Source organism: Coloeus monedula, assembly GCF_965178545.1.
Source record: "Coloeus monedula genome assembly, chromosome: 28".
Lineage (NCBI taxonomy): Eukaryota > Metazoa > Chordata > Aves > Passeriformes > Corvidae > Coloeus > Coloeus monedula.
Window position 1 is genome coordinate 2,452,422 of NC_138808.1, and position 144,179 is coordinate 2,596,600.

At 43.7% G+C, this 144,179-nt stretch overlaps 1 protein-coding gene across 1 annotated transcript; it reads right to left on the bottom strand.

Moving 5' to 3' along the window:
- Positions 1-1,509: 1,509 nt before the first annotated feature.
- Positions 1,510-120,886, bottom strand: EBF2 (EBF transcription factor 2). The gene is made up of 16 exons (XM_082298325.1): positions 120,749-120,886; positions 118,344-118,500; positions 117,283-117,346; positions 116,967-117,022; positions 116,524-116,597; positions 110,608-110,676; positions 31,191-31,272; positions 20,589-20,706; positions 18,712-18,842; positions 17,708-17,834; positions 12,800-12,888; positions 11,282-11,347; positions 11,012-11,189; positions 9,009-9,194; positions 7,523-7,690; positions 1,510-1,634 (listed from the first exon to the last, which is right to left on the bottom strand). Exons 1-16 carry the CDS (start codon positions 120,877-120,879, stop codon positions 1,603-1,605), a joined length of 1,728 nt encoding a protein of 575 aa, XP_082154451.1. The 5' UTR covers positions 120,880-120,886; the 3' UTR covers positions 1,510-1,602.
- Between the last annotated feature and the right edge of the window lie 23,293 nt (positions 120,887-144,179).

The following is a 144,179-nucleotide window of genomic DNA, read 5'->3' on the forward strand; positions in this document are numbered from 1 at the left end:
TAAAACTACTGGGCAAATGGACAAGTTCAGATCCAGGGGCCTTATTTAGGGTTTATTGATTAACATCAAGGTGTTTCCATGGGAACAACTCTCCATGCAGCTGTGAGTTGTGTGAATTTTAGAGGGGTCCCCGTAGTGTAGCTGATTTTTATTTTTTTCCCCACTAAAAATGGCTTTCCAACACCCAAATTCTTTTGAGTGCTCTCTGGTTTAGTTGGATAACTCATAACTGATTTTATCAGACTTGTCCTCACCTTCCAATTTCAGGAGAGGAGATGCAAAGGAGAACTAAACTCTTTTTTTAGGCTAAAATGCAGAAAAATTCAAAGCAATTGATTACCTCTATGAACTTCATTATATAAGTGGCAAATACTTACCATTTTTAATGACTCAGGATAAAAGTGCATAAATCATTCCAATACATATTCACCCTTTATAAATGCACCCTTAATATGAAGCATAACTGAATTTAAGGTGTTCTAACTACATGGAAAACCCCAGAGAACCCTTCCCCTCCTAATTCATACATTGAACCTATAAAATAAACTCAGTACCTCATGAAAAATCCGATTCACTCAAATCCCTAAGTGCCACTCACTCGTCAGCTGGGTCTTTGAGACTTAGCAGTTAATCTTAGTACCTGAATAGTTTAATTGAAGCAAAAAATGGAAAGGGGGGAAAGATGAGGAGGGTGAAAAATTCCTACATGACCTGTTTAGCACAATGTAGGTAAAAGTTTCTGAGGGTTTTGTTAATCAGAAAGAATCCTATACATCCTTGCACATGAATTCAGTAAGAGGGGGAAAACAGTGAGGAGCAATTGCAGCAGTAATAATATATCTCAAACTTATCACTACATTTTTGCATCATCTTTCTTCATTGTACAACTGGAGGAAAAAATCCAAAAAAGGGTTTAATTTCTACCTCTACATACAATAAGTTACAAGTTTATTTATTTAAATAATTGTAAAACATCTTACATTTTTTTAAAGAGGTTAAACTATAAGCAAATACACACATACACCAAAGTTCCATCATTCATGTCTGTTTGTCCTAGAAATTCTTTCATGCTGGTACCCTGTTTTGTTGAATTGTTTTTTCTGCATAAACTAAATCGATATCTGAAAGGCTCCATAGAAAATAGAAACTTCAACTTTTTTACCCCTACAAAGTAAAACAAATTGTATCCAAAATATCAAGCTTGAATCATTTTGCCAATTTCTTTTTTTCCTTCGAATATGTTACAAATCTTAGGAAGGTTTTCGTGTCTTCCAGGAAAGACTTTGCATTTCTGATTCCATCCTGCCAACTCTTGTTCATCCTGGCTCTTGCTGATTCTTCATTCCCAATGTTTGAGGAGTTGATGTGGTTGTGTCAGAAATATGAAACAGGTAAAAGATGCAGACTTCTATCTTGTCCAATCCATAAAAAATGTTCCTTTTTTTTTTTTCCCTGGGCCTGGCTTTCCCCCAAAAAAGAGCTTGTAGTGCTATTTTTTTCCTTTTAGTGGTCCATCACAATAAGTAGTTTTGTGCTGTAAAAGAAAAATGAAAAAAAAAGAGGAAAAAAGGGAAGAGGGAGAGTAGCAAAGCTGCCCCTTCCTTACATCGGGGGAACGACAAGACCAGTCATGGCTGAAAAAGAAAAGCGAAAAAGATGAAATTGTGGCAAAATGTTATGGAACAAAATATATTCGAGCCCTTCATCCTCCTGTGAGCTGTCAGGAATCACAGAAGGGCCTGATCTGAGGTTCAATTAGAGTTTTAGTGTCTTTAAATGTTTGGGTGCTGTAATGAGAACTGTGAGAACTGACCGTGACACAGGCAATGGGCAAAGGGCTATTCCAGGGGAAAAGGGAAGAAATTTCTTCCTGTGAGGGTGGGAAGGGCTGGGATGGAATTCCCAGAGCAGCTGCGGCTGCCCCTGGATCCCTGGCAGTGCCCAAGGCCAGGCTGGATGGAGCTTGGAGCAGCCTGGGACAGTGGGAGGTGTCCCTGCCATGGCAGGGGTGGCACTGGAGGGGATTTAAGGTCCCTTCCCAAACCACTCCATGATTTTCTGATTCTGTGAAAAGCCAAGGCCCACCAGGGTAATTAAAAGGATGAAAGAGAGAGAGGATTAATTCAATGCACATGCATTTGCAGAAAAACCTTCCCATTTTTGGGTGCTTATCTCTGGAGAGAAGCCCTTGGAGACGGACATTGCTCAGAGCTGTCCCCAAAATTCTGACTTCTCAAGCTGAACACTCAAAACCATCCTCAAAAACCAAAACCGAGCAGCGTCTCTGCTCCTACCCACCCTGCTCATCTGCTTGGAAGGGCTGGGAGCAAGGAAAGGTGTGGAAGCCAAGGGAATTCCCCCCTGTGCTGCTGGCAGGACCCAGCCAGGGAATTCCAAGCCCTGAAGCACGGGCCAAGGCCCAGGGCTGGGTTTTGCCAGTCTGATTCCAGTGGAAACAATGGAGCAGCCTCACTTCCTCGCTGGGTTTGCCCCACATGTCTGAGCCACTGCAGCCTTACCTGGCACACTCCCAGAACTCTGCGCTTATGTAAATTATTTATTAGTCACTCTCCTGCCTTTAATTGCAGCTCCACTCCTCGTAACCAACAGCAGCAGCATTTGGAGCTGCCTGGAACCGGTGCTGCTCCCCAAGGTTTTGAGGGGTAAGTTGAGTTTAGATGTATTTATACAACAAATGAGTGAGTCACGTTTTCAAAGGGGCCTCGGTGCAGTGCGAGGTCCTAATCCTGCAAAGATTTACGTTCACTGGAATTTGTGGGATTATTGGTGTGCTTAAAGCCCCGTCCCCCTGAGAATTCTTTTCACCTTTTTGTTGAGAGGGTTTACAAAAGTGCTTTGGGCAAGTTCATGAGCTAACACGAGCCTGTCACTGGAGCTGTGTTTTTAAACAATTGTGGATACGGTCTGTGATTTAGTACAATAGGAAAATAAATATTTTCATATTTTCTTACTGACTGGGGCTGAAGTCCTGGCCAATTTTAGCAGATAGCTGAAAGAGAAAGTGAAACCCAACAGCCTGAAGTCAAACAGATACTTTTTGTAATTGCTTTGGAATTTGCTGTTGTTACTCATATTTTCAACCCTAAATAAAGCAGGTAAACACTTTCATGCCTGTTTCTGGGATATGTGTGAGTGCATTAGAAGAGAGGATTTCTGATGACACCAAGGATGCTGCTCCATTCCTTCTCCTCACCCCCAAACCCCAAAATAACCCAAATGGAGAGCTGGGCATTGACCCCATGCCTGCCTTTCTGTCCTTAGAAAGGAAAACCTGATTTAGTCTTGGATTTCTGCCCTGCTCCGGGCTCTGCTGGGCTGGAGGAAGAGGTAAGCACGTGCCCTCCGTGCTGGCTCCATCCCACAGGTATCCCAGGGGAGCAGATCCTCCTGCTCTGCTCCAGGCAAAATCATCCAGGCTGGCTGCAGGAGTTTAAACTGTTTGTCTGAGGTGTCCTGGCTGGGTCTTGTGCCTGAAGCCAGTAAAGGAGCACCTGCACAGACGGTGCCTGGCTTGTCCCCATCTGGGGTGACCTTTTCTGGCTGTTGGATGTCTGGGCACAGGGGCTGCACCCCTGGAACAGCTTAGCCTGGCTTAGTTTCAGCCATTCAGGGGCTGGTGCCAGTGTAGTTTGAGCTCTGTTCCCCAAGAGTCAGTCCATAATGGCATAAATGCTTTTTTGTGACACTTTTTTTACAGTATTTTCACTTTTTTTAAGTAGGGAAAACTTCCAGCAAAGCAAAGTGAAGTTTAAACCTGAGTTTCTGCCATGTCTCTTCAAAAATATTTTGAGAATACTTGTAGATGCATCATTTTGGGAAGTTTCTTAGCTTTAAATGAAAGTACATTTTTTACTGTAGGGTTAGAAATATTAATAATAAAATAATATCTGTATTGGAATGGAACAGGTTTCCCAGAGAAGCTGTGGCTGCTCCATCCCTGGAAGTGTCCAAGGCCAGGTTGGACGGGCCTTGGAGCACCCTGGGATGGTGGGAGGTGTCCCTGCCCCTGGCAGGGGATGGCACTGGATGGGCTTTAGTGTCCCTCCCAACCCCAGGAATCCCGGGATTCTGTGATTCCATGATATGATTAACAAGTTCTAGAACACAGAAAATCCAAGCAAAGCCCAATTTGTGTCACTGGCATTTCATTCTCAGCCTCTCCTCCTGCAACAAAGAACGAGTCAGTCGAGGAATATTGGCTGGAATTCTCACCTGGTTTTCCCCAGCTCATCTCAAGGCTTCTCTCTCTTTTCACACACCCTGCTCTGCCCATTTCCACCCCACCTCCACTCCCCGTTGGGGCTGCACTGTCAAAAGCCTATTCCCAGCCCGGATCGCTTTTTATTGAATGTTTGGGAGGTTTGGATTAAGGTCTTACACTGCTAGCAAAGCTGTAATTATTTTTGCCTGTATTACTATATATTGAATCGATGTAACTTTTCAATAAAGGTGGTTCAATGCAGGACACTCCCTGATGAGTTGGGAATATAGCAACCACCAGTCATTATCCCAGAGGGTCTTTTTTTTTCCTCTTGGAGGGAAATGGAAAAAGAATTAGAGATGAGCCTTATTGTATTAACCTTGACAGCTTGCAATTATCAACTGAAACACTTGATTAAAATTGTCACAAGGTTGGAGAATTTTTTTATAAATAAATAATCAAAGATGGGTAGTACCCAGATGATCTGGTGATAGGCACCTTTAATGGGTGTAATTAATAATCATCATAAGCCTGGAGAGTACAAGTGGCCTTTGGAAAACTGTCTTGGAGTGGAAAAGGACTCGCTGCAATTCCAGCATGAGAACTGGGAAGGGGATTCACGCTGAATTCCGGGATCATGGAATGGTTTGGGGTAGAAGGGACATTAAAGCTCATCCCATCCCACCCCCTGCCAAGGCAGGGACACCTCCCACCATCCCAGGGTGCTCCAAGCCCTGTCCAGCCTGGCCTTGGACACTTCCAGGGATGGAGCAGCCACAGCTTCTCTGGGAATTCCATCCCAGCCCCTCCCCACTCTCACAGGGAGCAAATCCTCCTAAAATACATTTTTGGAAAAAAAACCCCTCTCTGTAAACTGCTGGAATATTGGGGATGCAAATCTGAGGATGAAGATTGCACAGCTGCTCCTGTTTAGGCTGGTTTAAGCCAGGCTTAAACACTGCTGTGGTTGACATATATCGAAGCTATAATCTAGATTTTCATTGCTGCCTGCAAGGAGAGTGGCATGCTCTGAGGGGCTGGTAAATAATGATGATGATGATGATGATGATGATAATAATAATACTACTACTAATAATGATGATAAAGATTATCATCCTTTAAATGTAAATATATAGGTCTATAATATATATAATTATTATCATATATTGAGGAGATGTTTTGCACATATTATGGGTGGGGAAATTCAGAGTTAATGGCCTTTGGGAAGGGGCCTGCACATATTCACTGCTTGCCTTGTGCTTCTGCTATTCTCTCTCCAGCAGCATTTACCGATGCCTAAATTTGATAAATAAGTAAATAAATCCTAAATTCCACGCCCAGCACACCTATCCCTGGTTTCCAGCCCCAGGGGATGGCCTGGCAGAGGGGATTATCCATCTCCCACTGCCTCAGTCCAGGCAAGAAGCCTCTTTGGGAGCCTCCCGTTGACTTTTTGGCCACATCTGTCTGTCAGCACTGTGGGAACGTTAATTTGGATATCAGGCTGTGTGTACCTGGATCCTTTCCAGAGCATGTGCTCCCCAGCTTGCATCAATTTAAATATTTCAGCTGGAATTTGCATCCATGGCTGGAAGAGTTCAATAGTTACCAAGACCTGGCCTAACAAACCTTGTTTCTTCTTGTTGTGTCACTGACCAGTCCTGTTTTGCTGGGTACTTAAATTTAACAGCTGTGGAACATTAATATACTTATGTCTGTGTTGATGTACAGGGAGAAATCCCACAAAGAAAGGGACGTGATTAATAAACTCTATATCCATTTATCTCTGCTTTTGCTAATTCTGCAATTATTCACAACCTTAACTCCTAGATTAATCCTGACCAGCTCAGGAGTGGGCTTTGATCAGTGAAAATGGCTGGATGTCAGGTTTTAGCTTTGAGATTTTGTAATATTTAATACTAAAGCTCCATTTTTAGAATCTCTCATTGATTACTGATCTATAGACTGGATAAAATATGATGTGAACACCAAATGGCAAAAGTGGCACCACCTGGTTTCTAGTACTTTATTTCTTCATGGGTTGAAAGGGAGATAAACCCTTTCTAAGCAGAGCCTTGAGTGTTACCTTAAGGAAAATGATTTATTTAAACACTCCAGTAGATTTTTGATTTGTCCTTTTTCTGTCTCCCAGGAACAGCCTGAGTGGTTTTCTCTCTGATTTGTGTTTAGCATCACCACAGGTAACTCCTTAATATTTAGGCTTAATATTTAGGCCTTCTCTACACAACAGTTAGACAAGTTTAACTTTAAAACAGACTTAAATCTGTGCATTCACATGGTGAGATCAACGGATCTACCCATTCATGGGGAGAAAATGATCTTAGAAAAGTGTGGATTTTCATGTAATTGGGGCAGGGGAAGAAGCTGTTTCAGAATTCTCTGAGTTAGCTTTTAAAAACGTAACTGGTTTTGCTCAGCACACTTAGAATTTCCTTATTACATAAAATAATCACACTTTCTGCAAGTCCCTGTGGCCCAGCTAAGGGTTTATATCACACCCAGCCCAACAGGTGCTGTTTGTGGGGCTCATTTGGAATTACCACTGGCTCTTGGCACGGCTCAGTTCCCAGAGTTGTGTTTCCTAGGCTATCTCTAGTGAAGGCTGAAGGAGCCAGATGACTTCCCAGGCCCTATAAAGGCATTTTTTATGGAGACTTGGAGCATATTTATGTGCTGCACACACCCCCCCAGCCTGTTAAAAGCAAGAATTTGGTACAGGTTTCCATTCTTATCTCACTGCTCACATTTGTTTCACAGATCACCTTTAAAAGGGCTGTAAATGGGCTGTGGGGCTCAATTCCCGGGCTGAGCCTAAACCTTGCAGCAGGTTTGTGTTCTGGACAGAGCTGAGGATTAACTCTGCTCTGTTTAACAAGTCCCCCAAGCCTGAGGAGAAGTCATTCCCCACAAAAGAGCTGGTATTCCACTATATTCCAAGGAAATATGTCCCTGCCTGTGGTGGGGGTTGGAACAGGATCTTTAACGTCCTTTCCCAACCCAAACCACTGTGGGGTTGAAAAGCAGTGTTGGGTCAGACCCTTCCTGGTGGAAATCAGTGCCTGGCCCCTTCTTTAAAGCCAAAGGCTTGGATTAGTCCTTTAATCCAGCTGGACTGGGGCAGGTTCTCACTCCTGAGCCCTGTAGTATCCGTGTGGTGGCACTCGGGTGGTGGCTGGTGGCACTCGGGTGGTGGCTGGTGGCACTCGGGTGGTGGTTGGTGGCACTCAGGTTTACCCAAATGAAAGTTTTCATGTGAGTTAATAGCAACACGTTGCTCACCTCTGAACCCATTCCCGTTGCCACTGGAGCAGGCTGGAGAGGGGGACCCTTGGGGTCTGATGACAGGAGCAAAGGCACTCTTCTGTTTGACGGCGGGGAACACGGAGGAGGAGAACGGGAGGATGGAAGAAGTGCTGGAGGAGCCGACTGTTGGACTTGAAGACATCACTGCCAAAAGGAAAAAAAGGGATTTCTCATCAGAAATTGGGGAAAACTGCTTCAAGAATCCACTGCCTGATTCCTTGTTTTGCCTCTCAAAGGAGGTCTCATTCTCTCAGTGAGTATACTTAGAGTAAGTCTGAAGTAGAGAGGGAGTTAAACTGAATAGTTCAGAAGAAACAGTGCTTAATTCTTTCCAAATTAAGGGTGAGGATGCCAGAAAATTGAAAGTCATCAAGGGTAAAACAGAGTCAATAGGAACAGTAATGGCCTGTCCACTCGGTGTCCTTGGAATTTGGGAAGGTTGGCAAATCCTGTGTCTTCCACAGTTTTTTAAAAATTCAATTTCCTTGGTTTCAAGCTGCTGCTTAGATTTTACTCTAAATTGGCTACTTTTAAAAGAAGTGTCTTGCAAGAAATAAGCCCCTTTCTATGTCCAATAACTTGTTAAGGAACTGTTTGCTGAGCTTCCAGAACAATATCAGCTGTTCCTCAGCAAAAGGAGGAACAAACAACAATATTTCATGTGAATTCCCAGGTCTCTTGGAAGTATTAGTTTGAAATCACAGTAACAAGATGCTGGACACCCGGTCCTTTCCTTATGGAAAGCTCCAGGAGAGGGGATGATGATGATAATAATAATAATTAAAAATAAAATAAAATAAAATAAAATAAAATAAAATAAAATAAAATAAAATAAAATAAAATGAAAATAAAAATAATCTGTTTAACTTTTCATCCTTTTTTAATATGTACACATATAACATATATTTAATGATTCACTTACACCATAGCTGGTGGTATCTACGTATTTTTTTTGTTTTTCACACATTCCCTAGCCAGAGGGAAATGAAGGTGTGGAAGGAAGAGTGGCTGCTCATGGTGAAACAAGCAGAAATTGAGAGCTTAATTCCATTGTATGCTATATTTCTGGTTATGAAGTTAATATGGTTCCACAGGAAATTAATCCCCAATTCAGCTCTCAGTTATTGATAATGCCTTCAAACTCATAAAAAACTATTTCAGAGAGGCTTTTCCCCAGGATTTGCAAAAGTCTCTGTGCTAAAAGCAGTGGCCACTTGCTTCCTAGAGCTGCAAATTGCACCTCATTTCCCACTGTGGCTTTGCCACTCAGGAATCTGCATAAGGATAAGAAAATGGAGGAAAATAAAGAACAACACCCCCAAAATGGGACCACTTTCTAGTTTGCACCGCAACACACCCGAACACAAAGAGAACCTTTGACAAAACCTGCACTAAAGCCATTTTTGCTGGGTTTTTGAGGCAGGAGGAGGCGGAATGGGTGGAAATGAGGGTGAGGCCGTACATCCATAGGGGGATCCCGTGGGGGAGCCGTTGATGAAGCCAGGGGAGCCTGGCACGCCCAGGTTGGACATGGGGACGTTGCTGTAGCCGTTCATGCTGTTGCTGGAGGTGCTGTAGTTGGACTGCTGGGGGGTGGAACTGGACGAGTACCCTCGGGGGGAGATGCTGCTGGTGTTACGGATGTACCCTGGAAATAAAGCACATTTCACAACACCTCTGTGGCTTAAATCTTCCTCCTGTGCATTGCCTGCTTAAGTAAATGTCATTTAAATCCAGATTGTTTAAGATGTTTAGGTAATAGCAATAAAGTCAGTGGTTTTTCCTGCAATTTAAGTTCTAAACCAACTTTTTGAAGTGATCCGATGTATATTTTTCCAATAAAATTTGATTTATTGAAATTTTTAATTCACTCCAAGACCTGGACTACATTGTGTGTTTACCCGGGGTAGAATTTATAATATATGGGATTTTCTACCGTTGAATGGGGGAGGTTTTAGTCTTCAAATTATTGTTGAATTGTTTAATTACAGATAAATTACAGATAAAGCAAGTACATTACTAAGGGGAAATTATAACCCATATAAAGTTTGTAGTTTAACTTTTAATTTACTCTACTTGGGAGAAAGAATAAACTGGATAAGTAAAACCGATTTTTGTTGTATTATCCTAACAAATATTTGAGAGCCAAAATGTAGCCTTTTTTTACTCCAAAAAGAGACCTGAACACTGTAGCTACCAGCATAAAAGGACAAAATAATTATTCCAGCTGCAAAAGGGTTTTTCCATGGAAAAGCTTTCATTGGAGAGATTGATACGAAAATTACATTAAGAGTAGTCGCTGTTTAGATATAATATTTAAGCATATCCAGTCAAGTAAGTTCTGCTCATTTATATTATAAGGTTCTAATTCAGGGCTTTTAAGACCTCAAAAAAAAAAGAGCCAAATTATCTTCATGATGAGTTTTAACTTGGCAGATAGAAAATTAACTTTATAGGACCTGGGTTTGCTACCTTAGAGTGTCAAACACAGCCGATTATTGCAATCAGCCACAGTCAGTGTGGGCTGAAAATCCAAAGATTCAGGAGACAGAAAAGTTGATAATTCTTCCAATGTTAATACATTGTGTTATGGGTTGCTTTCCTCACAATCAATAGTGTATCTGGAGTAAACGTAATACATACAATACATGAGTATTGGTAAGATTAACACTGAAGCAGCAGCCTTAAAAACACAGGCTTGAAAACCTCTGTGTGAGGTTTTTCCCAGCTGCTGCCATTGCTGTTTATGAAAACAGAGATATAATCCAAGAAATTGATATTTTGAGGGGGACAGGGAGAGAATTCAGGGGCAAGTTGGTATCAGAAAGCAATCTAAAATTATTTCAGATAAGACATGGGGGCAGCACCACCCTTTGGGATGCCCAGAGTTAAAGCCATCACTGGGCACATGGACAGACTGGAGAACTGATCCAGGGAAAAATGATTGGTGTTGAAGAATGGTTAGAGGATCAGGGGCATGGATCATTGATAGAATTATGGGATCAATAAAAGAGCTGTAGCCTGTAAGCAAAAGGCCTGTGTGTGAGAAAATCTCTCCATGAGAAAATTCTTGTGTGAAGAAAAAACAGGGCTGGGAACAAAGAGGGAGTTTGAAGATTTGAAGCTGTTCAGATAAGACCAGGAGAGAAGGGAGGTGAACTCTGAATTCTTTTAATCATAATATAACTGTAGAAGCTTGCCAATGTAAGTCCAATTAGGTAGAAGTAGAAATGCACTTTGATAAGTTTTAAGCGACTTAAGAGTTAACGAGCTGGTATGCTATATAAGTGCCTTTGGATTGCTAATAAAGGGAGTTTTGCTCTTATCAACCACATTGGTTTTGGACTGCAATTTTCTCCCCCCGCCGGAGACACCGGGCCCTTGTTCTCCTTTTTTACAATTCCAACAGATTGGGAATGTGACTGGATTGGGTTTGCAGAGCTCCGGGAACGCTTCGGGGCTCACCCTGGTTGTTGCCCTGCGCCGACTCGGAGATGCTGACGCCCAGCTGGCTGCCGTAGGAGTTGATGCCCATCATGGAGCTGTGGGCAGGGGAGCTGGACAGCGCCGGGATCTGCGCGGGGTTCCGGGGGACGCTGTACAGCGCCTCGGCGATGTCGGCCGCACGCTTCAGGATCAGGTCCTGCGGAACGGGACAGGGCACGGCTCAGCGCCGGGAACGGGGGAACCTTCCCAGGGGCTGGGGCTGGACTGTCCCACCCCCGGCAGCCTGACCTGGTTGTTGTGGGGGGTCCCATACAGGGCCTCGACCAGGTCAGCAGCTCTCTTCAGCAGCATTTCCTGCGGGGGGGAGAGGGAAAGGGGTGTTTTAATGGCAAAAAATAGCTCTGCTAAATAAAACAAAGTAAAATAAATATCCAGTAAACAAAGAAAATAAATAAATAAGAAACAATAATTAAATGAAATATATAATAAATAAAATAAGACTGAAATATATAAATAAACAAAAATAAATATATACTAAATAAAAATAAACATAAAAATTACAATGAATTAAGTAAATATGTAATAAATAAAATACAAATAAATAAAGAAGTACAATAAATACAATAAAATAATAAAGTAGAACAGGAGAAAAAATAAATAAAATTAAATCATTAATATAATAAGGTAGAATAGACTAGACTAGTCTAAAATAAATAAATATAACAAAAAGAGGAGAGGAGAGGAGAGGAGAGGAGAGGAGAGGAGAGGAGAGGAGAGGAGAGGAGAGGAGAGGAGAGGAGAGGAGAGGAGAGGAGAGGAGAGGAGAGGAGAGGAGAGGAGAGGAGAGGAGAGGAGAGGAGAGGAGAGGAGAGGAGAGGAGAGGAGAGGAGAGGAGAGGAGAGGAGAGGAGAGGAGAGGAGAGGAGAGGAGAGGAGAGGAGAGGAGAGGAGAGGAGAGGAGAGGAGAGGAGAGGAGAGGAGAGGAGAGGAGAGGGAATGGAATGGAATGGAATGGAATGGAATGGAATGGAATGGAATGGAATAGAATAGAATAGAATAGAATAGAATAGAATAGAATAGAATAGAATAGAATAGAATAGAATAGAATAGAATAGATAGAATAGAATAGAGTAATTAAATAAATAAAATAAAACCATGAGCTAGTGTTCTGTCAGGTGACTCCACTGTTTGTGTGTGGTCACTCTGAAGCACTCTGAAGCCTGACTACCTTCAGCAGGTGTTATTTGCCAGGTACCTGAGGAATTGAAGCCCTCACGGTGGGTCAGAGCAGCCCCCCCAAACCACGAGTCCCTCTGGAGCCCCCGGGTGTTGATCCCTGGCCCGGCCGTGCCGCGTCCGGGGCTCCTCCGTGACCCGGAGCTCTCCAGAGTCCTGAACCTGCTCCACCTCAGCAGCACCAAAAACGGAGACAAATCCCAGATGTCCCCGTTCCCCAGGAGGTTTCAGTGTCTGCTTTTGCATGGACTCACGCACGTGTGTAGGATTCAGTCTATTCCTTGGCATGGACACAGCATTTGGGCTCAGGGATTTGTCACCACGGATAAATGCAGAGGACAAGGACAATGAACTGGGAACATTCCCTGGACTCATTTTAACAGCAAAATTACACAGAGACTGTTTGAGCTCTAACCCATAAAAATCAATGTGGGTTCTACACAATCCCATTCTTGCTGGACTTGGTGAACTCAGATGTGATTGGCATTTAAGATATAATTGTGTCTCTTTTATGAGTTAGAAGTGAAAGAACACATTTGTGGGCTGAGTGAAATGCTTAAAATTCTTTTACCTTAGCTAATCTTTCGGGGTCCCCAGGATGTCTTGGGATGACCTTCTGCAGTCTTTGGAAGCCATAATCTATGGTAGGTTCATTTAAAGCTGGAAGGAAAGCATCAGACCCCACATTATATGAGTATATCTAAACGTGTATTTTTATATGGCTCTGTCTCAATAGGGGAACAAAGAAATCACGACTTCTGCACTTAAAACTGCTCCAGTTTCCCTGTCTGGCTTCTCATCCTCTATCAAAGGCCGAATGAATAATTTGGAAGATGCAGCAGCACTGTCACAAAATACTCCTTTAAGGGTGAATGTTTCACTCTGGACAAAACCATGACAGTAATAAAGCAAATTATGAGACAAATACACTCCAGAGCAGGTCTTCTCCTGCTGGTTACACAGCCAGAAATCAGAGAGCTGTGTTTGCTCCTCTAATAAACACATTCCACACACGCCCCCAACGTTTTGCAGTCCCAAAGTAGGGCACAGCTCTTCATTAGACACATTCCCTTCCCCAGTTGTGTGTTCTGCATACGCCGCCACTTCCCTGTAATGATCTTAATCTCTGGTGGATAAACCAGGATATTTTGACCCAGATCCTCAGTTAGCAATAGCTGGCAGAGCCCTACTGGCATCGCTGATGATTTCAGAAAACTTCAGACACTTTCAGAGTCTCTGCTAGGAAATCGCAGCAATAATGATCGAATTCCTGATTATTCAAACTCCAATTTAAATTGGTGCAGAACCCAAAAGTCAGCTTGCAGCCTTCTGTGTGCTCGGGCTCTGCCTGCCTCCAACACCTCAGCGGTGCCACTGTGCACCAACAGGGATGTTTTTCTTTGAGTTTCCTTATTCTTCAGAATGCACATTTTAACACAAACGACACATTCATGCTGAGGATCCTGCGAAGAATTTCATGACACATTTAATAAGTAACATATGTAAGTCCTTTAGCACTACCCTCGCTCAGTGCTGGCTTAGACCCTCTCGTACCGTTTGTGGTACGTTTTGGGGAAAAAAAAAATCTTTATTTTTTTAAAATAACTGGTGGCACTGGCACAGCTGAAAATCCCTCATTGCAAGAGATACTGATGGCTCTTATTGAACCATCCAAAATATCCTGGCACCTCACAGGAGAGCCATCTCCTGCACCAGGAGAATGAACCCATCAAGTGAGACAGACTTTTACACTGATCCAGGTTCCCTGTTTATCCCTGTCTGCCTTTGGTATAACAACATGAAGGTAAAAGGTCACATTCCCCTCTGAGATACATTTTATATTTACTTTTTATTAAATAATTATGGCATGGCATGAAGTTTAAATATTGCAGGAGATAATCGAGTGGGAATTGAGCAGAGAAAACCCAGACCTGAGAATTTAGTCTTGGCTATACTTAGAATGTCTTTGCTCTCCACTGGGAACCATTCTGGTTTGCTTAAGGAGTTTAATAATACACATTTCAACTGCCACAGAATCTACACCCTGTTTGGGAAGAGGGGTTTTCTGGGGAGTGGGTTATTTTGCCAATAATCTGGAGAATTAGAGGCCAATTCTCTCAAGAGCCTAAACATCATTATTATGTGTCATTTCTCTTCTTGATCGCAGATCTATTAATTTATGTATCTTAAGCTGAAGAAATGTGAAATATATAGGAATTCAGACATATATATATATATATACATATATATATATATAAAGTTACTAAAAATAGCCAATGGGAATATGCTAAATGCTAATTCAGGAAGAAGAAGCTGGATATTATTCAACAAACATTTTTCCAATGGATTGACACGGACATTTTCATCCTGATAGATCAACAGCAGCAAATCATTTCCCGACAACACTGAATTGTTCACAGGACTCAGCCATCCTGAATCAATGTGTACATTATGTCTTTCAGCACAAAGGTTTTCTGTGCAGCCTGCAACAAAATTGCCCACTATTGGTTTTACTCATTAATGGAACAAAAATATCTCTGTCGTGAAATCCTGCTAAAGACCAACATCGAGTATTTGGAGGAGTAAATGACACCTTCCCAACTGGAGGCCAAGAATGGAGAATCCACCAGCAAGTTCAAGCAGCTTCCCCACAATCCCACTTCCACTGAGGAAAGAGCTGCTGGGTCAGGAGTGATTTATGGGTGTGTTACACAGAAATATGGCAGAATTATATCCAAATGCTTTGGGGTTCATGGATTCATGGGGTCTGACACACAAGCAGGCTGGTCATTACTTCCTAGAAATCAGATACCTGAAATGAAAGCCCTCAGAAAATGGACTCAGATACAAAATCTCTTCGGCAACCCTCAAATCCAGAGTTTCAGGCTCAAGGGGTCTCTTGAACTTCCCAAAACATAGTTTAAAAAATTGGGCATGGCAGGATATAATGTATGAACAAAAAGAGGAGCCACCTAGGGAACAAGCTAAACTATCAGTGAGCCTGTAAACCTCTCTCTAGCATGACTGCTTTAACAGATTTGTTGTATGAAAGTAGGGAGAGATCCAAATGTGTCACCAGCTACCTGACTTCATTTATGTGAGGCTCAGAGTCTGGACAGTGCTTTCTCTTTGATGTTCTTTACCCCTCAAAACCTGTGTTTTCGTCTTAAACACAGCTGTTCTGACTCACTGGAGTAGGAGGGGAAGAAGAATTCTCACAGCTGAGCAAGTTTTGCCACGACACTTGGCTGCATCTGCCAGAGCTGCAGCGGCAGCTCAGCCCCTCTCTGCGGGGCCCGGCTGTGGCACCCACCCAGCACAGTGCTGACATTGAAAGTATTAATTATCACACCACACATCAAAGCACATCAGACTGCTGCAGGAGGAGGATGTTGTGAAGATCTGCACAACTTACCCCGAGTGGCAGCAGCTCGTGCTGATATCGCCCTGGGAGATGTGGGAAAGGGCCACATCCCAGGACCTCAGCACAGCTCTGCAGCTCACCTTGGATTTACCCCAGAAAGCAGAGCACAGGGAAAACAGGAGAATCAAAGTCTGGACTACTCTAGAATTATCCTGAACCCATAAAACTGAGGCAGAGGGAGAACAGTGTTTGCAGTGGGACACCCAACCTCTAAGGTGTTAACAGAGAAAAGGCACCCGTGGCCTTAACGTTTGCATCATGGAATCATGGAATGGTTTAGGTTGGAAGGGACCTTAAAAACGATCTTGTTCTACCCTGCTGCCATGGGCAGGAACACTTTCCACTAGTCCTGGATGCCCCAAGCCCTGTCCAGCCTGGCCTTGGAAACTCACATGGATGGGGCAGCCACAGCTTCTCTGGGCACCCTGTGCCAGGGCCTTGCCATCCCCACTGGGAGGAATTTCTTCTCTAAACCTCACCTCAATTTCCCCTCTTGCAGTTGGAGCCCATTACTCCTTGTCCTGTCACTACAGCTCCTGATGAAGGGTCCCTCTCTGGTTTTCCTGTCAGCCTCTTCAGATCCTGGAAGTCTCTTTTTCCCTGTGTCTCTCACAGGCTAAAGCAGTGACAGCAGGAAATGCTTTGTCACCTCAGCTTTTTCTGTCCAAGGGAACTCACTCTTCCAATTTAGAGAGCTCTCTGCATCCTTGTAAGTGTTGTTTCTCACAAGCAGACAACAAGACCTCCAATCTCCTTACATGATTTAGCAAACCAGCACCTTCCCCTCCCTGGCTCCTGGCACGGAGGCAGATACAGCACAGCCCAGAGCCCAACCTTTCCCACAGATGATTTTATATTGCTTTGCTCTGACAAGGTAACCCCTGGAGGATTTCTGCTCAGCAAGGAAAATTATGTTCCAAATCTCCCTGATATACACATTTCCAGGTTAGCATCTCTGTGACAAAGTAAATGCAGAGCTGTGATCAAAGCTGAGCTAGGAAAGCCTACAAGATGTGCCCTCAGCTGGCATAAACTGGTGTGTTATTAAAGCCAAGGGAACTATAATGGAACCACTTACAGCAGCAGAGAATTTGAATTTGTGTCGTATTAAAAGCAGAATATGAGGCTGCAGCAAGATTAGCAGCAGAGAACAAATGTCTTATTCCAGGAGCAGCTGATGAAAGGAAAGCAGTTCAGAACAGGGATGTGTGTGCAACCTGTATCCTCGCCACATGAAGGCACACACGGGGACTAAATGTTTGGTTGTGGTGATTTAAAGATAGGCTTTTATCTCTCATTTTTAGTATTTTATCTCTCACTTCAACTGCTGAAGTTGGTTCAGCAGCTGCCATTCCCCTCCAATGAACCATTTCTCTGGGTTTTTTGCTGTACTCTCCAGCACGTTGTTACACATCTACAGAACCCTGCTGGCTTCACTCTTCCAGGGAGTTTTCCATGTGGGAACCTTATGGAAAAGTCCACACATCCCATTTTGGTGATGAGAGGATGTTGATGGCCAGGTTGCAGCACCCTGAGTGAGAGCACTTTGGAGTGGAAATGCTGAGAGCCCCGGCAGTGCAGCAGTGCCAGCACAACATGTGATATAAAAGCACGTTACAGGATGCAGATGAGCTCCCACAACAGCCTCTTGGTGCCGTTAGATTTACCCTTGAAATGTATAGCTAATTTTTATATTCATCTTTCCAACAGTTTGTCATTTTCTTCTTCAAACAATCTGTCTTAGTGTGACTCTTTCAAAAAAAAAAAAAAAAAAAAAAAGGAAAGAAAAGCTCAAATATAATCAGGTTGAACATAAATATTTGGTTGTATATTCTGTAGGCAGACCCATGTTGTGACAGCAATTGGGAAAAATATTAACGTGCAGTGAAAATGCTTTATGAAACCACCTCCTCACACACCCAAATGTCACCACTCAGAGTGGCCTGGGAAGAGCAACAGGGTAAATTAATCAATCAATCAATCAATCAATCAAACCAAGGGTTGTCAATACCGATCACTGACACAGCTCCTGCAGCCCAAATCCCAGGCACTTACCTGTGTAAATGAACCTGCCTGGTGCTCCTTTGCAGAACTGTTTGGATTTGTAGGATAATGTCACCTCCACCACGCCAGGGATGTGCCGGGGAGGCGTCTGCACGCGGATGGCGTGAGGGGTGATCAGCTGGGAATGGCAACAGGAGAGGCACTGTCAGGTGTCTGTTCTATTCTTTCACTTCATGAGTAAATAACAGAAAAGTTTGGGTTGGAAGGACCTTAAAGATCATCCAGTCCCACCCCCAGAGGACACCTTCCTCTATCCCAGGTTGTTTCGAGTCCTATCCAACCTTGGACACTTCCAGGGATGGGGCAGCCACAGCTTCTCTGGGCAACCTGTGCCAGGCCCCACGGTAAAAAATGTCACCCTCATCTCCAACTCTACCCTTGTTCAGTTTAAAACCATTCCCCCTTGTCCTGCCATTACAGGCCTCACTAGAAGCTCTTTATTATTGCTAGAGATCAGCACAGGGATACACCTGGGTTAGTTCCTGGCCTCCAGGAGAGGATCACATGTTTTAGGATAAATTGTCATCAAGAAACTTGTACTGTTAAGCCCACTGGTTAATTGATGGCTTTTTTCTAGGCTCAGATGGATTTTTTTCTCCTTCCCAAACCCTTTCTTTATTTCTCTACCTTTGCTTGTGTAAATAAACCTGTGTAAATAATAAACTCTGTGGAAAAATAGGTAGAGTAACACCCATTAAGTTCATCAGTGGATAAAAAAAGATGTGGGAATATCAAATGTCTCCTTCAGCTCATATCAGGAGACAATTTCTAATCCTTTCTTTGATTTTATAGATGCCTAGAATTGTTCAGTTCCATTCTGGGTGTCACTCAGTAATATCACACAGCAAGGAAAACACATTCCATGAATTCCCTTCCTACAGGTTTGTATGTCCCACCTCACACACCACCACGGAACAGGAACAGGAATTAACCCCACTCCTCCTCAGAAAAGGGAAGTTTCCCCAGCTCCGGGGCGAGGGGGCAGCTGTACCCACCTCACTCCACACCAGCATGGTCCCAAACACCACCTGCAGCCCATCGAAGAAGTTGTCCCCGATGATGATCACCATGGCTCCCCCCGTGGTCCACCCCTCGCTTGGGCTGATGGCTTTGATGCAGGGCGTGGCTGCACAGAACAAAAGCAACATGGAAGCATCACTTTAAGGTGCCGTTTTTTATCCCCCCAACAGCTTTGAGGCTGTTTGCAGGCCTGGGTGTAAATCCCTGGAACAATTCCTGTGAGCATCGAACATCCCAAGTGATGCAAAAACTGCAGCTGGGAGCAGCTCCACCCATGCACACCTGGGAATTCCTGAATTCCCACTGCTGGCAGAGGCCTAGGACAAGTCGCCTCCAGCCATTCACCCATGAAGGCTGCTCACTACTCCACAAACCCCAGCATGCTGATAAATAAATAAATAAAGGAGTGTTTTCTGCCTTGCAAGTGTTAATTACTTGCCTATTCATTACTGGTACTTAACATCGTGTCATTAAAGCCTAATAGGCCAACTGTAGTGGGTGTAAAAATGAAACGCTTAAATGATCGTGCAGAGGCTGTTTAAAAAACCAAAATAACACCCACTCATTAGCATATGATCCCACAAACACAAACCCTGTGGCAAAAAAGGTAGAGTCACATTCATTAGGTTTATCAATGGGTGAAAGAAGATATGGGAATATCAAATGTCTCCTCCAATTCATATCAGGAGACAATTTCTAATAATTTTCTTGATTTTATAGAGCTGATTTTTTTTTATTTCTCTCTTCCATATGTTCAAGGCCTCTGGACTATGCATCCCATCAGGAACCCAATATGGTTTCCAGGCCATAACCAAAGTCAATCCATCACTCCATTCCCAATGTTGACAGGGTCAGAGGTGGAGGGGAACTTTGGCAGTGCTCCAAAAACATGAGACTCCTTTGAACAGCCAGTCAATCACATCCAATCAGTCAAGGAAAAACTGGATGGCTTCCTAGGCTAGGAATCCTGGGATTTTCCTTCTACCATTTCACTGCCCGCTGGGGGAGAATTAACACCACTCTGAATTCTTTACTGATTCAATCATTTTCTTCCAGTTCATTAATTCTTCTTTCAGGTTGATACAGGGCACAGTTAAGAAGTGGGGCAGCAAAACATTATAATGAAATAATATCCTTGCTTGTCTTTTCTACTAACATCACCAGCTCTTCTCACTTTCAGTGGCTGCAGGGGAGGGAAAAGCAGGCACTGATAGCATTTTCCAGCATTTTCCAGCATTTTCCAGTCATTTTTGAGCACTGTCTGCATGAGGGAGGTGGAATGTTTTGGGAACGAAGAGGGAGAGGAGGGGCCGAACGTTTTGAAACTTAACAGATACCAGAATTTATAATTGCTTGAATACAGTCCCCAACCCATCCTGGAGCTGGCCATGAGTCTGGCTAAGCCAAACAAACTCACATCAATTAGTGTCAGCTCCCTCTGCGCATCGTTAGGCTCCGTGCACAGTTTGTTTAAGGGAACCAGTGACACTTTTTCATACACATCTTGTGCTGGAATGGCTCTGTTTAACTAAGATGTCATCTTGCCTAATTTGCCTGAAATCAAATCTATCCCAGCTGAATGAGAGGGTTGAAATTTAGATAATACTTGGTGTTTCTGTGTTTTTCATCTTCGCAGTACATACTAATTAATAAATTGCAGGGGGAGGGGGAGCCAGTCCCTCAGATGTGAGGAGATCATATTTTGCATGCAGTAGACACTGTTTTCCTGCCTCTGCCTTCCCCAAACCCCCTGAGGCTCTGCAGCTCCCCCTTAGCTTTCCTTCCCTCCTGAAAACAAACAGAAATGGAAGAATGGGTAATTTCTGCTCTGCTCTCCAGACAAAACTCCCACCTTCCGAGGGGTCGAGTCTCCTCGCTCTCCGCCCATGCTTGGAGTTGTTGTGCACGAACATGTTGTCAGACACTGCCAGCACGTGCCCATCCACGTTCACCGTTGTTGATAGCACCACCTGAATATTTAGAAAGAGAAGGAAAAAACAGCCAGGTAAAAAATTCATTCGAAATTCCACTTGTTAGGGATTAATTATTCAGTTTGGCTAAACCCTTGTTTTGTAAAATGGCAGCACAGCCTGCAGGGGTTTACAAGAAGGAGAGAAAGTATTTGCAGCCTTCATTCGGTGCATTAATTGCATTTAACACAGCATCCTCTGGGCTGTACAGAGGCCTCACGGTGTAATGACCCAGCTCCTGCAGGATGGAAACTCCGTGAAAACAGGACCTAGTATCATGTCTGGTTTTGATGTGAGAGTGCACAGCGCCTCCTGAAAATCATCTGAGCCTGAGCACCCCAAAGTAAGCAGCAGGTTTTAAACCTCAACCTCCATGACGGGGCTCCAGTTTGAATTCTTAGAGGAAGCAACTCTATATGTTAATTAATCCCACTTCGGTTTTTACAATATCCAAAGCTCTAAATCCCATCAATCCAGAAATATGTGTGACTTCAAACCACAAACTTCTGGGAAAAACAAACAGTGTTTTAACTCCTGAAAGAAGATGCCCTCTGATTGGGTGGTTCTGACAATTTGTTGGTGTAAATGAGCTTAATTCCATCCCACTGCCCCACCTACAGTAATGCACAGCCATGGAGAGTCAAGCCCTGGATGTGTTCATGGATTTTCACGGCCTCAGCTGTCACAGCCGAGGTAAGAGAATGTCAAGCTCTAATTGCTGATAAAACTCTATCCAGCACAGAGCAGGAGAGACCTTGCCCTCCCTGGGCTTAGGCAAGCTTAAAGAATACTTTCTTTCTTGAGACAACTCTAATTCATTCCAAAAGGCTCTTGTCATCCTGTACTCTTATACTTCTCAAGCATTCTTGTCACAGAATGTGTTGCTTTTGTGTGCCAACTGATTTCCTCATTCCCATTAGGGTGGGGTGTGACTCCATCCAAAGGGAACATTTCCCGCATGACATAGCTGAGCCCACTCAGATGCACTTCATTATTTTCCCTTAAACAATGGAAATAAATTTTAATCTCTCACTGGCCAGCCCAGAGCACACTGTGGCAACAGGGGAATAGGCCTGAATTATTCCAGTGTCTGAAATATTTACGACAAGTGTTTAAATTGCAACCAAATGTAAATAAAAAGTGTCTTGTATATACAGTTACACTATGGAATAGAGACATCTCTGAGCTCACTTACACGAGTGGGATAAATACACACCCACGTGCTCCCAGGAAGAGAGAGGAGAGGCAGGCTTCAAGTGTTCTCACATAGAACAGAATCATGGAAGATCCTGAGTGGAAAGGGACCCACTGGGATCATCCAGTCCAGCTCCTGGCCCTACATAGAAACCTCAAAATCCCACCCTGGGCATCCCTGGCAGCACTGTCCAAACGCTCCTGGAGCTCCGGCAGCCTCGGGGCCGTGCCCATTCCCTGGGGAGCCCGGGCAGTGTCCAGCACCCTCTGGGGGAAGAGCCTTTCCCTGGTATCCAACTTTTCCCTGATATCCAGCCTAACCCTCCCTGGCACAGCTCCAGCTGTTCCCTGGGTCCTGTCCCTGGTCCCAGAGCAGAGATCAGTGTTGGAATCACTGTTTGAGTTGTGCACAACACAAGAGCCACTCTTTGGTAGGGGATGTAGAGACCCCCCACAGCAACAGCAGAGTAGTGGCAGGAACCAGCCCAGAAGACACGTGCTGAGCATCCTCTGCTCCCCGAGCCAGCAGGAATGGAAGATGCACTTCTGGACCTCTCTCCACACGTGGTTCTGTTTTTATCCAACTCTCCCATCCATGGCAGGAGGGCCAGAGCCACTTGGCCTGTCACCGGCTGGGACCCAGGCTGAATAAACACAGAATTCTCGGGGACAGGATGAGATGCAAAGTTCAGGTCTGGAGCAGAACCTTCTCAAAATTTGGGACCTTTTTTGCTGTAACCTGAAGTTCAGCAGAGACCTTTGTCATTGCTACACCACCACCACCCAACTCCTCATCTGCAGTGTGGAGAAAGGACGCGTGAGATCATGGCATCAAAATGACTGAACTTCCTTCCTTTGCCCCAGCCATTCCCTCTTGCCTGATGGAGATCACAATACAATTGTTTTATACTGGAGATTAAAAACCAATGTTTTATGGATAAAAGGAGGAGGAATGTGCATTCCACCATGGTCTCTAACTCCCAGGCCCTTCCCTTTCACAAGCCAACTGCTTTCCCCCAGTGAGTATTTCCTGGGTCACGAAGGGTGACCCTTTCCATCTGGAATCAATCAGTCAACTCCTGACAACTTCCTGAAACACCTCACTCCATTTCCTGTTCTCTCCCCCTTCCCTCTTTCCCCCTGGTTTGCTTCACTCTTCAAAACTGCAGGCCACAGCAGCTTAATGTTAGAGGGTCAGACACAGTTAGACTCCAAAACACTACACAAGAACACCTTTGACCTTCAAAAATCTTTACATCTTAGCTAAACAAATCAAGGTCAACGTTTCTTACCATTACCTTGTTAACCATTTCTATGCATTTTTGCCAATACCCTCCTGAATACGTATTTATCAACAACACTTGTTCTCCCAACGTCGTAAACCAGTCCAAGCCCTTTTTAAAATACCCCTGTATTTAGTGCTGATGAAAGGTGATGTACAAACTTCCCTGGAGATTTAAATTCTCACTTTTGCCCACAGCACTGGCAAATGGCTCTGGTGAGTTTTTCTTTTCCTGCCCTGATGGCACCACTTCTTGTGTATGATGGTTTGGCTTCTTTGCCTATTCTCAATGGATGATCTTTTACCTAAAACCATTTGTTAATGCAAAGTTTAATCCAAAGGGAATGATCTGAGAACAAAATAGGCTAGGTAGGTCATAGATTCTGGTAATTGAGGGCCAAATTTGGGCACAGACAGCATAAAACCTAAAGATTTTGTGCCACCCAACAGCTGGACCAAACTGTCACCTCTGCTGGGGTTTCAGAGGACAGCAAGAAAGAAAGAGAGAGGGCAATGTGATATTCCTTCATCCTTCCAAACACAGATCTCATCTCCCTCAGAACACTGAGGGAATTACAGGATTCTAAGCTGTGTTTTCACAGTCCTTGAGGTTCTCCCTGCCAATCTGCAGAGGTCTTGTTATCAGCTGAGAGGCCACAGCCATAAACCAGTGATTCCCCAGCAGTCCTGGAGAAGTGCTGGAGCTGTATCTCCACATTATTTTTGTTTCCCAGGTGGATTTCTGTAATGCAATCCCCGCTCAGAACCCACGGGGAGGGTTCACCTCCCGTGACATCCAGACAAAGTGTCTTTAGCACATTAAACTTGGCTTCTCTGAGCTGCACTGCCCCTCCTTCACCTTCCTGCACAGCTCAGGGGGTTGTGTTTCTTTATAAGCCTTCACCTGGGTACTACGAATTTCCCTCCCCCTCCTCGGTTATATCAGTATTTTTATATTCTAAAGTGTGCTGCTCTTCAAATCACAGATATGCAAATCCATTCACATCCCCAGATATAAAATCTGTATCAGTCACAGACACCTATTTAGACATATGGTACAAACATTCCAGGCATACAGGCATTTACTTACATGTAACATATCTCATCACTGTGTAAATGATCTCTCTCAAAAAATTCCTGTTACCATTCCAAGTGTGGAAAAAATTCTTTATGACATTGTACATCTGGAAACAATATTGCATTCCTGATGCACTTTCCCTTATAACTCTCTAGTCACAGCACCATGTTATTTCAACTTTTCAAAAAAAAAAAAAAGCCTACTGTGAGGATTAAAAAAAAAATCATTATTATTATTATTATTATTATTATTATTATTATTTTCCAGCTGAGTGGAAGGAAAGATGTCAGGCCTCATCCTGCTGCCTGAACTTGGACAGGGCTCCCATTGATGTCAACAGGAATTTTGGTTGAGGGAGTAACACAGGAGGAGAGCCTGGATATGATGGGTTTGCTTCAGAGTTGGATTAGGAATAAAATAAATAATGTGAAAAAAATGTCAGCAGCCTCACTCTGCTCAAAACTTCCATGGAATTCCTTGGGAAATCCTCCCTGAGACCCTGAGCCTGCAAACCGGGGGCTGACAGAGCAAACTGGGTACTTGGCCTTCACTCCAGGGTCTCGGAAGGTTCTTGGGACACAGGGCTTGGACACCACTCCTGGGTCACTGGCACCTTGTCTCCTGCTGTTATCCACAGCCAAACCATGCAGCTGCTTTCACAAAATCATTTTCAACCATTTCCACCTTCTGCATTTGACACTCATCTTGTTTTAAAGGCTGATGGTGAGGGAATTTGTGGCTTACAGCCTAAATTCATTCCTAGTCAGTTTATACTTAACATTAGCTTTAAAATTATTATTTGCCTTCCTGACCTACCTGAGGGTAATTCCAGGGAGCAGTTCCATCCCTCCTCAGGGCAAGTATTTGAGCCAAGCTCTTGTCTAGCCCCTGTCCCCTTAATGGCCCATTCCTGCACCTGTTCCAGTGTCATTTTGGTCCCTTTTGACTTTAGTTAATCCAGTGTGTTGTACCCAAACAAGAAATCAGAGGGGCACAATGCACAAATCCCCCTCCTTTCTGCTGACACTGTGAGACAGAGTGGATCTCATCTGTGGTTTGTTTTTAATGGATGAGACATCACTCTGGGAACTCTCTTTCCCCATGGACTTTTGGCCTTCAGATCTGAGCACATTAAGCTCCTTGAGCACTTTTTCTCTTGCAATTGAGTCAGACCTTCCCTTACTCACAAAGAATCTAAAATAACATCACCTTTTGTTGGGTCAGTCAGTACCTGATGAAGAAATCTGCCCCCCTACTAACAGGCCCAGGCTCTGCTGACACCAGCTGCATTTGTTTTGCAATCCATACCTGGGAAATTAGTCCCCCATAATGATTATTCCATGTAGTATTCACCTCTAACAGCAGTTCAGTGATCCCTATCCATATCCCAGCCTGACCACGGGGGTCTCTGGTCCATTCCTTCCCCATCAGCCTGAGCAGGATTTCGATTTAGAGCAGTTGTGTTTTATCCTCGCTATCCTTTTTGCTTCCTACAGCCTACATTCCTAACTCCCAATATCATCCCACCCCTTTAATCATTTTCCATTTCCCTGAGTGACACAGACCCCTCAGAGCTCTGGATTAGAGCGAGCTGGGTGAATTCCCAGCCCCAGCCAGCTTTGCTCACGTGCCTGATGATGAACTGATCCAACCACTCCGAGGTCAGGAAGGAAACCTCCCCAGGGATGCACCTTGTTATTTTTCCTTTCTCTTCCTCCCTAGAGCATCTAGAGGAGGGGGGGTACCTGCCAGGAAACATTCCATGTCATGTTTTCTGCTGAAAACAGAGGGCAATTACTGACCTTTCTCTTTTTTGCTCCTAAAAAAGGACATTGGTTCAAAGCTGACCACTGTTAGTACCAATTTCTGCTGCCTCATACCCCTCCCTGCCACTGCAGGACCTGTTTAATCACTGTGCTCCTGGAGGAAGCAGAATTCCCAATCAGCAGGAGCCTAACGTGTGAGCACCAGGTCCCTGCTGAAGCATTTCAGCTGAAGAGCCTCATCTTAATTCCACAGAATTATTGTCCCCCTTTACACACCGGTCGTTACCATTAAAGTATCATTGGGCTTCAATCAAGTTCTGCAGGAGAATTCCTCATTAAATGAAGGGCATCGGTTTTATTTTATTTTTTTATTTTAAGTTCCATTCCTGGGAGAGCCCCTCACTGAGAACACAGCCCTGCCTAACAATACCTCTGTAAACTCAACATGCAGAGAAGCTGAACTCAAACCCTGTGTTTGAATAGGCAGTTCTAGGATGCTTTTTGTCCCAGTTTTCCACCCATCAGCTTTATTTGAAAACACTTTAATTGATAAATAAACAATATTTGCTTCAGTTAAATTCACAAGGACATATTACTCCATCTCTGTGGCTTTTGGGCAGCCACCAAGTAATCAGGACATTTTCCCTTAGTCCTAGAAATATTCCCTTTCTTTTAGTTCTAGAAAGATTCTCTTTCCCTGCTTTAGCCACTGACAGACACTGAAGACATGATTCACAATAAAATCACGTTACTACAGGGGAAAAATCCCCACTAAAATAATGATCACACATTCCTTAACTTCTGAGGTAAAACAGGGTTTTCAACAGCACAAAATCATTGCATTTGGTTAAAAAAATAGGCAAGAGATTTTCATTGTGTTTTTGAAGCTCTACTTAATATCAAAGGAGATTTCAAATAGTCAACGTGATCACAAAGCAGCTGGTGTTGGTCTCCAAACAGAAGAATTATAATAAAAAACCACAACTCTTCAGGCATCTGGAGCTGCATTAAATTTACAATGCAGTGTTAATGTAACCTTTCCTCCCTTTTCTCTCCCCACCCCCCCTTTTTTAATGATACAAGCGAAACCTAACATTTAATTTAGCTTAATATATTACCAGTGTAGTATCAAATATCTAAATCTTGTAATGGATCTGGAAGCAAGGCTGAGGCCAGGCTTGGACACTGGATCCCAGTGCCTTGGAACTTCGGGGCTGAGGCAAACCAAGCCCAAACTGTGCAGCTTCACACCCATCTCTAATCAGAAGCATTAACTTGACACTTTTCCAGCCATGAGTAACCACCCCTCCGAGCTGGAGGACCCAACAGGATGCATTGTAGGGCGCTATTTCCATGTCTCTTATTTGTATTTGTGTCCCAACAACAAAGCCTCAGGTCTGGGCCTTCATTCAGGCTCCATTAAAGAGCAAAAATTGTGTTTGAGGAGACCCTTTCAGGCCCAGGTTTCAGTAGTGATTTAAATGAGAACTTTGATAGAAGGATTCTCTCTGCTGTTTTGTTTAATAACCACAGAAGAAAAGGAGTATCTTGATGTTTCCTGGAGGTTTGACAAGCACTACTCCATTGAAAATAAAAATATTTGGTTCTGCAGAGGAACACAAGTAGGAATTCAAACACACTTGGATGAGCATTGCTGCAGAATTCTGTTTGCACAGGGAAAGTGAAGTGCTTGGAAATGTCTGGAAAAGGAGGGACTTAATAACAACAGCTGTACAAATAATTTACTGGGGAAAAAACAGCAGAGGTTTTAGATATGGCCCAAGACTGGAACATAACGAATTAAATCATGAAATGAATAAACCACCCTGCTACACTGTGGTTTTTGACCCTGTTTTTACTCTGCTCACAGGTTCCTGCACTGGCAGGATGCACAACTGTCCCTTCAAACCTAACAAACAACTCTGCACAGTCAGCACTGTGCCTGGCAAGTATCTTAACAATTAAAATAGAAATTAACACTTCCACAGTGTGCAAACAGACCACTTATATTTTAAAATAATTTTTTTCCCCACTTTTGACTTTCAGAGTTGCTGACAGACCATGTCCAACAAGCAGCAGGCAAAAAGAATTCATCAAAATTTTAAAACAGAAAACTCAACAAACACAAAAAAAAATCAACCAAAAATAAAAGAAGGGTCCAGAAGCCACTGGAATGTTCAAGAGCACTCCTGACTTTGGTTATGTTCAGGGAAGTAATGATGCTATCCTCAGAAACCAGCAGGCAGACAGAAAACAAGCTGTCTTTGCCTATTGTCCTTACTGTTCATCATGGCTAATTTGCTTTGGAACACAGAGCTTTGTTATTCCCAAAGTGTCAAATTTTAGCAATTTGAGCCACTTTTTGTATCTTTTTTTATCCACACTGACCTCTGCAGCCCAGAGCAAAGCTCAGCAACCCACGTGTCCAGCTTTGAAGGAGCCTGAATGAAGATCCTGCTCTCACTCAAAGCCTCAAGAATTCTGCAATTTGTCTCAAAGGTTTCAGTTCTGTAACTCTGAGTAAAGGTTGACATTTTTGGGGGATTGATGAAAAGTAAACTAAACTTAGTGGCTTTAAAGCCTGATCTTGCTTAATTTTGAGGCTTGAACTGAATTCTCACACCAAGACTCAAAGGGGACGAACTCCCGTGGACTGAAAGAGCAGGAGGAGTTGAAGTTATCCCTGAGAAACAGAACCCTGGAGTTTCACTTGGCTCTGGTTTCCCAGCTTGGCATGTTCCGAGGCAGAAAACCCAGCTGAGGAGTCCATCCCAGCTCATTCTCCTCAATCAAGTGCTGGGTTTGGTACAGAGATCAAAAGCAAGGCCAGGCTGTCTCCCGTACAGGAGAGCTGCCAGGTGGATGGAAGGAATTCCATCCCCATCCACGTGGTCCTGCAGGATTTGGTTCAGTTTCCCTGTTTAAGGTTTCCCTCCACATCCGAGGCTGTTGAGCTCTGTCCCATCCCCATTTGGGTGAGGTGACACCAAGAATAATGCTGAGACCAATGAGAGATTTCTGCCCCCCCCTGAAAAATTAGATCCAAACTCCTCCTGCAGCTCAGCAGCTGAGGGAAATCAAGGATTTGAGGATTTTTGGGGAGTAGCCAGCATGGGTTTGAAATCAGAGCTGAATTTCTTCAGTATTCTGGTGTGTTTGGGTCCAGAATTTCTCTTTTGGCAGCTGCAACCAATATTCTGTGTATTATGGCAGTGCCTCAGGTCCCCAGGTGTTAATCAGGAGAGCCCTGGGCACGATTTTTTACAAACTCAGAACAAAACCCAAAAAAAAAAAAAAGGCTATTTATGTTTCCTGACATTCCACAATCAGCTCTTCTTGCTGGCTCCAAGAGCCAACAAGATCTGTTTACATGCTGTAAAAGAGGTTTTCTTTTGCTTTCCAGATTTTTTTGTATTCTTGGCAGATGATAACTAATTGCTGTTTTTTCTGTATGGAAATTGCCACTTGAAAAAAACCCTCAGTATAAATTTCCTAACAATGAGCACCACTTTTTTTCCTCATGTCTTATCATCTCTAAAAAACACAGAGTGAAGAAGTCACTGCAGTCTCTTTAAACTACTGGTGAAAAAAATTAGGTTGGTCAGGAATTTTTCTTTAAATTTCTTTGTGCTCCAAACAAAAAGCAATAAATCTTTTTTTAAATTATTTTTTGCCTGCATCTCTTTAATTTTTTCTGAGCTTTCAGATGCTTTTGTTTTGCAGGATTTCTCGTAAAAGTTGAAACCTTTTTTTTTTTTAATTGTTAAATTTTCCATTGCTAGCAGAAGCAGATGAAAAATAGAAATCACTTTTTCTATGAGAACACGTTTTGATGGAAAGTCTTAAGCAGCTCTGTAAACTCCTGTGGAGTTTTAACTCCATTTATAAATGAGGAAACTGATGCAAGTGAACACAAAACATGAAGCAATGAAGCAATGAAGCATCAAGTGCCAAACCTAAGGATGTCACCTTCCCATGCCAAAGATCTACAGGAAAACCACACATCCTTCAGTGAGGTAAAATCCGATTTTTGTCAGGGATGTGAGACAGTGAAGGCAAAATAATAACAAGAACAAGGGTGGGTACTGGGTTCCATCAGTGAATTTTGGAGGCTCTGGCTGGCAAAGGATTCGTGGACTTGCTCCAAGGCTCTCCTGGATCAGGACCACAGAGTTTCACCAAGGTGAGCAACCCCATTTGGAATTAGAGAGGAAATGAGAGGGAAAACGGCTGATCAAAGGTCACCCAGAAACGGTGGGGTACAGCCCCACCCCCTGATTTTATCCCTGGGGCTCAACCTTGTCCCAGAATCAGTTTCAGCCCCACTTTCCTCACCCTTCCCAGGTGACCTGCCAGCACATCCAGGCTGTCAGAGCTGGGCCATTCCCTTGGCACTTTCACGGGGGCTGAGCTACAGGTGAAACCCTCTCATTTATTAAACAGAGCTGCCTAAAAGGTGAGGGCATGAGAGCCGTGCTGCCTCTCCTCTCCCCACTGCCACACTCCACCTCCTCCGGTGCTTCTGAGAGCTGGAATTCACAATCCATCAGCCTCGTGGCTGATGGAACCAGTGGCAGATTTCACTGCAAAGCAGCTGGGTCATGGTCCCACGGGGCTTGTTGCTTTTGCTGTGAGATCTTAAAGTGACCATCACTATTTTGGCTTCTTGGTTTGTTGGGGTTTTTTTCCAAAGAAGCTGAAGGGAGGGTGTGAGAGTGTTAGAAAGCAAAAAAAAAAAAAAAAAAAAAAAACAACCAAAACCAGGGAAAGGGGTAGGAAATGAGGAGGTTGCTTGTGTAGCACGTACAGAGCTACTTTGAAAAATTCTGAGGCATCTAAATATCACAAGCACGATCCCTGCTGTGGGCAGCTGTATGTGCGAGTGCTTTGCCCGAGGGTGTCAAATCAAATATCCACTGCTGGTTGGTACAGTACAGCACTTCCCCCTGGGGATTCAGGGTGGAAAAAGAAGGAAGGGAAGGAAAAAAAAAAAAAAGGGAAAAAAAGGTTTAAACACAACAAATGGAGAAAAAGTTTAACACTGTCTGATATAGCTTATCACAGACTGTCGTCATGTTTATTAGGAGCAATGTAGGAGAGAGGAGAGGGGAAAGGAAAGAAGAACAGAGGCAGACAGGTCAATGCTGAGCCTTATAAGACCTACCTGGAACCGTCTCATATCCCTTGGGTTTCCTGCTGTTTTCAAGCAATTCTGATTGCACTTGAGAAAAAATTTGAGGAAGAATCTGGAAAGATAAAGAGCCACGTCATTTCTATTAACCACAGCAAAAGGTGTTGTTATATTCTTGTTTAAAATCTTCATGAAGTGATTTGCATGATGGCAGATCTTACCGGACTGCAAGAACTTATCAAAACACAAACAAACCAAACTCTGACAAAGAGAATTTACAAAAACCAACAGGTAAAGTATAACCAGTGTGACTGAAATCCACCGTGGTGTAAGTGAACATAACTCCTCTGATCTGCACCCACTCCCTCTGCAGGTTTGACCACACAATTTTAGTCTCTTCCTTTATCTCTCCCTCACATTCAAGGTCTTTCTTTGGCTGTCTGGAGGGATTTTCCATGAAACAATATAGGAGGATAATGGTATTGTGGAAACCACAAAACCAACAGGGCAACTCCGAGGCAGATAAGCCTCGGAATGACTCGGAATGTATTAAAAACCCAGGAGCAAACAGAGCTCGGAGAAGAATCTGATGAGGTTTCATCCTGATGATGTTTTTCCTGATGAAGATTCCAGCCACTAAAGCAGAGGAGCAGAACTGCCAAGAGCCCAGATTATTCCTACCTAGATTTTGAGGGAGGATAAGGAAAACACGAGCTCAAGTGAAACATGACAGCTCACGCTGTCCGAGCAGATAAACCCATTAACATCCCACAAAGTTCTCGTGCCAATTATTTTTGCCCTGTCACATACACCCATCTTCGTATGGTTTATTATTCTGTAGAGTTTAGCTTGTCATGCACCCAAGTGGAATCTCCAGCCTGTTGGGGTGACTCACCCAACACTGCATGGAGATTTTAGAGTTTAGAAATATTAAGCAGGAATTTTTCTCTAAGCTTTCCCACCAAATTTTGTCTCACATCCACGGAGGAGAGGATTCACCCCTTTGTTTTCTGATTAAATCTGGGAATTTCAGAGGTAAAGAAACTGTGTGAAAAGCCACAGTTGCTGGCTTAAAAGCAAAACAAGCAAGTCTTCAAAATTAAGGCATAAGCAAGAAATTTTTTGGCATCCTCTGTTGCAAGTAAAAATATTCTCTGTGATTCTTTCCGTTTCTATTTGTCAGACAAGATGGGTTTAACCGCAACAATTATAATTAAAAAAATAAATCAAAGACTTCGAGATAGATTTAGAAGGAAAGAGAGTTGGATACAAGGAAAAATAAATAGTTGAAGAATTGATTTCGAATACAAAGAACAAGTTATTTATTTATTTCTCTTGCAGAGTGCTTTCCTTAAAAAAAAAAAAAAAAAAAAAAAATCTGCTTTTGCAGTAAGTTAAAGTCCCAGGTGAGCCAGGCCTATTTCCCTTTCTGTTACTATGACAACGATTTTTTACCGCAGTCCCTAAGTCCCTTCAGAACTCACACATTCATGCCTTGAATTAGAACTTTAAAGGAGAAAGATGGATATTTCCTGGGTTTACCAACAACACCCTCCAAACCAGCCCCAGCACAAGACAATAACACAGAAATCCGCTCTCCCTTGTTAGTGCCACTTTCTCTGCACCACTCCCACCACGAGATTTCTCTTCCATCTGCCCCAAAATACAAAGAAAAAGCCACGGGTTGGATCCTTCCGTGTGTTGCTTGAAAAAACAAAACCCCTTCGAAACCCTCGCCCACAAAAAAGACCCAGATTGTGCCATATAAAACCACTAAAATCCTCCCTGCCAGGGACTCTTTTGTAATTAAAAGGTCCTTTTTTTTAATTAATATTTCCTTAAATCTCTCACAAATGCATTAGATATTTTTAAAATATTTATTTTCTCGGGATGAGAGTGTTATTTTCTCCCTTTTTCCTTCTCATTTCAGATCTCACTTCACCAGGACACTGAGGTTCAGCAGGAAAGAGGTGTCAGTGCTCAGCTCTCAGAGAGCAACTTCTGCCAGCAGAGCCCTGGGCACCCCCATGCCTTCCAAACTAAAAATCCTACACAATTTCATGCCTTGGGAGCAGCACTGAATATATTTTATTAACTAAGTCCTGTCGAGTCCATGCTAAAATCTGTGACCACTTTTATACGAATGATTTGGTGAGATTTTATCCCTAAAAATGTTTTCAGAAGGAAACATCCCCTGCACGCCGGCACCTTCAGACATTCACAGGAGAATTTGAGGCACAAATGCTACTCACAAACACTCCTTTTTATCCTTCCCTCTTCTTATGGTTACAAAAAAGAATATTTGCAGATATGTAAACAGCTTACAAGAGATGTGCCTGTGCAAAGGAAAACTCCAGAATGGAAGCAAACTATAAAATGAACCAAGGCAAGGAACTTTTACATGAAAATCAATGAGCGGCTGCCTGATTATTCTGCAGGAAAACTGCAAAAAAAAAATCCACAACTTGTTACTTCTAAGGAAAAATAAAACAAATTAAGCAGGAAAATGACCAGCTTCTGTTTTAATTTTTTTAATGCTTGCATCCCTTTTGATTGAGATGAGAAAAATGATCGATATGAACTAAAGAATGAGGAAAATGAGCGGGAAAGGCGGCTGGGAGAGAACTTGCTGTGTCAGCTGGGCTGATTTTGGGAAGAGCACAGATCCTGGGGGATTGTGGGTGACACAACCCCAAAAGGCAGATACAGAGAGGCAGAAATTCCAAATGTCCATGTAACAGCATCCACGAGCAAACTCCGCAACTCTGCGTGGCAAGGAACTCAAATCCCCTTTTTCTGCTAAATGCCTGCAGAAAATCAGGGTTCAGAGCCCCAGCAAACACAAACCAACAGCACACGTGACAATGAAGCTGGATTCCAATTAAATCCAGGCTGAATCGTGCCAAGGGGTGCAATGTCCATTAAAAAACCACAGAAAACAAAACTCCCCCTCTCCCTGAGCTGCCGCAGAGCTGAACATTCCCAGTCCTCCCCGACTGCTCTGCACCAAACACATCCAGCCCCACCGAGCCTGGGATGCCCCAGCCTGAATATTTAACCCCAGCAGTTTGGGGGATCCCACTGAGGTGTCTTAGAGGTGCCTTGACTTTCTGGAAGTGCTGGGCTGCTCAAAATGCTGAGATTTTTGCTGCTTTAAGATATCACAAAATTGCCTCGCTCGCTTCTGAAAGTGCTGGGTTTGGGTTTAGTACTTCAACATTGTGGCAGAATTCCTACTTGTTTTGCTAAGATGTTTGTTGGAGATGGCTGGATATTCTGCACTAGGACAATTCCCCTCCTATCACCCCAAAATTTCAATTTCATTTCATTTAGCTGCGCACACAGGGATTTTATCTCTTTTTTTCCAGTTGAACCACATCTCTCTTTTTCTCCTTTTCAGAGTTCCTCCGGTCAAATTGGAGCTGCAACTGGGCACCTGCAGGAAGTATTGGGTAGGTTGTTATATACATATACATACATACATACATATATATGTGTACATATAGATGTGTGTGTATATATATATGTATATATATATTTAAGTGGTTGTATCTGGGAAAGGCATTAATATTTATTGCAGCATTAGAATAAAAATGACTTGGGGGGAGCAACGAGGAGGGAAGGTTTAGCACTAAATGAAGCTGATTTAGGGGTAACAGGAGAATTGCAGAAAGATTTTATTAATTTCTTTTAAAAAGACGCTTTATCCAGTTTTTGGCCTTAACCTATATATACATCAAAAATAATAATAATTTTAACAAAACAGAATTATATAAAATTAGCTGATTTTGCTGCTTCTTGGCCCATCTTTGGCCTTGCTAAGGGCAGAATTAGGTGGGAGTTTAGCAGGTGACTCTGGCTCCAGCCAAACAGAGGGACCTTGGCCTATCCTCTCAATATTTCGGGGTGCTGGGGGAAAACCTAAAAAATTTCAGTAAATACCCCTGAGAATTCTGGCATTGCTGAAGAAAAACTGCTTGACTTAATGCACAGACACAAAATTGATGATGAGTATAGACTTCTGTTCCTGTTGCCTCTCTCCGTCGCTGACCTCACTGGGTGCAGGTGGATGCACTTGAGAGGTCTCCAAAACACCACCTTGAATCTGTCTCCCTCTTTTTAGAGCTATTTTAGAAGCTCTCCTCCTGCTGGGAGTTCCCACCAAGCCCAGGAGTTCAGCTGATGAATCATTTAAGTGCCCCTTTTCCACTTCAGTACAAAGTCAGCTGTGTTATCTCAACTATTTTTTGGCAATACCTTGAGCAATCCTTGGTGGGGAAGCACCAGGAGAACTCCTGACACAGCTGAGGGATGCAGAGGGCTCCCATGGACGTGGAGAAAGGGTGAGGGCAAATTAAGCCAGGTCTTGCATCAGTTTAACTGTTTCCAAAGCAGTTTTTGACCCACACTCCCATCTTGCTGGTCTATGCCCAAATTATCAGGTTCTGTACCTGGCTAGAACTGGAACCTGTGTTCCACACCTCTGAGGATGTTTATCCACCTCAGATGAGAGAGAAGAATCAAATTGACCTTAATCAAATCCTCTTGGAGTCAGAAAAATCTTCCTGGTGACTTTGGCAGGACTAGGCAGAAGCTCTAAAGCTCAGTCCCACGTGCAGCAGGAGGTGTAGTTTAAAGAAATAAATAAACCCATGAATAATTTTTTAAACCACATCCACCTTTTGTGCTTCTTTAAAGGTACCGAATCAAGAGGTCCAACATTGGCTGTATGTTGGGAACGGCCTCTGGATACACCTAAAAATTCTGGATACACCTAAAACTATCCTTTGTAAAGCAAATACTGAGATAATTCCGGCTTTTTTGAGTTGCTGTGGAATTTGGAGTTGTGGCCTCAGTCATTTTTGGCATGAGAACACGTCTACCATCTAGGATAATTGTGATTGTGCTTACCAGCAAATCCTGTGATACCAAAATCTAATGAAAATATAAAGATACGGTGCAATTCTGCTTAAACAATTCAGTGCTTCCAAAAAGTCACAAAGGGAACAACGGAAAAAACGAGAAGTTGTTATTATGAGCATCAGTTAAACAATATTAAATTTAAATATACTGTGAACTGCAGAAGTGTTATTGTTGCAGTGAGGGCCTGACTCCAACTCCGTCAGAGCAAGGGAATTCTGGATCAGGGTGTCCCATCCTCCCCTCAGGTCACCCGTGTGTGTCTTGGCATGGCCAGCTCTGAGATAAATGTGACAAGGAACCCTACCCAGTGCCCCACTTCAAGATTCCTTCCTTTCAAAGGGCCAGACTTGAAGGTCGCTGTTTCAAACCTATTAATTGCATTTATTTGATATCACCATCCTGATTTTAATGACTATCACAGAAGAAGGCTTCTTTATAATCGGAATATTTATCTCTGGAGTAATTTCGATCTATTATGTCAGGGTGTATTATTAGGGAGCCGATGAGAGAATTTCCCATTTTTTTGCAGCAGTTACAGTCAGTGTGGGATCAGGCAGTGCACAGAGGCACGTTAAATGAACACACACCTTCCACTGCGTGAGAAATGAGCGGGGTTATTGCAGTGAGCCTGAGTATTTATATGATACTCCACAAACAGCAGCTAATTAATCTTCGCAAAACTCCTGTGCATAAAGTGTGAACCCAGTTTAACAAACGTGAAAACCAACATATGTAGGTCAGGAGACTTTTCTGAGTCTGTCAGAGATTCACTGGGAGAGAGGGAGCAGGAGTCAGATGCTGAGATCCCAAGCCTAGGCCAGGAGAGCAGGAGTTGGCTGCTCATTTGTCACTCGGGGTTTTTTCAATAGAAAGACTCCAGTTGCACAAAAAAACAACCAACCAACCAACCAACCAACCACAAACCAACTAAAAACACACACACAAAAAGCCCAAACCAACCAACCAAACACAAACAAACCAATCAAAAAGCAGATTAACATTATGCCTGTTATTCCTACCCCCAACCAAATCCTCATTTCCTGATGGGGCAAACACTTCTCCATCCTCTTGCCTTAATTCCAAGTAATTTCTCACTCACTCCAATTTAGATTTTAGGTTTAAAGTTTAAGTTTTGGTGTGGGAACATTATTTAGGGCCTAATCCCTGAAATGCCACCTGGGGGAAGGCAGAAGTGACTGATTTCCTCTGGCCCTGAGTTCAAAAAAGCCAATGTTGGAGATAGATGTGAAAAAGCAACAAAAACAGGGTTAGGAAATCAGCTAAGGGAGCCCAAGAGATCGGACCAACTTAAAAATCAACCTTAAAATTACAGCCTGGCAGAACCCATCCTAAAACTGCCTCTAATTATATTTTTTTTGCCATGCCAAGAGGTCCTGCTCACACTCAGGTAGATAACACTCTGTTACAATGGATTAAAGAAGACATGGGGTGAAAATATCCTGTATTTCAGATGGATCAAGAGAGAACATTGCACACAAGTCCACAGCAACGGTTGAACTTAATCCATGTCCAACTCCCAGCCACAGAACAATTCCTAGTCAAATATCCCCTCTCTCTGCAGCCTGGAACATCATATTTCTCTCCACCCTTTATCTAGTGGTTTTGGTTTTTTTTTAAAAAAAGCTTCGTTTCAAACCAATAATAACCAAATGTAAACCTGCAATGTGTCCTCCAACCTCCAAACATGTCAGGAAACTTGATATTTATTTTCTGCGGCTTTTCTGTACATTTTGCAGTTTTCATCCCTGAAGCAGACTGTGTCCCCCTCGTTCTGAGCAGGGACACACCCCCACAACTGCAATTCACACTCTTTGGGGTAAATAAATGCTTCTTCAGTTGCAAAATGATCCCGTTTTCAAGAAACAAGGGCTGGGGCAGAGTGCCCTGCCGGGTACCCAGGCAGTCATTTCTCAGTGCTAAATGTACTTATTTGCCATGGCCACATTTGCTAAGGGGAAAAAATCCAGAATCTCCAAGGAAAACCTCCTTGTTTGTGCACTCTGATGAAAACCTGACACCATTAATGAAAATAATAATTGAACTCTATGGGCTCGAATTGAAAATGAAACACAACACTAACAGCGTGTTTGTAATTGCAATTGTTCTCCAAAAAGTCTTTGGAGGACTCTTTGCAATTTGAGCAGTTTCCCCTTTATCCTTTGGGCTTTCCCCTTTCCTCCCACACCAAAACTTTCCTGTAACTTCCAAGACAATGGCTAAAAGCTTATTTATCCTGTAAGATCCATATTATTCATGCCATTTGGCACGGGCCCAAATGCCAGAGCATAATCAAAAGTCAATAGGCAGGGAGGTAATAGAGGAGAGGATTGGGCTGACGGGCTGTTGAAAGGGACCTTCAGATAATATTCCCTGGTTTATTACCCTGTCTGTGGGCTCCAACTGTGCTGGGCACAGCCCAGCCACGTTGTGAAATTGTTATTGGGGAAGGGAGGCACAAAGGACAGCAGGGAGGAAAAGCTTTGTGCATCTCAGGGGCAGGGAAGTCGAGGCACAGAAAATTCAGTGCCTTGCCCCGTCACCAGTTGCTTTTCCAGGCGGCAACCACATCCCATTCCTGCAAGTCCACGCTCGGGGTTTTACTGGTTCTTTTGAATAGTGACACAAATTTCACAGAGCTCATTGCCTCCACTCGTAACACCCAGCAGGGTTTGGAAAACATGGCCAAGGTCTTGCTCTTTACACTCGTGTCAGCCTCAGCAGCACACGCAAGATTTGGAGCTGGGCTGTGCCACCAAACACACGCTCGAGGCTGATCTTCAGTCCTGCTTAAATCCAGTCATTTTTGGTGTCACTTCATCCTCTGAGCTCTACACAGGTGCAGATTTATCTCAGGATCTACTTTGCAAACGCTGCAGATCCCAGAAAGGCTGACAGAGGTGTTAAACGAGCACAGACCTCAATCCCCACTCATTTTTTTTTTCCCATACCGAGAGAAACCTACAATTCCTTTCTCTTGTGACTCTTCCATCCTCCCAGCCCATCTCCCTCCAAAACCTCAGTATGTTGAGCCATGCTAGGCTGAACAGTGAGCACCAATTACACCAGCGGCCTCTCTCTGCTGGCTCTGCTGGTTTTTACTGTCGCTGCCAGATGGCAGAGCCCGGCACAGAAAAACTCCCGACCCTGCAGTCAATGCAGAACTTGGAAATAACTTCCCAGCGACTCCAGGAGATCACAGAGCTGCACTGATGTGAACGTTAGGGATGGAACCAAGGTTAGGCTCCCATTTTACACCTGCCAGAGCGGATATCACTCAGCTCAGAACTCTCAGTCCGTTGTGAAGGGATCTGTCCCCAAACTGGGTTTGTGGGGAATAAACGCGCATTCATTTGCTAAAGAGGCAGATTTACATCCCAGCAGCTCGGGGTCCAGGCACGTTCTGCCTCCGCCCTTCTCCAGGGCTATTCAGAGGGTAGATCTGCACCTATTGTACTTCTGGGTCTAGGCACAGATGACCTTGAATCCGAGCATTGGTGTAACATCATATTCCTATGACAGATTTATGGATTGGCAGATAGGGGTGCATTCAGCGCATTCCTTCCCTAAGACAGGACAGCATCCAATGTTTGTTAGCATCATTAAACTAAAACTGACTTTTCACCTGCTCCCATACCATATGCAGCTGCAAATTTTTAAATTAAACTATGAAGCCATGCATAAATTTACATATATTACAGACTAGCCTCTCCATTTAACATGCAAATGTACTCCAATGTTTCAGAACACCTTCTGTCGCTAATTAATTTGCTGAATTATAATTAGACTAATCCTGCATAATTAATAAGCACAGATTTTTTTTTAATTTCTAAGCAGCTTGATGAGATCATTCACTTCCTTCTATAAACTGCTAAGTAACTGTTAAAAAAAATCTGCAAAGAACATATGTGAAAAGGTATGTTTGATGTCGCATACAAATTCAAACTAGCGGGCAGGCTTCAAGAAAGTCAAGATTAATAGAGGTGTGTGCTTGAGGAGACCGTCAGCACATTATTTTCAGGGGCATGGACCAAGATTTTCTGTGTCTGTTTTATTCCTTTTTTTTTTTTTTTTTTTGCTTTTACGCCTCGGACCTTCCAAGATCACGGAGTGAGGCAGGGCAGGATGACAGAACCTCGTGTAGGATCAGGAGATGCTCTGATGCCACCCCAGCGCTGTCTCAACCCCTCACCCTGGACATGCTGGGTGTGGATCAGCTCCTTTGATGGGATTTGGAATTGTTTTCATGCCGGCTGCCAAAACCAACTGAGAGCATTCTAGAGAAACAATTAAGTGCTATTAGCACTGGATTCATTCTCTAATGATTAAAATGAAGGGTTCTGCTTTCATGTTGGAGAGCTGGGCTGCAGAGAAGGGCACGTGCCAGAGCAGGTTTAAATGGGCTGGGTTGGAGGCCACAGACTGATGCACAGAGAACCCGTGTGCTTAAAACAGCCCAGTCTTAAGATCTAAAATATCTCTCTCTAAAATAATCATGCAGGGAAAGAGAGGGATCCAAAACATTGCAGGATATTTTGCAAACAAGGATGCCCACAATAATATGAATATTATATTTACAGACATCGTCTGGAGCCTCACTCCCTGTATTTATTTACCTACTTTGGGATGTAGCATTTCAGCTCTACTGCTCCTGGTTTTGGCTGCCCCTCAATCCTCCTCAAATTCAGCACCACCATCACCCTGTGTTTGCCTCAACTGTGAGTAAGCAAAATCTGTGACAAGACCTCCTGATTCCCAACAAAGGAAGCAAGAAAAAAATTAATTCCTTTCGGAGGGAAGTGTGGCTTGTCTGCTCCAAACAATGCACGTGACCCTCATCTGACACTTCTGCCTGAGGTTTCAGTTATTTTTCTATTAATTTGGACAAATGTTCTTCTTTATATAAATACATCGTTTAAATTGACTTGGGTTGTGCATAAACAGAAAACATAAAAGCTTAAACAGGACAAGTGCTTGGCACCGTGTGCCAACCAAGCCTCTTTCTAGTATTTCCTACTGGACAGTCCATAGGAAATCACTCGTTTTTAAAAATAAAAATCAAACCCAACAACCTTCTGGCCCAAGGAAGACAGGAAATTATTCTGCTGTGCTTGAACTTATCAGAACCTCCTCAGAGCAGAGAGGTCCTTGTGAATGGCACATGTTGAACAAAGGCCTCTCTTTGGGGGAAGAAATATTGTCTTGAAATTAAAAATACAGGAAAATGGCACTCTTGGAATCCTGTCCACTCCCAAAGCACAGCAGTATCATGAGATCACCACGGACTGAAGGACTGAACATGGAACAGCTCTAACAATTCTGTGTTACCAATTTACAGACAGCCCCAATAGATGTTGTTTTCCTAATAGCCACTGGACACATCACCAGGTGACAGAGGAAGTTAAAGAGGAACAAAGGAAACATCTCTCTGCCTCATCCATCTCCATTTCTTACCTTCCAATATCCCAACTCAGCAGACAGAATAGATGTAATGAGTTAAGAAAAAAACCCCATCAGGATTAGGTCTGTATTTTTCCCTCCACGTTTCTGCCTGCACTTATATTTTTTTTAAACCATGGATGAATTGGCCCAAAGATATATAGGTCACATGGCTGAGGCAGAAATAGAATCTGTATCTCCAGAGCCACGGTGCTGGTACACGAGCAAGCCCCTGAAATTCTTTAAAGCTATTCCAGTTTTGTCAGAAGAAGAGATTTTGCAGCCACAGCATGAGGCCAACCCCAAATATCAACACCCACATCTTTCAGATTTCTGGTGCCCGGGGCTTCCCACTATTTCCCAGTTCTTTGGCCATGGAATCTGCCTCAGCCGAAATGGTTTTTCACTTTTTTGTTGTTTCAACTCCTGATAAAGACTGTGCGTGTGCACATCTGCCTGTGTATGGAGAGGCAATTTTGCTTTAAAGTGAAAAATTCTGAACTCTGAACCCCACGCTTTCCTATATTTTAACATATATCCTCAGAAATCAACTCATTTTCCAGAGACTTAATATTTTAGACACATATGCACCATCTTGTGTTTATGAGGAACAAGAAAATTCCTTACGTGCTGCAAAAAAATTAATACCTTTCAAGTGATCCCACCTCGTACTGCAGTCATTTCATTCATTCATCCCTGGGTACTGGCCTCCAAGTTTAATTAACCTTTTCAGTACCCTCTGATGTAGCACATACAGAGACCAAAAAGGCAGCAGGATTTTGGGGTACAAACTCTGTTAATTGGCAAAGAGGTGAGATACCAGTGAAGAGAGCTGATACGGTTTTTTCATGGTCTTATTGTGGGGCTGTAGGAAAGGGCAGGAGGTTGTGGGAAGGACCAGAACAAGCTCCAAGAGTAGGTTTCATGCAACAAAACCAACTACAAGTGCCAAGTCTTAGCTCCGAAACAGCCCAAATATTCTTGAAATACATCACTAAAACCACACTCCTTAAAAGTGCTTTAAATTGGGCACCCAGCAATCCCAGCAAGGTAAAATCCAAGCACTTGGGCAGTCCCTTTGCTAAAAACTCGTGGCTGCAGGAAGTTGTTTTGCCCCTGGCCAATACTTTATGCTACAGGAGAAATTGCTTCCCTTCACTCCATCCCTCTCCCTCACTTGTGCACACACCCTCACGCACCCCAGGTTGTGCAGTGATGTTAACAGCAGAGGAAAATTGCTTCCTGACCTTTCCAGTGATCAATTTACACCCTGAAGCATGAGATTGCTTTCATTTCGGTGTGTATGTGTAACACCTATTCCCACACCGCTGCAGACAATGCAGAGCCTGCCGCTCACCTGAGCTAACAGAGTTCATGTGTTCAGAGCCAGCTTTAGCAAGAATCCTCCTCCAGGACACGGAATTCTGGAGAGGGAACTGCTCCTTCAGCACAGGCTTTGTGGGGAAGGTCGCAGCTTTGATTTCCCCCCTGACCACCCCAGCACGTCTGTGTGTATACTCATGAAGTTTTTGTGTTCAGCTACAGAGCCTTTCCCTCCGGCCAGAGCCAAGAGCATTCCCAGGGCTGCTGGGAGAGATTCTGAGTTAACACTTGGAAATTTCAGCTCCTGACCTTCCACCCACTGAAAGTGCAGATGCACTTTTTTTGCACCAAATGCAAAAATATCCTGTTCCTGGGCCTCTTCCCATGGGGGTTACAGACCTGGCTTTGGACTCAAAATGTCGAAAGGGGGCCACGAGGATGGGGAAGGGTCTGAAGGGGGCACAGGAGGAGCAGCTGAGGGCACTTGGATTGTTCAGCTGGAGAAGGCTGAGGAGAGACTCAGCGGGGTCTGCAGCTTCTCTTTGCTCTCTGTGAGCAGGGACAAGACCCAGGGAAGGGCTGGAGCTGTGCCAGGGAGGGTCAGGTTGGATACCAGGGAAAGGCTCTTCCCCCCGAGGGTGCCAGAGGGTGCTGGGCACTGCCCAGGCTCCCCAGGGAATGGGCACGGCCCCGAGGCTGCCAGAGCTCCAGGAGCGTTTGGACAGCGCTGCCAGGGATGCCCAGGGTGGGATTTTGAGGTGTCTGTGCAGGGCCAGGAGCTGGATCGAGGATCCCTGTGGGTCCCTTCCAGCTCAGGATATTCCATGATTCTACATCTCCTCAAGGGGAATTGCAGGAGGCTGAACACCGTGGGCAGTTTGGGACAAGTTGAGTGCCCAAACTTTCTATCCCCACCCAGTTTCTGATCACACAACTCCATCCAGTGATGGACAAAGACCCCAAGTCCCCAGCAGCCTCCCAAAGTAACCAAGAGCCCACCCAGAGCCGGTCATTCCCACACAGCATTGTTCAGGGTTGGTTTAAATTCCATTAAGGGAAGACTTCTGCAAGGCTCTGCTTTATGACCAGACTAATGAGCTCGTGAGAGGGCTCCAGATGTTTCCAAACACATTCTTCACTCACTTCAAATCCTGATATTCCTCCCCAGTGGAGATCCCAGGGACCGAGGCTGGTGCTGAAGGAGGGGTTGCAAAAGCCAGTGATGAGGCTCTGTCAAGAGCCTGGCAGTGACAAAGCTGGACACAGACCCACATTAACTGAGCTTGAAAAACTTCTCAGGGAGAAAATCCAACCCACTTTATCTCTTGGAGATGTCCAACATATTTCTGTGCACACGTACTCCATGTTTTATGTGCAGGCACACACACATCCACGAGAGCACAGATTGCCAGCTGACAGTTGGCTTCTTGATTGGAAAATCCTCCTGTTTGGATGCCTTGAATAACAAGGTACCGTTCCAGATGCATCATCACAACGTGCTCTCCACTGAAAAAAGGTCTCTTGGCAGTTCCCAGCTTTTAGGACTTCCTGCCCATGTCCCTGGTGCACCGAGAGCCTGATGTGTGCAGTGAATTTTGGATTTGTTTTTCCCTTCCCAAGTTCTACTGCAGCCATCATTCCTGGAGAAAAGTTTTCGAGTGCCTGCAACATTTGCTGGATGTTTTCCTCATTTATTTAATCCAGATGTTTACATTTTAAATAATTGAGAAGCTGCTATGGTAAATAGACATCAAGGAAGGCTAATGGGAGTCGCGCTGCCGTTAGGGAGAACTTGTAGGATGAGACACTGGATAAGGACTCAGTCCCTGCAGTGTCAGGACGGGTTAGGGGAAGGAAGGAGTGCAGCTTGTTGGAAAACATTAAATCAGTGCAATCCCTGACACTCAGAGAGATGCTGAGCAAGCTGTGGCACAAACTGCACAGGACTTGTAAGGAAAAATAGATCCTGAGCTTTGCCATCGTAAAATTCTGTTTCTTCATATGGTTTGATATTTTAAAACAAAAAAAAAATTAGAAGGAATTATTTCCATTTCTCCACTTTTAGACCCTCTCACCAAGCTCATCTAACAGCAAGGGTGGTTTCTGAGGCTCCCAAATGAAATGCTGCAGTTGCTGCTTGACTAAAGCCTAAGTAGGGTTGCTTTGATTTAAGGCTTCAGGACTGACAGTGAAATTTTCAGTCTGAGGGAATGTGGGCTCTACTCAAAACACTGGAATTTTGCTATCCTAATTTTTGCCTCCTAATTTAAACTCTTGCTTTGTTTTAATTTAAACCTCCTAAAAACCAACCTTAACCTCACTGAAGTCAAGTCAGCTTCAGAGGAAGTAACACAATGTGCAGGTCCGCAGTAGCTTTGATAAATTGATTTTTAAAAATCCCTTCTTAAATTCCACTGCTGTAACTGAGGATGGTGACAGCCTTGTGATGGCTGAACTTTCTACTGTTTCCTACAGGTTTTTTCCCTGGTTTTCTCAAATACTCTCAGCTATGTAAAGTCACACAGAAACTGTTAAGTTATAATGATTTGGAGCAGGTGAAGACTTTTTCCCATGAAATCAGCTCCTGTCTATTCCCTCCCCACTCCATTGCACAACTGAGTTTTCCCCCAATAGGCAGAAAGATTTCAATGACTCCACATCATTATGTAATCCCTTGTAAAGGCTCCTTTGGAGCTGTTAGGAAGTATCTCCTGGAATATCTGTGGAACAGCAATTTTACAGGACTTATGGTCCACTGGGCCCAAAATCCATCTTAAAAGGAACCAGCAGGAGAGGGGAAAATGCTCCATAAAAGACCAGAAGATTTTCAAAGGTGTTTTTTGCTACCAAGAAAATTAACTCTGCAAAGTTTCTTCATGCCTAAGTGTACAGTTCCAGCTCTGGCGAAAGCTGTGAGCTCAGACAGCCCCCAGAGCCCCAGCCTGAGCTGGGTTTGCACTGGGAGTGCCGGGAGATGCTTCCAAAGTGTCTCTATAGGAAACTGTGCATCATTTTTAGCAGGATAATGACAGCAATGTTTGCCTTGTGAGACCTTACAGCCAAAAATTCAGTTCAATACAGAGATTTAAGGTTAAGTGACTTTACAGACGTTAATTTTGGCAAAATGGGTTTTCTTGGGGACCCAGAACCAAAACCTGACATCTCTTTCTAGAAGATGAGGATTTAGTTCAGATGAACTAAAAGACTTGCACATCTCAGTGTGTCCTACGAGGATGTGCCACAGCTCTGAAGCTTTTGGGGTTTAAATATACTGATCACACTCACGAGGAAGCATCAGACCATGAAATGTAAAGGCAGAAACTCTGATCTTTGCCAGGACACTTAAAAATTTTTAGACAATTAATCCGTTCTTCTAATAACAGATCCCAAATAACTCCCTTCTCCATTCCTCTTTTTCCTCTTTACCTTCCACCAAAAAAAAATTACTGAACAGTTTCAGTCTAAATTCTGGTTTCGTAATAATTCAGTGAATGCCAGCATAATTTTTTGTTGCTTAATTAGACTACCAATTTGGAGGACAGCTTAGGAAAACATTCAGTATAACTCTTGAAATGAGGCATTAGAAACCATTTAATCTGTCCTACATAATTACTTTGTACTTATCCATTAGCAAGTAAAATATTAGGGGAGAAGTGTCTTTTACACGTAACAGAGCATTTCTTTCTAATAAAATAAAAGCCTGCTCATTTTCTTTCCTTGTTGAGTGAGCTCGTATTCCTGAGCACCTGAGCAAAAATAATAGGGCAGTTATTATGCTTGGCACTGTTTGTGCTGGAGCTTAGAAAAGGACAAAACTCTGGAAAAAGGTGAAATTGTTTTTCTAAAGGGCTTTTCCTCTCCCATTCCCTGCCGGGGTTTGGTTTGGCTCCCCGTGGCTGTGGCTGCCTGGGCTGGCCATGCTTGGGGACCTGTGAACATCTTTCCCTCTCAGTGACAGGAGTTATTTTTACTAAAAGACTCCCCAAAACCCTTAAAGAGGGATCAGGGCCTCGCTGTCCTAGCAGTTATGAAAAAGAGCAGGAGACAGAACAGTCCCTTTCCGGAGCCTCTAAGGATCCAACAATGAGGGGAAATCGGCTCCAAAGCCTTGCTTGGATCCAGCAGAAGTTTTGTTTTACCAATGACTGCTCCCACCTCGGAGCGTCTGAAGCTGGAATCAGAAGTGGGAGGTGAAGCTGACAGTAAGAAATGATTCAAAACCATGACTCTCCTGGTTAAAAATCCCTCCTGCTGTCTCAGAACCAATCCTCCCACCGTGAGCATTTTGTTCCTTTTCTGGGTGGGAGGGTGATTTTCGTTTTCCTGCAGCATCCTGTGGGGAACTCCCTGCTTGGGATAAACTTTGGGCTAAGTGTTTCAAACTCTGCCTGTCACAGCCTTGGTGTGAATCTACTCACTTATTTACTATCTCCAGTGATTGGTTTTGTTTTCATCGTAGCTGTTTACAAGAACAAATCCTGCTCTGACAAACACCCCCACTCCAGCTCCGTTTCTTACTCAAAGTTAGCAGGAATTCTTTGATGATTAAGACTCAATATTCTACTGCAGCCGGAGTTGTATCTGCAAACTCCGTGCCCTGCACACATATGATCACCCCAAACTTTGCTCTGCATTACATTATCCCCATTAATGGCAGCGGAATCAGAGATTTGACCATGGAAGTGCAGCAGACAGAAGAAAACAGAATGGCATTTATGATTCAGACACCCTGTAACAGGAATTTTTTGACAACTTTTTGACAAAGCCCTACCCAGACTTGGATGGTCCAGCAGCCCTTGGAACTGCCCTGGGGACAGCAAAGTTGGTGCTGTTATTACCCTTCCATGTGCATTTCGTGGTCAAATAGTTGCTGCCCACTGATACCCACCAACCTTGCCTTCTTTGGCCAAGTTGAACTGCTGAGCAGACACAAAATGATCCTAAAATGGGGGAAGAATGAGATAAAACTTGGGCAAAAGGAACTTGAAAAGTGACAGGTAACAACCGTTGTGTTCACTACAGACCAAGAATTGCCACATCAGGGGAGAAATGTGCCGGTCTGCAGAATAAAGCACACCAATAAATGCATGGGAGGGCATTTTGGGGGCTCTTAGGTCCTAGGACAGACTGTCCAGATGTGAGTGAGACACTGGAGGTGGCTCATACAAGCACTGAACCATGCTCTGCTTGCCACTGCTCATCAGGAGTGCAACGAGCTCAGAGCTTCTCTTTAATTTACAGCTCAGGCTCAACACCTGGGAAGGTTGGGCTTCCAGAGAGCTCTGCATCTTTAAAATCTCCAAAAAATTAACTGCTGCAGTCCTTGGCATCCCCCAACATTGCCCATGTCCTTCTGAGCCAAGCACAGTCCGGCCCAGGTCTGCACAAGTGCCCAGAGATTCTCTATCAATGCCCACTTTGAGGCATCTTCCGATGAGTCTATTTTTCACCAAGGACTGCTCACCAGCCTCTTCAGTGTCTTAAATTCAAAATCCAACATTTCCAGATGCTTTTACCCCATATTTTTGTGCCTGTCACCAAAAGAGTTTTCCTCTCTTACTCAAAGACACTGAATTTCGGTGTGTGTGCATATGCAGAGAGGCTCAGAGGGGCGAGAGGCATAAATCATTCCAAACTGCTGCTGTAATAAATGTGGACAAATGAATAAAATTTGTCACCAGCCTAATATCACCATCAATGTTTTGTCTAGCTACATTCCTTCCAATTTGAAAACAGTTCAATACCCCTTTTACCTTCAAGTAGCAGCACTTAATAAACAGTGATGGATGCTTTTTATTCCCTTTCCCCCTCCTTCCTCCCATTCTGGGCTTCCCTATGTCTTTTACAAGGGGATTGTTTAGCTTGGGGGAGATGTAGATCCTCCATCCTTCTTGCATTGACATGCATCCCTCAAGGAATGACGACCATATTTAATTCATAACCCCCGTTGGCTACACAAACATACAACTTCCCATCAATTAGGCAACACAGAGATGCTGTTAAAAATCAATGAGCTTATTATTAAATATATTTTCTTTTCATGTAACAATAATAGTTATTGCTGCTCCATTGTTAGGGCTGTGATATCAGCTGGTTAAGCAGCTCTGAAAAAAAAGGGGTTGATTGCTTTTTGATCAGCTGGTGTAACATCAGAGAGTGTCAGGACATTGTGTGACACAGACACCGGCGGATAGAGGTGATAAAAAGTGACCAAATAGATGTTTCTTGAATAAAATCATCTGGTGTGAGCGGAACACAACAGAGACTGAATATTTACCTGATTTTCTCAGCTGTACACAGTTATCTGTGTCAGTGCAAGGCACTGAGCATGCATCATGCCCCATCAAAGCATGGCTAGGCTGGTATTTGTGTTCTCACTGTGGTGTGTTTATCAGGAATTATTGGGATATTTTGACACATGCCACTACTGAGGGAACTCCCTGCCTACAACAGAGATGTAAAGTCTGTGCCAGCTCATGCAAAGGTTAAAAAAAATTACACACACACACACACACAAAAAAAAAAAAAACCCCACTGTGCACAGATTTTGGCAAGTGCATCAGATGCTGTCTGGCCACAGCTGATCTGAAGCGAGTCCCCTGTAATTATGGGAGAAGGTGGAACAGGTTTCCTGCTAATTGGAAAATTCTGCAAATGGCACCACTGAAGTAAATTGACAGTCGTTAGAATATTAGCAAAATGAGGGAACTGATTAGGAAAAAAGCTCAGATGTGGATTTCTGGTTTGGAGGGTTTTTGGTTTTAAATAGTGCCTGAATCTACCAACAAATTGATAAAAGCTGAACTTAATAATAACAGCTGTTATTTGACCTGGATGCAAATAGATTTGTGCAAATATGCATTCGTACACGTATAGGTACTATACACACATTTATGAAGTGTATAAACACATAAGTCTTGTCACTCTTCTCACGCTAAGACAAATACACAGAATGTTTGCTATTTTTTTTTGGAAAGTATCTATTTTCCCCAAATATTTACACCTAGTAGGGGAGAAAAGCTGAATTTCAGGACACCAGCAAGAGGCATGTTCTAATGAAACCGTGATCACTTCAAGCTCCAAACAAATCTTACAAGGGAATTGTTTACATCCTTAAATCTTTAAGAGGTTTGTTCGGAGGGGAAGCTGAATTTTCCATTGTAAATGTGGTCTTGATTGACTGCTGGGGAGAATTCCAGTAGCAACTTCTCTTTGTGTTTGAGTTTGAGCTGTACAGGAAGCTCAAAGTGGGATTTGGCCACGACTTTGGCCATTCATCAACGCCCCTGGTGTTTGTATTCCTGATTTTCCACTACCAGGAGCAAGGGGAAAGCAGAAGTGAGGGGCAAAATGAGACATTCTAATTAGAGACACTCCTACAAATACCTTCAACCCCACCTCTCTGTAACTTCATTAGGAGCCTCCTGTTCCTTTCCCTACAATCCTGGTTTTAGTCTCAAAATAATCTCCAGGACCTGATCCTGCTTTGACTTTTTTGGGAGCCCTGCCTGTCCTTGCTAAGGACTTGTGCTGGCCCTGGAGGATCCCTCTGGTCACTCAGACCCCGCATTTCACAGAATCCCAGACTGGTTTGGGTTGGAAGGACCTTAAAGATCATCTTTTGCAACCCACATTTCCTATCAGCTCCACAAAAAGATGTTCAATTGGCCACTTGGTTTTGAGGGAGGGAGGATGTTTCTGGATTTTTTTCCTTTTAAACAAGCTCAGACATTTACCTCCCCCCGTTGGAAAGAATTTCAGAAGGCACTAATATAACTTAGCCAGAGATTTGTAAAAGAAATTCCTCTAAAATCCTTCCAATTTAAATTTAATTTTAATTTTAAAATGAGATGCTATCAGTAGATTTGCAATATTTTTTAAGCAATCCAGTGGAATTATAGAATAAAAACACAACAGACTGTGAAATCCTATAGACAATCCAATAAAAGTTCACGTTATCGTTTCAATAAGACCTTTCCTCGTAACAACCACCTCAGAAATTTTTATTAATCCAAACCAATGCAGACTATGCATTTCTGCTACGAGTTTGAGATTACTTTATTCATCCCAGTGATGCTATAAACCTAATAAAAACTCCAGCCTGGAAGATTATATCCCAGGAAGAACCAAAATAACTACAGTGTATTCTCTGTGCCTAACACAGTCTAACCTTGAATTGATTTTAAGTATAACATTTTCAGACTTCAGAGATTTGCCTTTAATGTAGCCCTTCTTCCTGTTCCTTAAGCATTTATAACATTTTATTTCCTCCTGTGTAATTTTTAGTGTAGGTTTGGTGTCTCTTATTGCACTTCACTGTTTGGGGGTTGTTCTTCTACCTGTGTGTCATCCAATAGCAGAAATATTTATACCTAACACACAAATTAAAACAATAAAATACAGCCAGAATTGAACAAAGAATGAGGATTTATAGGCCAGACCCAGAGTTAATTTAAATAACCATGTGTTTGGGCTTGGGGAACCCCAGCTGGAATTCCAGCCTGAGACACAACAGTTTATAGAGCAAATCCAACAGAATAATATCAGTTTATATCCTGTTAAAATTCTGCAGGACTTTTGTAGCATGATTTTTTTCGGTACATTTTTGCTTGATCTGATTAGCAGAGAACCTCCTGTTTGCATTTCAAGCGTCCCCGTTTATTTTCACATATTTATTTAAACAAACCAGGCAGTGCAGAGCGCCAGCTCTGCTGTCCTCGTGGCGCTCCCTGGATGAGGAGAACACACAGCAATTCCCGGCCCCTCGTGCTGTTCTGGCCACCTCAGCATCCCATGTCCTGCCCCAGAGCCAATTCCGATCAATGGGCTGATCCTCATCAGCTGTTATGGATTTTGGATCAGGTCTTTGGGTGCCAAAATATTTTCCACAGGAGCAGAGCTGCTGCTGCTCGCAGGGAAAACCAAGGCACAATGGAAGAACACAGGAGTCCCTTTTAAAAATGCCGGGAGAAAGAGCAGGAATTAAGAGGTTTTATGGCTCAGTACCTGATTTTCCTTCCTATTACTATGGATGTTGAACGTTCTGTCCCAGTTTCCAGCCCCCTCAGAAGGAATTCTCAGTAGAGAGACACAAAGATCTCCAAGCCATTTGTTGTCAGTCCTAGGAGTAGGTGGGCTTTGACAGCTTTTAGAGGAGTAACCAGACTCCTCTCCACACAAACCAGGTTTTTCTCTCCCACCTTTGCAATGTTTTTGTTTTGTTTTCCATTTTTGGTATTCTCCCTTTCCGAGTTTTCATTCATCCTGACAATGAAACAAAAGAAGGGAGGAGGGGGAGAAAGGAAGAGGAGAAATCCTACCCAAAATTTAAAAGTTTTTTTAAAAAATTAAAAAAAAAAAAAAAAAAGTCAATCCAGACATTTTGTGCCAAATCCAGTTAAAGGTGGCTGGGGAGAGGGGAGAGAGAGAAAAAAAAAAAAAAATATCAAGTCACTCTCAATCAAGTGTCACACCTTTAAATAGTGGTTAAATCTTTGCATTATGCAGCTCATCCCTTTTACAACACGGGGTTCCCGTGGAGAATTCCCTGTTTACACTGGGAATTCCTCCAGGAGAGCATCAATAAAGCTGAACAGATGTCGGGGTGGGATGCCAGCGGCAGTGGCTGTTGTCAGGGGTGGCGGGGAGCGGCTCGGGGAACAATGAGAGGCGGCAGCTGCCGCACAAAGCCCCGCGTGTGGGTCAGGCTCTGCCAGGGCGGGGCCAGCCCACCCCCGCCTTTGTCTGGGCACTTTGCCTCCCTTGTTCCGCCGTGACAGGGGGTGACACATGTCACCCAACCCGGCAGAAAGGCGATTTGTTTGGCTCCTGCATATGCACCAGTGTTTGCGACCTCCTCTGCTTGCAAGGGATTGAGCAACCCTGGCAGGGGCAGAAGGGGGAACCTGGAGAGGAGCGGGGGGAAATAAATAAAACACAATAAAAGAAAGCCAGCCCCAGCCTCACAGGTCCTCCCCGAGACACAATTTGGGGATGCGCGTTGTGTCCGATTTGGGGATGCACTTTGTGTCCAATTTAGGGATCCACTTTGTGTCCAATTTAGGGATCCACTTTGTGTCCAGTTTGGGGATGTACGTTGTGTCCAATTTGGGGACCCACTTTGTGTCCAATTTGGGGATCCACTTTGTGTCCAATTTGGGGATGCACTTTGTGCCCGATTTGGGGATCCACTTTGTGTCCAATTTGGGGATCCACTTTGTGTCCAATTTGGGGATGTACGTTGTGTCCAATTTGGGGATGCACTTTGTGTCCAGTTTGGGGATCCACTTTGTGTCCAATTTGGGGATCCACTTTGTGTCCAATTTGGGGATCCACGTTGTGCCCTATTTGGGGATCCACTTTGTGCCCGATTTGGGGATCCACTTTGTGCCCGATTTGGGGATCCACTTTGTGCTCAAGCCCGTGATGCACTCTGTGGCCAAAGTGAGGGTGGAGATGCCCTGCTTGTAATTAAAAGCGTGGTTGGTGAAATTTAACTCACAGGAAAAATACCTAGAATGGGAAATACTTCTTAAAGGTAAGTCCACACGTTTGAAAATTTGATTCAAATGCCTGAATCAGATTTTGAGTTGTAATGAATGTATTAAAAAAATGTAAGTTACCATTCTTAAAAAAAAAAAAAAATCATACTAAGGTCAGGAATAAATGATAATATTTACAAGCTGAGCTCTATTTTGACTGTAAATTTCATCAGGACATTAACTAAAAGCTTGCAATAATACTCCTATTAATAAGCTTATACAGGATTCGAACCTCAGCATGACTTTGAATCAGATCTCCCGATGGCTTAAATGATTAAAAAAATAGAGAACTAAATAATAATATAAGAGGATAAAAATAATAGAGAAAGAAGGAGAAAGAAACAAGAAAGCAGGAGATGGCTGTGTTGCATACTGGGGGCCCTTCCCTCAAAACTGGTTAATTGAGTATATTTGAAGATCCATAATGGAATTTTGACAAACTCTTTAGCCTCACTCTTGAGAAATAATAACAACAAAATAATTTGGATAACTTTTCCCCTTTACAAAGAACCTTTTATCGTAGTATCCTTCCCCTCAATTAATATTTAAAAGACATTTTAAGATAATCTCCACTCAAAATCTAAAGCTGCCCAAAAGAAGCTTAGCTCTGCTTGCCTCTCAAGCAGCCATTTCCCCGCAAACACTAAATACCGCCCATAACTAAACCCTGATTGATTTTAAGGAGTGCAGGAGTGAAAATAAGTGGTGAATTTGGGTCGAACAGGAAACCCTCAGGTCGGGAGCTGCACTCAGAGCTTCCCAGCTGGCAGAATTCCCTCCCTGAGTGCCACGAAGATGTGGCACTGATGCTCCAGACGGGAATCCTGCAGGATGAGAAACTCATTGCAAGAGGGAGCAGCACCGCAGAGAGCGTTGGACAGGCTAAAATGAAATTTTCACCGAAATAAAACGGGCTGGGCTGAGACTTCCCCGTCATCTTTTGTCTCCCACCAACATCCTCGCTGTGAAAAGGGAGGGTTTTTAGCAAAGAGCATCTCGAGTGACCGGGAAGGGGAGCCTGAGCCCTCATCCGAAGGGATTTAGGGAACTTCCAGGCTGGCCCTCTGCAGCGGGCAGAGTCAAGCCTTTGAACTTTCCCTGCTCCAAATTTCTTCTTATTTTCAGAAGTTCAAAAAAGAAACCCACGCACACCGAGTTTAGAATTTTCCTGTGATTAAATGCTTGCAAAATAAAAGAGAAGTCTCACTTTTTAAAATCTTTAAATGCTTCAGAGGTTCAGTCTTTAGGGTGGGGTTTTTTTCCCCTTTTGACAATTAGAAATTATTTTTGGCTGCTATGTAGCTAGCAAAGGTTAATTGGGCTTGCTGCTGTAAAATACTGAATTCTGATCACTTGATTAATGAGGTGTCAGAAGCCACAAGTAACCAACACTTTTTTGAAGGGAAAACACTGAAAGAAAATGTAGTTTTAAAGATTTTATGTTTCTCCCACTTCTCTTCCCACCCTAGAACAGGCAGCTGTTTCAAAGGCAGTTGAGTTTTCAGTCAGAAAAATAGAATATAATAAAAAAAAAAATCAATACTCCTGTTAAGTAATCTTAATGAGTAGCCACAAATTTTGGAGGGTGTAACCCCTTTAATCATGACTATGAAATGGGATTTTTGGGCCATGTAAAGTGTTGGAGCCTTACAGGAGCTGCCTAAATTCCCTACCTGCTTCCTTGCCTCCTATTCCCACCATCAATAATAGCATAGAACACGCGAATTTGGATGAATCCTTGGCTAAAAAAAAAAAAAAAATTTCATTTGGAGAATTTCAATAGACTCCGTGCAATTTTAAGGAACATAAGTTTCATGTGTATTTGTCTTACGCCTGCAATGAAAAAAAAACCCCAAAAGCCCCGTGGTAAATCGTATTCTGCTCCCATTTGACTCCACTCAGGAGCAAAGCCATCCCTCTCTGGTTGTGGTGTAGATGCACTTTGTCACAATAAACCACTGTATATTATGTTTATATATGTCCTTCAGGCATGTCACAACAGTTTGGCATTCGGGGCTGCTCTACCACTGTGTACATTAAATAGTCATGTAGTTACATTAAACAGTGGGGAGTTCACACTTCACAACCACTCAGTGCTTTAAAACAGATGTGGGCTGTCTGCTGTCAGCCTGCGAGAGGGAGGCTGAGGAGGATCTTGGTGGGAATTTAACCTCCAGATGATTGAGGGCTCCCCCATTCTCTCCCCAGCCCTCTCCCCCCAGAACCCCTCTTCCAAAGGAGGAGGATGGAAGTAAATAAATAAATAAATAAATAATAAAAAAAAAATAACCGGGCCCTGCAACTTTGGGAGCAGCGTGAGCAGAGCTGGGAAGGGAGGGGGGCCAGGGGGGCCATTCGGAATTCGGAGGACTCTGTGGCTTGGAATATTTTTGAGTGGGGTGGGCTGGAGAGAGAGTACCCAGGGATTTACTGACAGGAGAATTTTTGACAGTTGATGGACAGATGAATTCCGTCATGGAAGCGTTAGTCGAAAGCGGCAAGGCCAGATGGAAACTCACAGCTTGTCTTTAATATTAATTTTCTCCCCCCCCCCCCTCCTTTTTTTTCTTTTGCAGGAGATCAGAATTCCCTAATTCCCTAAAATGTTTCAATGCATCTTGAGGTATTATTTTTCCAATGCCTTTACCCACCTACTCTTAATAAGAAGTGCTCCTTTGTGTTAATGTTATTTTTTTTCGCCTTCCTCTCTGCTTATTCCCCTGCCCCCCCAAGAGTCAAAAGAAATCAAGGAGAAAGAAAAAAAAAAAATCAGTTTAGCTACACGCCTGCTAAAAAATCTGCCTGGCTTAAAACACACTGAGATGCCTCGTACCTTAACCTTGTGCAGGATTTTAAAGATACAGATGGATCTTGGTGAGTTTTAGCTAAAAAGAACCAAATAAATACCTGAAAGAAATGAAAATTAGGAAGGAAGCCCTAATGACATCATCGGGTTTTTATAGAGGAAAAAGCCACCGGAGTGGGAGTGCAACTCTGTCACCGTCCAGAGATGATTTTTCAGCAGTCGCACAGAAAAAGTCTCTTGATTAAAAAAATTAGATATGACGGAGAAACAAATATCAGCCAAAAAAATAAAAAAAGTCACACATTTCTAGATTTTTCTTTCGTATTTGCTCACAAGCTCGACTGTCAGAAACATCTCTCTTAAAATCAAAATGGACTCCCACCATCCCACAGTGGCCCTTCAAAAAAACCCCAGAAAATAGAATATTTTAACAGCTTCATTTCCCTAATATATACTTGTGAAACTGATGTAAATAGACAATGATGGTTGTACTGAAAAAAAATTTATGCCACCATCCTCCATTTCAGAAGTCCTATATTCAGTTGGGAATAAACCATATGGTTCTATCATAATTTAGCATGTAGGATCCTATGGATATTTACTCAGTAGAATTCCAAGAGGGAAGAAATAAATATTTTTTCCAGCTACTACTCTGGTGAATTAAATCACATTGATGCAAAATTTAGAGATACACACACAGAAGTGTCAAAATACTTGGAGAAAGGAGCTTTTTCTTCAAAAAACTCGTGGAACTCATATTTAACGTTCCTAACAAAAGGATGCTCATCCCAGCTCGGAGCTCTCAGCCAGTTCAGAGGGATTCTCTGTAAGTGTTGCTCCAATCTTGCTGCACATTAACAGGCTCCAAGATTAGTATTTCACATTGAAATTAGAACATATGCACATCCTGTGTATTTGTTTTCTTCTCAATCTTGGTTATGTGCAAACATTTGCCATGCAGGATGATTGACATGCAGCACGCTGCCCTTTTGTAATTGCAGTAATTAAACATTTGGCCAAACTGCTGAAATCAGGGGGATGTGATGGAGCTGCAGTTTGGGGGAAGAACCGAATCCCACTTTCCTGCTGCAGGCAGGCTCATTTCCAGGGATCTGTTTGGGGCAGTAATGGTTTGCACAGAACTTCGGCCTCAGAGCTTCCCTGCAGCAGGAATTGCAATTTGCACACTGCAATCCAAAATTTGGGAAATGTGCAAGGATCACGCAGAGACAAGGCACAGAGCAATTATTCCAGTTTTAATGCAAGCCCCATGCCCAGTCAAGCATTGCTGCTTTAACATCCAATCTACAAATATTTCATCAGGCACGTGAGATCTTCGCGTTTCTGCTGGACCCCGAGCCCTCCTCGGAAGGACATCCACGATTCCTTCACTCCAGCACAATTCTGCCCCCCCTGACAACACACTGGGAATTCAAGGGCTGCAAACTTCCACCAGCTCAGGCTGCGAATTGAAGGGAACAAAACAAGCTCAAAAAGAAAAACACAAGGATCTAAACTGGATGCAACCCAAGGAGTAGCTCAGACTGCAATCTCACATCCCAACGCCCATGCCTGTGAATCTGGAAATGAATCCAAACCTTGTGGCTCAGACACATCCTTATTCACAGCTGCAATTTTCACATAGTTTCGACACAAAAACAGCCCCATTAACCACCCCCGCAGGTCAGGAAGTCCTCTCAACCTTATTTACAAATCTGGTCCTATTTTTGAGTGTGGAAATGCACCATCTTCCTTCTCCAGTCATCATCCTGTCAGTCTCCCATCTTACAAAAAATATAGGATTTGAAGAATTTTACATGTACCTTAGAGCAGGGGTTGGCAATTTTGACCTCCTTTCGTTGTTAATAAAATAAAATAAAACTGCCCAGAACCTTAATTAGAGGTGAGTCCCTCCGTGTCCCATTTATCCTGTGAGCAACAATCTCACAGATAGATTTAAATCAGGAAAGTGGGATGTTCCCAGAAACTGGGTACCCACCAAACCAGTGACTGATTCGGGGTTAAATGGGAATCCCGTCACACTTAAAGACAGCTCAGACCGACAACAATAGGATCATTTTAAACACACTGCAAAGATCTGGAGTTTTAAAACTGAGATCAATTTTGTCAGTCAGAGTTGCACATGTCCTGGATAACAGAGCAAGATCTGAGCTGTGGAAACATTTCTGATTCCGGTGGATGATAAAACCTTTCAGTCACTGATGTAGATCCCATCCGGCATTCCCTGACAAATTAACAGACTGACTTTGACAAACCACTGCTTGGCAGCAAAGGGGTTTTTTATTGTAAGGTGGGTGATGAGGAAGAGGCGTCTGACTCATCTTTGGTGTGGGATACCGTCTGTGGAAAGGGAATGAGTCAGGAATTCAGTGGAGCAGGGCTTTTAGATGGGGAACGTAACCCAGCCTCATCACAGTGGGCGCAGAGAGACACAGCAGAGCCGTGGGCACTGAGGAGGGGATTCCCAGAAGAGTTGGCAGCACCAACCACGTCCAAGAGCAGCCCCATCCCTCACCAGTTCCCTGCCAGCATGAATCGGAAGGTGAATTTTTCCAAGCCTATTCTATCTTCAAAGATTATTCCCCTTCCCTTTCTATTTTTCCTTTCAGTAAATTGCTGCTTCTCTTCACTCTCCATCCCCTTCCTTTGACCTGCTCTCCTGTGCTCCGTGCAGGGTGTGGACACAGCACACAGGGGTGGAAAGGCTGGGTGGAACCATGGAATCATCAAATATCCTGAGTTGGAAGGATCATCAAAGTCCTGCACAGGACACCCCCAACAATCCCACCACATTCCGTGTGGATGGAAAGAGATGGAAAGGCAGCTTCCTGTCTGCCCAGCATTAACTTTGGTATTCATAGGGTGAATTTTTGGTGGAGCTGGGAAGGGTTTGGTGCTCTCCTGAGGAATTATTTTTGCCCTCACGTGACAGCTCTTGCCTGCCTGATTGCTGCCCCCACCCTCGGGCTGGCTGCACTTCAGTGGGCCTGTGGCTCTCCTGGAAAACACTTGTGGGGTGACATGTGCCAAATACTATAATCTATAGGTTATTATTAGTGTGGTTACATGTCCTGGGCAGCGGGAATGTGCCTTCAGATGCAGTTTTTCAAAGCATTTGACAGACAGCCACTAAACATCAACCCTCTACACCTCTCTTGTTTCTCACCTCTTTGTGTCTTGCTTTGTTGAGCTTTTTTCTTGCCTTTTTTCCCATGATGTTTCTATACTTCAAGATCATCTCATCAACCCCAGTCTCAGGGTTTGAGGGCGGTTAAGCATTAATTTTACATCTTCTGGCATCTCTGCCTTGTGTTCACACAGGGTTTTGCCATTCATAATCCTCTGGGATTTCTCCTGTATTACTTTCATCTGGTCCAAATTTTAATCCAGGACCAGGATCAAACCCTATCACAGAATCCTGAAGTACCCAAGGCCGGGTTGGACAGGGCTTGGAACACCCTGGGACAGTGGGAGGTGTCCCTGCCCATGGCAGGGGTGGCACTGGATGGGCTTTGAGGTCCCTTCCAACCCAAACCATTCCATGATTCCATGAGGATACATTCCCTTCCCAGTCCACCCAGCGAAAAGCTTCAGCAAAGGAGCTAAAGCTTGGAGCAGAGCCCTTTTTCACTCTGCCTTCCCAGTGAGGGGAGAAGGTGAAGGGTCCAGGCTCCCATGTGGTGACAGTGCTGCCCAGATGTGTATCCCACCCCTGCACATCTGTTCAGCATTTCCAGGGGGTTTGCACTGGTAGTTTTACAGCTGTTTAGGCATGTAAGTAGCATCTACACTTAAAAGATTCCATAAAGGGAAGGGTGGGGGGAGAGGGGATGAGATATGAAGCAGAAAGGAGAAATAGAATAAAGAAGGCGGCCAGATGCTGTTTAAAAACCTGGGATAACACTCCTTTAAATTTTGTGTCCCTTAAAAACACATTTCATTTTGCAGGTTTATTTTTTTCGACAATACCCTGAAACATAAAGGAAATGTTGTGCAACCACTACTCATAGTTAAGAGCAAAACAACAGCTGTGAAAAAGCTACAAATTCCTTCTAGAGCTCAAAAGACAATAAAGACTTTCTAGAGTGGAGACATTTTATGCTTGAGCTAAATATCAAATGATGCTTAGATGCCAAAATACCGTTTATTTTCTGTCTTAATGAAAAAAAAATCCAGGGTCAGGTGGCCAAGTCCTAAACTGCAAAAGTTAGAAGTAAAATAGCAAACAACCTACAAGGAGTTTATTAATAGATAAATTTAATTTCTTTTAAGTAATATGGAAGTTTTTATTTATTGTTGTTGGTTTAGGTCTTCCTTTCTTTAAAACCAGGCTCGTTAATTGGCATGATCATGGGATCCAAGCTCTCACGAAGTCTCAGATAACAATATTTATTGGAATATTTTGCAGAAATGGGTATCACAAAACATAAAGGTCTAGGAAAGAGCTCAGAGACAATCCAGTTGTCCATATTTTGCCCTCTCTTCCCTGATCCAAGCCTTTGAGGCTGACAGCACCTGCCACAGTTTTCATTAGGACAATCCAGCCACAGATATTCAATGGTCAATCCAAAAAAATCCAGGAAGGTTGGGCTGGTTTCACTGAGCACAAGCAAGATACCAGGGGGTTTAATTAGAAAATTGTCCAGTGGCGCCACAAAACCACAGATAACCAGGAAATGCAAGGATTGGCACATCACATCAAATGCTACAGTGTCCACTGTAGTAGTAACACTGGGCCCTTTAACCTCAAACTTGGCCTCTGACCTGAGCCAGCACCAGGCACCATTTCAGAAGAAAGTCAGCCCAAAGTTCATCATAAAGCCATGGAGAAGTTCACTTTAGCCCTGGAAAGGGAGTTTTAATGTCTCTTCAGAGCTTTCCTTTTATTAATCAATACAACTTCGATGAATTGCATTGGTAGAAGGGTTAGGGGGAGAGAACAGATTTTAATCCATATAAGTAGTTCTCTTATTAAATCCCTGTTAAACTCCTTTTCGCCTTTGTCAAAGCAGTTGTTTAACCTCTCCATGTCTTGTTCTTTACTCAACTTCTCTGTATCATTTTGCCCTCACCTGTGTTGTGTCACAAGAATACACAAAGTCCTCTTTGTGAACTTTACGCTGAATTTAAAAGTCAAATAACCAGTCCTTTGTAGGGGCTTACCCACCTTTACACGTGGGAAGGCCTAAAACATCAGTAGCTGGTTTTTTGCAACTGCCTTGGGTAGGGGAACAATTTTCCTGGACAAGCTCTTAAAAAAGTCAACAGGGCCTGGCACAGAGTGAGTTACAAGATGAGGTTCTAAGACCACGAATCCATAAACCACAGAATGATTTGGTCCAACATTGCTCATTTTGGCTGTTGTTTGCGGGGAGCTCTGGCCCCACGCAGCCCTGCAGGTATTTGTTAACATTAACTGTGGAGCAGACAGAAAATGCCAGCTTTGCCACTCGGCAAATGGCACACGGGACAGAGGGCAGCAGGGAATCAGCCCCTTCAGAAACACACCACGACATTTGTAACAGATATTATACCTATACAGATTTAAACTTGTGAGTTCAAGGCACGAGGCATCAATTAAAAGTCATTATGTTTGTGGGATCTCCAGGGTGAGGCAGCTCCACGGCAAAGAGGACACTGCCTGATCCCTGGATTGGTTATTCCCTGACCTCCAGCTCTGTGAGCAGAGCACTGAAGGAATTGGTTCAATAGCTGAAGCCCAGCCTAAGTTTAGAAAGACCAGATCCTACCCTGAGCTCCGCTCCAGGCTATGGGATTATTTGGCAAGTTGCTGAGACCTTATTTCTTATTTTATGGGCTCAGATCAATAGGAGACAAATGGCTGAGTGCCTCCAAAGCTCCCAGCTTTGGGTTTACTGGGTGTTCAGCAGGAGTGACAGGACTTCCCCTCATCACCAGGGCAGTGGGAAGCCAGATCTCCACACAAGAAACCAGAAGCAACTGCAGTGGGGGCCATAAAAGGACTTTGGGAAAGAACACAACAGCATCACTCATCAGATGAAGTGCAGAAAGGGAAACAAAACTGTCATTAGCCTGCCCAACTGCAGGGGAAAATGGGCTCATATTCACAACAGTTTAAGCAAATCAGCCTACTTTGTAATTAGCAAGAACACACCCACTGTCAATTGCTACAATGTGGGCTTATTTCAATAATACATGATAAATTTTGATTGTGCTGCCATATGCCTGGAGTTAGGCATAAATACTCCACTGTAGAGAGGTAGGAAGGAACAAAAACAATTGAGAAAATAACGCCAATAAAAACCTGCACAGAAGACTTTACATCCCAGGCTCTTTATGAGAGGTCCAGAATGTAAACCGTGTAGTCCCAGCAATGACATCAGCTCCTCTTCCTGAAGAGATTCTGTCAGATGATAAATGAGCAGATCCCCAATCCCACCTCACACCTCGATGTGGAACAGTGCACAATCCAAAGGAATGTGGGGCCAAAACACACAAGGGGCAAGAATAAGTTAAATGCAAAAATCTGCTCCCTGCACAATGCAACGATCGAGCTGAGCCCAGACCTGTCGTTCTCTATGGACTCACAGAGAAAAATTGTTCCAAAAAAACATTAAACATGAATGCACCTACTTTCAGCATTATTTCTCCTCAGTTTTCTCTTTTTTTTTTCCCTTTTCTTTATTCCTCTCTCCCCATCAGCCCCCCTCTCCCTGTTTCTACATCTGTACTTTATTCAATGAACACATCTGCATTCTTTCTTTCTGTTTTTGGCCAGAAACTCTATCCAACCTTTATCACTGACACCTCTCTGCAGTTTCAAATTCCAGCCTTGTGCCAAATCCCCATTTCCTGCTGCTTAATTTCCATTCATTTACTCTTGTTTTTGCTTCTTCTGCCATTCCCAGCATGGACCAGCTCCAACCCAGCTTCTTCTAATTTTTTAAGGAAGGCTCCCTATTGAGTGCTATTGGAACTTGATCCTCTGCTCCAAGCCAATGGCTGGCTATTGTTTATACTACCTAACAACAGTTGCCAATATTACTGCTTTTTTCCTTTTCTTTACTTCACTCTCTAAGTGTATATCCTAAGACCCAAGAGAACTCCTCTCCACATATGGTGACCCATTAGGTCTGGTTTTATTATTACTTCTGCAGAATCTGAAGTAGCCTCTTTATATATTTTTTTTTAATGGTTGAAAATTAAAAAAAAAAAAAAAAATCAAGTAGAGAGTCTGTGGTGTCTTGTTTACACAGGTCTGTTGATCTGGCTCTGGACATGTGGAATAATCTGGCTTTACGACTGTGGTCTTTAAAGAAAAATCATCCTCTCAGTGGCTCATTTAAGGGTGTGTTTCATGCAGGTGGAGCCCAAAAGCTGAGCTGCAGCAGAACTGAAGTCCTCACTAAAACTGTCCAGAGTAAAAGAACTTTCCAGGTTCTAAATTACACAGAACTGTTCTGGGGAGGTTGCAGAAAGTCTCTCCCCTTTTCACGCATAAAGGAAGTGCTGTGAATAAATGGGAAGCAGAGTCCCAGTGCTGTCACCCTGAGCAGGTGTCAGGCACCAACAGACCACAGAGGATCAGGGAAAGGACCAGAAACGAGGCAAAAGTAGCCCTAAACAAACCAGGGTTACAGGGAAAATGTTTCCCTTAAGCTGCAGATGGAAAGGGCTGGATCTCCCCTTCATGACTGCTGGGTTTGGTGCCTTTCTTCCACAATCATCAAGTCTTCTTCTAGATCAGCTTCTCCTTAACACCTCCTTCCTCCTGGTCAGCTTGTTCCAGAAATCCCAACACATTTTCTTGGACTCCCACTTCAAAGCATCCTCACAAACCTCTCCACCTCTCCCTAAGTCTTTTCCACTGCTATGGGAGCTGACCACCCTATAAGCACTTTTATTCAGGGCTTTTAAACTTAAATAAATATTCCTGGCTTCACTATTTGCAGCACCCGTGCCTTATCCCCTCTCCAAAATAACTCCTGCACCTAAGGAGTAATAGCAGAATTAGGTGCTCCTGTTCTTTCCCCTCTGGTGTAATTCAGAATTTCAACCTGCAGCTTTCAAGACCTTCACCCCTTCTTAGATTTGGGCCTTTCCTTGTAACCTGATCTGAACTTGGGACTGTGAACGACCATTATTCAAATAGTTCTTCTTTCTCAGATAGGAGAGAACCTAATTCTGAGGGCCACCTCCACGTATTTCACTTTGGTGGGAGCTGCTGGTTTTGCAGCTGGCAGAATTCCACTCTCTCCCTTAAGCTTCTCACTGACCTCCCCGAGACAGAGAGAGAACTCAAGCAACTCTTAGGTTCAAAATACACCCAGGCACAGATAAAAATTTCAGGCCCAGAGTGTGCACTGTGCTCCAACACATTCCCAGTCCCTGGCTGGAGCAGCACTGGTGTTAAAGATCAGCCTTTCAAAGGCAGTTTTGCCTCTTTGGAAGCTTTCATGGTGCAGATGGATTGCAAACTTTGCTACATTGCCTTTTATTTATTTATTTATTTATTTGCTCTATTCAAAGTTATCGTAGAAAATTTTAAAAGCAACGCAGCTTTTCACAGTTCTGGTCCTGTTTCCACATTTTCCTGCAGTGCTGGGGGCTGACACTGCCTCTCACAGCCCTTCCACGAGCTCTGCCCAAAGGCAACACTCGTGTGGCCAAGTCCACCTGCCAGAGACAAGTTGTAATTATGAGGAGAATGAAGTGAGGTTTCTGCTTCCAGACAGGGAGTGACACAGCCTGGCAGGCCAGGGATAAGGGTAAGCCTTGGAAACACTGTTTTCTCCGTGTGTCTCTGAACCAGACAGTCAAACAGGGTGTGAGGTGCAGTGTGGGTTTCATGAATCACAGCAACACTCCAGGGCTGGTTTGAGCTCTGCTGTTCATCTCTCCTGCAGTGCTGCCACCTCTTCCTCAAGGTCAATACTTGTTCTCCTCTCTGTTTGGGCTGGAAACTCATCAGAGCAAATATTCTATTTCTAAATCCCTAACCCAGAGTTTTTCACCCACATTGGTGTGTCAAAGGCACTCTGACAGAGCTCCCAACACCATGTTCCAGACCAAGTTAGCCAAGGTCAGTGAAAGGCTTCCACTGACATCAGCTTTCTCTTCAGAAGTCACAGTTCCAGCTAAGTGCATCCTTATCCCGTGTTAATTAAGACACAGAGCAAAGATCCCAGCAAAGGCAAAGCAGTTTTGTATGAATGAGCTCCAGTGACTCTAAATAAAACTTCATCCCCTCTCCTGGTTCCTTGACCTGCTAACAAGTGTGAGCATTAAACCCGAGCTTCCTCTCCACTGCATTTATCCTGCCCCTTGCAACCCATGCATCTGTCTCCCATTTATTTTTATGAAGATATTGTCCTCAGTTTAGAACATTCCTCTAACGTGAGGGATTTTCTCTAACCCCCGTGTTTAATATTTCTTTACACGCTTCATTTGTCACACAGCACGGCCTGAGCCCAGCCCAGCCCCACCCCAGCAGCATCTCCTGGTGTGAGGCATTGAGATATGGGGTGCAAGCACAAATATTCTTTTATTGCCTCCTTTTATTGATTACCAGCACTTAAATGGCACAGGAAGAGCCAGTCTCTGCCATCAAACTGGAGCAGCAGCCAGGCAGGGATAACACAGGTGTGTTCACACAGACACACGACTGAAGGTAAGGTGATTTACTGGTGATCAGCATCATGTGTAAACGCGTGTCTGCTAAAACAACCGGCTATCCAGCTACCTTTTTAAAAAAAAAAAAACTAGTATTAGCTTGAAGCTAGGGTGTTATACCAGCTTTTTCCTCATTAGAAGGATATTCCTGCTGGAATTCTGGTCATTCCGGCTGACCCGGAAGTTAGGATCACAAAAGTGATGCATATTTATCCTCAAAAATTTTGCACTTTTAATCTTCTAACCACATGGCTTAGAAAAAAACCTGAAAGTGTCATCATCGTGATTAACAGTAGTTTTACAAATACAGAATCACATCTCAAATTTCAGTCACAGTGCAAAAAGCAAAAGGAGATTTACAATTTGTTACATTTTTCACAGGGAGCAAAGGCATTAAGAGTACAAAAATATTTTATTATCACCTTTTAAAATAAGGGGGTTGAGTTTAAGACAGAATTCAGTTTCTAGACTCAAAATCATGAAAACTTCTAATCCTAAATCAGCTCAGAATTTCTTATTTTTACTATTTCAAAACTTTTCATTTGGGATCTCTGAAATATTTTAGAGAATAAACTAAGAAAACAGCACAGGTCTGTTGAAAACACCAAGGTCTGCTTAATGCAAGGAGCATTCAGCAAAATGAGAAAGCTTTGCTGTCAGAGAGGAAAGAGCCTGAGGAGAACAAGACTTGCACAAGAGGATCTGCAGCAGATTTAGCAAATTACTCACATCTCCCCCACCCTTCCCTGAAACCCTCACCCCCAGCCTGGCCAGCCCCTGTAACCTTGCAGAGATGACACACAAAGCCCAGCACAGCAGGTATCAAGATTTTGGCAATAATTTTTGCAAGTTTAATGCTGGCCAATGCTCGGCACCGTCATCGTTGGCCGCGAGCTCAGGAATTACAAATGTGAGATTATTCACTCAGAGACAGAGGGGCTGAGCCAGCCCCAAGCCAACGCTGCACCCAAGGACCAGCTGAGGGACTGGGGCTTGTCCCCAAGAGCAAAAAAAAGTCCAGCTGGGCACTCCATACCTCCGTTTGCCCACTTAGAAAATAAATAAATAAAAAACCTCCTGGTAAAATGCTGCCCTAACAGCTGGGGATTTAGGGCATGTGCTCTAATCGCGGTGCTGCCACTGCCCCGCTGTGAAGTCCTCAGGAAGTTGTTGCACAGGCTGCTGTGGTTTCTGGGCTCTGTGTTTGTACAACCTGCTCCAAAAGCGAGTTCTCTCTCTGGCAGGGACAGTGGTGAGCAGCGCCCAGCAGGGCCAGGCCAGCTCCCAGCACTGCTGGGACACAAACTGGTAAATTCCGATGCAAATAACTGTAAATATCACTGTAAATTATCAGAAGGCGGGGAAGGACAATCCAAATCGATGTAACAACATGAATAAACCCAGACAAATAGATGCCACATATTTTGCTGCTGACTCGTGTGTCAGAACAAATTCCCATTTTGTAAGAAACCTCTAAGTTATGACATCATTTTGAAAGTATTTTGGTGGTTCTTCCCTGCTCCCAGATCAAGTCTGCTTCCCTTTTGGTAGCTCTGCACCCCCAGAAGCCTGGAAATCTCGCTGAGGATAAAAACCAGGGGTATCAGCATGAGGCACGAATTCCCCCTGTGCATTTAAGCCCTTCTTAAGCCTCCAAGAGGAAGCAGCTTTCAGCTCACTCCAGCACACGACTGCAACACAGGATATTTTTCCAGCTCACTGATATTTCATAAGTACCATTTGTTGTCATGTGGTTAAATTAAAAACTCAGGATATCAAACATCAAACAGTATGTTAATGTCAAGTATGCTTGAATAAATACTAAAGAGTTCAACTGACTGAAATATGTGGACTACGAGCTAATTAAGAAAGAAGCAGGTGTGAAAAAAACGTAATTTAAGCAATTTTTTTTTTTTTTACAATTAATAATGTTTACTTGTAGTTCCCCTTATAATAAAGCTCCAGTTTAACCTCCAGAGAATTCACAGCTGTAATCCAGCATTTTAAAAATAATAATTGAACACTGGGCTTTTAAAAGGAGATCAGTTTCCAAACCTGGGTAATATGCCTGGCATATACTCAGAGAGGGTTTTTATTTTAAATAATGGTGCATCTTTGTATCCACTGGATCGGTTACCAAATTATTCCAGCAAATCTACAAAACAAGCCCAGTTCAGTGTCTGCCGTGCTAATTCCTGCAGGGATTAGAGCAGGAACAAGGAGGGAAAGGCTCGGTGTGATTGCTGCAAACCCCATCCACTTAGCAAAACAAACACAGGTAATTTGGAGGCTGAGTTTTCTCCAACTTCTCAGAGGAGCAGTGTGTCTGTGACATTATGGTCTAGTTTTACATAGGCAAAAAAAAAACCACAACCAAAAAAAACCCCAAAAAACAACATTAAGGTTTTTATTTGAACTGTCCTGGCAGCACACACACACAGCCAATCAACTAATCCAAGGCTGTATTTATTGGAGAGGTTCTTTCCAAGAAGGCAAATGGAAGTACAGGAGGAGAAAATGGCTACAGATGTAAAAACAGACCTGGAATATTTCATTGACATGACATATCTACTGCATTTAATTAAAAGAAGAATGTATGGGAACAATGCATCCTACTCAATTCGGGTCGGGGGAACAAAACAGGACTGGATTAGATAGGACAACCCTAATCCCCGGGGAGATTCCCATATTTAATGGGAGCGCCACATGTTTGATATGTAGGGAAGCAAGTGGGTGTTCCTGGACTTGATCCACTATTCATCATAATACCACAGCCTTGTTCATTCCCAGTGAGGAGGCTTAAAACCATGAAACCATATGTGGAATATTAAAAATCATTTAAAGTTGAAACGAACATCATGAAGCCGAGCACTGGGGCTGAGGCTGCTGTCCAAGAGCCCTCGGAGTCTCGCTGTTCCTGGGGAAGGCAGAGAGGGAATTCACTCGTGTGCTCACACACACATCCCCTCAGAGTGGGATCTTCAGCGCAAAGAACTCCTCCCCAATACTGCAGTGAGCTCATTATCAATAATTGATGCCCCTTTAATACCTACAGCATCAATGCTTTCATTTATAATTAAAGATCAGAAACTCCACTTCTATTTTTCCCCTCCTACTATCTGGTGTTTAAACTTTTTATTTCCACCCCCCCCCCCCCTTTTCTCCCTGACATTAAATTGTTTCTCAGACACAGTCAATAACTTTACTATATTCTCATTGCCTCTGAATTAATCATGGCTCTGCACTAACCACATGGAATTTAATTTCCCATAAGAGAAATGTTTACTTTGGTTTACTTTGTTGGAACTCGACGTACTTATACAGTCTATAAAGATTTACTGTAACATTTTGTTAAGCAACATTAAAGCCTGTGCTGACAGATCTTGTCTTGCATTACTTCACTTATATTCAGGTCTTCAGTGCTTTTGGTCTTCACCAACGGGGCAGCAGGACCAGCTTAGAAATGCAGGTTTTAAAAGTACATGAAATGCAGGAATCTCGGGGCTGTGTTCTGTCCTGAGTTTATTCAGAGCAAACCACTCCTTCCTCTGCATGAATTTTATTGCACTCATTACAGCCACGGGGATGAATGAACAGAAGACAGGAACTTTGCTATTTAATTCCTTGTTATGCATTAATTGGATCTAAATTTATTGCATACAAGAAGCAAAAGGAAGTTTAAAGTAAAGATAAGATAACACCAGATAAAGCAGTCCAGAGAGAGGAATATTTGAGGATTGCAACCTTGTGGTGCAGCGTGATTAGATACTGGGAAGGAATTCCTCCCTGTGAGGGGCTGGGATGGATTTCCCAGAGAAGCTGTGGCTGCCCCATCCCTGGCAATGTCCAAAGCCAGGTTGGAGTAACCTGGGATAGTGGAAGGAAAGCAGAAATCCCTGTCCTCCCGTGCTCCACTGAAATATTCAGAGGTTCTTTGCTGTAAGTGCCACCGAAATCCATGGGAATTGCCATAGATCAGTGCCAGTGGAAATTGAATTTGAGGTCTCAGAAGCAGAAAATTCCCATCAATATCCAAGCACGGAAAGCAGAGCTGCACACACACATCAGGCAGTCCCACTGCATTCGAGCATCCTGCTGCTAAATGTTAAGCAACAAGAACTAAAATATTTACTGTACCACTGAGCAAATTTGGTTAGGGAATTTAGGGAATTCTACTTAGTGCCAGCAGGTTTTGGCAAAGGAATCAGCACAGTATCTGGTGGCAACTGTGACCTGGTCACCCTGATTTTCCTTTTCTCCACAGTCTGATGTTTAATTCACACTCTAACTGCGAGATGGACTTTTACCCCGGGTCCAAAATACACAGGCAGTGGGAAAAGGGAAAAAAAGGAATTTAAAAGGAACTAGTTTAAAATTAAAAAGTCCAGATTGCCTTAAGTTCTGGTGAAATCAGAGCTATCAGTGCCTGCGGATGTGAATTCGGTTCACATTCAGACGCACATTCTGGGGGTGGGAGTTGGCAGCTGGGTGGAGGAGAAAGGAAAAAGTGATTTTGAAATGTATTTATTAAATCACTGCTGAGAACAGAGGGGAAAAGAGGAGCCTGGGAATCTGCTGCAGAGGCTGGACTGATGAGAAGACAAAGAGGCCACAGCACTACAGGAAAGGAACTTCTAAAAAAAGAGAAAGAAATCACCCCAAATTTTCACACATCCCCCAAGCAAGAGAAACATTTGCCTTAAAGAGACAGGACAGGAATCTGCCAGACCATTTGATATCAGGACACTGCCTGGCAAACATTTTTCATTTGGGGTGTCCCCGCCAGCTTTACATGGAACTACTCAGGTTAATGAGCTTTTAGAGTAATTAACAGTTTATTGCAGGGCGTGGTAATGCTGCAGATAACGGGGCTCCATCAAAGCCAGGGCAGCTCGCTCTGGGTGCGCTGGTTTGGCTGGTGAGCAGCCCTGTAAATCCTCAGGGATTGTGCCAGAAGGGTTGGACCAGTTTCCAAAGGTCCCAAAGCAGCATCTCCTCACTCACAGATCCTCTGGGAAATCCTTGTCCTGGCACCCTCTGGGAAATCCTTTCCTTCCTGGTGTCAACCCAGACTCTGGGGAGTGACCCCAGAACTTCCTTCCTCCTCCCCCCAGGTGGGAATGGGAAGAGCAGACCAAGGACAGCCCTTTCCTCGAGCTCTCCAGCAGAATTCCCTGATTTCCTGGGGGTCACCGGGATGCTGAGGATCAGGATCACCCCGGTGCAGTTCCTCAGCATCGCACCAGGTGGCTTCAATCACCTGTGCCAGACGCTCGCTGGGTTGTTATTATTATGCCCTTTATAAGAAATAAATATTATACAATGCTTATTTATAACGCTTATCATGTCGCATCAAGACACTGAAATTCCTTCCGAAGACTGGGCTGCACAAAGAATAATTTCTTCTAAAATCAGAGCTGGTGAAATACAATGTTTTTTAAAATTAAATGAACAAAACTTGTCATTGAGGGTGCCCTCTCTCCCAGATTTTTCCTATGGTTGGGTAAGAGCAAGAAAGACAGTCTTTTACTAAATTTTGTTCCTTTTGTTGTCTTCTTCTCCAACCTCAATTTTCTAGATAAAAATTCCAGAATAGAAAAAACAGAAACAAAAAATAACTGTATAACCACTCTTTTTAAAAGCTGTAACTAAACGACAAACACAGCATTTTGAAAAATCCAAAGTATAATTGAATACATTTTTTAAAGATATACAGAACTTGCTATTATTTGAGAATTTTCTCCATGAAAGTCACCTAAATTCCACTTTCATTTCTGTATATTTAAATCCAAACAAAGCAGCCCAAGACTCAGGAGCCTGGATGACTAAAAAACAAATTGCAATCTGACTCTCTTCTCCCAGTTCCCCCCATCTGCCCCGGCCTTCTGGGAGCAGGAGCCTCTCTGAGCCCCACAGAAGCAGGTGGAGGGGTATTTCAGTAACAGAAAATCCATTTAATTAAGCTCTCCTCAGACTTGCAAACTGGGAGAGTTGCTTTCCCTCCCCCAGTAAAAGAGCCCACAACAAACAGAGCGCCTCGTGGGTCACTTCTCCCACACTTTCACACCTCCATGGAAAGCACAGGCTGGGAACGCTTTTGGAGCACTTCCATTCTCAGGAAAGGTTGGAGGGAATTGGTTTTGCCCCATGTGAGTTTGTGGCTTGGAAAATCCCTCATCAGAGGGCAGGATCCTGCTGTGAATCCCTGAATCCTGCAAGCTCCAGAGGAAGCACAGTCCCCACCGCCACAACCCTTCCGGCCAGAACGGAGCGTGGGGAGTGCTGCAGCGGAAAGGGCACCATTAATCCTCTAAAAAACAATCGTGGTTTGTCCATTTCTCCTCAGAATCTGTAGGAGTATTTGCAGTTCTCCTCAGTATCTGCAGGAATATTTGCATTTCTCCATTCCAAGGCGGTGGGATCCATACGTGGGGAACAGAGGTGCACAAGGCAGAGGCTTGGCTCTTCTAACCCATCTTATTTAGTTACTTTTATAAAAAAAATCCTTCTGGACTCCACACACATCCTTAGATACCTCAGATTTTCAGAGCCACAAAAATAACCTGCAAGATGCCCCTGAACCCAGAGCTGTCTCCAAGATTGTGTTGTCCCCGTGGCTGCTCTTCCCATCCTTTATTCCAAGAACTCCTGGCAGTTACAGTCCGTGTACAATCAGGATTTTTTTTCACCACAGACATTCTCTCTCACTAACATGAGCATGTTCCAGTGTTGTAAAAACTGCTCCATGCCCACGACTGATTTAGTTTGCCATTTTTCCAGATTTACCAAGATTTATGGAAAGCTCATAGGGGAAGCCTCCTAAAATACTTCAGCTCAACTGTACCCATGGTGGTTTGGATGGGCAAGGGGTGGAAAAAGATGGACTTGAAGGTCTTTTCCAACTCAAATTATTCCATGATTCCATAACTTACTGGTTGCAGCCTCTTGAGGTGTTTGTAATGCAGGAAGAGCTGGGAGGTGGAAACCTCACACCACCAAAAACCCCCAGGAACATCCCAGGGCAGGATGCAAACACCACTGGTGGCTCTGGGTGTTGATTTATGAACCCTCAATGATATTGTAGCAAAGTCCAGAAGGAGCAGTTTGCAAGAAAAATTATTGCAGGCAAATAATGGTTGGCATTTTAAATCTCTCACTAAAATTGATAAGTCTGTGTGTGTGTCACACTTGCTGAAGGTTCCTGAACCAAAAAAAACCCCTCATCTTGTCTTTGTTGCTGCCTCTGAGCCCCCAGATCAACACCCTCCATGCTGCCGAAGTCTGCTGCAATATTTACAGTTTTCTGACTCACTGACTTTAATTATACATCTGGATTTTGGAATTGTGTTTGCAAAGTCAAACACAGCCAGGCTATTTTCCTGCCTCAACCTCCCCTTTTTCTCTGGGGGAGTAGAGGTAAAAAAATCAGCATTTTTCACCTTCCCTTTGTTTCAAGAAAGTGAAAAATAACTTTCCTCTTCAATATTGCTTGAGCCAAGTCCTTTTTTTTCAATTTTTCATACTATTTCTGCCTCAATAAAATCTGAAAAAAGTTAAATAAACAAAAAACTTTTTGAATGAGGTTAAGTGTCTGGCTTAAGCTGACAAAGCCCAGGAAATTGAAAGTTAAGGCTGATAGTAACAAATTCTGGCAAGAAAAGGCAAAGACAAAATGATCTGAGCTATAAATAATTCCTGCCAAAACTTTTCATCTTTAGGCTCAGGCCCACTTGTGCACAGATGGGAGTGCAAGGACACCCTCATACCCCTCCCAATGTTATTTAAATGTTGGTTTGTGTGTTGAATTCTCACCAGCTTCATAAAACACATCATTTACGCCGGGGAGCTGGGTAAGGATGTTAAGTAAGCACTTCTGTAAAGGGTTCATTATTTACCTTGAAGACCAGAAAACCACCACTGGAGATGTTTGGTCTCTCAGGTAAATAAAGATTTAGTTTGCAGGAATTAAGAATTCAAATCTTTTTTTTTTTTTTCAGGCTCATTTGATAAAATACTGAATGTATTTTGTTATTTTTCTAGTGGAGCAAAATGAACCTGATCTTTCTCTGTTAGGGCCTTGTTGCTTTGACAAGGCTGAAGTGGCTGGAAAACAGAGGCAGTTTTGATTTAAACTTTCACAAAGGACTAAAGTGACCATGGTAAAGAAAGAAGCCCTTTTGCTTTCCTGTGTCCCTTAAAAAGGTCTTCCAGCATTCTTCTGTATTTTTATTTTCCAGTAGCAGACCAGACGCAGTAAGAATTATTCCTGTTTCAAGAGTAAAAGATCAGAACGTTCTACATACAGTACATATATTTTTAACTATATTAGTTATGTCTGCTGATTTCATGTGTTAATTAAGGATTTTTTTGGCATGCCTACACCTCATCAAGAACAGCATCTTAGAAAAACCAAACCCCATCATCCATGTCAAGAGCATTCAAATTAAAAAACCAGTGCACCTCCTCTGTTCAGATGCTCCAAGACCCACTAACGAAACCCCATCAAGAACCAGGGAATGCTGACAATAATTTAGCAAATCCAGAACAATGCCTGGCCTGTGCTGCTGCCTCAGCATCTGTGCTAAGGGGTTCATTTGCAACAGCAGATCATTTAAACTCCTTCAAAATCCAGTCTTGGTTCCTCCTAAACTTCTGGGGGTTTTCCTTCAAGATACAGAAACCAAAGCACAGGCAGTGAGGAGCTAATTTATTCAAGCCAGCCTAAGCTGCGCTGTTACTCTCAACTCCTAAATCCATTCCCAGCATTATGCATCACGTTGGGAAAAAGGGAGAATATACTTGCAGTGAACTAAGAGGGAGGGCAGGTGTGTTCATTAAAAAAAAATATGATTAGATTAAAAAAAAACCCCCAAGAAAAACACAAACCCAAGCCCGAAAGAGATGCACTACAGAAACGGTAAATCAAATACATCCTCTGTCCTCTAAAGGGGAGGGGGAGGGGAAAAAAAAATTAAACCTTGGCTCAGGAACTGAAATCTTAAACTGTTGACTAAACTTTCTGCAAGTTGTCTGCTCACCATACACATCTCTGGATATCGGCAGAAAAGGTCTGGAAGTGCTTATGAACCCAGAAATTGCAACATCGGGGCCGAGCAGCCCCTCTGTGATCAGCCCTGCTCTTGTCCAGCCCCAGCCCGGGCTCCCCCATCCCAAACAATCCCTGGGAATTCAGAGCAGCAAGTGTAGGATCCATAACCTGCCCTGCGTCCAAATGAAAAAAAACTGTTGCCAAGGAAACACCCAAATATCAAAATTGAAATATAGCTCAGCCCTTAATGAGCCCGAAAGGAGCTGTAGGAAGTTTACTCAAGTTCAGCAGAGATTTTTGGCTGAATGTGGGGAAGAGATTATTAAAAGAGATCCCAGCTCCGTGGTGGAGGCAGGAGAAGCAGCACAACACAATTTTGCAATGTAACTGTGTTTAAAAATCCTCTCTCACAATTTTTCTTCTCCTGGGACAGCTGCAAACACCCGAAAATGCAATAAAAATGTAAACATTACTGAAAAGATACAAAAAATCCCCACAAACATGCATTTGGGGACAAAACCAAACAAAAAGGAGGAAAACTTGTAATGTTAGCACAATGATGCAACCTTAAAAAAAAAAAAAGGTACAGTTTTCCAAGAACTGCATTTTTCTGACATCTTGTGCATATTGAGGTCCGTGGAGACTTCCCATTTTCCACACTCAGCACTTTGAGGGTCAGGGAGGTCAAGGTACCAGAATTCCCTGTGGATGGCTGAGAGTTCATCCAGAACAATCGAGCTCCTGGCTGTGCCTCCCCCCTCGTTACCGGGCTGCCACTGGGGGAGAGGAATGGCCACTGCCACGAGCACTGGGAAACCCAGAGGCACAAGATTAATTGGGGATGGCCCCTTCCCTCAGTGCTTTCATTCTTTTAAGTCATAACCCGACATCTACCCCCAAAAAACTACAAATTAAAGTTTACATCCAGCTCAAAGTAACTCCAGCCCAAAGTGGCGCCTCTGAGAGCTGAGCAAAGGGGGAATTTCTACATTTTGTATGGGTTTATATCGTGTAAAATTAGGAACTCTTGGAAGTGCCCTAGGACAGGAAGAGCCTTTTCTCTGGACCATTCTGAAAACACCTGGAACAAAGACACTTATGTTTGGGAAATCCAGTAGTAGCTAAATTAACCTCTGCTTCAGTGAAAAATCCAAACCACCAAGCCCAACATCATCATCATCATCATTATTGTTGATATTACTACTATTATTATTTATTTTTATTATTATTATTATTATTATTATCATTATCATTCATGTTGACTCCCTCATTTCTGGCTATAAACTAACGCTGTTTGCTTCATAAATTAGGCAGCAAAATAATTTGCTGGGGGGAAAAAAAAGTTGATCAAATAGGTACAAGAGCGAATTTTCCTCCTTTTTTTCCCAAGGAATTGTTTGCATACCTCAACTAAGAATCCAGATCAAATCCAGTGTTTCCATTCTCTAACACATGTATTTGTGTGTTCATTCAATATGTTCACTAATTAAATCATGTGGTTTAAATATTCCATCTCTGACTGCACTTTAAGCTTCCAATGCAAAATAACTGAGAAGAGGCACCCAGTGCATGTTGTTATATTTATCTAAATAGTAGTTTTCAAAATATGTTGCTACTTTTGTCCAAAAATAATATCCAAAATAATTAAAAAGCACCCCAAGCATCCAACTGCTTTACATCAATGTTATTTTTCAAAACAGAGAATTAGGCACCATACAAAATTAATGTGTATTTGAAAACACCAGCAAGCCATGGAGTCGTATTTAAATAATCATGGTTTCTCAGGAATGTTTGTCAGAGTTTATGTAGCTACCAATAAAAAGTAAAAATTTAAAGCCAGAAAATGAATTGATGCTACTGGCTTAAATCTTTACAAGATTCTTAAACAATGTTTAAGCCAATATCCAATTAAAAAATAGACAACTGTGCACACATATATAAATAATACAAATTATGAGTCATTTCTGATACTGATGGAGATTTTCAGGAGATGAAACATTGCATCATGCGCTTCATAAAAAGAAATTAATTTTTTTTTAATAGGATGTGGTTAAAATGGTTAAATCATTATTGAACAGAGCTCCTCCAAACCACAGGCACTTTTTCCATGTTATTTCCCCACTTCGGACTCAAAATCAGGATAATTTGGCCAATTTGGCAATCTCCCATCACCGGCTGCTCTTAAAGTCCAGCCAAGTGCTGAACTTGCTGACTTCCATAAAGGTTTGTGGGCCCCGGTGGGTGCTGAGTGGTCACTTGACATCTTTAGGAGCTCTCATAACATTCTGGGCATGAAACTTTGGAAAATGACACAAAGTGGGAGTGAGCTGCAAAAAATACCCTTCTGAGCACGGTGATTATTTGGGTATGATTCCCCATATTTTCTTGTATTTATTAAAGTTTACGGGGGAAAAAAAAAATCAGTTTCTCCTAGGAAATGTCTCTGCTAAAAATTTAAAGCTTGGGTTCCATTCCTACACTTCTGAGAGGAGAGAAGAAAAAGAAAGGAAGAAAAAAACCGCCCAAACTGATTGTTGCTTTCTCTGCAGTTACTGTAAATATTTTATGAATGGATACCTCAGAGCAAAGTATCCAGACAAAAATTCCCTGTAATTATTTGTCTAACGCACCGAGGAAGGATTTGGACTTTGCCATAAGTCCTTAATGCAAAGAACTTGTCAACATCAGCTTGTTGAGACATTAAGAGGATTTCTTTAGGTGCCACCTTTTAAACTCCAGTATTAAGCACAGCTTCTAGTAAATTTACTCCGTGGTAAGCAATTCCAGATGAGTTCTAGTGACAGGCTTCAGTCTCAAGGTACTTTTTCACTGCACATTAAAATCTCATGTTCCCAGGGCTGGGTTGTTTTCTGACTGATATCCAATTAGGGAATAGAGAAAAGAGGCATTTCCAAAGCTGGAGCTGAACAAAACAACCCAGAGCAGTAACTCACTGATAACCACCAGCAGCAGCCGATACTCTCTGTTTACTAACAAGAAGTTAAAATGGAAAGAGATGAGATCCTAAACAGCAACAGCTCCCCTGAAATAATTGCCCAACAGAGCAGGAGCAGCGTTCCAGCCATGGAATCATCTTCAAAGCAAACTGTGGGAAATATTTGCACTAAACTATCAACTTTCAGGCTGGTTAGGATCTTCCTGGTACATGAAACACTGTGAGGATTGAACCCCAGAACCTCAGACAAGGAGGAGCTGTAAGAAAATGCTACAATAACCATTTCCTGGACAGGAAAACCAAGGTTTTGTGGAACTGAGTAACCCCAAGTCACCGAGGAAGCTCGTGGCAAAGTTCACGGTTGAAAGCAGGTCACTTTAAAGCATTAGGTTTTAACTTCACCCCTCTTTTCCTCCTCCACACCAGATAAAATTAAGGGTCTCACTAGAACAAGTACAGACCTCTGATAACCACTGGAATGATTAATGGTTTTCTACAATCAATTAATACAACACACAGGGACTGGTGTAACAACACAGGCAGCGCTTTCCTGTCACCCAGTAGAATTTTAGCAATAAGGAGCCCATTAACTTATGCAGATATAAAAATCTATAATTCCTGAAAGGTTAGAACAGGAGCAGAGTGTAGAAGGGACACAAACCCTTTGTGAGGGGCTGGGGAAGCAGGGCAGGTGTCTGGCTGTGCTCAGTGCCTCACTGCCACCAGACCAAACAAAGGAGCTGTACCTGCAGGATCAGAGCTGATCAAAACATGAAGAATTGTCTTGCTCCTCAGTTGGGTAAGTACTTTGCTACCAGTTTTGCTAAGATCATGAAGAGCTTCCTAAGTGCTGGGATAGAAATGGGGGATTTTAGTTCTTGCTTTGGAAAGTGAATGTCAAATCCATTTGGGAGTTGCCAAGGTCCCAGCACTTGAGGCACTTTGTTTCCATGAGCGATGGGTTAAGGAGGAAGCCACCAGAAAACAACCAGGAGAGAGGAACCAGGAGTGAATCTGCCTCTCTCCTCTCATCCCCATTGACCTGCCCTTCTCCTGGTCACTTCACAAAAATGTCCCTTGTCACTTTAGAAGGAGCAGATGAAACACCACAAACCCCACCCAGCAGCAAAGTCCTTTGCCACAGGCTGGTGACATCAAGAGTGTCTGTCACAGAAGTCTCGTCACGCTGTGGAAACCAGAGTGAAGAGCTGCACTCCTTGAAAGGAACACTGACAGACAGACAGACAGACAGACAGACGTGCCAGCAAAGCTGAGACAGATTTACCTGCAGCTCAGCAAGAGGCAGAGCTGCTGCAGGAGCACAGAAATGGAGCGTGGGGAGCAGCAAACCCTTCCCAGCAGCAGCAGGAAGCCTTTTCTTTTACGACTGCTAAATGCCTGGCTTTTTCCCCAAGCAATTTACAGTGCAGCCACATGTCAAGATGGCTGTTGGGAACCAAGATGCTCCAAGTTACTCAAAATAGATGAGGGATTCTACTGACAGATGCCTGTGGTATTTGCCTGGCAATTTGCTTTTATTATGGCGAGCAAGGCTCCTGTGAAACGTTGGCTCTGCTGCACGTTTGTGGGGATGGGCAGGTTCCTACAGGGGTTTGTAGGACTCTGCTTGTGTGACAGTGGGGGTTGTACCAATGTTTGCATTAGCCCACTTTCATCATGATGGGAATGAATGTTTTTAACAGCCTCCTTCACTCTGATTATATTGGAGGCTTTATTTAAGAGGTCCTAACAGCCTCCTTTTAACACATTTGTGTGAAGGCTTTTTATATTCTGCTGCTTTAACGAGGTAGGAGAGTTGTTGTCCTTGTCCCTCCCGATACTAAAAGCTTTCCACATCCATAGAGCCCTTTCCCAACAAGACTTCCACATAAAGCAACAAATATTTGCAAAGCACTGGCAGAACTTTCAGCAAGTTTGTCTTGCACAAACACTGCTGGTCCATTGGGTTTCCTCCACGAACTCCAACACACTCCAGAAGAAAGAAGGAAGGCAAAGTCAACCAAGATGGCAAAGTGGATCATCACAGAAGTTAGTGTTAAAGGTTATTTTATGGAAGAGTCTGGGAGATCTTTTCTAAGTTCCCAAAGATTTTTAAAAGTTGGTAACAGGATAAAAAAAACCCTTATAAAGAGGTCTGAAATGGATAACAACAGGAAAGAGGAAAGAAATGGGTCCTGGTGCAGCAAAACGGAATGATGGAATTAAGATTCACCTTGAGCCTGTGATTCTTGAAGGTAATGGAGCACTAAAGCTTCTTGGAAAAGAATCTGACATCATTATCAGAATAAAAGTCAAATTTACCTTGCAAGGCTGCTGCAAATTGTTGGCCAGAAAGGGAAACAGGGAGCATGAGAAACACGGCAAAGGAAAAATATCTGAGGATTGGTTTAGACAAAGAAAACATTGAAACAAAGTCTAATAGTGGAGGACCAGTCTGAGAAGAGAAAACAAACTCAAAAATGAAGTTCTCCTGACTTTGCAGAAAGCAACGAGGATAAAGATTTCACAGAAGGGAACACAGCATCCACCAGGCTTGGAAACACAGCACCTAACAGGTGCCATCAAAAAGCAGCCAAGCTAATCCATTAAGTTTTACACCCTGATGGGAGGCAGAGAAAGTATCTTAATCCTTATTGAACAGATGGGGAAATCCAAGGCAAAGATCCAGACCTCTTTTATTTTCTCTCTTTTTTTTTTACCTTCTTTTTTTTTGACTCCTCTGAAGTCACAAACAGAGCAGACCTTCTGAATTCCCTGATGCCCTTCTCTTCATCCCAGTCCCAGACAATCCCCACCCCTCAGAGCAGGGCAGGACACCGACATCTCTGATTCCCACTTTCCTGATCTAACAGACCAAGACCCCCAAAGCCCAGGCCCTGGCTTATTCCCCAGGACTGCTCAGCAGAGCAAAGCTGAACACGTGTTTTCAGTGTCTCCAGCACCGAGGTGACGTTGGGAATTGCCTCTGCTTTCACATTGTTTTGGGAGTCAATCAATAGGAAAAGCAAAACGTGGCAGATATTGCATTTACCACCTGTCCCATCCAAAGTAAAAAGCCCATAATAATATCAAAATCTCAATAATAATCTCAAAATCTCAATGTCCTCCTGGAATTTGGAGTTTCCTGACTGATCAGAGCAGTGTTTGTACCACCTTGCACTGGGAAGGAGGCTCAACTCACCACACCATGCAAAGCTTTTGACAGAGAGCTCTATAACATCATTTTAGATCATCTCAGAGGCTTCACAGCTCATGGAGTGCAGGTCTGATTCTCCTTAAAGGAAGAAGAAAGTGGATAAAGGTTCTGGGGACAGCTAGGGCTCTCAAGCACGCACAAAACCCTAATTCAAGGTGGGAAGAGACGGAATGTGAGTGAAACCAGAACACAAATTAAACCAGAATGAGCAGCCAGCTCCAAATGGGGAGGAGAGGGTTTCTTTTTCCTTTTTATTTGATATAACATTTGAATTCTACCATGAAGAGTTTTGTGTAATCCAAAGTGCTCAGACCCCAGGGGAACCACACAGCCAGGAGTTCCCCAGGTGAACAGTGCTGGTAGAAACCAGCTCTGCTGGCAGCCTGCTGCATCCAAAAAGCATCACACAAACTGCCTTGTCTGACACCTTCCCCTCAGAACAGGGAGGGAGAGGGGGAAACACAACCTACAGAGCCCAAACTGCCCTCAGGCTGAATGTGGAGCCAACCCAGGTGAATGAAGGGACTGCAGGAGAGATGACAGAGGCAGAGCATGTCCAGTGACCCTGCAGCCTCACAGGGAGCAGAGGAGGTGCTGCTGGGCCTGTTCCTAAAACTTGGTCCTGGCCCTGCATCTTGCAGTGCCGTCTATCACAGGTCCTTGTTTTCACAGGAGTGAAAGGAATGCATCAATATTGGGCCTGAAGTCTGTAGCCCAAAATCCCCAATTCCAGCTGAGCACAGACCTCTGTGGCTCTGGGAGTGCTGGGGGTGCTGCAGCAGCAGCAGGTCCCAGCCAGAGCCAGGGCACTTCACCAGACACCCCCTGAAACCCTGAGAGGGGAGACCAAGATGAAAGGGGGAAAAGTGTCCTGGCCGCTCAGACAGGCAGCTGGGCACAGAGTCAGGGATGCAGCCTTTATTTCATCCCCTCTCTGCCTCTGCAGGGATATGGCACCTATGGAAAATCATGTCAAACCTCCTTTCTGATGCACGCATTTTCATCTAAAAATCAAAGATATTCTTCCCCCCCAAATCACCATCTGAACGCCTGTGTCACCATTTCCCTTCTTTCACCACATCTAACTCTGTCTTTTCTTATCAATGAAACTTCGGACCCATTTGCCCTGTTTGACCCTTGTCTGATGGTCCCTTACAAAAATTAAGCATCACTGGTTCCTCTTTGTTACAATATGGACCTTGCATCACCCGAAGGCAAAGAAAGTGATAATTAAATACAAAACCGAAATCAGCAGAGAAAGGCATAAAATCAGATTTACTTCTGCAAAGCTTTGTTTAAATTACAAGTGAGAAAAAAGGAAACACACCAAAAAACCACCCCATGAAAAACCCCACAAGACCCCCTCTGTGATTAAAGCTGTGGTTCAGGTCACACTGGGGGAACATTTCACCTGCAAAAAGAAGGCAGGGGTCAACATTTGTTTGTGTCGATGATGGGAAGAAGAAAAAATACAGCTGAGTAATGTGCATTCATACACTCTAATAAAAGCAAACCCTTCATTTCCTCCTCAGCACCGAAGCACTGTCAGACACTCCCAGTCCCAGGAGTGCCACCCCCATGGACCACCAAAATAAAGCTGAACAAAGGAGGCTCATTTAGAGCATATTCAAGGAAAATATCCTGTTTACTGAGCATCTTGATTTTCTGGAGGAGGACAGCAGCTGAAAATTCTGTGATTACTGAAATTGTGGAATGGAAATGGGAGTTCCTGGCTATTTTTTCTTGTTTTGCAGGCAGGAATGGGGGAATTGAAGAGAAGAGAAATTCAGGGAAGTTTATCCTAGCAAACACAATCAGAGGGGATGTTCACAGCACCACTAAAAAAGAAAAAAATATTAACATTTCACAAGTTCCCCCTGTGGCCTCCCTTGCTCCTCCTCCCCTATCAAAAATTCATAAAGGGAATCAGCATTCTTTCCCCAATGGGTCCCCGAGGTGCCATAGACCTTGTTGGAGAGAAGGGCTATAAATACCGAATTATCCACCTCAGGGGAGGGCAGGGCTGCAGATCCAGCTCCAAGCCCCCTGTGCTGTCCCCTCGGGAATTCCCTCCCGGCCCCAGCTCCAGCGGGGCAGGGAAATGGGTCAAGTGTGTCAATTCTGGGATCACGACCTCTGACACCCCTAATGATGCCCCGGGTCCTCCTCCTCCAGGTCCTGCTGCTCCCCCTGAGCACCACAAACTTTCCAAAGGTTCTTCAAGTGCAAAAATAAATAGGGCAGCACTGAGGAGCCTCTCCAAAATCTGCTCCTGGCTCCTCAAAGTGACATCAGGGCTCAGATGTTCTGGTCTCTTCACTCATCTCCAAACCACAGAAACCTCTGTGTAGGTTTTGTTCCAGGTAAAAAGCAAACTCCATATTATTAGACAGCACAAAGCTCAAAAACAAACACCTGATTTTTTTTTTTTTTATCTTCTAAAAGCATTTCCAGTTCAAGCCGCAACGAGAGGTAACAGGTGTTAAACAGTTAAAAGCTGAACAAGCACCTTTACAAAGAAATAAATAAAAAAATTCAATCAATGAAAGTCCTGTATGCAGGCACAACCCAGAAAATGTTTGCTACTGAGCTGCAGCAGGTCAGAGGAGCTGCCCAGAGCTCAGCAAGGAGCAACTCCAGGTCTGGCCTCTCCCCACATTTTTTTCATCTTTGGCTTAGGCTGGTGAAAGCCGAAGCCACCAAGAGCAGAAAACAGAAAGAGAAACAGATTCTCATCCCAAGCCAAGGCAGCACCATACCACCATCTATCACTGCTTTTTATTTCATCGTCACAGGTTTCAAAGAAATTATGATGGAAGGAATACATCCAAGTAGTGCCAGCGGAATTATGGCCTTGTGTAGGTCACAGCATGGAGGACAAATGTTAGTGAAGAACCTCATTAGGAATCACAGGTAGAAAATGGGATGACCCAGTGCCTAAACTGGGATCTGCCCCAAGGACAGATGAATTCCCCTTCCAAAACAAACCATCACGGTACTGTAGTGCCACAATGTATTTTCATCATAAAACAGAAATAAAATAGGGTTTAACACACTGTGGTCCTCTGGGAAGGTAAGGAAAAGATCCAATCTGCTTGAAATCTGTCCTCCACCAAGTCAGCCAACTCCACCCCATCAGGAGCTGGGGTGGGAGCTGGTGGGATTTCCCTTGGCAGTACAAATGTGGTACATGCACAGCCTGGAAATGTCCTGGGCGGGATGGTTCCTGATGTCTGATCCTGGAATTGGCTGAAGAAAATTTTTGAGATTCAGTTTCTAGGGCTCTGTACAGACGCCATTCACAATGTGGCTGCAGCTCAGCAGCAAAAGAGATCTACAGCAGGAAAAACAGGCTTAGACAGCATGAGTCCTAATTTCCAGCTGCTACCACGAGGGTGAAGTACAAGGGAGAAGATGCCACAGCGAGATGGTTGAAGGAAAATGTTACAACTCAGAAATGCCAGGTTCCATTCCCAGCTCAGCCACAGAGTCCCAGCCTGGCCAAGGGAACCAAACCCACAGCTCAGATCCTCAAAATCCTGATCCCAGTCACAGCTGGCTGTGCCAGTGCCAGTGTCACGTGAGTAATCACAGCAACAAGCAACAGCATTTTGTTGTCATAATATATGAATTATATAATCATGGAATGGTTTAGGTGGGAAGGGACCTTAAAATCATCCAATTCTACCCCCTGCCACAGGTAGGGAAACCTTCCACTACCACAGGTTGCTCCAAGCCCCATCCAACCTGGCCTTGGACACTCACAGGGGTGGAGCATAAATATATGTGAAGATATTTTGTTAAATTAATAAAAATCTGTGCTTGCTTTTCTGTCACATCTTCCCCAGCCCATCTCTTCTCCTGTGAGTGGGTTTGTCCCTTAGGTGAGAAAATTCCTGTGTCTGAAACCAAAGTAATTCCATGATGCAGGAAGGAAATTCACCTTTCCATTGGGTTATGTTGGGTGACAGGAGGACAGACTTGACTCCCCAAGAAGGACAAATTGAAATTAGTAATAGTAATCATTTAAAAAATATTTAAAACACCAAGAAACACACTCGGCTAGAAAGAGTTTTTCCTCACACAGACCTCCATCCTCAACTTGGACGGATTCTCTCATTATATCCCATTGAAAACTCTCTGCCAGGCGATCTCATATAAAAGGATAAATCCCACTTATCCACCATCTCAGGGGAAAGCAGGTTCCTGTGGATAAGCAGGGTTAGACATGGTGGGAACTGGGAGCCTCCCAGCGCAGAGAAGGCCGTGCTCCAGGTCCCACCCCTGAGGCACAACAAAAAGACCAAAAGGTTTTGCTGACTGGCCAAAAATTGTAAGGGATTGTGCTCCAAGCAAGTAAAAAACATGTAGCTGGTCACAATCATGCAGACACTTGCTCTGCAAGCCCAGGATGCAGCCAAACCTCTGTTAACCCTCCTGCTCCCAGATTTAGTGAGTGGATGAAATGCTGAGAGAAATCAGATGGTGGCTGGACCTTGTTTACTCTGAATCACTGGGTACAGGAGAGGCCACAGCCAGACGAACGCGGTGTCACACCAAGGCTGATTTCTGCCACTGCATTTCTGCACGTCAGTTTATGGTCTACAAGTCATTGCTGGGGTGTCTTACAGGTACTGCTTGCAGGGGAGAGGAGAAGGGGAACCTTGTGGAGTCCCCACCCCTGGAGGTGTCCAAGGAAGGCCTGGATGTGGCACTCAGTGCTCTGGGCTCTCTACACAAGAGGGAAAGCACCTTCCAAACTCATCACCACCCTTCTTCTGCTGCCTCCCAGTCTGGAAGCACTGGAATATTAACTCACATCCAACTTTTCACAGAATCCCAGGATGGTTTGGGTTGGGAGGGACCTTAAAACTCATCTACTTCCACCCTTTGCCATGGCTAGGGACACCTTCCACTATGCCAGGTTCCTCCAAGCCCTGTCCAGCCTGGCCTTGGACACTTCCAGGGATGAGGCAAGCAGTTATTTAAGCGATTTTGTGGCAAATGTTCCTACAGGCCTTTAATTTTGCTGAGTCAAAGCCATTCAGGGCATTGGAACCACCGTTACCTCCCTGCAACTTGAAAAGCTCCCCGCTTTGATCAGCACCACATTTTCAGATCAGTCATTTATGCAAACCAATCTTCCCATGGACAATTCAGAATTGCCCTGTTTTCCTCCCTTTTGCTTATAACACTTCCCACGTTGCGTTTGGGAGTGTCATTAAATGCCCTTTTATTGCTCCCTCGTTGTAAGTACCTGAGAACCGAGCAGAGCTTCAAGATTTACAGCCTATTTTAAACTCAGATAATGATGTTTAATTTGTTATTGGCTGTGTAAAGGTTAACAAAGAAATAACTCAAACTATTAGCAAAGGAATAGTGCATTACGACAGGACAATTACGAGCTGTGGCTGGCACTGCATGACAAGAGTGAGCTCGTTTCCAGAGGAGCTGATGATGCACGTTCACAACCTGTGGAGCACAAGGGTGGCACACAAGTTCATCCTCTACAGACTTTATGTGTTGTTTGGTTGGTTTTCATCACTAGGCTTGCACCAGGAACAGCTGAGAGATGTCCTCACACACCCACCTGGGAGGGTTGAAAGAAGTTTCTGCCCTCAGCAGTTCATAATTCTGATTTTTGAGGGTTACTTCTCTCAGAGCAGAGTAGCAGAGTGAAACAAACAGCATTTACCTGTCTGTAAAAGGAACTAAGCGTGGCTTAAACCCAGCTCAAGCCACAGTTTGAGCTATATCTTTGTCCATAATGAGAGTAAAATTCAGGCACATTTGTTGGCTGTGGCTGCACTGGATCCCTGGAAGTGTCCAAGGCCAGGTTGGATGGGGCTTGGAGCAACCCGGGATTGTGGAAAGTGTCCCTGCCCCTGGGAGGGGTGGCACTGGATGGGATTTAAGGTCCCTCCCAACCCAAGCCATTTTGGGATTCTCCAATTCACTCCACCAGCTCTGCAGTGGAGAAGAGGCACCGTCTGAGCTAATGTACTGTAAATAAACACAGATCAGAGCCCTAAGCGAGCAGATTTCAAACTGGTTTTATGGCACTGCTCAAGCTACACCCCAAGGCCTCGCTTTTAAAATTCTATGGCTGTGGACTCTGTGGATCACACGTTTTCCTGGGGAGGGAGGGCTAAGTTTTACCAATTTTACTGCATTCTTACAATCAATCAATCAATCAATCAATCATTCTCATATGCAGATAACCCTTTTTTTTCTCATTCAGGCCATCGGTCAACTGCCGGAAACAATTTTTGGAAGAGCTGGGGAGAGGTTACTGGATGTAGGCCCAGCAGCTTTTGGAAAAACAGCAGAAAACATGCAGAATTCATGGAAGAAAGACAAGCAGATGCTGCTTGAAAATATGGTTCTATTCTTATGTCAACAAATTAATGCATGGGCAGCCAAAAAGCCCACACAGAGGCAACACAACAAATGTGGCCTTAAGATATTCCAGGGAAACACAAACTCTCCCTGTAGGATCTGCAATAAGACCCGACTCGAGAGCAATTCCCACAATTTGGGATCAAGGCAGTGGGAAGGCTGGGCACGAAGCAAACCCAGGCCTGAGACTCCTGCAGCTGAGCTCTACAAATCTTTTCTTGAACAAATCTTTTCACTCAGAAATTATTCCAAACCGCCTTCCATGGGGAAGAAAAAGATACGGATGGGATTAAGGGAACATGGATTCTGCAACTTTGGCTTGAACAGCATCCATTTTATTTCCTTAAACACTCACCCAACGCTGCAGCCAAGGGCAAGTTCCATCAGTTCTTCCCAAACATTCTCTGGGAGAAGAACAGACCCCCAGCTGGTATCCAGTGGAATGGGAATTCAACAGCTTTAGGACTATTTCCACCAAGCCCAGGGTCTAACTTTGTGTTCATTTTAACACCTCTTTCTTAATTTTTTTTCTACCTGCAAGCCCTGTGTCTTTTCTGAACACCTCCACCCAAATTTTATATTTCTTGGCTCTAAACTTGCAGAAACATTGTGTTTGTGTGTGCACTTTCCCTGCAGGATTTTAGCATATATTCTAAGGAATCTTACTAAATTCAGTGGAACCTTCCCATCCTACCCTTCCCCCACTTTTTTTTTTTTTTTTGCCTTTTTTCTGTTCTCTTAACTCTTACCACATGTTGTAGAGGCCAGACATGAGTCAGACCAAGCTCCTTGAGCAGTGGGGAGGGGGAGAGGGGAAGGTTCCTTTATCAGATAAGTGGGGTCAATTCCCAGTCTGCCCATTCCACACCCCAGCACATATACCCCCCTCAAAAATCCCACCAGGCAGCTGAAGACTGAGGACCACTAAGAAATTCACGAAATCAGCATGAAAATGATGGGAGTTCATTCTTTTATTGGCCAGAAAATTTCTAGTGGATGCCCAAGTCCTCAGGGTCAGTACCTGGGGTCTCCTGTTCAGTGGAGCCTGAGGAGCAGATAAACCTTAGGTGGCACTTTTATACTGAAACAAAATGAAATCCAAGGCTCCCAGCTCTGGACTGGCTTATCCACTCCCATCTACTCTTTATCTACTCTCTCCCATTGCATTTGTTTCCAGAATCTGCTCCTAAAAGGACTTCCAGAAGCTTCCAGAAACTTTCACCGGTTCCATTTGATTTTGGTTTTGGGTTATCAGTCTTTAATTTCAATAAGTTTCTATTCCATTCCCATCAGACCCACCGAGGCTAACAGGCAGCTTGAAGGTCCATGTAGAAGTGGTCATTTTTGAGCAGATTAAAGGTCCATGAGTAAGTGCAAGTGGTGATTTTTGGATTATAAAGTGCCGTTCAGCTGGCATTGGGTATTGCAGTGGCATAAAAATCACCAGGAAATGGAACCATCCAGCTGGATTTCCTGCAGAGCCAGCTCAGACATCTCTCCACATCCCATTTCCAAGCTTTTCTGGATCCATGAGGGTTTGCCAGCTTGGTTGTGCTCCACACAGAAGACACAGAGCAGGCTCAAGCCCAAAGGCTGGACCCTTCCAAGCCCTTCCAAACCCAGCAGAGCTGGAAAATAACGAGGAGCACGAGTGGCTCTGCCTGGAATGCACTCAACGCTCCCAGCTCAGCACAGCCCTTGGCCCAGCAGCATTTCTGAGCTCTGTGCCAACACAACCAAGAGCCCAGGGAATCCCACCTGGATACGAGAACGACCCACAGACAGGGATATTAAAGGACAAAGTGCCAATTCCTTGATTAAAGAACAGGCTTTCAGCACCCAGCAGCAGCAGCTCTATTACTGCTGAGTTTCCCCCTAAGGCTACAGCACAGGAACAACATAGGAGATTTTTGCTGCTTCTGGGATATTGGTGTTAAAAAAAAAAATATATTGATGAACTACTTTGTCATTGTTAACAGCACTGCTGACAAACTCACAGCAGGCCCACTGAGAGGAAGACAGCAGCGTGTCTACTGAATGCCTCTTGTAGCTGAGACATGTGCTCTGAATTAGGCAAGGTGTGTAAATTATGACAGCCAGAGCTCTGTGGAGAATGCCCAGGTCTGAGGGATTCTGGTGCACTTTTGTTGTTGCTGCTGCATTTCCCCGTGGTTCTCCTCTCAAAAGAAACCTTGCTCCTTGGAGAGAGCATTAACAGGCTCCAGCTCCTCAAGTGTCATTTGAAAGAAAAAAAATTGAAATGCTAAAAAGAAACCCCGGCTTCTTTTCCTCATTGCATTCGTTATTTTATTCTCTCCGACTGTCTCTAACCTCAGAGGAGAAACAACCACATGAGGATGGGGGAGGAGAGAGGACGAGACACAGCCTAAAACATGGTTTGCCTTACACAAAATCATGCATGAAACTACCACACATCTGGGAACATCTGCGAGGACCTTGCCTGGAACACAGGCTGCCAGATGGATCCCAAAAAGCTTCATTTCCAGGAATGCCCTAACCAGGGCAGGAACACTCAGAGTTGTTGTTTTTTGAAGGAAATTAGGCTACACCACCCTCAATCTTTAAAAAATAACACAGAGAGAGACCTTGAAGGGACATCAGCTTGTTCTTCTGCCTTCAGGCCTAGGCTCAGACAACAACAACATTGTCCAAACTTCCTATCACAAAAATTTTGTAACCCTTTTAAGATGGGATTACTGACCTTTCCCTAAACGTCAGCCTTATCATCGAGTCTCATATTCCACACACTCATATTCCAAACACAGAACAAAGTCCCAGTCACAGATTAATTTGGGCACTTGGAGCTGGCTATTTTACGCTTTCAAAAGCAAAATCCATTAACCCAATTTGAAAGTTGCAAAGAAGGTGGTTCTTATTAAGAAAATTGTCCTGAAATTAGCACACAATCACCAAAATGGGAAGTCGGTAATGGAAAAATTAACTGAAAAATATTTTTATTAGTACAGGGGATACCAATTTAATTCATTCAGAAATACTGCTACTCAATCCTATTCCATGTCCTGAAATTTTATCTTTGAAAAGGGTTTGGGGCTCTGGATGAAAAACCAAATTCTCTACCAAAAATAATCTTAAACAGTCATAATAAATTACCTCCATTATTAGTCATGCTCCTTTCAGGACTCAGAAGCATTGTAGTGCAACTCTTCATCACCTTTATAGGGCATTTATTGGTTGAAAAAAAATATTTTTCCCTGCAATAATTGAAAATACACTTACAGCTTCCAAGAGCTTCTTGCTAAGAGAGGAAAACTTTGTCACTATTAAGTTTTAGAGTTATTATGCAAGCACAAAGTCCCAACCAGCTTCCAACCCGTTTTAATTATCGCCCATCTGAGTGGAAGTTTCCTCCTGTCAGATGAAGCAGAGGGATGCTGAGCTGTGTGCTGAAACCAGAGAGATTCAGTGAAAGATTTGACCGTCAGAACCCACCACTTCCTCCTCGACTTCATCCCTTGGCTCTGGAATTGTTGTGCTCTTCCCATCACTGCAGCAGAGTGTGGGTGGCTTTGCATTCACAGCCATGACGGCCATTTCAACCCCATCCTGCTGCAGTGCTCAGAAAACATTCCCATTCTGACATAATTAGTGGTTTATTGCAGGGAAAATGAACCAAATGAAACTTTATCAGCTGTTTAATTAATACTCCATTTGCCAGTGCTTTTTGCCAGATATGGCTGTGCTGGACTTGTTCATCCCACGGCTCCTGCAGGGAATGAGCCCAAATGCCAACTGGCCACTGGTGCCTCCAGTGCAGCACAGAGCAACTCACAGCTTTTCTAGGGCAAAGCACTGAATTTAGGAGCTGCTGTGACAAATGAATCATTTCTGGTGTCAGCTCCAGCTACAGAACCAGATACAAACCCACCTCCTCTCAGGAAAACAAGTGCAATTTAGGAGCCAGGGGGAGAGCAAGGGAAGCTGTATCTTCTGTCTGATAAGGAAAAGCCACCGCTATCATATTTTCCTAACCAACTTGTCAATGCATTACTTTTTTTAAACTTATTTATGGTTATGTTACTCTGGTAAAAGAAATTTGGACATCAGTTGCCTGTCAGTCATATTTGGACTATTTCCCATACAGAGATATACCAGCTGCACAAATTTTAGGCTGAGATCCAAAGCTGGGAGAGTATTTTGATGGAGCAGAAATAAGACTTGTATTTGCTCAGTTCAGGGGTTTTCCTTCCTTCTTTAAAAGGCATGAAAGGCACCACTGAATTTCCAACACTGCCACCTGCTATCTAAACAGGTATTTACCTCTAGTTGCCCTTGGCTTCCAGCTTTCCTCTCTCTATTCCAGTCCAAAACCCATCAGGTGTCTGGGAACAAGGGGCAGATTGAGTCATTTTTACTTTGGAAGAGAGAGCAGACACATCCCTGATATCCATCCTCAGCTTCCCAGTCACAGCCAAGCACTGGGTAGTGACATTTTACACTGGGAGGTCACAGTGCATTCACATCCTTCCTCCTCAGATCACATCCTGCCTCCCCTGCCACAGCATTCCCACCTGCTCCAAGCACTCTGCAAGTCCCAGACAGGATCACACAGCACATTTCCAGACTTTCTTTACTCCCACTTTGAGCCGTGGTACCACAGCTCTGGTTTAACAATCCCAAATGTCACTGGTAACAAGCCAGGCTGATGTTTGTGATGACCTAGACCAGGCTGAAAAGCTGAAAGTCACAGTTTTCCCATATCAGAGCTGAAACTGAAAAACATTAACTTTTTTATTATTTTTTCTGTCACAGTTTTCCCCCTCTTATTTATGGAATCTAACTCAACCCAACCCAACCAAACCAGTCAGATCTGACTACTAAAATTGAAGCTAAGATATCAGATTACTTGGTTAAGGGAAAGTGTATCAGATATTAATCAAAACTGGAGTCCCTGGCTCCTGCTTTTCTGGTAATTCCGTATCTTTTCCTGCACTGGCCTTACCAGGGCTATCTCATCTCTACAGATCCTACAGGATGGATTTTCTTAATGGCTGGAGTGATGGTGTAAAATTTTCCCATTTTGATCCTTAGGATTATTGTTCAAAATAGAAGGCCAAGCCCCAAATCTGAGAAGAGCCAAAGAATTCAACAATCTCAAACTCCTTTTAAGACAAGAGATCAGCGCAGGGAGAAGCACACAGGTATAATGGGAAAGCTGATTTCTGTGAGAAAACCACTGCAACAGGTAAAGGGAGGCGTAATATTATTATTGTTGAGCCGTAACTCTATAAATACATCCCGCCTTGACAAATTCTTGAAGAAAAAGCCAGTGAGTGTCTGCTGTTATTGGTCTAATGAGCTAACTCTGAAATCCGAGCTAAAGACAGCTCCCTAGTGGCTGCGGCTGCTCCGGGAGCCGGAGGAAACCTCTCCAAAGCCCATCACTGCAAAGCGCTGCTGACAGCTCGGGACTGCACAACACACGGATTTGTTTCACAGACAGGAATTTAGCACCCCGAGCCGGCCTCCTGCTTAGCAGGGAAGGTGTTAAAATGCAGAGCCCTCCCCGCACACGGGTTTTTTTTTTTCTTTCCTCCCTGACCCCTCCTAGCACAAAACACAGAAGCAACTCATCAATTTGGTCACCTGCTCCCGGCTGCAAAACACTCACCAGGTTCCCCCGTCCCTTTCCCCCCTAAACATCCCCCAGAACAACACAGCAACACCTTGAGGAGGGAATCCAGGCAGCTGCTCCCGGTGCCAGCTGCAGAACTCCCAAATATTTTGCGTGACCTTTCATCCTACAAATTTATTTATTTCCAAACAGCAGCCAGCTCCTTCTGTACCTGACAGCTTACAAGCACTGAGCTCACCCAAGGAGATTCACGGGAGGAAAACTGAGAAGTCAAACACCCTGCTGACGGTACCTAACCTGCGGGATTCCTGTCTTATTTTAAACTTTGCTTTCAACTTTGAACATGTAAACCTTTATTATTATTATTATTATTATTATTATTATTATTATTATTATTATTATTATTTTCCCCAAATTTGCTTTGAAAGGTTAAAAAGGGGTTTGCAGAGTTTTGCATCGTTCCGGTTTAATAATGTGTTGATAAATCTGCAGTTGGAAAAACAGCTCAAAACTGATCACTGCTGGTTCTCACACACAAATATTCAGGTGTTCACACAGAGAAACTTCATTTCTATGAACACAACTGCAAAAGCCCTGGAAGATCCCCCCAAAATAGAGGAAATTCAACACAGTTGGCTGTGCAGCCAGCACTGATTACACACACAAACCTTGCCTGCTCACACATCATGATCCTATTTTTAGATTTTGAGGAAACAAAGAGCCCTTATTAACGGTTATCTTCTTGTTTGGGGTAAAGGGAAGGGAATAATTTTGTTTATATTTCTCCATCAGCCTGCTGGCTTTCACACAAAGCTCTGAAGCAATTACTCTGGCTGGTGCACTGGATGAGAGACTTAGCAAACATCATTAATGTGATTATTCATTTACTTCATTGAGCTCTTTCTTCTCCCATTCCTGGGGACAGCACACCAAGGGTCTGACATGTCCCTGTGCCAGTGGATGGAATTCCCATCAGCCTTGGACACCTGCCTTCAGGGAAGCAACTCTCCAAGTTACAGCAGGGAATTAATTAATAAAATACAATGAGAGATTCTTGAGCAGGGCCACGCCAGGGAGAGTACAGGCTGAGCTAATCCAGATGGAAAAGACCCAACTTTTATAACTCTGATTCCACTCACAAAGTAGCCCAAAACTGAAGGATTCCCAGAGGAAGACACCACAAGCACATTCTGGACACTGCAGGTTAAATTTTCTCTTTGGAGACTGATAAAAGGTCTGTCAAACTGAGTTCATTCTCTCTCCTGAAACAAGGTCACTCATGTTCTTTAGATACAGTGATCTAGAACAGAATCCTTAAACTCAAAAGCAGCAGGCTGGAAGTGGCTTCATTTTCAAAAGTTCTTAAGAGCCAGCAATTTCTAAAACATCAACTGCTGCCTTCAGGCTGATTTTTCCAAGCCGACCATTAGATTTGGATTATAATTACTGTTAAGAACTCCTAGGCAGTAGAGCAGATCTCAGTCTAAATAGTGATGGGGGAGCTAAAGATTCAATTTTTGAAGTCCAAGACCTTGGTGAATAAGCAGGTGAGCTTCAGAGAAGGTTTCCAACTGCTGGTTAAGGAACAGTCTACCCCCAGCAATGGAAAAATTCAGCCCTTCAGTGCTCTCACCAAAACCTGTCCTGACATCACTATGAGAAGGTCTCCTGCCATTCCATTAGAAGTTTCTAGAACTCTTCTAGGACTCTTAAATGATGGATGGTGATAAAGCCTTGCTGGCCCACAGTAAGCAGGCTCTGTGTTACCCAGTTTACCCATCAGTGACAAAGTGTATTTGCATTCCAAGGGGAAATCTGTCAAGGGGAAAGGATGAAGTGTGAGATTTCAGTGCAGACAAGTTGATCAGATAATGACATCACCCTGCACAACACAGGGCATGGCCATGTTAAACAGAATTGTTTGGTGACTTTCTCCTCCACCCAACTACCCAGTACCAGAGGCTCCAGATTTTAACAGGAAATACAGGGGTGAACATCAGGGAAAACTTCTGCTGCTCAGGGTTTAGATGAGCATCCAGCTAAGCAGAAGAGCTTGGAAATTCTCTTTAAGGATCCCCTCAATATAGACTCTTCCTCCTTTGAAATCAGATTTATACAAATTGTCCCTCGCCACTTCTCAGAGCACATTTACGGCCATTCATGTGTGGGACTTAATGTATAAAGAGGCCATTCTCATCCAGACAGCTCAGCCCTAGAACAAGGCTCCTGGCTGAGACAAAGCCTTGGAAAAAGGACACCCCACAGTTCCTGTCAGCACAGGTGAGCAGCTGCTTTGCCTGCTCACAGCAGAGGCTCTGAAATCTGCTGGGCACAGCATCCACCAAGGGGCTTCTGTTGATTCTGCTCTCCCCAAGTGGAGTTTTGACCCTCACAAAAACTTTCCCTTTTTTTTTTTTTATTGCTCTCATTTTTAACTCTAGTAATTTGAGGTGATAACTTCTACCAGTACAGTCCAATCCGAAGTTCAGAGCAATAAATGGGAATACTTTGGGGTTTTAGGTCAGATTCTGCTCTCACAGACTGAGGAGGGAGATGAGCAAGGCTGGTTCTGCGCACTGGAAGAGGAGTGAATTCCATTTTCTCTGTGTCCTGCTTTGCCTCTTTACATCCAACCCCTTCAGCCCACTCCACAAAACAACCTCTCACTTCTTCCTTGCCGCCCCAATTCCCCATTTCAACCCCCTATTTTTCTAAGCCTGTTCAGATACCAGTATAAAGCAACAGGAGATTTAAAAAACCCCAACAGAATGGGGAGAGATTAAGTTCATTACAGTAAATGATATTAACTTGAGCAAGTATGAATCTATTGTGTACTTGCAAACATTAGAACTGCTTGTTCCGACGCGGCACAGGAGAGCTCTGCTTCTCTCCAGCTTTTCCAGGCTGGGGAATTTGTGTTGATCCCTCATTTGGGGTCCCAGCAGGTCCTTACCCAGGCCTGGAGAGCATCATTAAGGTGCATTGCCAAAAAGCTCCGAAAAACGTCCAGATTCAGACATGAAGTGTGGTAGTTTGGGGGGTTTTTATGTTCACTTTCTCCAGCACGATGTGAGTCTTCCTCCAACTCCACCCTCCACTGCAATCTTGCCAAGGGCAACGTTGCCTCTTGATAATACCAGCCTTTGTGTGCACCTCCAGAAGGAAGAGACATGCAGGGGAATTTGGGGGTTGCAGGGGGATGATTTAAACTAAACGTTAAAAAAAAAAGGAGAACATGGAGAGCTGGGTGGTGTGAGATGAGAAAAAATCCTCTCCCCTCTGATCCATAGTATAGATCTCCCCTCCTCATGTCCCACTTCCCCACACACACATCAGTCTCCCTTCTGTCAGCACTGGGTATCGAGGGAGGATCAGCTGGAGTTCAGCAATTTTAGGAAGGTCCACTGTGCTGCCACTTTGGCTGCAGGACCATTTTTGACTCCAGGAGCCCACAACCCAAACCAATCACAGCTGAACAGCAACACCCTCCTTCTGTGAAATTTAAATTAAAAGGTGTTAGAAGTAGTCATTTCACTCCCAGAGCCTTTACCAATTAAGCTGAATGTTCAATATGGTCAGGTTGCCCTCTAATTCGGATTTTTCACCCACCCACGTGTCAACTCCAAAAAAAATTGATTTTAAAAATTAAAACCATTGTTGCAATTTGCTCAGCTTAACATAAAGCAAGAGCATAATGAAGGCTACTGGTGAATGCTGCTGCAAGGGGCTGCACAGCCTGACCCTTACTCCTAATCCCCTGTAAATTCACCCAAAAAGTCACGAACTACATAATATTAGTTCTTACAGACTGACATATTTCCCTGATCTTTCATGGGCCACATGGGGAAACAGTTTTCTCCTGATCTGAATGAAGAAGAAAAACAGTGATCCTAATCAACCGTTTACCCTTAGTGGCTTCCCTAAACAAATCTGGGAAAGAGCTTAAAGGCTTGGGAATATCCTCGACCCTGCTTGATGCACTGTAATAACCCTACCTAATTATACTGATATAAAAACTAATTGGAAAGATAGCAAATGTCAGGGTAAGATGCAAATTGTAGGGTGTTAATTGCTGAACAGGTGCTGGAATAGAATTAAATGAGCATCTTGATTAGGAGAGTGGAAAAAACAAATGTGGACCCTGAAATCAAGTTGGCCACGTGAATTATTTAGCAGCCTCCTCATACCAGCAAGGAGGTCATGTTGATGTGACCTCTGCTTTGTGAGGGGTGGGCTGGCAAAACAATGGTGAACTCCAGGAGAAAACATGGCTTAGGAGACAGAGGTGGGACTATGGAACAGGGGAAATTTTCAGTGGGATGAGGAAGGAGGATTTTTTATGGGTGAACTATTGGGTGACAAGGGGAAGTTTTCCATGTGGATTATTGGGGTGATACGGAATTAGTGATCCCAAAGAATCCCTGAGTGCAGGAGAACACTCAGGTGTCCCACCTGGTCCCTCTGCAATGAGGCTACTGCCATTTACAGCAAATATTTGGGGATATGAGAGCTGGGCCAAGCAAAAATGGACTAAAACACAGTTTTTGTATCTGCCCACAACAGGAATTCCCTCCACAGCCAGGAGTTCTGCAGTGACACCACCATGGCAGTAATTTTTTTTCACACAGACCCTTCAAAAGCCGTCTCATGTTTCAGTTGCCACTCAGTGCCCAGCACACAGATCAGATCAAATGACATCAATTAGAACCAGCAGTCTGGAAACAAGAGACCCCATCGTTAGCAGGGATTATTTGGGACATAAGAGTAGAACAATTTTCATGAAGGATTTTATCCCTAATTTTAATCTGAGATTACTTTTTCTCGGTGAAACGATTAGAAGGCTGCATGAGCATGCCGGGTGTAGAACCAGATTTTATAAAGAAAAAGTTCTTATTTTCAAAAAGTTTCAACAAGTAACAAAACCTACTTAAGTGTTTTGCCAATTATGCAAAAAATTATGAAGAATTCTGGAAGACAATTATTAAGAAACTACTGAAAATATTTAAATGGTTATTCAGTTTCATGAATTACTTTACACACAATGGTTCAAACAACTGTGGTGTAGGGAGAAAATAAGCATTTCATTGAGTCCATTTAATAAACAAACACATTTCCATGTATAGCAGCAATCACTATTAGGGGCAAGTTGAAATGATTGCATTATTTTAGGAGCAGCAGACTCAGCCTAGAGCAGGACCCCAAGTCTTTAGGCACAGTACAAACCCCCTGCATTCCAGAGCTTCCCAGAGAGAAGGGATAGAGAAGGAATAGCTGAAACACAAGAAAAATGGGACAGTTGTCCTGGACAGCCCTAAAATATCAGGAGCCTAAAAGAGATACTTAAATTAATATAAGCAAGAGCCCAATTTGAGGCTTTTAATGCAGTCAATGAAGGGCAGAGTACCCACAGCACAAAAGCTGGATCTTGACTTTTCTTGTCAGACACCAACAAACTGCACTTTCCTTTTGAACGTTGTATTCCAAAATACTCCTGGCAGCACAGTGCTCTGCAGTTGTCTCCAGACTAACTCTCCATTACATAAAGTTTTACATGTCAGACCCTTTTTTGCAGGAGACAGCACAAAGCAGAGTTCGTACAGACAAGAGAACATGATTTCCAATATTTCTCTGACACCAGGCACTGGATGGGGCTCCAGCAGAGGTGGGAATACGACCCTTTGTGCTCCTGACAATTCCTCCAGAGGAAAAACCAACCTGCACAAGGTGACAGCCCAAGTCAGTGACACAGAGACACAGGGCATGAGAGTGCAGAGCCCTTTTCCCCACCCAAACACAAAAATCTCAATAAAAAACATCTGCAACAGTGCCAAGCCTTCAGAAAGGGACATTTCCACTCTAGGAAATGCAAGAAAGGGACAACGTGCTGCTCCAAGGTGGGTCTGCACACAGGTAAAGGATGTGCTGCCACCACCCCTGTCAAAGGGGCAGGGACCATGGCACGGATGAAATCTCTCACACAGACCTTTGGGGACAAAGGGTGATGAATCCTTAAGACTGAAAACTGAAGATTTATGTCACTGAGAGCTGTCTTCCCTTTCTCCCCAGGGGATTTGACATACCACAGGTGACAGGAGAAAGGAGTGGGTGCCACATCCCATTCCCAGTCCCCTGGGATGGCCACACCAGTCCGTTACCCACAGCCATCCCTCCCTCCTGGAGCCTGCGCTGCTCCAGCAGGGAGCTGCCAATCTCCCTCCCTGCTGCAGACTCCTGTCCAGTGCTTCAGTGGGGGCTGGAAGCAGCTGCAGGGAGAAGCTGGCTCAGGGAATTTTCCAAGTTCAGCTTCGTGTCTCAGAGGGGAAGGGGCTGAAACTCAAATCCAGTCAAGTCTTGGTTTAACTTCACCGTTCAGGGGCACGACGGACGTGAAATATTTGTCAGGGGGAGGAGGTGATGGTCGCCAAGAGGCTCAGTTCATGAGCTGAGGAAAAACCCCGGGAGTTTGGTACAATCCTGGAGGTTTGGTACCTGGAATGAGCCCGGCTGTGCTGCAGGATCTTTTACTGGGATGTGGAACTGGGGTGTTAAAAACCACCCTGTGCTGCTCTGCCACCACTGGCACTGCCCCAAAACAGCTCTGGAACAGGTCTAGGTTTTTTTTATAGAGAGAAAAGTAAAGTACATGAAAGATACAGGGAAGAATTATTATTATTGTTGTTGTTATTAATTAATTTATTATTTTTTATTTATTGCTATTATTATTATTTATTATTATTGTTTTGTTATTATTATTATTCTTATTAAAGCTTGCAGGAAGATCAAACCTCACACCCTTCTGCAGCTGCAGCAATGTTAAAGGGAAATCTTTCACGCACCGAAGATCTGAAGTATAGGAATATTCCTCATAAAAACTCATTCAGGGGTTACAGAATGCTAGAATTTAGGTGAAAGAAGTAACTCTAAATAAAATCCTTTTTGACATATCCAGTACAATCCTTAACTCTATTATGATATTTTTATTATTATAAAGAACCATCAATTTATGAGTGCAGAAAAAGACTGAACTTCACATATCTTCATGTATAAAAGATGTTATATTTGCCTGTAAAAAATATAATATCTAATAATATAATATACAATAATAATAACACATATCATGATGTATATTATTTAAAATACATTGTATTGTATGTATATATAAAAATATCTCTTTCCCTGTAAAAAAAAACCCCAGAGGGGAACACAGTCACATTCCCCATCCCAGAAATGGTTGCAGCCTCTGCTTCTGAAGGGCAACTACATTCTAGGCAAATTACTGGGCAGGACCAGTGTCCTGCCTGCGCTGTTTGGCTGAAGAGAAAGAACTGACAGTGACATTTTTCAAAGGCACCAAGGAAAGCTGGAAAATGAGAGAACCAGACATCCCTGAAGGAATGCTGGGAAATGTTTGAGATAAAGAGGAAAGGGGGGAAAAAACCACCTTTAACCAAAACCTCCCAGAGGATGGGGTTTTTCTGAGGTTCTATGTCAACAAGTGACACTGACACAACACTGTACAGCTTTTTCTCCCCTCTTTAGCAGAGGAATTTTGACTGAGCAGATACTTTGTCAAGGGGAAAGATTTACACTGGCAGGGATTCAGCTGGAAAAGCTGTGGTTATTTTCCTCAAGGCCCTGAGCACCCACATTCCCAAAGAGAACAGGGATTTGAAAAACCAAATTCAAGCACTCCTAATCCGAACTACAATTTATATTCAAGCTCTCCTAATCCTAATTACAATCTAGCACACGCAAGTTTGAAGACCCAGGGAACTTTCTAGCAGCCATAAATTCCAAGATCATTTCCACAATAAAAACTGAAGGTAAATGGGTGTAGAAGGAGGCAGAACTCTCAGCTTGATCAGTCACCCAAAACTGCTCTTTGTGGTTTAAAGTCATGGGAACATGAGAAGCTCAAATCTCATCTTTTCAAAAAAAGGCAACTTCAAGACCTGATTTTTCTTACAGAAACTTTGTGACTGTGAGAGGAAGCAGGAGCCCAAACATCAATCTTTGCTGTTTCACTTTTCTTTTAAATTATTTACATACACCCTTCTTGATGCTGATGCTAAACAATACAAAGTGTTAACTGCTTTGATGAACCAAAATAAATAACTTTTTATCATAAGAAAACCTAAGCACATCTCTTAAAAATTAATTAAATATGATTTGTAAGATATCAGCACTCAGCTTCAATTTCTTTCTGCCATGAGCTGGTTTCATGTGTTTGTTGTGTCCTGGCTTTCAAGTGCTTGAAGCACCTCTGGAACTGCCCTCCCTCTTCCCAAACACCCCAGGATCTTCCTCTCAGGTTTGGTTTGGAAAAAGAACCTGTGTGTCCCTGGTTAATGCAAACACACCTGGTATCTCTGTGCCCTCACAACAGCTCTGGGCTACAGAGCCAGCCAATTATTCTTTCCCTTTCTGATACAAACCTCTCCCACTGAGCTGCAGAGATCCAAGACAAGGACCCAGCGGGGAAATGAGGCAGTGGAAAATGTTTCCCCTGGAGCAAAGGAAGGGACCCAAGCAGAGAGCAAGGGAAGCTGCAATAATCAGGCTGAAAAGCAGCCTGGTGGTACCACCAGAACACAGAATGTGCAGAACTCCTGGCACATCCCATAGAGAAAGTTGCCTGGTTCTTTGAGGGAAGCATTGGGAATGCAAGGGAAGGGCTGTCAGAGGAGCAGCTTCCTGCGGGCTACACACAAAACTATTATTTTCTTTTTTTTTCTGTTTCTATAGATATAAAAACCACTTCCAGAATTCTTGAATACAACCTTGCTGCTGCTTCCACTGAAATCAAATAATGGATTTGCACAAGATAAATACCCAAACCCGTAACACCCCATGCAAACAGGAACTTTGGTGGTTTTCTGCTGGAGTAAATTTTTAAAGATCTCATTCAGTGTGAGAAATGCCATTTTCTGGTGAAACCAGCCTTATGCCAACTCCTGTCAGTGACAGCCACTGAGAAGGGCAAGGAATTAAAAACCACCACAGAGCAAGCAGTTGCCACCTGATTTTATTTTATTTTCTTGAAACAGCCTTTGTAGGAAGACACAAACTCACAGAGGGAAGAGCTGTTTGCCTAATGGGTTCACAGCCACTGAGACTAAATAAGCTGACTGCTTAAAAACAACTCGAGAGCCACAGTAAAAGATAGAAAATTATTGCTTCCTGTCATGACCAAATATTAAACACAGCACACACCTAATGGCTCTATCACTCCCCAGGGAAGGAGCTTTATGAACAATAAAATCCCAGCAGACTTGCACTGTTTGGACTTAGAAGCCTCATTATGGGCTCACTGATCCAATACTATTTACAAGCTCAATGGACTCCACTTGGAGGAAAAGTCACCAAATGTGGAGCTGTAAGTGGGATGCCCATGGAGAAATTAGCATTTATTTGAGAGGAAAAGTAGCAGAGGGGATGGAGAGAAAAAGGCAAAATAATAAGGAGGAAAAAGAAGGATGGGTTGGATGACAGCAGCATATTAAAGACCCAAATGAGGGAGAAAGATGAGAATGTGAATCACAGCTGCAGAGGGGAAATGTTGTTCCAGGACACGCTTACATGACCCAGCCTGGAATACAAGACTTGGATTCCACTCCTTCATGTGAAGTGTGTCCTACAAACTGTCTCCTACATCATCCTGGGCAACTCCTATGAGCTCCTAATAGCTTTAAATTTACATCTCCAACTGATTTAAGCTTCAGATGCACATTATGTACTTTCAGTCTCAATCTTGTCTTCACTTCACAAGGATTTTGGGTGATGTTCCAAGCAGGACAAATTGTTTCATACCCCATCTGAAAGCAGGAACACATTAATTGGGAGGACTTTTTCAGAGGTGAAGCAATCAGTTCAGAGAGGCTGAAACCCTGGGATGTTTACAGGGCAGAAAATATGGGAGAGCCCACCAGAAACAGATGGTGAAAGGAACACACAGGGAAGGGATGAAGAGAAACAAAAGGTTCAAAAGGAAAGCAAGAGGCAGTAACTGAAAAGCTTAGGGCAGATGAAGTGACAAGTCCATAAAACCGGGTCTAGACAGAGGCCGAGCAGAGTGCAAAAGTGAGAAGGAAGAGTATTTCAGGTCATAAATACACAGAGGATGCTTTCATTAGGATGCAAATACTCTGAAATATTGGCAGTTTTATTGATGAGTGCAGATGGAGGCAGGCAAACGCAGACCCAAAGAGTGGAGCTGTGGAGATCCCGTGTCACACACTGCTGCTCTACATGCCCAGAATTTCTTCTGTGCTGTTTGCACAGTGAATTTATCCTCAGCTTCTATTCCCAGAGGTGCTTTAGTCCATGGGAAACTTGTTTTCCATTCCCCTTTCCACTACTACCAACCTCAATGATTCCAATGGCTCCTTACTCTGCTCTCTGTCCTTCTGAGGTCAGTAGCCCCTTAACCTCCTCACTCGCTGTTTATGAGCACAAACTGGACCAAATTCTCCCTATTTCCAGGAAAAAGTCTCAGTTTAAAAAGGGACAAGGATTCTCCTACACCATGTGCAAACTTTGCTCCCAACTTTGCATTGCTCAGGCAGGATTTAGCCTGAGCACCATCAGTGTCTTTATCTCAACTAATCTAACAAGATTGGAACCCATCCATGCTTGTGTCCAAGCTGCTCTAAAGCATCAGGGAAGCTTATCTGATTTATGCAGAACTGCTAAAATCCTTTGGGTCTTGTCTTCATTGGACTTATTTTCTTAAGGCTTCCAAGCAGTAGGAGCAATAGTCAAATTTTATTTCTTTAAATTATATAATGTGCCCTTGCTTAGGCTCAGCCATGTTCCCTTCGCAGTTCTCAGATCAGGACATGAGCTAGCTATTCCCAGTTATAGATTCAATGGAACTGAAGTGATCAATATTGGTTGGCACCCCCATACCTGTGTTGCCTCTAACACATCCTAAAAGGCGTCTCTCTGTTTGGAGGGCAGAGATGCCCACAGTGACAGCACATGGCCAGAAGAAAACCTGCACAAAACACTGGTAGAAATAAGGTGCCAGCTCTGTTAAACTCCCCAGTAATCTGTGCTTGAAGCCAGCAGTGATTTAAACCCATCTCACTTCCTGCTCCATTCCAGAAGCAGCAGCACCTCCAGCCCAGGCAGCAGCAACCAGCAGTCCTGGGGAAGAGGAACTTTATAAATTGCTCCAAAAGCTTCTCCGCTGTGACAGCAACGCTCTTCCACATCACCACAGTATTTCCACACATCAGTTCTCAGCAAATGTGGCTTTGTGTTATCAGGGAAAGCCAGAAAATCACATACTTGGTTTACAGTTAAACACAAATGCTGTGAATGGCTACAAAAATACACGGCCTGGGAGGGGGAGAAAGGAACAGAACCCAGGACTTCCACAGACCCAACCCGTCCATTCTTCATTTTTCCAGCACACTCAAAAAGATATTTAAGCTTCTTCTGACTCACCAGCTTGCTGGAAAACTTGTTGTCTGTCTACATTAAATGAAAAAGATTAAGCAACACAAACTACTCTCTAGTTTAGTCCATTTACAAGCTTTAAGTGCTTGCACACATCAAAGATTTCAAGATGTTTTGGACAGCAAACTAGTAAAGAATTTTCTTTTTGTCTAAAAGAAAGGGGGAAATAAAAAGAAACAAACAAATTAGGCACTAAGAGAACCACTTGTCAAATGGCTGGGATAGTGCACTTTAAGTTACTGACTCCCCACAAACATCCAGTCTACTAAAAAATTCATAAAGAGACAGATGGCACAACAGCAGCTCTTTGCAGGAGAGCAGGGTTTAGCAGTGAACAAAGGACTTTGACTCCCTAGGACAAGGGGAGAGATCATTGTAAGTTTTGGGGGCTTGGAAGGGGAGACTGGGGCACACAGGGAGCTGGGAAGAGCTCCTGGTTTCACCCCACAGCAGCAACAGATCCCAGACATTCATTTTGCCTTGGCAGACTCACAAGGGCCACAGAGAATGGGGCAGAACAGGAACAACCAAACTCTGCCATGCAGATTAAATCCTCCTGGCAGCAGGAATGTGAAAAATAAACCCCAAAAACTCCTGTTCAGGGATCTGAAACTACTTTCCACAGCCAGGGAGTTGCTAATGCTTTGTATTAAGGGGGAAACTGAGGCACAGACTCACATCACTTAAGGCAACAGGGCAACCCGGTGTCAGTGGGAATTTAATCTGAGTCTCTCAAGTCTTGCTGTTCTGCCTTTGAGCATGAGGAAACATCCTTGTGTTACCCAGTGGGTTTTGGGATCACCCCAAAAGGGAGGTGGAAGGGATTAAGTCCTTTTCAGATGGCTGAGATTAAGAGAAAAGGAAGAAAAAGGGAAGAGGAAGAGAAAAAGGAAAAGAAACAGCCACAAGCCTGCACTTATTTGAAGTTAGATCCTTCAAAATGAAAATTCATCTTCGTGTTCTTTTGCGTTTTTTAGGGAGAGGGAAGTGGGGAGGGAGGGACACACACACAGAGAAGATGTAAAGTCCAGCCCTATTAATCCTGAAGTGAGTTTTAGTGCCTGTGGGACATGTCAGGCACCCAGGCACAGCTCAGCCCCCTGTCCCTGCAGCAGGGAGGGCAGGGGACCAGCAGGGACGGAAACCTCCATCCCTGCACCCCAATTCCACGTGAAGGGATGGACCCCCACGGCACAGGGATGTAATCCAGGCTCTTCTGCTCCTTCCCAGAGAGGCTGACAAGTTGCCAGCTGTGCTCAGGCTTTGGGGGTGATGTGGTTTTTTGTTAAGTAATAACTACAGAAGCCTCAGTTTTGCCTTTGCAGCGCGTGGCAGCTGATGGATGCTGCCCTTCTCCACCCCCCAAAGCAGTGTGCCCAGCGCTCAGCTGGTGCCACTGCCTGCTGACCCAGCTGGGCACTGGTCTCCAGCCCAACAACCCACTCCAATCCCCTCCATTCCCTCCCCAGCAACAATCACAATAAATAAATGAATAACATGTGGTAGCAACACACACCAGATTCCCAGGACAATTAGGAAGAGTTTAGGGTAAAAGTAGAAGGAATTGGACCCAATGTCTTGGATTCTGAAAGAACCTCAGCTAAAAGGTCTCGTTCCATGAGCCCAAAGAGAGCAGAGGACCATGGAGGCAGCAGCTACAAACAGGACAGGGTTTGTGCTCCCAGGTTTTTGTGCTGTTCCAAGGAATTTCCCTTGTAGGAACAAAAAATTCTGTCCCACCCCAGTGACGCTGCATTTTTAATTGAACTAAGATGTTTTGTTTGAATGACACAGAGATTTCTTGTGGCTGTTTCAGAGGTTTCATTTTAATCACATATAAATTTCTTCTGTTTATCAGAAAAGGGGGAAAAAAAGGTAAGAAAACAAAAAAGCAAATTTTTCAACCGAAAAAGTCACACCAATTCTCCCATGTACCACAGAGACTTCAATTAAATCACAGCTTCAGTAAACTCAGTAAAGCATTAAGAGTAACAGTCACACAAAATAACCTCCTCTAAAGAGCTTGAATCTTCAGGAACACAAAGAAACTTAAAAAAACAGAAGATCACTGCCATTTGATGAATTTACATCCAAAATGACACAACTCACCTAAAATGAGAGAGAAAATCTGCAGTAAAGTGATTAATTGAATTCATTTGCATCTTCCATGACCTCATAATCCTAACACCAAGTTTCTTTTTATTTGAATAAGCAGGGTGGGAAAGGCAACAAACTGAGTAATTCTAACACAGGCGTGACAAAATACAGTTTTCAGTTGGAAGTGCCATCTTCAAAGGAATGAGCTTCTACCCTTCCATCCGAAAGCCCCCCCAGCCCCTCCGCCTCATATTCCTGTCCATGATTTCCATAAAGGAAACACAAAGTTCACTCTCCAGTTTCAAGGAACTACCAGGAACATCAAGAACCACCACTTCAGCCATGAGAGAGGGGGGGAAAAAAAATAACATTTACATTTTTGATGCCTCTTAAACCAACCAATTCTGCAGATACCGACTTCAAAAGGCAAGCAGAAATCCAGGATGAACCCACCAGAGCTGGGATCCACCATGGGAACGCACCAGAACCAATTTAGCTCTGACTAATTCTGGTTGTGCACACAAAGTTAAAGCTTGCTGTGACATTTTGAGAACTGATTATGGCTTGCGTTGTCCAAAACCTTGGAGTGCAAGCGCTTCTGGATTAAAAATGTAATCCCAGGTCCTTCCAGCCCCGTGCTCCAGTGGAATTCCTGATTTTGGACACCTGTAACAGCAGCCCTGCAGGATCTGAGCTGTGCCATCCCTGTTAAATCAGAGGCTTCACTCTGCAATCAAATTCTGACCAGAGTTACACTCAAATTCTGGCTCAGAACATCACAGGAAATGAAATATTCCAATGTATCCTGCAGAGCTCTGCCATCAGGAGAGGGCACACACTAAGTTTCAGTGGAGAAGTTCCCCTTCATATGAAAATGTTCTCATTTCCAAGAGGGAGTGGAAAAATAACTGCAAGGGCCTTCGGATCTAAATCCAGTCCCCAGAGCAAAGGTCACTGCAGAAATGTTTTATTCAGCATCAGAACTTTTGGAATTCTTTCAAGGAGAAGAAAAAGCCCAACAACAACAACAACAGGGCTGACATTTTTTTCCCACTGAACTATTTCTTCCTTTTTAAACAGACATACAAGCCCTCAGGATTTGAGGAACACCAGTGAATCGTGTCTCCCTCCAGCACCCAGCAGGTAAAAAAGTGGGGAGAGAAACAAATAAAGGGGAAATCACTGCACTGATGATGGACTTACAGTTGAACTCAATGACCTTGAGGGCCTTCCCAACCTCAAAGATTCTGGAATTTTATTCCATGGAAATTCTATTTCACTTTGCCCATACTGCTTAGACACAACTCTGCATAACACAGAGGTGTTTTTGCAATTCTTCTCTCTCCGTTTTTCTTTCTTCCCTTCTCCAGAGACACGAGAGAATGTTACAGCTGCACTGGTACATGGCAGATTTTACATTTACCTATCATTTCACACCAGGGAAAAACACCTTCATTTCAATCTCTATTTAAAGAAAACCTGAAGTTCATTTTAAATTAACAGCAACCCACCATGAAGGCATCACTGAGCTGAAAATATCACCATATTTATTGACCCACATGGTTGCAAGGTGCACTTCAGAAACTGAATTCCACTTGCTGCCAGGTTCCTAAGCAGAGGTGTTTTCCTTTAAAGAAACCATAGAGAGACCCCCTAAATAAATCAGAGCACTGCTGCCTAGCTAGTCCAGAGCACACAGGACTTTCCTTGTTTGAAAGACAATAAAAAATGACCCCACAGGGTGTATTTTGGGAGAGTGGAGTGTCCAGCTGAACTCCTGAGCAGTTGTGCCTTGGTGCTGTGGAGGTGTGTGAGGACGGCAGACAAGCCAAGGACTCCTCTGTGCACAGGCAGGCACAGCACAACTCTGTTATTTTATTTGCTTCACATGTGTTGATGGAGATGTAGCAGAGGATTATCCCTCACTGCTCAGGCCCTGTTTCGCTGGGTAAAGAGGTGGAACAGAAATAACTGTGCAGAAATAACTCTGCCAGCTCTTGATGCTGCACCACAGGTTAGTGGCAGGAAAAAAAAATAATATTTAGCTTTGAGTTTTGCTTCTATTCAGCACACTGCTGACTAAGCCAAGCCTCCTCCAGACAGCAGCGCAGAGCTGGGATAAATTCTTCTCTCTGGGGCCTAAATCTGATTTAGTGACTGCCTTTAACACCGAATGGAGTGGCTTTATCAGGCTGCACCCCTTATTTATTTCCCTCATCTAGCCTCACTGAGCTCTAGAGTTCACCTGGACTGGAGACACACTCACACAGAAAAGGAAGAGCCAACACACAAAAAGGAACTGCCAGCCTGAGCCTGCAGGATGTTTCCATGCCAAGGGAATGCCTATTGCTGTTAGCAGGGCAGGCAGGAAAAAAGTTCTGGGCTTAGAACAAATTAGGTGAGGTCTAGGTGAAGTTAGGAGAGGTCTTAGAGCAAATTAGGAAAGCTTGGGACTCTCTGAGCACAACAGGTGAGTTGTGGTGCACAGTTAAACACAGTTGTTAGAAAGAACAAGGTTTTTCTTTCTCATAGTTTCCATTTCATTTTACATCAGCAGATCCCAAAGCCCCCCAGGAAGCATCAGAATTTTCACTTCACACGAGGATAGGCAGCTGGCTCAGGATTACAAATTCAGCTGTGGTAGAAACTGCCCTTGTCAAAGTTTCAATCCAGGGGCAAATCCAGGGCCTTCCATCCTGAGCCGCTTCCCAGAAAATTCAGACTTCAGGCTGGAAAGTTCCCAAATGCAGATTCATACCAATCACTGACACAGCCAAAAATAAGCTTGAAATTGCATAGGAAAGGTCAAGATGGCACATCCAGGACTTCTGCTCCCCAAAGAGCCCATTTCACTGCAACTTTCAGCTCTGGCCCCAACCACAACTTGTGAGCACAGAATTAAAAGGGAAAACCATGGGGTAAAGGGAGAGGGAGAACCCATCACATCCATCAGAGTTCCAAAATTTAGATTAACTCTGTGCTAGGAAAAAAAAAATGAAGGCAATTACTGCAGACCATTATTCAAACCAGCTTTACTGCTCTGGGTGCCAAAACAAGTCCACGAGTAATACCGTGACAAGTAAAGCTTCTTAGAAAGGAGATAGAACAGGCCAGACTCAGACAGACATAAAAACTGACTCTAAAATCAATCCAGTCCAGCATCAGCTCTCTGTGGCAGCTGCTTCAGGGAAAAGGAACCCTTTAACAGTTACTACAGGATAATCTGGGGGAAAACATTTTCTTCCTGGCTTTGCCTTATTTACTGTTGCCCTTCTGGAGCCCTTAGATGTGTGCTCCTTTCTGAAGCAGCTCTGCCTGTTCTTATTTTCCCCGTCTGAGCCTTGCTGAACTCCAGATTTCAAACCCTTCCATGTCAGTGGCTTCCACAAGGAGGTTTTCTAAGCTCCCCCAAACACACACAATTTTTATAGCGCCACTTCATGGTTTAACAAACTGCTGCTCTCCCCATTCGTTATTGACCTAAAAACTGGCAGAACCACCTAAACCTGGAGCTGGAACTGAGTAATACATGAAGCTGTTGTACATAAAATTGCTCACAATCCCCAAACTGTCAGATTTAATGTCGCATTTTTGCCTTTTTACCCCTCCCTTTCTCCCCACATTTATACAAAAATATTGTTCTTTTGTTAAAGAACGCTGCTGAAGCTGCCAGGTTGCTCAAAGCTTTATCTGTCTCAGTAATCCAGTTGGATCCCATCCCTGGTGAGGAGAGAATGTTCCAGATGCACACATGGGATATTTGGTCACAATAAAAACAGAACTTCATTTTAAAAATAAACATCAGTTTTGTCAAGGTCCCCAAATGGCAGACACCAAGAAATAACCAGCAAGAAACACCCTCAGATGATTCAAAGTGAAAAACAATCATTTTGGGATGCTTTTGCAGGAAAATGAGGATTCATCTCCTACCTGTCAATGATCACAGGGTCAGATGGAGTCTCATTTCTGTTGCCACAACTTTTCTTCTCACAGCACCGACTGGAGAGGGAAAGAAAACCAAATTTAAAGAACCACTGGGACAGTTGAGAGCAAAGAACCAGCTCCAAGTCTGTCAGAAAAGCTTCAGTGCTCCGCATATGCCTGGAAGGGTAAGAATTCTGCTTTCCAGAAGGGAAAATTAAGGGAATTGGGTGCCCAAATCCTGGCTGGTTCCAGCTGGAGTTTGGCACCTGGCTCCCTGTAATCCATTCTGAATTACCCAGCCAAAAATGAACAGCAATATGGTCACACTTGAGACTGAGGTGATATTTATAAAGGTCTAATAAGTGATTAACAGATGTCATAATGTCATTACAGGCAGGACCAAATGGGTTATGCAAGGTTAAAAGTCCATCAAAAGGTGTTAGAACTGACTATAAGCAACCTAATTGTTTGGTGTATTCCAATAATATGTTTGTTTATATTACTGTATTTTTTATTATTAAATATCTAAGTTTCATATGGTGACAGAAAACTTCAGCACTTCATGAAAAGCCAGAACACACTTAGATCCTGCAAAGGATCTGAAGAGATGTTTTTCAGGTTGGCTTTTGCAATCCTTTGAAATTGTTTCAGTGATAAACCCTTAAGATTAAGTATTAATTTATACATATTCAATGATGATACTAATAATAATAAATAATAATAAAAAGTTAAAAATCAAGAGACAGTTCATTAATTTATTTCCACTGGTACAATCGCTGACATGGGCAATGTGCCTTGCACACACAGCAGCTGAGTACCAGAAGATTAATAGACTTTAAAAGCAGTCCTAGCTCTGAAATCCTCACTTTCAATAATCTGGAGCAAGAGAGAAGATTCAAGCTGTTTTCTTGCTCAGGTTTTTTCTTCCAGTCAAAGCCAACACGGGATGGGGAGGATGGAGGCACCCAAAACTTTTAAAAATCTCTATCAGAAGTCCCACATCCATCAAAGTCACCAGATCAGGTTCTGATCACACAAATGCCTTTCCAGAAGATGTTTCCCACGTTCTGCAGAGGTTTCTCTTCAAATTTACACACATGGGATGGAGAAATTTTGGTGGATTTTTGTACAGGGGTGTTGAATACATTTGCAAAATTCTCAAGCATTCTGATTCTCAGAGTTTTCCAACTGGGGAGCAATTCTAAGCAGAATTAATTAATTAATTATTAAAAGAAGAAATAAATAAAATACCTGAATTCACTGAAGGCAGTATAAAATACTGAAGTGGAGATTTTTTTCTTGATATGCCTACTATTAAATTACAAAATGCCTAAAATGAGCATTTAGACCAAAATCCCTCTTTCAGCTATGAAAAATCCCAACATTTCCTCGAGTTTCCAGGAAGTTCCTGCTCTGGGGCTGGAATTGCCCAGCCACATGAGCTGGAAGGATCAGATCTATTGAAATAGCAGCTCCAACTGTTTCAACATTCCTACATTCCCCTTGCCTCAAACCTGCACTTATTCATCGATGCTACTCCTTTTAAAATAAAAGGATACACTAAATATTTAAAAATCCCTGGGGCAGCCCCTGTAGCTGCTGTAAATTGTCGTGGCTCCATCGACTTCAGTGCAGCTCTGGTAATTCACACCAGTGCAGAACATTACCCTCCCTCCTTCTCCCAACTTTATTTTAAGTGCATCTTTTATGGATTTCACTGCCTAATCAGTGTTTAGAAAGAATGGAGGGTTTTTATATCAGGAGCCAAGATGGGAGATGCTTTCTAAAGGAGAAAATTATAATAAGGCCCCCAAAAAAGCAGAAAATCCTCTCAAAGGAACATAAATTTGGGACATACTTTGTCATGTCCAATATAGCAACACATGGAAAATAACACTGGGAATAAAATCTTTGCTGCTTTCCAGGCCACTATAATAAAGCAAAGGAACCCAGCTTTAAAAATATTTCTGTAGTGATTCCAGGGATGGTTCCACTTGTTGGCAGAGTGTTTTAGGATGAATTCTGTGAGATTGAGCACAACGTGGCTGGGTTCAGAAACAAGTGCATCTTGTTTTATTTCTATTTCCACAATTTTTGCAGTTCTGAACTTTGTAATATTCTAATATTTTGCCTCTAAAACTGTGCCTTGCAGCTGAAGTTCTCCAAATATTTTACTGGTATCTACAATCCTATCATTCTTGGGGAGCAGATCTTTGGTAGTGATAAACTTTTCCCCCTTTGACCATGGTACTTTCTGAGCCCAAGTCTATGAAAAAAAATCTTGATGAGGGAGAAGAGCTGCTTCCAGTGAAGGACTTGTTTGCACATAAATCAGAGTGGGACTGAGGATGTTTCAGCCCAACATTTAAGGAAAAAATACCTCTTAAATCTTTAAATCCCCATTTCCAAGTATTTCACCCCATATCCAAGCAGGAACGTTTCCACTGGGTTGGTTTCACAAGTGCTGCCTGCAGCAGAATTGACTGGTTCCAATTTCAGTCCAAGCCAAAGCCCCCAAACTCTGGTGGTCCAGGATCAGGCCTTCAATATCCTCTTTAAGCAAACTATTGGCATGACTTCACCAATATTTACATTTCTGCTACACCACTGGGCTGGAAACACACCTTTAGAGATGCTCATTTGCCTAAGACAAGAATGCCAAGGCTTTAAATTATTTTCTACATCTTTTGTTGTTATACTTTCCCCTCTAATTAGATCTACTTGGAGAAAATGATGGTTTATGTTAAGAACAGTCCAGAAAAACCTAAAACCAAACCCAGAAAGCTCCCAGAGACAACCCCAGTCCTCCAAACTGAGCACCCCAGAAGCCTCACGCCAAAGCCAAACTTTCATCCTTTCCCCTCCTCACACTTGACTAAAATGGTTTTAAAATTCACCCCTCAACTTCCCTCCCCTCACCCCGACACCGAAATAAAAAAATTAAAGGAAAAAAAAAAAAAAAATCTGTCTCTAATTTCAAACTCAAATAAGCTCACAGCATGGTGGCCTTTGTTTTGTTTTCTTCTGCCCAACTCCTCCCTGCAATTGCATAACAAAAGTGTCTAAATTCACACCATCTGGCCGATAAAGACACGGGCCCCAGTGGCCGCCTGGCCCAGCTGATTAGAGCTCCCGTCTAGTCTGAGCCTTGTGGCGAAAGTCACAGCTGTGGGGCTCGCTGCACTCAATACAACTCTGTTATTAGCCAGCTGTAGACCCTGAGACTACTTCTGTTCGAATTATAATACCTTTTAACCCTCTGAGCATTGAGGGCGTAGGGGGTTGCTGGCAGCAGCATAACAACGAGTTTCCTCTCAGTCGATAATTGGAAGAAAAGGAAGAGGATGGGGGGGGGAAAAAAAAGTTATTCCAGGAGATGAGGGTGTTTTACCTTGATTTCCATCCGTCAGGATAGTGTTATTCCACACAAACCCACCCAATAGGAACTGCTCCTATTAGGCCATAAGAAGCCAAATGAAAAAAAAATTCAGATTGGAAATGAATAAATCGAGCCTCACACTGGAAGCGCTGAAAGCACTAATTATCGAGAGCTGAACTTTCAATGGCTATGACAGATTGGTGCAGCCGTATCAATATTTAGACAACTTTCCTGCTAAGCAGGCATCTGTCACTGTCTGACGGAGAGACGGGCACTTTCGGAGGCGCTCGTCTCCACACAGCAAAAAATATCTCCATGTGTGGTTATGTACTGAAAAATCCCCCCCAAAAAGCCCTTCCTTCAACTAGGGAGGATTGGAAGAGGAGTAGAAAGACAGACAGACCCTTCTTGTTTTCCTTTTCAAAAGCAGTAGGCATCAATTTCGACAGCAGAGTGGGCACAGTGCATTAAAATTTTATATACTGTTCCTAATGCAAACTAAACTAGGGGCTTTAAAAATTGATGCTGCCACTTAAGCAGCACACAATGAGGAAGATTTGATTATTGTACTTAAAAGAAATAAAATAAAATGTCAAGTTTAACTAGAGTTGGAGCCATTCCCCTGGCATTATTCAAAGTGATGTGTGTAATGCCTCTTCAGAATACACAGCATCCTGCTTGGAGATACTTCAGGAAAACACGACATTTAAAATCAAATGTCTTCATTAGGTTACAGAGCGCTTTTGATTCCCTCCACTAATCTGTGTTTTACATGGGCAGGATGTCCCTGAGTTGTAATTCTTCCTTGGTTAATCTATCAAGCAGCAGAGCTGAGAATAATCAGAATAATGGCTTAGATTTGTACAACGCTACCTTAAATCAAGCACGGAGAAGGTTTGCAGGCATCACTGGAGCTCAGGAGTATCAAAGCTGAGCAGAGCATTTGATACCATAAAGGCAGGGAGAGGAAGCAGGGGGAAAGCCAAATTAATTTTAAATCAAACAAGTCCATTTGGATGAGAAGGTGCTGAAATGCTTGAACTTCCAAACCAGCGCTGCGCTCTGTGCAGGGAGAGTGCAGGTGAGAAATGGGCTCACCGCTGTTACGTTATCACAAACCACGACCCAACTGCACAAGAAATCAGATTTTTCTTCTCTAATTTTCACCTGGTTATAGTGAAACCTTTCAACAACATGGATGCATATATACATACACATATATTTATATTTATTTATATAAACAAGTTCTAGACGTGCCCGAAAGTCACTTATACACCTTTGATCTTTGCCAATACGTCACCAGGTCCTTGTAAAGCCCACCCGATGCACCCTTCATATGTGATATACATTGTGTTTGGGCATAAATATGGAAATATTGGTCAAAAACTCATTTACTAAATTAATGAGAGCTAAGCACAACAGAGAAAAAATATACTTGTTTCATACTGAATACCTGATTCATATTATATTAAAAAGTAATGGAACTGTTGACATAATTAAGTACTGAAACCAAGACTTCCCCTTGATAAAAATTCTGTCCAAATAAGCTTCCCTCACTGCTACATTAACTTAAAAGGCTACTTTAATAAAAAACAAAACAACAACCAAGTAGCAAACTGCACCATTAAAAGCAGAAACGTTGAGTCCAACTGCTTAACCCTCTCCCACTGATACAATAAATCACAAACTGTGTTTAATAAAGGTCACGAGTGGGTTTTGCCTCTTGTTTTATGAAGGAACATTCTATGCACATTTTAGCACATTTTAACAGAAGAACATTGACTGTTTGCATTATTATATGCATTGAAAAAAAGGTTTATTTACCCGAGAACAGGAAAAGTAATAAGTTACCACGGAAGCACGACGTACATACATAAGGTACATGGAAGTTCAGACTTACACAAAAGTTATTAGAAACATCCACAAGTCATTTCACCTTCTAATTTATAAATTTAAGTGCTAAAAATAGTGGGGGGCTTTTTGTTCTAATTAAAAAGTAGAAGGCCCCTAAATATTGTTCACATGTGTAAAAAGGAAGGGTTTGAGGGGTTTCTCTTTTGGGGGAGAACTGCCCAAAATTAAAGAACATTAATGAGGCCATTTTAATTAAGAAAATTAAAATATTTCACCAAAGCAAATTACATAAAGAACATCTTGCAGACTCCAGGTAAAAATATATAAGTTAAACTGCTAATTCTCATAAGGTGAGCAGAAATTCTATGAGCAATAAGCATATAAAAGTCTTGATTCAAACAACACATGCAAAGGCCTACTTTAAACAAAAATAGTGCAGCTGTGGTTGCTAAATCTCCTGCAGGAAAAACAAATGGCAAAAAAAATAGGAACACCCCCCCTCAAAATACCTGTTTTGAACCCAAGCAAGCATTACCCACATGAAAAAAGAAAGTCTTCCTCTCTGAGTCAACAACAAAATAAACAAACAACAAAATCAAACTCCTCCTACCTAAAACTTCCTCGGAAAGGCTCTTCCAGCATCTAGGGAAGCAAAGCTCACAAACGATGTGTTAATAAAGTCATCTTACCTGCACATGACTTCGTGGGTGAGCAACACTCTGCACATCTCTGGATTCTTGTTCTGGCCTTCGTAAGTTATAGGCTACAAAAATTAAGAGAAGAGGTAAGCCAAGGGCATCAGGGGTTATTTATTCCTTAGAATATTCAGATGTGAGGGGAAGGGTTTTTACCACTGCTCACTATTGCCTGCAAATAAACACCTTCCCCTTTATGTGCAGGGAAAACAGCTTTACATAAATATTGCTACAAAGTGGATAAAAGCCTACAGTCCACAGAGGGAAAAAAAGAGACTTCAGAGCACAATTTTCGATTGCCCTCCAAAGCAGGTTTGCAATACAGCCGAGCGAGAGGCCAAAGTGAACCAGAGAAGGAAAAACACGCAGGGAAATGTTGAGCAAACAGGAAGGACGAGGTGGGACAGGACAGCATGGCCCAGATCAGCCCTGCTCACCTGCTTGGTGACGGAATCGATGAGCCTCACATAGAGATCCTGTTCAGTCCTGACACCTAGAGCAAGGAAGAACAGGGAGAAATAATGTTCTACAGGCATCTTGCCCTGAAAGCATCAGAACAAACCCATTTCGTGCCTTATTAGACACCCTCAGCATCCCGGGTGTTGCCCAAGCCCAGGTCAACTCCAGGGCCCATCCCTGCACTGAAGGGGCCTCATGAAAGGGAATTTCAGTGTATTTTGGAAATCACAGCACCTCTAGCCAGACCCTGCCTCGCTGCACAGCCCCCAGAAGGTGCCTGGAAAGGGCACTCACCGTTGCTGTAGAGCAGCTGGAGTTTGTAGTGTGTGCCGTTGTTCGTCTTCTCATTGCCTTGCTCCTGAAAGGGAATTTTAAAAAAGAGGGGGAAAAAAAAAAAAATCCTTCCAGAACTTACACTTGGCACATTTAAAATGCAAGAGCTCATAATCATGATGGAAGTGACAACAAAGTTCATTAAAATTCTAAGAGGTGAATCCACTGATTGGGATATATTAACCTTCTGGGTGACCCAGGACAAACTACAAAATACTGCTGACATCTTTTCCTGTAGGAGTTCAAGAACTTCTTTCCCTCTCTTATTTGCCATTATGCTCTCAACTTTTTCAAGGCAATACATTGAGAAGAATTTGTGCATTTCAAATCAGTTAATATAAAGCAGATTGACGGGGGGGGGGGGGGGGGGGGTAAACGCAGTGGCTTTTGATTTTACTGTGACCATTGCTTTGCAATAGTGTTATTTTGAGTCAATATTGATATTTGTTTCCTGAAGGTTGTGTTACAGGGATATTTCTTACACTTTTTTAAAAATGCAATTTCCTGTAAGATAGTTAATAATGATTCACAATTTAAAAAATCTTGTTCATGGCTAAGAAAGTAATTGAAAAAATGCAAAGTGGTCAAGACATGGAATTAAAATCCAAAAGCAAATGCTTTTCAAGTCCTGCCATTGACTTTGGAGCTTTAGGAAGTACACGTAACCATGCTCAACAGATAATCTGACATATTACAGGTCAGATTCCACTTCTGTTCGGGAACTGATAAAATCCAGCAGATGTGGTAGGTACAAAAAAAATAAGCGCATTTATCCCCCATGTATTTTATTTATTTTATTTTTAGTGGGTGAATGAAATTCCTGATACAGAGCAGAGGCTTCTAACCCTTTTTTACTACAGTAGTACTCACAGGGCTACAGATCTACCCCAGCACCTGAACCTCGACCAAACCCTGGTTGTATTTTATTAGGGACAACAGGTATTAGAAGTCGGCAGCTCAGTGGGGGGAGAAGATTAAAAATTGGAGAGGAAAAGAGGAAGAAGAAAGGTAACGAGCCTTACTTTATCATTTTCTACAAAGTCCACAAAAGCTGTCCTCTCTATTTCCACAGGCTGCCCCTGTCTGTCGTAGAGAGCCAGAACAAAGTGAAAGAAATTGGATTTCCTCAAGTTGGAGGGTGGCTGCTTTTCAAAGTGGGCTCTGGACAAAGCTACTCCGCTGTGGAGGAAACACACGGGATGGGGTGAGGGGGAGAGACAAAGACATTACCAGGTTGTGCAGCAGTAACGGCAAAACAACAAGAGAAAAGGCACAGCACTTTGGGACTGTCCCTTGTCACCGCCGGGCTGCAGCCGGGCGGGACGGGGCGATGCGGGCTCGGGGCTGGCACTGGAACCCCAATTTCGGCGTGGCCCCGCTCCCTGCACGCCCCGAGGACAACGGTAATTTACAGAGAGGGGCTGGTGCTAAAGGCAGCGTGTATTTTCCTTCCTCCACTTATTTCCCTGCCTGTCACGCTCCTTGCTGGAATGCAGCAGGGTGGGAAGTGGCTGGAACGTGTCAGAGGGTCTGGAAGTGCTCTCTGCACATCCCGGTCCCGCTCCCTTTTCCTGTAGGAGAAAACAAGCGACCCTAAAAATCTTTCCTACGGGCAGGCTGTCAACTGGGGGACACCTCTGTTTCGAGCAGAGCAGCCACTTCCCTCGGCAGCGAAGTTTGTCTTTAGTCACTGAATTATTTGAAACGATTCCTGCAAATTGAAACTGATTTAAACTGAAAGAATTTAGACTCGGGTTAACCAGCCCTTGCGAAAATCTTGTCCCTGACTGCAGAAAATGTTGTGATGTTTCCCACGCGTTTCCTGGCTTGGAAAGATTCAAATGCTTCTGTTTACCCAAATATCCCTGACTGCAGCTTTCTTTCTTTGTGAAATTAGTTGTTGTTCCCTCTCTCTAAAGCAAATTTCTACCTACTGCGGAGAAAGTAGGTGCACATGAGCACCTCCAAATTACTTAATAGACAGATTCAGTTTATGCGCCAGACTAGTTAGAAGTTGGACAGCTTTGGGTTTTAGTCCCCAGAATAGCTCCACAGCACCGGCAGAAGTATTTCACTCTTTCGGAGAACTACAGATGTTTCCCTGTGTTTTCCTTGCCGAAGAGGTACGGTGTGATCTCATCACATCCGCCACAACTGCACCTAGCTTGGGGCTTCCTCTCATTCTGCGAGTAAAAATTGGGATTTATTGGTTTGTTAGGGACAGCTGGGAGAAAAACCCGGCGATGCCAGCGGGCAGCACAACGCGGCTGCACCTCCACCGCTCCCGTGGAGTCTTGGCAGGAGCCGTTTCCTTTTACTTTCGGTTTCCTCGAGGATAAACCTCTTCCCCCTCAACCGTATTTATAAAACGCTCTATCGACATTCATAAAACTCTGATAACTCCTCCCATGGCGCTTGGAAAACCTTGCTGCCAGAGCAGGCCGGGGGTGGGGGCATGGATGTACTATTTCTAAAATGTCCCTGTTTCATCTGAAGTCCCCTCTGCTGTTTCATGCCCTTCACCTTGTCTCTAATACTAAATAAAACCCAGCTTGTTCCCGGGGTTCCCAATTTAGCCTTCCCCGACGCTACCTTTTTTTTTTTTTTTAGGTTTTTTTTTTTTTTAAGCTATCCAGAAGGCAAGGAGAAAAAAAAAATACCTAAAAGAATTAAAGAATTTTCATCATCTTACCCCTACTGGGAAGAGACTGGGATAGCTGTCCTGTGCCGACTTGGCTGGGAAGAGAAAATAAAAGGGGGGCATAAAGGGAGATAACCCGCCCAAACAAGTGGAAAACAAACAGCCAAGCCCCAATTTCGGGCTGTTCAGTGGCATTTCAGCTCAGCAGAGACCTCTCGGACGCTCGGGCAGGTGCTCCAGGCGGGCGGGCGCGGCATGCCCGCGGTGCTCCGCGGTGCCTGTGCCCTCCCCTGCTCCCTCGGACCCTGCTCTGCCTGCCCTGAACCCACGGGTAAAGATTTTGGCAATGCCCACCGTGAATTAAGCAAAACAAGATTGGCCGGGGGGCTGGGGTTTGACATCTACATTTAAGTTCATTCTAACTTGGTCCCCTTCTGTTCGGCTGTCTGGCCCAGCAAGCAGGGAGGAGTACCCTGGATCGCTGGGAATAACCAAGCCAGCACCCCACACATCTTCCTGGGGCAGAAAATGAAAGGATGATCCCATCTCGCTGTCATCTGAGCCCCGCACTGGGTTTTAGGACTCCTGATGCTTTCCGGTTTTAGAGCGCTGCTGCCTAACTCTAGCTCCCACCGCTTTTCGCTGACTGGAGGAGACCAGGAGAGGGACAGAGAGGAAATAATTAAATTTAATATCAAATGCAAACAACAGGGAGTAAAGAAACGGTTTTCTTAAAAAGAAAAATAACAAGCAGGGGGAAACCGGGAGAGAAATAGTCACGGTTACCTTTGTGCTGCTACGTTTGCATCCACAACCCCAACGTTTCTGACCCAGGACCTGACGGAATCCATCTCAGAACCTAGAGATTTATCTTTCAGAATTGGTCCTCTTCCTAAAGTGTCTTGAATCCCAAACATTTAAAAAGTCTATTCCAACTAGCAACAGTTTCCTTCTGGAAGATAAGGGAGAAGGAAAAAAAAGAAAACCAAAACGACGCAGCCTTTGAATCTGACACACACAAATCCCAGGAAAGTGAAGTTCAGCTTTAAAACCAACTTCTTCTGCTTTTTAACGCTACGTGTTTTTAACGCCTTCAAAAGGGGAAGAAAGTTTTTCCTCTTGCCAAGTAAAAGTTACGCTGATTCAGTCTTGCCTGGTATCATCATCTTTCACACGCAGGCGAGCGAGCCGCATCCAGAAACCGATCGCCGCTAACGAGGATCACCTGTTCCTCAAACAGACAACGGCGAGAAGGATTGATTGCTGCCTAATCCAGGAAGAAGGAAGGAAGGAGGAAAAAAAAAAAAAAACCACCCCAGACGTGGGGTAAATTGCGAAAGAAAGGAAGAAATGGAGCTAAAGAGCGGCCGGTCCCACCCCGCGCGCGGGCAGCGCCGGCCCTTCCCGCGCGGCGGCATGAATGGGTTACACGGTGGGAGCGGGCGGCGCGCGGGGGGCGGGGCCCCGCGCCATATAAGGAGATCTCATTTGCATCTCGCGCCGCGGTTGGTTGAGCGGCGCGGCCGCGCTCCGCCCCCCGCGCGGCTCCGGGGCGCGCCCGGGCCGGGGAAGCGCGGGGCTGTCGCGATGGGGATGTCGCGATCGGGCTCATGGAGGCGGGTTGTGGGCAGAGCCCGGTAGCCCCACGTCGAGCGGTGCTGCCTCAAACCGCACAAACTATGCTAAAGCAGCGGGACCGGGGTCCCGCCGCCCACCCTGGGACAGCCGGACCACGGGCAGGGGAACTGCGAGAGTTTGTCGTGATGGGTTTATCGTCACAGCCCGGCAGCCGCACACCAAACGGTGCTGCCCCAGAACGTATAAACTGTGCTAAAGCTGCGGGACTGGGCTGGAAGGAGCGCGCCCGACGCCCGCCTCGTGGCTGCCGAAGCCCGGGCAGGGGAACAGCGGGCTTATCGTGATGGCTTATCGCGATGGCTTATCGCGATGGCTTATCGCGATGGCTTATAGCCAGGGCCCGGCAGCCTCACCCGGAGCGGTGCTGCTCCAGACCGCACAGAGTGCGTGGAAACCGCGGGGCCGGAGCGGGAGGAGCGCGCCCGTCCCGGGACAGCCGGAGTCGGGCACGGGACCCGCGGGTTCATCGTGATGTCCCCGCAGCCTCACCCCGACCTGTCCTGCCGCAGAACACCCAAACTGTGCTAGGAGTAGCGATCTCTGTCCGTCTGACCTCGCCGCCTTGCCAAAGCCGCCGCACGGGTAGTGGCCGCTTCGCTCTCAGGCGCGGGATTTAAAATGAAAAACTGCTCAGAGGGAGAAGAAATGGGTCTGGGGGAGGGTTTAGGCAGAGGCTGCCTGCAGGGCAAGAGCCAGCCGGAGACTTGCAGGCACCCGGCAGAGCCCGAAGTTACACCCTGAGAGCTGTCAGGTCTCACCTTAAAACTTTTGTAACATCCCATGTAGGCAACATTTCCCATTAAAGGAAACCGGAGCTCTTCCCAGCCCGGTCCGTGGTGACCCGGACCCTACTACGTCTGCATTTATTTTAGTTTATTTTTTAAACTGCTCTGCCTTGGTGATATTTTCCTCCCGGCCCTTTTGTATTCTGATCCGTGTATAGATCTGCCTCTGAAATCTATATAACACCAACGCGAAAACAGATTTCAAGACAATGAATGCAAATCTGTGCTCAGAGACCATCTGCCAGATGAGGGAATCAGATGTTCGGTAGTTAAAGGGACAGCGCAAGGATTTCCTTGACTCATTATGTGCAGCTCCTCTCTTTAACCCGCTTTATCTGTTGTTTTTTGGGTTGGTTTTTTTTAACGGGATAGAACTATAATTTCCATTTCAGAATAAATCCGAACTCCTTCCATCCACGTTCAGCCGCGATTCAAAAAGCCACCCATTAAATACTAGATTATTTTCGCGGAGTTTCATACAGTTATCTCCAAAAAGAATCTGAAATTAAAATCTTCCCATAAAAGTTTCATAAAAATATATCCTTAATTCAGGCACGATTGAGGGCAAAGCCGGGACTCAGATTTATTCTGTCTACATAAGTGACAGACATGGCATTGGATGAACTAATACATCTCACCCAATCTTTGTTCAAGGAAATTTGCCATGCTAACCCACCTCCCCAAATTGATAAATATGCAGGAAGTGATTTTGCCAGGTTAGCAAAAGGCGAGGCTGGCGTTATTTAAACGTTCGAGAAAAGCAACAGCAGTTTGATGGAGCTATAGGGTGGAGGCCAGTCTTTCAAGATATGATCTTAGCATCTCTGAGATGCAATTTCTCTGTATTAAAAAGCCCAAACCAACCAAACCGGGTAAGATATTAATAAATAATAATAATAATAATGATAATAACAAAAAGTGAGAAACCAGAGCACGTAAGATAAATATACAGGCGATGGTGAGGCGTATTATGGTGCGGGTTTTTTTACCTTTTACAAAAGACGTGGGTACATTTTCTCGAACAAAAGCCTCCTCTTTGTACTAAGATCATTTCTGGCTATGCCACTCTGACCGTTCCTACGTTTATTCCTAAAGCCGGGGCAGGGGCGGAAGGGGAGGGGGAGGAATTCCCTCTCGCTGCAACCTTGGCCGATGCGTTCACAAGGAGAGAACGCTCCCTAACAAACCCGAGCCCATCTCTCCTGGAGATAAAGCCGAGCCTATCCCTGCAAGGTCGGGTCCAACCCAGCCACTCTCTCAGCCCCAGCCCGGTGGCTCCAGCCCCGCCAGCGCCGGGAACAAAGGGGACTCGTGTGCCGTGGCCCCGGGGGACTCCCGCTTTTAGGGATTCGTGGCGGGTCAGAGGGCAGCGCCGCAGGTCAGGGGGGATGCGCTCCCTTCGCCCCAAACAGCTGCCACCAGAATTTGGCACTCGAGGCACAGATGCAGGGAGCATCGTCCCCTCCTGTCCCCGCGGGGGCTGTGGCCGTGGGGTGCCCCCTCCCCACCATCGCGGGGGGCCTGGGGAGCGGCGGGGGAGCTGCACCGCTCCAGGCAGGGGAAGCGCTTTCGGGGTAGAATTTGCTCCCCCAACCAAGTTTCTCACCTTTAAGATACGCTGCAAAAGGACACGAGTCCTTGAATACTTCTGAAATTATAGACTCCTGCTCTAGATTCCCCATTTCAAGCCCAAATTGTATTTAAACAGAGCGAAAAGCCCATCTCCCAGACTCTTCTGATGCAAATTCACTCAGAAAAAAAGCAGCGTTTATACCAGTGCGACCGCCGATAAATCTGGATTTGCACTTAAGAGGTTTCCGCGGCTCGGCTCGGGGAGTCGGATCCAGCGGCAGGTAAACGGCACCGCAGAACTCCGGGACGGATGGGGGGTAAAGAACCCCCAAAACAACCTTTCAGAGCCCGGTAAAGCGAGGGGAGCCTCCAGCAGCGCATCCGCCGTGCCGTAAATACAATTACAGACACAACCGGGAGCCGAAGGATTGGGAAGGGGCTCCGGAGCCAAGAGGCGCCGGGAGCGGCTCTGACTCCGCGGTTCTCCGGGCGAAGGAAGGGGAAAGGCGTCGGGCCGGGCAACCCTCGCATCCCCCGGGCTCGGGGGTCCCTCTCGGCAGCCTCCGAATCCCCACAACTTTCCGGCCCGCGGGTTTCATTCTGCGAATCGCTTCGAGCGATTTTCTTCCTCGGACTAAAAAAGAAAAGGCGGGGAAGGGGGGGGGGGGGGGGACTGGAAAAGCAACTGGTTCGGTGAGTGCTGATCATTTCCTTCTGGAGGAAGAGCGATTCCCCTCCAGACCGCCGCACTCGTTTCCACATGCCGGGGTCAAAATGACAGGTGAGGCAGATCTGACGTGGTAAAGAGAGATGCTTGTCTTTGTTAGCGGGTTTTTAACAGCATCGTTTCATACACCGGAGTCAACTTTCACTCCTCGGCACATCTCAGCAACTCCCAGCAGGAAGAAAGATGGATAGAAGATACTATTTAACCCATTTAAAAGCAAAACCTTAAACTACTATTGTTCCTTCTCACATTTAAGGGGAGAATGACAGAAAAAAAAAAAAAACAAAAAAGCTAAACTAAGCCTAAAGATGACACTTCGAAGGAAACGTTTAACTCTTGTTCCTATTCATTTGTGAGGATTCACCAACCTTCAGGTGTCTCAAGGGAACGAATTGAAGGTTAAAATTATCAGTGTCAGAATTGAGAAAGGCAACTAATATTTCCCTCTTCATCCACTTATCTCACTGGAAGGTTCATTTTTCCGGTATACCTGTACCAGAAAAATAAGTATGCCTTTTAGAAATGTTTCCTTAAGCTGCCAACAGCTTCAGGTTCTGAGTCATGACTGCACTTTTGGCAATATAATAACGGCGTTCAACAAACAAAGAAGTCCCCAAAATAACTTTCAAGAGCCGAACATCAGCATAAACAAAATATTCACTTGCACGGGGTAGCCTGTGATAGAAATGTGGCTACAAAAAACAGGAGCAGGCTGAGCCCTGAGCTGTGGAACGAGGAGTGTGAGGAGGGCAGTCAGAGCACTGTGTACAGAACTGGACTAGAAAACTGCTCCAACTGATGCAACACTGCTCTGGATTTACAAGGCTCTTGATTTAGCTAAAATAAAAACATACGTAAGGAAAAAAGCCTCGTAATACATTTTTAACAGGGGAGGTTTAAAGCAGTTCAGGTGGGTGCAACTAAATCCTGAAAGCAACTCGAGTTCTTAACTGAGAAAACTGCAAAGCAAGGTCTGAAGTGCTGCAGTGCTTTCAGTTATATTTACTGTAAACCTGGTTTTATACAATCAACATCTCTCAGAAGAGAGCTCCCCATCTCATGGCTGGAAAAAGTTGAACACCCAAGTATAAAACAATAGATCCTCATCACAGCTCCCCATGCCATCAGTAAATAAGCAGCAACGTGGGTTTATAGCTGTAAAATTGTGAGCCCTACCTGGTCTCTGCCTCTTTCTCTCCCCCTTCCCTCTGGCACCATAAAGGCACTATTTACTGGAGGCAGCTCTCCACACTCATCAGCCCTCACAAACTGCCAGTTGCAGAGATTCCACCCATCACACTTATAAGCAGTGAACAAAGGAATGCTTTCAAACGTACAAATGCATAAGTAAACATTTAATAACTTCTTCTCCACCTCATCTTTCCCAAAAGAGAGAAAACACTGTATCCATCAGATCCACTTCTGAGTCTCCTGCTCATTCCAATAAGTAGGTGTTTCTCTTTTCACTAGAACAGAAAAACACATCTGCTAGGTTTTATATCCAACTTTTTTCCTTTAAAAAATACTTTTACTGCCTTTTGCCTAGCATAGTTTTTGGAACACGTTAGCAAATAATATTTTACCGTGGGGAGTGTGTGTTCCATTTTATTTTATAATGCAGATTTGAGGAGTCGTAGCGCTGAAGTTTGTTTTTGTAACCACATGGAGGTTTGAAGCAACAACCACACTCAGGAAAAATACTTGAGGCGGGTGTATATTTGTGCTGGGATCCTCTCCCTCATTTTGCACTTTATGGAAAGCAATCAAAGTCAACTTTTCAATATGTCTTTGTATATAAACTATTTGAAATATTCACCAGGAAAGAGTTTAGATTATCACAGTCTTTCTAGTTCCACATGTGTGCTTAGGATCCAACCCTAGCTGTCAAACAGAGTCTCCACAAGCAACTGGACAAACACAGACACGCTGGAGATCAGAATTCAATTAATTCATTAACGTATGAACCAAATAAAAGTGGTCCCCAGAACAGCAAACATTGTTATACTGGCACTTAACCTACACTAGTCACTCAAGTGGTCTTACAAGAATTACTTGACAATACAGCCTAACCTCACGTTCAAACGTGCACCGTCAGGGCCTAATTTTTATTTCTTGGCTCAACTGAATGCAGCTCTGCCTTAAACAGGTGTCTCACTTTAATTACAGGTGTCTCACTTTAATTACATCAATAGTCACACTCAAGTCATGCCACAGGGACGCTTTGCCAGCTCAAAAGTCAGCAAACCTTAAGCAACTCTCTGAACAAAACCCCTTCTTTTAAAAAGTGTTTAAAAATAGAAGAATTGCAAGTTTCTGTAGTTCTTCCATGAAGCACAACCTAACATTTAAACTGGAATACTCTCGAGTGCCAGGGATATAAAACTACTTTGATACAAACTGGTATTGTAGCAGGAATATGCAAATTGTGTTTCATTCCAAATTCACCGGTTTTGCCTTGATAGATAGAAAAGGGGGGGGCACATTAGGATTAGGAAAATCACTTGGACCGTCAATAATCATAACACCTGCCTCTTGTAAAGCTTCCTGTGCCTTCTTTTAAAGCATCGGGTAATAGAAGCTAAAATAAAATACACAAAAAAATCTAATCTAATCTATTCCTACATTCTTTCCATAAGGCAAGAAAGAGGCAGTAAAAAGCCCAATATTCTACATTTAGAGATTTACAACCTTGGAGAGACAGCTCAGCTCTTCTCTGAAGAACATTAAACAAAGAAACTTTGGGTTATTTGGTGAAACAGAACTATTAACACTTCAGAAAGTCAATAGGATTTCTACCTCAGTACATTGCACTTCAAAAGCTGCCAAATTACACAGCCAGATTCTGATCCCGAGAAGATTTGCACCTGTATCAGAAGCAGGGAAGCCGATTTTATGTGACACCAGCTCCTCTCATCAGATCTTTCCATGGTTACTTCCCATAACCAGTAAAAATGCCAAAAATAAAAGCTCAACATTTAAGCCATCAGGATCTAGGTTAGTCTAAACATTATCTTCTGGGAGGTAAGAAATCTTCCCCGAGTTTTAGGCTTTCTGCACTATTTAATTACAGTTTACCATTTGAACTGTTTCTTTCATCACTGATTTTAAGTATTTAGAGGCAGGCTAAACAGCAATGCTTTGAAAGTTTCTCACACCTAAATGGCTCTGATACTTAAAAGGATTTGTTCAGCCTGGTTGTAGAGCATCACATTTTCATCAGTTAGGTGAGTAAAAATAATATATTTTACTAAATAATCTGATACTATTAATGTCTTTCAAGAGAAAGCTCTGCTTGCTAGACAGAAATGGCTACAGGAATATTTTCAAGTGAAAGCTGGAGCTTGTTCTTACCAGGACTGATCTTGCTGCAGACTGTGAATGGAAGAAAGGAAATTATATGCCATATGCTTCAACATATTCCAGCCTTCATATGCTCTGAACACATGCTCTTGAAAACAGCAGAGGGTGTTTTCCTTCCCTAAAGCCAAAGAATGCATGTGGACCACAAAGCTGTGTCTGCTCAGGGTGCTCTGAAACCCTCTGAACTCGCTCATCTGTTCCGTTGCTGCTGATGTCCTGCAGACTCGGAATCAGCCAAGGTTATTTTTTGTCTTCAGCATCACCTCGAGGCATGGGACTATCAGAGAAGTGTTCAGTGACCATTGCTATGGATGGACTGAGCAATTGGCTTGGTCAAATGCATGTCACACATCTTTAAGACATATCACACACCTTTAACATTTTCTATCTGCTCTCTGCCTCCACTGGCACCTCACTGTAGAGACCGAAACACCAAATGATGGCGCTTTCAATTGACTTTGTGCTTTTATACCATCCTGGTACCCAAGGTCTAATCCAGATGAGATAAAGCTCCTTCACTGCACCACTCACAATCCAAACTTTAGAAGAAACAATGAGGGGAATGAAATGGAGCAGAGGCACAGACAAGGAAGCCAGGAGGAGAAAACACAACCTCAGAACACTCTAGGACGACACAGCATCATTAGTAAACAGCTATAGGACTTGCTGTTCATTGACTTTCCCCTTCACTGCAGTCCTATTTGGTCAGAGCAGTGTCCAAATACTCACAGGACAGAGGAAAGAGGACATCAGCCTGCAGAAGTGACAGCCCTGGCTACGGGCATGGCCTCAAATCGAGAAAGCACCTGATGCTAGAGGGGCTTGAGCCCCAAGATTTGATATTTGAGCTACAAAGTTTGAGAGGCTCACATGTTGTACTCCAAGATAAAAGCTCCCAGCACTCAGATTTTGCCCTGAGCTGTGCACAGGCACCTCCAGACCCCAGATTTGCTCTGCTGACCTCGAGGTGACCAGGCAGTGGGACACACACAGGGAAGGCCAGGCTGGAGAACAGCACAGCACGTGCAGCCTCCGGAAGGGAGAGCCATCCCACAGGATGCTTTATGGCATCTGATTTTTCCTGGCGCAGAATATGAATAATGTTAATGGTGACAGAGCCTACAGGCAATAAAAGGCCTTGGCAGGTATCAAACAGCTCCAAACTTTGCTTTGGCTCCCTGCCAGGGGCCACAGCCAGCCAGCACTTCCTACTCCAGCCTAGGACCAGTGACCATTAAGGAATTACATGGCCTTACTGGTTTCCAGTGAGAAAACAGAGAGAAAATGTATTATATTTTGATTAAAAAAAAAAAAAATCCCCCAAAAACCAGAAAGGAAGAAATCTGTGTTTCACACACACCTGCCCCCATTTTTAATACATATTTCTAATGGATAAGGAAATTGTTATTATTCACATATTCAGCTGCCAAGGCTCCAAACAAAAATATAGGTTGGGAAGTCAATGAAAAAATCTCTACTTTTATTGTCATCCCTTGTCCAAACAGCATGTGAAGGCTCAAACCAAGAATCCAGAGCTCCCCAGTGCTAAGCTATTCATAGGAATTTGTAAAGAGCTCCAAAGAGAACTCGAGTGTGGGAAGAAATAAGACTACAGGATGAAAAAAGTAAGAAAGCAGAATTTTTCTGGGCATTATTAATTCTGCATAGCACTCAGCTATGGGCAAGTGGTAAGGACCCGCATTTCAAAGCAAAAAAATCACATTATACCATTTCCACTGCCTTTTTCTTTTTTTGTCAGCCAGGATAATCAACATTAGCAATCAGGCAAAATACTTCGTATTAACTAATAAGTCATACTTAGAAACACTTCTAATTTCACGTCTCCAAACTATAAAAGAACAAAGATTTCTTCAGTGACTAGTCCAGTTTGGGAGAGTGCTTTTGAGAGAACTGACCCAGTTAAATTCTTCCTGCTTCCCCTTAGGTTTTAATTTCTTGATTATTATTCCCTGCTTTTGTTGACCACTGGAGTTTCAATAAAATGATATAATCCAGTAAGAGTCAAATGGGTTGTTTCTTCCTTATTCTGACCCAAGCTGACAAACCCCATTTCAGTGAACACCAAGCCCTGGTGCTCAGCATCTGCTGTATCATTCCTGTCCTGTAAAAAGTGGGAACACAGGGAAGGCAAAGTTGCAGCAGGTCAGTGGCAGAGATGGGTTTGGATCTCAGGAACTCCTGAATCCTGGGACAATGCCATCCATGGACACGTGCAAATATGCCCCCAGAGCTCAATTATTGGCATATTTGCCACATAGCCTGCAAAATAACAACATTGGAGAAGTACCATTGACAGCCAAAACACAAACATCTGTTTTAGGGAACATCCTTGCGGGCTGGGAACACAACAGCCTCTGCCTCTGGATTGGTTAAATGAGCCAAGGACATTCACTTGGATCGATGGCATCATCTAAAATGATGATTCTCCTTGAATTTACTGCACTTACACACTCTTACATATGTTCATGGTATGCATATTTAACATATGTCCATTTACAATATAAAAGTGAAAAGTTGAGCTTGCCACTAGAGGTAAAACTTCAGCTCTCGATGGTTGGAAGGTTTCCACTTCCACACTGTTCATAAAACAGGAAATATGATTTACAAGCCTTATTAGTTTGCAGAAGTCCTGTTTTACACCTGGCCTAATTATTTGGTAAGATAGGAACTAAATATTTGGTCATCTGAGGTGTTTTAACACCTGCACTGAATTCCTGTCCCCAGGATCTTGGGCACATTTGTTGTTCATGAGTACAACAGGTGAGAATCAGGGAGCTGATGGGCTGGTGAAGTTTCACCCTCAGTTTCAGCAAAGCTGCACTTGGATCCCTGACTTCACAACACACCTCAGCCTTGTCCTTTGTCACAGGAAAACCCCAAGCACCAGAACAAATTGCTCTTGTGCTGTGCAGTGTGGCCCAGAAAGCCCAAATATCCAGGAGTTCAGAATCTGTGTGCAAGTGAGGAAATACAGGTTACAGGAAATAAAGAGGATGTGTCTGTAGGTTGAGTGTAAAAGAGCAGTTAGTATAAAAGCAGAAGTCCATTCAATTGACAAAAGCCAAACATAAAAGATCTAAAATCACAGTTCTATGATTTAATCCATATAATACAATTTACAGCTCTTCGGAACAAAGCAGATGAATTCTGATCTGCATTTCCCCCATATCCTACTACAAAACCCACCCTCAGATCTAGAGAATTCCTAGAAAATGAAAGGGAGAAGATCAACAATCTTGTTTGAAACTTTGTAAAGTCTGAAGAGTTTGTCAGGCAACTTTCTCCTCAGGCACTGAGAGGTGCTGCAGGAGGAAGGGGAGAGCTGAAAGGTGATGGTAAACAGGCTGATAAGGCAGCAGCTCTGATAGTGCTGGGGGAAGGCCCTTAAAGAGGCCATGGAAAGATCTTGGAAAAGAATGGATAAGGGAATAGCAGAAGGAAGCAGTGTAGCTGAACCAACAACTTAAATTGATCCCCCTTCATAGTACAATAAACGTGGGGAGCACTGCCAGCACAGCCACAATGGCAGGACATCCCTATCCTAGAACCCAAGCCTGGAAATTCGGGTAGAAAGCCAAAACTCAAATCTTTAAAATACCATTAAGGTGGGAGTATTGAGACTTATTCATGTTTCAAGTGCACAGATCCAGGAATTGGGCTCAGCATGAGCTGCCTCTGGTGCTGAGCCCCCAACACTCAACTCATTTGTGCAAATTTACCAACAACATGCAAGTGAAAGCTATTTTGTTGCTGTACCTCTTGATTCTGCAAGGATTACACTTTAAATACTCAAGAGAGGGTGTTCGAGTGAGGCAGCACCTGTACATGCCATGAAGAACAGAAGGAGAGGTACATTCCCAATTTACTGATCAGAACCAGGGGTCCTTGAAATTTAAGCCACTCGCCTGAAATAATTCAGGAAGAAAGAACTCAGCCCTACTCTCCCACTTTCCAGAGCTGTCTTCCAGACCAGAAGTGCACTCAGTCCTTTTGTAGCACAACTAAATGTTATTCAAATTGCTTAGTGTTGCGGGAAGCAGGAGAGGAAAATGTTCTAAAAGAGAAAATAAAAGTCCCTACCATCAAGAAAAGTATTTTACACTCCTGATTAATTATGCAACAGAGTCAAATATTTAAAACAGGATTTCCTTTCCCAAAATAATGCTGGTGCAAAAGACAAACCTGCAGTTCAAACACACAGAAATATTAAAATCATGGTATTTCATGCACCATTTACCTGGGCAATGCCACCACCTTGTGGTCTGCACAGCCACTCTCTGCTCCAATCCCAACGTCTTCAACAGGGACTGAACCTGAAGCGTTTGCTGTTCTCTTTTGAGGGAGCTTTGCTCAGACTCCACTGCTGAACAGCCCTAGCAGGAGGCACTGATGGAATTTAAAGATATATGATTATTTAGCCGTTGTTGGTACAAATTAATACCTGTTCTCAACACAAAGTTACACCCACTCAGTGAGCACACCACCTCCTATTCATGTAACCCCGAAAAAAGGCCTTTCTTGTACTGTTATTCCAGCAGAGATTTCTTTTCTCTCTTCTGAGCCATATTTTATTCCAACGGGCTTTCCCACCCAAACTTTTCTCTTTCCTTACAGCACCTTGAGGTCAAACTGATTCCCATAAGGTCTTACCATTCCCCACTTCGAGCAGTGTAAATGCACATTTTGCTTCCCAAGTGACAATTCATAGAAATGTTTGCTCATACTTTATGTTTGGAGCAGAAACACAGTATTCTGCTGCTATATTGCAGCCTGGACTTACTGATGATCAGAGCTCTCTGCTTTCCAAGAGGATGGAACATTTCCTGCCACGTGGCCCAGGCACACACAGGAGAACAACTCCATAACTATGGAAGTACTTCAGCAGTGGCAGCAGAGTCAGATAAGAAGCACCACAAAAGTCAATCCTCACCAAACTGGAAATATCTTAACCTCAAGCCTGATTTCTCCCTGTCACAGAACACTGGTGCAGCCACCTGCAAGTCAGACATCACCTGGAAAGATAAGGGAATGCTTGGATAGCTGCTGGCCTTGGAAAAACTCCAAAAACCCAACAAACAACCCCAACAAAGCACACACAAATTACTGTCTGTCTTGGGAGTTAGTGGCAGCCCCTCTGATGAATTTGAAGCACATATTTTGGCTGTTTTGGACATACTGCCTGTTTCAAGCACAAGGTTATCTCCAGCAGGCAGTTTCTCTAGGACACTAACTCACCCTGCAGGTCACTGGAGCAGGAGCCCAGTTTCACAGCCCTACTCCGAGAAATTTGTTGAGACATGATGGCCTCAATCTAAACCAGGTTCCACAGAGCCTGGTACATAACAAGCTTTCCTCCATACCAGGTTTTTGTTGCCCCAAGCACAAATGGCAGCATAGGCTTGAAAAGATGCTCTGTACAGAAGGAAGGGAAAGAGCTGTCCCCACCACCCCAGAGCAGTTCTGCATAAAGGCAAATTTCCTTCTGGATTAGACCCAGCTTTCAGTGCCTACACAGATCAAATGGAGGATTAATAATCCCAGGTTTTGCCAAGGACTTGTGCCTTTGCAGTGTGACTAAAGATCCTCAGGTGACAGGCAAAAAAAAAAAGGGATATCAAAGCTCTCATGTTTGGCCACATGACTACTTATTGCAAAATCCAGTTCTACTCTAAGTAGAAAAAGCCTATCTGAAGCTACCATAAAGATATAAAAATACTTTGGATATCCTCTACTGATACAATCAAGACATCCTGTATGATGTAAGCCCGGGCAGCTTTCCAGTGCACAAAAACACTGACAACAATTTTTCCTGCCGACACAGAACTGATTCAGGGTAACATCAGAGGCAAGAACCCCTTCCAAGAACAGGACATTGCCTGCCTCCAGCATCTTCCTCAGAGGCAGAATTATATCTTCTGTTTGTACTGCAACTCTTGGATGAAACCACCACCTTGCCAGCTTTATACTTCTTTTACCAGTTAATTTTGCAGTTCCATTACTCCAATTTACACTTGCCAAATAGTCATGGACCTCAGGGAGTTTTACAGCATAGTCAAACTCATTCCAAAAACATTGAAAGCTACTACCTTTCCTCTTCCTTTACCTTGCTGCTTCTTTCACATCTCAGTGGAGCAGCTTCAGAGCTCTGCCAGTGAAACAACAGAGGCCACACTTCATGGGGAAGGGTGGCTGGAATGATTTATTACAGAATCAGCCATTTACAACCACTCTCATTTTCTCCAAAGCCGATCAAGACAAACCTGGATCTCTGGACTAGAAACATCTGCTTTGGGAGTGATTAAGAACAGTTATGGAGTCATTCCTGTCATTTTCCTTGCTCAGACAAGCTCTAGGGTCCAATTTCTGTAGGCATTTGAGCACCTTATTCCCTTGGGCTCCTTTTGAAACTTTTAGCCCATAAAGTCTTCCCCCTAAATCCCACTGGCATTTGCTACATTCACATGCTATATTTAAACCTCTTAATCTAAATTGCAAACTCGATAGCCTCTTTACAGCATTCCTAGTGCACTTAGCACAACAGGATCCTCATCACCAACAGGCATTTACACAGTTATTAGCATAAAAAACATTTATGGGGAAAAAAAGTAACCTTATGGTCTAGGGCTTGAATTTCATTTGCAGGCATTGTAAATAGCAGGAAGAACAAGGAGTCACCAGGAAATGCTTTATCAAATGCAAAACAGATAAGAGCATGTCTGAATTTTGCTAAATACTTGTATTTTTAGTATTTCATTGTGTATTCAAAACGCTTGGGGGAAAAAAAATATCACATCTTGGGGAGTTGGAGGTGATAATAAACACAGGGAAGTCTCCAGTCTTATCTGGAGCAACTGAGTGTCAGATTATGACACAAAAAGCTATTCTGGTGTGCTGAACTTTGTCTTACAAGCAGCACCTGAGTATTTGAAAATTTGTCCCTTCCTGCCACAGTAATACCCTCTTTTACCCAGCATTCCCCCCCACATTTCAGCCCACGGTAAAACCATCTCCCATTTATTATATTTATGGAGAAAAAGTAGAAGGAAACCAGAGAACAAGAGCACTTGTGAATATTCATTAACTCCTCTTTCTGCAGGCCTTGGTGCTTCACCTCAAGGCACCCCCCTAACAACATTCTGGAGAAGTTTCACTAGTCATTGTTTCATTTCATTATACCAACTAAGCAAACTCCACCAAACTGCAAACCCAAGAACACCACAAAAAGGCCAAAGAGCTATTTTACAAAAAAGAAGGGGCAGCTCTGCCCTTCCCAAACCTTTCCAGAAGCTCAAAAGCAAACGGCACCATCTGGGCAGAATCACAGCAAGCTACAAACCAGGGAAAAAAACCACTTCAAGCACCACAGACAGGGCATAACCCCATCCCACCACCCTGCTGCAGCAAATTAAATCATCTCCTACCTGGAGACCATCCTCAAACAGTTGTTTTCTCACCAGAGGAAACCCCCCCACAGCAGGCAGAATTGTGGTCTGGGGGAAGAGGACTCATCACCTCAGGAGCCAAAGCTACCCCACCCAGTTCTGAAAGGTTCTGCAGCCCCTCAGAACCCTCTCAGCCTGGCACAGTTCACACCTGCTGTAACTCTTCTCTTCCCCCCTCCCTTTTTCTGCACAAGAAGAGAAATATGGATCTTTTAATCACTTTTTAATGAAGGTTTGCTGTTCCAGGGCCATGTGCGAGGCTTGGGGGGTGAAGGGGTGTCAAAGCTGTGCTTTCCTCTGAGGAAAAGGCATTTGCAAGCAGAACTTTACTTCAAGCCTTTGGGGTTGGTTTCCACAGCACCCCCTAAGCAGAGAAACCACACTTTCAGCATTTTGTAAACATTTATTTTAACATTTCTTGAACATTTTAAGCACCTTGACTTTTGCCTTGGGAGTCCCAGGGTGGAAAACAGGCACTAATACCAAGAGACTGTTTTTGACTGTAGAACCTGCAGCAGTGGTCAAGCACATTCTTCTTTCCCCTCACCCCAAAAATGTGGCCTCTTCCCAGACCTAATGTGCAAATTTCCTGTCAGGTTTCTATTTTGACACACAAAATGACACAAATTTAAGGTAAAAGGCCCCAATACCACAGGAACTTCCCCATCATGTACATCAAAGAAAATATATACACACAGCAAGTTAAAGTATATCCCTGAAGAAGGAACTTTTCCTGAAACCTTCTGCAGCAGTATCAGTATAAAAAAAAATAAAAAGGAGCTGGAAGTGCTGCCCGGCTCTTTGTGGTGTTTTTACAGCACTTAAAATGATATTTTACGTTGGGACTTTGAGCTGCCACTGTCAAGCAAAAATATTATCTTAAGGGCCAATTTCCGGAAGCAATTTCAATTTCAAAACTAATTTATTTGGGAGGAAGCGAATTTGAGCCTCTTCATGTCAGGATTAACAAACACCCAGTAAAAAATAGGGAGTTTTATCAGCAGATCAGAGGAGCGCGCTCAGATCCTGTTTTCACAGCTGTAAACGCACGAATCGGGCAGATTACAAAGGCCAAGGCTGGGGAATCTTCCATAGGTGGCAGCATTACTGCAGGATTTTAGGGAGAAATCTAGACGGGCAGGATGATGCTCCAGCATCGACAGGAGATCCCTTATGGGAAAAACCTTCTAGGAAAGAATTACTTTATTTCTGCAGTGCTGCGACCCAGACCAGGCTGCCATACAAACCTAGAGGATGAATTTAAAAATCCAGTAGGAAGGCTGGAATTCCATCCAAACAAGGCTTAATAATGAGCTGGACTGATAATTTGTAGCTATTAATAGGCCTGTAATTAACAATAAACTTGACTTTTACTTTCAGAGGCAGAATTAGGGGGGTTACCCCAAAACAGAGGCTCATTTAGAAGGTAATTTTCAAAGTCCGAGTCCCACCACCAGATACACAGGAGGAGCAGAAGCCTCCAGAAGCTGATTTTCCTCAGCTGCTTAATCAGCTTCATTATGTGCATGTGATTCAGAATTCCTGCTTCCCCTTTCTCAACTCTTTTTTAGGACACTGGTACAGAAATGTCCCAGAGGAAGCTGCCTGTTATCTCCCCGGTGCTGTGCCACAGCTGCCTCACCCACTTATGCTTTTCCTTCCCTCTCCTGGCTGATTTCAACCCCTAAAATAAGGAGGAAAAGGCAAAAGTATAAACCAATCCTTTCAGAGGAGGCTGAAGACATTCCCTGTTTTACAAACCACGCTGAGAAGGGAAACTTGGAACAGAAACTATCCAGGATTTGTGAAATCCCACCTCAAACCTCCTGCCACAGCTGACACAGTACCCACTCCAAATGGCAACCTTCAAGGACAAATAGCCTGAGTTGCTCTGAAGAACTTGGAAGTGTTCCTGGAGGACACTAAAATTCCACATAACCTCTGTGAACACACGAATGGGAGGAACCCAACCAAGTCTGTCCAGGGTTTCTTTTTGAAGAGATCCAAAACAAATTGGGGGGGGGAGGGACGGGTTCCAATTTCAATTTTCGTTTGAAGCATTTTGAGGCTCCTATCTACAAAATAAAAAGAAAAAAAAAAAAGCAAATGCACAACAAAAATGGAACTGAAAATCTCACATAAATTCTCGTTTTGACAATAGTTTTACTATAAAGGTCTGAAAATAAGTTGTATTTTCTCTAGGTTTCCCTCCTCTTTACAGCAATTTAACAAACAGCACCCATTCCCATTAAAAATAGGGAAAGTTTGCATTTGTTCTTTAGATATTCATAAATCTTAAGTAAAATTTGATTTTTTGTTTGTTTTCATGACTCTCCAACATCTTTCTCCAGTGAAGCTCTTCTCCATAGTCTCCTCCCCTCTTCAACTATTACACTGAAATTCCCTCTGTTAAAAACTGACCCAAAGCAAGCTGCCATTCCTATTTTAGTACATTTTCCCAGTCTTTTCTGAGTAATCTCCCTAAAGCATGGGAATCTCTTCTGCCATGACCCACAGTTACTAGAAAGGGCAGTTCTGTCACATCGATCAGATCAGTGTCTGGGAGGTAAGCAAAATCCAGGGGAATGATGACGATGAATTGATTTTTGTTTTCTTAAAACAAATTGGAAAATGCAACGAGCCTGCAATTAATTGTTCTGTCTACTCTGCAGACTGAACTTAATTAACTATTTAATTAAACGAGGAATTAATGCTGTTAGCAAAACGTGGTCTGGGTCATGCCTTCCTCATTTTCTCCTCCCCTCCTCCATGCATCCACTCGAGTTTTATCTGCACCACGACACAGAGGCCTCTCTTTGTCACAGCTGCGAACAGTGGCAGCATTGAGTGAAGTACTCATGTGGCCAAAAATAACCCAGCAAGTGTCCCCTCAGCCCGGGGCCATCCAGCAGCACGGCCTCGTGCTTGGCACGGCCCTGGAAACTCGACACCTTCCCAGACGGGAAAGAAAAAACAAGAGCCTTGTATATATACATTTAAAGGGACGATGACTTTGTTTTCCTCCACGTGTTTAGTATTTTTAAAGAGATTTTTATAGCTCTGTATTTTTTCAGGGAGTTATTTTCTTTGTTCTTAGCTGAATTCCACCAAGGGTCACTGCTGCCTGCCTTCAATTTCCCGGTTTTACATAGAGTCATGGAATCACGGAACAGTTTGGGCTGGAAGGGCACTTAAAGCCCATCCAGGGACAGGGACATCTTTCACTATCCCAGGTTGCTCTAAGCCCCATCCAACCTGGCCTTGGACACTTCCAGGGCTGGGGGAACCACAGCTTCTCTGGGAATTCCATCCCAGCCCCTCCCCACCCTCGCAGGCAATAATTTCATCCTAATATTTCATCTAAACCTGACCTCCTTCATCTTATCATGTTTTCATCTTGTTTTCTTTTATATTTTTTCTGAGATCACATAAAATCTTATGCAGAATTTGTTTTACACATAGATCTAAAAGACTTTCAGGTCTTTCTCAGTAAACAGCAATTCCAGTCATTCACGTAGCAATTAAGAAGTCAGGCTCCTGAACGCTAGGTGCAGGAAGATGTCCAAATGCATGGATCTGGCTAAAGAAGCCATTCTTGTTCTTTCTTTTAGAAAAAAAAAAGGAAGGAAGAAATGAGATTATTTGCTTAGCTGGCACAACAAACGTGGAACAGTATAGAGAACAAAATCCAGATCACTTAAGTTCCTTGTCAATCTTCTAATGAAGAACTTACCCTTCATTTTTGTAAAGCAAAACTATAGGATCAGTCTCCTTTTGATCCATGCTGTGATCTTTTCCACCAAACAGATTTCAAAACCTAGCCCAGAAGTGGCTGCATTTCAGTGCTACATGAAGCAGATCCTACAATAGATACAACTAAAATTTGTAAAGCAGAAAGGACAGTTTCAGCTTAAAACCATGATAGAATCATTGGGATTGCAGATTTCTAGGGAATAAAGCTTGTTTCCAAGACCAGTAAACCTTTTTTTTACCTTCACATTCAACTCTGGAGTGATCTTTGACATGATGCAAGTGAAAACACTAGCCTGGATTATTCTGTTGATGTGGATCAGAACAAAATGGGGAACAACAATATTTAACAGCACACGTAGCTGTACCCTCTTTAGGAGTCCTGGAAACATCAGAGACTGGGAAAACAAAGGTTTGATGGTTTATGACTGCTGTCAACAGAAGTCCTAGGTGGGTTGGAATGCTCCTCAATGAGCTCTCGGTTTGAGTTGTCTCATGGCCAAAACCACATTTCCAAATGCAGGGAGTAGCACTGGATAAACACCCTCCGGGTTCATGCAGAGTTGGGGATGTCAGGTTGGGCCCCGTGGATGGTGCTTTCCAATCCCCTGTTTATTGCTTTCCCAGCCTGCCCCCCAAGGGAATGTCCCATCAGTTCTGGAGGAATGAGGCAATGAATCCACAATTTAACACATTTCAGATTTCACAGGGCTCTCCTGGTAAATCAACCACCCATCCCCAGGACAGCAAAAGCAAAGTGCTCATTCCAGAGGAGCCCCATTTGATCTGGAGCACTCTGCAGAAGCTGTGAGGATGGCAAACATGCCACCAGCTCAGGAGGGAAGGAGTGGGCAGGCTCTGGGAGCTGCACATTTGGCAGCGCTGGATGAAACTGGTGCTACACCCAGGCTGTTTGCAACAGCTCTGCTGATGCTGGCACTGCACAGGGAAACCAGGAAGAGCAGCAGGCAGAGGAAGGATCTATTTCAGGCTGCTGCAAAATGAACACTGCAGCTTCACTCTCTGTGGTGGCTGCTCCGGTTTCTCGTGGCAGAGCCAAAGTCCAGTTGCCTCCTCACTGTTCTGAGAGGACAGTAGAGATACAGTGCTTCGAGCAAACAATCCCCTCCTTATGCAATGTCCCAGCTGGTGCAAGGAACTCTGAGCAAAAACAGGGCCAAAAAATGAGAAAACAGGAAAATGAAAGTGGATATGTATACGACTTAAGGGATAAACAGCTCTTTTTGAGCAGGAGAGCAGAGACAAGGTGTCATGGCTATGGTCCCTCACTGGTGGCTGCTTCCTGAAACAGAAGTTTTCACGTGTACTTTAAACTGAAGTTATGATTGATGTGCTCAAATAACCTGCTATGAAGAGGGGTTTAGATGCTTGGCTTTCAAAATTACCTGATTTTTATAGGATTCAAGTAAACCAAAGTTTTGACTGCAGCAACTTCTATGTTGCCTCATCATTCTGCTGAGGATCCCTAAAGAATCTGCCTTCTCCGTAGTGTTGGGTAAGAGCAGGCAGAGAGGATTTTGTAAGTTTTACATTTTATTTTTATGCTGGCAAGGGAAGATTTCCAAGCTTTGAAATGTACTTTTTTTTCTACAGTGTAGTGAAAACTAAGGCCTTTCAAAACCCTTTTGTTGTTGCTTGCCAAAGTACAGAGAAAGAGACTCAGCTTTTGCTGATGATGGCCAGCAACAAATTTAATTAGGGCACTGGTTTGCAGCGTGACAGACGAAGTTCAAGAACTTGGGCAGAATCAAGCAGAACAAGAACTTACATTGACCCTCTTGTGTGTGGGAAACCCTTGCTAGAAAAAATCAGATTAAAACACTGTACCTTGCCTTCTTATCTTAGACCACTTCATGAAGATCACAGCCTGTCTTTAAATAAAATGTAATTATTAGCTTTGTCTCCAGGTATGGTACAATATAACTGCCGCCAATGTATTTGATTAAACTTATTATTGTGCCCACAATATTGACAAGAGCTGCTCAAACACAATCTGAGAAACCAAACACTGTTTTGCTGAGCCCCAAATGTTCCCTTTGAAGCACTGCAGCTCCCTAAACTTTCACATTTTGCTTGTAACTGATCCGTTGTTCCTGCAGCCGTTCTTGTGTAACCACCAGGAACAAAACTGATCAACTTTTTGGTTTCCCAGAGCCCCTGCAGAGTTCAGGGAACTTCCAGATTCTGGGAAATATTCCCAGTTTGGTCCAGTTTTGGAAAGATGAAGTTTCTCTCAAACCAGAAATACTTTTGCTTTTTGGCTAGAGGGTAATTTTCTGTCACTGAATATTTATGTGCACTCTTTCATGGCTCAGATTTTTCTAGAGAACAGCTCTGTATTTTCAAAGAGTAGCTCTCATTTGCCACCCCCTTTCTTATCACTTCTTGCAATTGTGATGAAATATGGAATGTGAAAACTGACTTATTCTAACCTTGTGGTTTTGTTCATCAGGGCTCTTCATCCTTGGATTCAATGTCACCAAGAGGAGAGGGCTCTACACAAAAAGCAGAAATGAGCATCTTGGGAAGCAGAAGCACTTGGCAAGTCTGGTCCCTAGGACACATATTCCTCGTAGCTGGATTCTCTGCTGTCCAGAAGGAAGACAACTTTGATTAAGGTGTTTTCCACAGATAAATAATTTTAACACCACTTGTCCCGTGTGGATTCTCTGGAGTTTAACAGGCCCAAACTCACTGCGCAGGCAAAAATTCAATTGCATTTTCTTGAAGCTGTGAGCAGCTGAATATTCTTGGAACATCCATTGTGGGGTATGCCCAGCCACTGCAATAATCCATTACTACAAAACTTAATTGGAATTGATCATTGAGTCAAAGAACCTACATGGAAATAGAGAAATAGGAATTTATCTATAGAGATAGAGAGCATGACCATGTAAGCCTCATGTTGGTTGAAGCAATGGGGATAGGAGAAGTTTACTTTTAATCTCAGTAACCATAAAATAAAAACAATGACACTGCAGAAATGTAGCTTTACCCAGTGGTCTGGCTCAAGGCTGGGAATAACATTTGGAGCTCCGTGAAAATGCTCATCTGCTGTTAAGCAAAGTGAAAGGAGTCAACCTGAACCACTTTTTAATAATTAAACCTTGCACTAGCGGCTCAGATGAACTCATTTCTCTTTGCATGCAGCATGCTAGGCAGACGTTCTGTGACTAATTATTGCAGCTCAGTGCAGTGCTCGTTAGATGTTATCAGCTGGATCTTGTGTCCTTGTGTGACCACGCCCTAAATTCCCCCTGGTTTATAGGGATGGCTCTTTTCAAAGATCCCTGGATACCTAATTCTGGCATTCTGCACACTTGTGTTCACCCAAGAACAGTTTGAATGAATTGATAGTCAAGCATCAGTAATGGAGTTTTTACTTTTCTACTCCTCCATCCCTCTTGGAGTCTTTTATGAAGTAACTTTTGGTTTAAAAAATAAATGGCTTTTTCCTTTTTCCCCTGGGTTAGAAGTACCCAGGTCTCTCTGTTGATGGGTAAAACAAGAAGCAGGATCATGTCAAAGCCAGTATGTACAGGGAACCACAAAGGCAAATTTACTCTGTTCCAGGTAGTGAAGTGCAAAGACAAAGGCACAGAAAGGGAAAGGAGGGAAGGTCAATAAGGAGAGTAATTCAGGACTTACCCTTGTCTGGGATTTTTAAACAGTCTCTAGGTTTGGCCAGTTAAGTATCACATTAAACAGCTTGCCCTTTTCCTATTTCTCAGGAGTCCTCCCTGCACAGCTCCTTCGAGCAGTATCTTCTGCTGCAGATCGTGGATGCACTGCAGTTCTCCCTGAAGAAAGGGACACCTTTGCCTCCTGCTTGGCAGCACTGGCTGTGGCAGTAACATTGTGATGTATTGCCAGGCTTAATTACAAATACCTGTGTCTTTCATTGGTGTCTTATCTAGCTTCCCATTTGCCAAGTTGAGAATGACATTGTCTGAAGCACGAGCACATAATTCAGTGATCAGAGTTCTGATCTTGGAGACCACATGGGAATTACTTGGTCCTCTGCATGTACTGGCCCTTCCCTGCAGAGGAACTTGCACAGTGCAGCCAAAATGAAAAGAAAATATCTGGGCTTGCTGGAACTTGTGTCCTGGTTTTGCTTCTCTGAGGATCAAAGGTTTGGATTTTGAAGGGGAAGGGGAGAAAGCAAAGTAGGGAAATGTGTGGAAAATACATAAGAGGGAATGGAAAATCATGGGAAGAACAGATCTTGCAAACATTGGAAGATGTTGTCCTCAGGTGGATTCTCTGCTCTCATGAGACCACCCCACCTGCAGAGCTGCCCCAGCCCTGGGATCCCAGCACAGGAAGGACGTGGAGGTGTTGGAGAGAGTCCAGGGAGGCACCAGGATGAGCAGAGGGATGGAGCAGCTCTGCTGGGAGGAAAGGCTGGGAGAGCTGGGATTGTCCAGCCTGGAGAAGAGAAGCTTCGGGGTGATCTAATCGCACCTTCCAGTACCTGAAGGAGACAACAGAAAAGATGGAGAGAGACTTTTTACAAAGGCCTGAAGGGACAGGAGAAGGGGGAATGGCTTCCCACTGCCAGAGGGCAGGGTTAGATGGGATACTGAGAAGAAACTGTCCCTGTGAAGGTGGTGAGGACCTGGCAAATGTTGCCCAGAGCAGCTGTAGCTGCCCCCGTCCTGGAAGTGTCCAAGGCCAGGTTGGACAGGGCTTGGAGCAACTTGAAATAGTGGAAGTTTTGCCTGCCCATAGCAGGGGGTGGCACTGGATGATCTTTAACATCCCTTCCAACCCAGACTATTCTATGAATCTCTGATTCTACAATTCTTATGGCTCAGCAATAAAAGAGAATAGAGTTCTACACATGTAAAACTTCATGGCTAAATTCAGGATATCATATCAGGCTCAGGACAAATGAT

Coding starts and splice junctions, on each gene's coding strand:
- EBF2 (XM_082298325.1), bottom strand. CDS start 120,879: ATGTTTGGGATTCAAGACACTTTAGGAAGAGGACCAATTCTGAAAGAT. Junction 110,677..116,523: donor ACCCACGAAGTCATGTGCAG/GTAAGATGACTT, acceptor TTCCCTCTCCAG/TCGGTGCTGTGAGAAGAAAA. Junction 9,195..11,011: donor GGCGCAGGGCAACAACCAGG/GTGAGCCCCGAA, acceptor CTTTATTTCCAG/GGTACATCCGTAACACCAGC.